Source organism: Bos javanicus, chromosome 11 (genome assembly GCF_032452875.1).
Source record: "Bos javanicus breed banteng chromosome 11, ARS-OSU_banteng_1.0, whole genome shotgun sequence".
NCBI lineage: Eukaryota > Metazoa > Chordata > Mammalia > Artiodactyla > Bovidae > Bos > Bos javanicus.
Window position 1 is genome coordinate 66,075,269 of NC_083878.1, and position 144,179 is coordinate 66,219,447.

Below are 144,179 nucleotides of genomic sequence, written 5' to 3' on the forward strand. Positions count from 1 at the left end.
GAGATAGTATCTGATATATGATAGACTTTGGATGGGAGCTTAGGGGGAAGAAGGAAAGGAGGGAGGACTCAAGTGCAGAGGTGAGTCGGTGAGACTATTTGCTTGCCCCTCCTGCAGGGACCAGGCTTCCAAGGTGAAATGGCTCGGGTATCAGTAGCTTAGAGATGGGTCTTTATATGCTAACAATTGTGTGTGTGTGTGTGCGTACTCAATCATGTCCAACTCTGCGAAATCATAGACTATAGTCCGCCAGGCTCCTCTGTCCATGAATCTTCCAGGCAAGAAAACTGGAGTGGGTTGCCATTTCCTACTCCAGGGGATCTTCCCAACCCAGGCATCGAAACCAAGTCTCTTGCATCTCCTGCATTGGCAGTACAGCTGTGCCACCAGGGAAGATCCACCTTAGTGATGGGTGTAAACAAATATAGGGAAATGGGTGTGCATAGTGAAGATTGTGTATGGTTAGTCGCTCAGTCGTGTCCAACACTTTGTGACCCCATGGACTGTAACCTGCCAGGCTCCTCTGTCCATGGAATTCTCCAGGCAAGGATACTGCAGTGGGTTGCCATTTCCTTCTCCAAGTGAAGATTACAAAGTCCTATGTTTGATCCTGTTTATAGCACTTCTTTTTTTCTATTTTTTAATTTATATGTATTTTTATTGGAATATAGTTGTTTTACAATATCATGTTAGTTTCAAGTGTATAGCACAGTGACTCAGTTATATATATATATATATATGTGTGTGTGTGTGTGTGTGTGGGTGTGTGTGTATAGTATATATACCTATATATACATATAGTTATATATTTCTTTTCAGATTCTTTTTCCTTATAGGTTATTACAAAATATTGAGTATAGTTCCCTGTATTGTACAGTAGGTCCTCATTGGTTATCTATTTTATATATGGTACCTGTTTCTAATACTTCTTAACTGTGCTACTTTGGCAAGTTCACTTTGCCTTTCTGTGCTTCTAATTCTTTATCTATAAATGAAGAAGGTTCAAGAAAGTGAATAGATGCTGCAATGTTTCTGTGAATTTTAAAGCATTATGTAATTGCTTCTTCTACACTATAGGATCCCACTGATGGTTTAAATTTTTCAGCTCTGGCATTTTTCTCTTATTTTCAAACTCAATTGTTTCCTTGCAAAATTATGACCAGGGCCATCACTTATCATACAGGGAAATCACCCACTATAGTCTTAGTATTCAACATGTTATTTAATCTCTTCTTTCTGAATTATGAGCATTTTTATTCTGATGGTCTAGCAGAAGTGTAAAAAAAACAATAATTTTTTAGCCCCAAGTCTTATATAGATAAACAAAGAAATATGAATACACAGAGTAAGGCACCATGGCAGGACTGCCAAGTGGGGCATGGAGTTTACGTTAAAGAATCTTTGTTTTCTTTTTTCTCACCAGCTTCCAGAACTCTAAGGAATCCTGAGGATCTTGGCTTTGAAGTTCTCTGGTCTACACATTATCCACTGAGGTACTTTGAACTCTAGATCAGCCCTTCTCAACCTGGTAATTTCAAGTTGCAGAGATCAGTGGAAATTGGAATTCCCCATCTCTCAGAAAAATATGCTAATACAGACAGTATCAAAGTGCCAACCAACAGACCAGGGGCTGCCAGGCCTTCCCCTCTGGACACTATGCTGCCCACACTCAGCCGTTTACTACCATTATGGAAATGTGTTTGCAAGAGCCCTGACTAGTAGTATAGTGATTCATACATCATTAAACACTCTGTCAGAATCAGTTTCCCAAAATAATAGAACCCATTATTTTTACCTAGGTACATGACATAGAAGAGAGACTGTATATCCAGCCTCTCTTGCAGCTATGCATGGCCAAATAACCAAATTCTGGGCAAGAGAATGTGAGTGGAAGTGATGTATTTAACGTCCAAGCTGTGTTCTTAAATGATGAGCACCCTCTTTCCTACAGGTGCTTACCTGGATCATGGACTTAGAGAGCCATTTAGGATCATTTATATATAGACAGCATCCTAAAGATAGAAGAGAACAAAATAGAAGAGTTAGGTCTTTGGACAACCTTGTAGAACAGAGCTTCTTGACAGCCCTGGACCTCCTGCTTCCAGATCTTTACATAAAAGAAAAATAAACTGTCTTATGTAAGTCCTAGCTAATACAATAACCAAGGTCAGAATCAGGAGAGCATCACTTCAACTCAACTAGTCCTCCAGCCAAAAAGAAATTCAGTCCTAAGATCAGTCATCCCAGTTGATAAATGTAGTCCCAAGGTCACCTTTGGGAGCTACGACCCTCTAGCATTCAAAATCTAACTCCTACTTCTCACCTTAAGGGGAGGAGGCATTGGAAAACGCAGGTGCAGACAAATGTGAAACCACAGTTCCTCTCTGTTCTATCTCTGCATGTTCTGCAAGGCCTGTCTGTCCACTTCCAGAGCCAGTAGTCACAGCCAGGCCACAGTGCTCCACACTTGGGGAGCACCTCTGAATATGTTCAGCTAGGTAAGGGGACTCCTAATGGTAGCAGCTGAAACAAACCAGGGCCCCTGTTTCTAACTATACATAGCTGCCATGCAAGCTGCAGGAGAGCTGTACCACTCCCCCTTGCTGAGCATACCCACTCATCCCTAGCCAAAGCCCCAGGCCTCAGTCCTCTACCACATCCTATTAGAGACTGCCTCTTGTTTCAGACAGGAGGTAACTATTGAAATGCAATACATTTTCATGAAACTTTAGTAAGTTTCAAAATAATTATGCCCTGTAAAAAGGATATTTTTTTAAATCTTTGTAGCATTCTTTGATAACATCTTTTATTCCATGTGGTTTTCCCAGGATTGTCCATTTGTACATTTTGAAATCCCAACCAGATGCAATGCCCAAGAAGGTGTATAATGTGGAATGAAGCTCTCAAGCTGAGCAGGGTGACCAGCCACCTTTCCCTCCCCTGACTCATCCCTCCCTGAACCCTGTTCACCCCATTCCTATACCCTATCCACCTTGGAAGATTACAGGGTGTTAGAACTGCAGGAAATCTTGAAGGTAATCTGATCTGGTGGTTTTCCTTGCAGCAAAATTGCCTTTGATAAAAATTAAATCTTATATGGAATCCTAAAGGTTTAAGACAAATAAAAGCAGAAATTCACTAGGATATATTTATTTCATGAGTTCAAATATGCCATACATATTGTATATACATTATCAGAGATCAGATCAGTCGCTCAGTCGTGTCTGACTCTTTGCGATCCCATGAATCGCAGCACGCCAGGCCTCCCTGTCCATCACCAACTCCCAGAGTTCACTCAGACTCACGTCCATCGAGTCAGTGATGCCATCCAGCCATCTCATCCTCTGTCGTCCCCTTCTCCTCCTGCCCTCAATCCCTCCCAGCATCAAATGTCTTTTCCAATGAGTCAACTCTTCGCATGAGGTGGCCAAAGTACTGGAGTTTCAGCTTCAGCATCATTCCCTCCAAAGAAATCCCAGGGCTGATCTCCTTCAGAATGGACTGGCTGGATCTCATTGCAGTCCAAGGGAGTCTCAAGAGTCTTCTCCAACACCACAGTTCAAAATCATCAACTTTTCGGCGCTCAGCCTTCTTCACAGTCCAACTCTCACATCCATACATGACCACAGGAAAAACCATAGCCTTGACTAGACGAACCTTTGTTGGCAAAGTAATGTCTCTGCTTTTGAATATGCTATCTAGGTTGGTCATAAAGCCTATCTCTGACAACCCTGAGACTAATTTGGTGAATGTAAAAGTTGGGAACACCCACAGTCATATTATTCTTAGCATCTGATCTATTATCTTATTTTGGTTTAGTTGCACATTATCTAGAGAATACTGATTCATCTAAGTATTTGCAAATTGTAACAGATTTTGTATTGTTTTGTTTTATTTAAATCAGCCTGCCTTACAGTTTGGGCTTCTGCGCAACCAAATTCATCCAGAAGCTTATAAGAAAAGTAGTAGGAAGTATCTGTTTCAAAGTTGAATTGATAGTAACACCTAATAAATTCTTGCATTTCTACCTCTAAAGTCAGAAAGGAAGAATTCATTCTAGCTCTAATGTGATGTTTTCATGATATGAGAGAGTTAGTGGTAGAGATATGAGAGAGTTAGTGGTAGATACACAGACAAAGCTTAAGCCAAGAGAGGAGCCAATGCAAATAAGCTTGAGCTGGCACGAAACTGAGCAGGTGCAAATGTACTGTGGTCAAGAATGCACTTGTGCAATTTTATGCAGCAGTCATGTCAGAATTTAAGAAAGACAACAGTCAGATCAGTGCAGAATATCAATATCCCTCACAAAATATGTACACCCATAGGCAAGCTTTTATTCTGATGTTCATTCCAAATAAGTTAACTGAGCAGCACATTTTAATATGCTAATGTTCTTAGATAAATTTAAATGTGAAATAAAACACATCTGAATGTATGCTATTTTATTACAGTGTTTTAAAATCGTTAAAATGCATTCTACAAGGGAAGTTCAAATGAAAAGTTGTAGAACTACTAAAACCCTTCCATGGAGGCCCGATCTGAAAACCACTCCTGAGATTCACATAAGTATCCTAAGTCCAAACAGGTAAATTTAGTTCCCTGAGTCATTGCACCAGGATCAAGACTTAAGGTCTCAGTCTCCAACTCCCATTCTAGTGCTCTTCCAACCAGACAATCTATGCCTCTCACATCTCCCATTCAAGGCCATGTTCCAGACATGAGATCTAAATCCTGGTGGCTCAATGTTAGAAACCCATTTAGATGGGTGTGTGCCCAGAAATGTTAAGGCTTTTTTACATTCTGTAAAAATAAGGAAGTTATAAACCCAAAATTTATGGCTTGGAATTGGGCACTCTCCTCATTGATAAATTGCTGGATATGAGATGAATAGGGTGTGATGTGATAACTCAGGGCAGACACTTTTTAATCCATGGTTTCCTATGAGAAGGGCTTCCCCCGTAGCTCAGTTGGTAAAGAATCTGCCTGCAATGTAGGAGACCCCGGTTCGATTCCTAAATCAGGAAGATCCGCTGGAAAAGGAAAAGGCTACCCACTCTGGTATTCTTGGGTTTCCCTGGTGGCTCAGCTGGTAAAGAATCTGCCTGCAATGTGGGAGACCTAGGTTCAATCCCTGGGTTGGGAAGATCCCCTGGAGATGGGAAAGGCTACCCACTCCAGTATTCTGGCCTGGAGAATTCCATGAACTGTACAGTCCATGGGGTTGCAAAGAGTTGGACACGACTGAGCAAACTTCACTTTCACTTCCACTTCCTATGATAAAATCTGATTTCCAAACTAGTTGGTAAAGGTTATGATAATTTCCACAAGGCATTATATTGGCTTCCTAGGGCTGCCATAACAAAATACCACAGACTGAGTGACTTAAACCTAAGAAATTTATTTTCTCACAGTTCTGGAGGCTGGAAATCCCAGATCAAGGTGTGGGCAGGGTTGGTTTCTGCTGAAGCCTCTCTCCTTGGCTTGCAGACAGTTGCCTTCTCCTTCTGTCCTCACCTGATCTTTCCTCTTTGCATTTCTGTGTCCTAATCTCTTCCTGTGTGTGCATATATGCTAAGTTGCTTTAGTTGTGACAGACTGTGCGACCCTATGGACTGTAGCCCACCAGGCTCCTCTGTCCATGAGATTCTCCAGGCAAGAATATTGGAGTGGGTTGCCATGCCCTCCTCCAGGGCCTTTCTTTAGGAGGTTTCAAAGCCTTAGGCAGGCACTATTGACTGTGTAATTTGCTGATTCCAAGAGTTGGACTGGACTGAGTGGCTTTCACTTTCCCTTTTTGCCCTTCCATGAAGCAGGCCCTGAAAAGGCTGGTCCAACCTGCCATAGCCTCGGATCTAGGACTTATAAGAAGCAGAAGGGGACAAGATTGTTAAGTGTCACTGAGTTCAATCTATTTCAGCCACCCAGATGTGTAGAAATGTAATTTACATTTCCACATACATCTTCTCTCCAGTGCTAAGAAAATTCCAACCCTGCCTTCCTTCCCCAAAGCTAGACCTTTAATACCCCAAATATGACAGTTTATAAAGTAATCATGGGGTCGCAAAGAGTCGGACACGACTGAGCGACTGAACTGAACTGATAAAGTAATCAACGTGTTTTCTTTTTTCATTCTGTTTTGCTCTTAAATTTAGGTTCTATGACTTTAAAAATATCAGTTCTGTCTTCCTCTCTTTTTAGCTGATCTTGATCTTTTTTCCTGCCTTAACTGTTAAAAATCATATTTTCAAGGTCACTGAAAGGCTCAGTAATATACTTCAACCACATAATTCACAGAAATATCTGCCAGGCAGCTAAATTTTCAACAACTCACACTAACCCAAATTTACATTTTAGGAGAACATTAAACTACTAGAGAAAATGTTCTTTCTACACTGAGTTTTTCAGATATTTTCTAAGGCCATGCATCAAGGTGAAATGAAAATCTAGAATAGTCTCTTCTTTCACTGGAGATCTTCTCCTCAATAGCAAACACTATTAATAATGCTTCTCACTGGGATAAATAAGAACATGTTTCCCACTATGACACAAATCACTGAAACTGGAAATATTCAAACCTCAATAATAACAAAAGATTTCCCAAATGCACACTTCCTTTTTTGTATTCTTATTCCTGATGGCAAAACAAAACCAACAAGCAAAAAACACTGGGATCATTTGACTACATCTGTTTTCTTCCTGAAAGCATTCTTCCAGGGACTTGTGTGTTCCCGCTATCACTGCCTTTTTTCCTGACTGCAGCCTGTTGTCAAAATGTGTTTAGTCGCTCAGTCATGTCTGTCTCTTTGCAACCCCATGGACTGTAACCCACCAGGCTCCTCTGTCCACTGTCCAAGCAACAACACTGGAGTGGGTTGCCATTTCCTTCATGGGATATTCCCAACCCAGGGGTTGAACCCGAGTCTCCCGCATTGCAGGCAGATTCTTTACCATCTGAGCCACCAGAGAAGCCCAGTGTCTGGATAAATAATGACAAAAAAGATCTAGAGAAAGTGCAGAGTATGTGCTCAACATGGTCGAAGCTCTCAGCAGCTGTTGTTTGACTGACCTTGAATGGAGTATGGGATTCAACACCTATCTCCTTTCAGATTTTAGTAAAATTCTTTGGATAAGAATAAAAAATTGTCAAACAGCAGGTTGGAGATTGGCTGGGGCAGGAATGGAGCATTCCCATACTAGAGCATATGTATGCTCTAGGGAGAAAAGAGAGTCAAGAGAACATAAATTAAGAAATCCATGAGCCCTGGGAATAAATCTCACCATCATCTGACTCTTTGCTGTCTTTGAATAAATAGTAACTGCAACCTGCAGGGTTTCCTTTAAAGCTGCACCTAACCCAGCTTTCCTGAGGTTTGGGGCTCATAGGTTACTCTTGGAGGAATCAAAGACCTTTAGACAGCTAAGGTGAAATAGATGATCACTGCCCTCCAGCTCTGTGGGATAGCTGAGCACCCTGCTCCGAACTTTATTAGAGCATTCATCACATCGTTGTAATTAATGTTTACATCTCTCTCTCCCACTGGACTGTGAGCTCCCCAAGGGCGGGAGTTGTTTCTCATTCATCTCTCTATTCACAGTACTTAGTTCTGTTCTGGGCACATAGAAGACTTCCTATAAGTGTTTGCTGGAAAATGGGTGGATGGATGGATGGATGGAAGGATAGATGGATAGCTGAAGGAAGTGGTCCTGGAGGTTGAAAACAAACAAACAAACAAAAAAACAAAAAAACCTGACACAAACACACAAGAATAAAAAACACCATCTCCCTATGCTGCTGCTAAGTTGCTTCGGTCGTGTCCGACTCTGTGCAACCCCATAGACGGCAGCCCACCAGGCTCCCCGTCCCTGGGATTCTCCAGGCAAGAACACTGGAGTGGGTTGCCATTTCCTTCTCCAATACATGAAAGTGAAAAGTGAAAATGAAGTTGCTCAGTCATGTCCGACTCTTAGCAACCCCATGGACTGCAGCCCACCAGGCTCCTCCGTCCATGGGATTTTCCAGGCAAGAGTACTGGAGTGGGGTGCCATTGCCTTTTCCACCATCTCTCTATATTTGCCTGTAAAAAGACATCCTTGCACTATAATAAAATCTGTATTGAAGGACATTCTCTTTGGTATTTTTTTTCCAATACTATTCAAATAATCTCATTCTAAATCTTTCTGCTTTGTCTATGAAGGAAAATTACTTTAATTGTCCAACATGTCTCAAACATTAGTTTGGAACAATATACCATAAGATGTTACAGAAAAACCAGAAAGAACTTTCCAGCCAATATATCCAATAAGATTTTGGGTGATCATGTGTTATTGGAAAGGCAGAAACTTTTCTACTCCAGTGTCAGGATGACCAACAGCACCCAGCAAATGTGATCCCAGAACAGGAAGAAGGAGGCAGCAAAGGGGATGGGGGACAGGACAACCTTCGGGGTTTAATTGATTAGTCTCTGTGCCAGTTACCATGGTACCACCCATGACCCCTTGACTCAAAGAAGTTCTCACATGGAAGGAGAGTTCCCCAGGCTCTATCAACTGTGACACCCTCCCATCCCATCCCAATAATTTATATAACCAACTCTTTACCCCATGAGAATAAAGCTGTAGGGAAGTCCAGAACCTTTTAAAATCACATGGAAAATTATAGGAATCTTGCTTTAAGCCAAGGATAATGATTTAACCTAAGGTAGAGGCAGAAGTTATTGCTCGTAGTTTACTACTAGTTTAATCCCTCAGGGACACTTATTCCCATATGCTCTTTTCTTTCTTAAGCATTTACCTCTTCCCTTCCCCTCAGCTCATCTACTCATGACCTATACTTCATCCTCGTCATTGGGACCTACAGTCCCCATAGACCTTATTTAACCCCACTAATGGCCCTGAGAACTAAAAAGAGTTCTGACCTTTGGTCTAGGCACATAAATATTCATTGCTATTTATTTCCACTGCACTTTTCTAAAGGGTTTCTCACATTTCACTGTGGCCAGATATATTCCATGAATCCCAAGAAACCCAAGAGACCTGAACCCAGATGGGCCAAAATATCAACACAACTCCCCAAAGCCTTCCAAAGCTGACGTTCATCACCTCCCAAACCTTGCACAGGGACCCTCAGGTACCATAATTTAGAGGGGAAACGTGGTTCCTATTAAAGAGAACTGTTGTCTCATATTTTGGAAAGTTGCTTTTCCTTCTTCTTTTTCCCAACTTCAAATTAAATCTGCACTTTTGTGGAAAAATAAATAAATAAAGTCCTTACCATGTGAAGAAAGGAGAAGTACAAGATGGCTTTATTAACCTGAGTGTGAGCTCACACATCATCCGAACAGCCTCGTGGCTAACAGGGGAGAAGGGGATAGGGGAGATGGGAGGTCTCACTGAGCTTTATTGGAAACACATCTGTTGCAGATGGGAAGCTGGGAACACATCTTCTATCTCTTCCACTGGGAACATGGAAAAGGAACTCCCCATGCTCTCATTTAAATTTCATGTATACCTTAGAAGATTGTTGGTATTTTGGTAATTAGAGCATAGGAAATAGAATTCAAAGAGACAGCCTAGACTTATAAGGGACTTACTTTTATGATTGCTGTGTTATCTATTCAAATTTTCAATAAAGTTTCCTTTGGAGGATCAAGAATGACAGTCTCTCACCAACTTCTATCTTTGTCCATTTTGTGTTTTCTCTCTGGGAGTCTGATTTGTAATCAAACAACCAATGATACAGGTAGATAGAAGGGGAAAATTTTGAGGTGGGGGAAGCAATATTTTGTTGCTGAAATAAAATTCCAAGTTTTCCAGGAAACCTTGTCAACCACTCCATGAAATCAAACTTCTGCACTAAAGCCAGTCCAACACCATTTAGCATTCAATTGTTCTCCAAATGCTTGTCATCTGGTTGCCTTATCTCCCCAATCACAAGGAAGGCTCACTCAAGTGGAGACCATGTTTACCTTTCCAGCAGAGAGCTTGTGCAACCCAGTACAAGGTCAAGGCATGTCTGTTGATTGATGGCAAAGTACGCCTCTTTTGACTTCACTTAGTAAAACAAGATTGGTCAGAAATGATCAAAGCAATGTATCTTATATTCAAGATAAAATTCTAATGCCCATATTAAATAAGTAGTTTAATGAGAAAGTATACACTACAAAACCACAAGGGAATATGACCACCAGGAAACTAGGCTTTTGAATAGATCATATATAGTCCCTTGGAGCTCTTATATTTTTGTATGTAGAGCCTATATACAAGAATTTAATATCACTCAGAGTTGTGTTATTTCAATCATATTTCTCCAGATTTTATCTGGATCCCTAACTTTGAAGGAACACATTGGAATAAATGCATTTGGGGGTAATTTTGAAACAGGACGAAGACTGCTGGAATTATATGCAAATAAATCTGAAAAATCACTGGCCTTTCCTTCTGATTCAGCTTTGAATGTTAGTGAGAACTTTGTGGGGGATTTAAAGCACAGGAGCCCATAGGAGGCAACACAGAGGATAAAAAGGATAGCCCAGTAGCTAGTAAAGCTGCCCATTTATAGCACCTTTACCACCCCACACCACACATAGCAGAGTGGAGAGCGATGAGCCAGGTAGGAAGCAGAGTCTAAGTTTTACAACACAAAGACACATTTCTTTAGGGAGATTGAGAAGAAATCAAGTTGAAATTTACAGATCAGTGAATGCTAGTAGATACAGCAAGCCAAGGGTCTGAAACCAAGAGAGCAGAAAGACACTGTGTTAGCTTGCTAGAGCTGCTGTAACAAAGCACCACAAACATTGTCTCACAGTTCTGGAGGCTGAAGAGCAAGGTGAAGTCTGAAACTAAGGTTGGTTCCTTCTGAGAGCTGTGAGAAAGAAACTGGTGCATGCTTCTTTCCTGGCTTCTGGTACCTTGCTGGCTATCTTTGGAGTTCCTCAGTTTGTAAAAGCACCATTCCAATCTCTGCCTTCATCTTCACATGGCGTCTTCCTAGGCATGTGTTATTCTTGTGTCCAGATTTTCCTCCTTTTATAAGGATATCAGTCAGAATGGATTATGGCTCACCCTTTTGATGACTTCATTTTAAATTTGATTACGTCAGTAAAGATTCCATCCCCAAAAAATGTCACATTCTGAGGTTCAGGGGTTAGGGCTGCAATGTATCTTTTTTGGGAGCGGGGTGGAGAAGGTCACAATCCAACTCATGATCAATAGGAATTAAAAGCAAGGATCAGTGGTCAGAAAGACGTTGTTCTGGAGCCCAAGGCCTCTGGTGGAAAAAAGCAGAACCAATAATAATTGAGATCACAGTTCGGAATTTTGCAAGAGTTCCTTATTCTTCCTGTCTTCAGTCTTTCCTCGCTTTCACCTACCATCGGTAATGCTCCCAGGTTTCTTACTGCACATAGAAATGACTGCAGCCATGTGTATACTCAGACCCATCCATAGCTACCCACCATTTCTGTTAAAGTAGAAAACATAGCTCAATTTGATGGACCAACTCCTCATTTGGCACCTTAGAAAGTTCAAGCCCAGAGAGAACCAAAGACTTGACCAGTCTTTCATTTGCCAAACCAGGGGTCACTCAAGTCTCAACTCCTCCCCTTAGTCTGCCCTGCTCCTTGAGTCCTAATTAAAAGGAAACTCTCATTCAGATTGGTCAGACTCATCCAGCAAAATTAGGTAATCACAGAGCAGACTAAGCCTTCCCTTTAGTCCAAAAGTATTCTCGAGATGGAACTAGTCAATGTGGAACAAAAGAAGCTGCAATACCCAGAAACTATCTCCCTGGCCTCACAAAGAACTGTGCCTCAAGCAGGGGGATCTTGACCAAATGCTGCCTGGTTTTCTTCTTTGGCCCCCTCACTTCTCCTCTCACACCTTTTCCCTCTGCCTTTGCCTCCAGCCACCCTATTCCTTGAACCTAAAATCAGGACATTCAGTCCAGTCAGCATGATTTCTGATGAGTTGGTTCATTCCCACCAATTTCATTTAAGTAGAGATTTTCATCACACTTAATTAGCACAATTAGTGGTTGGCCTCAATGACCAGAAAACAGAAAAACAATCAAAACCTAAGTAAAAGTCTGGCTTTAAGGATGGATGCTATTTGTTTGGATGTACAAGGAAGTCTCCCAAACCGAAAATACAGCCTTAATGTAGACAACACATCAGCCATAGTAAACTCTAGGACAGCTGCCAGTGCCTACCCTGCTTTAGGGTGAAATCCAGCCAAGGGTCAATAAATGCATCTGTTTTCAATTCACCTGCACCGTGAAGGCGAAGGCATCACGGAAGGCAAAGGCAACCCCGCCCGCTGGCTGCACTCTGACGCGGTCCCCATTCAGAGGCCGATAATTAGACTAGCTAAATCTTTTAATCTCACAATTGGAAAGCATGGCTTCACGTGGCTCTGTAAATGTTAATGACCAATAAAACCAGCTGTAGCACCACATTTGGTTCAGTTTATTAATGTGCTATTTTAGATGAGCTGAAGTAAAAAGAGACTCCATTATCCAACTTGAGACCCCTCCCTTGTGTGCCACCACTTAGACAACGCTTTTACTCTACAAGAAACCCAGATTCTCAATCTATCCTTTTCTCTGAAGGGCTTAGTTTTTTTGTTGTTGTTATTTGGTTTGGTTGGTTGGTTGTGGGGTATGTGTGTGTGTGTGTGTGTGTGTAGCAGCATTTTGGCTAAAAAGCAATTAAGTAAAGATGAACAGTCCTTAGGGGCCAAGATAACTGCAACTCCTCTCATCCTCCACAATCATTGCTTCCCAGAACTCAGACACCTGCCTCTACTTTTTGCTCAAAGGTCTACATCTTTCAATCATGAAGTTCAGTGGGCTTGACCACTGTAGTAGTGGGCTTGGCCCACAGCAAAAAAGAATAAGTGTCCTACATCGAGGGACTGTACACATAAAAATCCAATCAACGGTTGCCTCAGCAAACACTGATGAAGCACTTACCCTGTCAGACATGGGGTGCATGGCAATTCAATGAACGAGAACAATTTATTTATTCTTTCAATCAGCAACTATCTGGAGACCTAGGACATGCCAAGCTTAACTCCAGATGCTAGAGACATGGAGCAGGACAAGTCAGACCACCCTTTGCCCCCAAGGAGCTCACTTTGAGTTAGTGAGACAGATCACAAACGAGCACATAAATACTTGATGTTGTGTTGTTGTTGTTTGGTCACCTAGTCGTGTCTGACTCTCTGCAACCCCATGGACTGCAGCACGCCAGGCCTCCCTGTCCTTCACTGTCTCCTGAAGTTTGCTCAAGTTCATGTCCATTGCATTGGTATTGACATCCAACCATCTCATCCTCTGATGCCCTCTCTTCCTTCTGCCCTCAATATTTCTCAGATTTACAGTCTTTTCCAATGAGCTGGCTCTTCACATCAAGTGGCCAAAGTACTGGAGCTTCATTTTCAGCATCAGTCCTTCCAATGAGTATTCAGGGTTGATTTCCCTTAAGATTGACTGGTTTGATCTTGCTGTCCAAGTCTTCTCCAGCACCACAGTTCAAAGGCATTGCTTATTTGGCTCTCTGCCTTCTTTACCGTCAGGCTTTCACAACCATAAGTGACCACTGGGAAGACCATAGCCTTGACTATACAGACCTTTGTCCACAGAGTAATATCTCTGCTTTTCAGCACACTGTCTAGGTTTCTCGTAGCTTTCCTGCCAAGAAGCAACCTCCTTTGATTTGATGGCTGCAGTCACCACCCATAGTGATTTTAGAGCCCAAGAAGAGGAAATCTGTCACTACTTTCACCTTTTCCCTTTCTATTTGTCTTGAAGTAATGGAGCCAGATGCCATGATCTCAGTTTTTTAGTGTTTAGTTTTAAGCCAGCTCTTTCACTCTGCTCCTTCACCCTCATCAAGAGGCTCTTTAGTGCCTCTTTGCTCTCTGCCAGTAGAGTGGTAATATCCACATATCTGAAATTGTTGATGTTTCTCCCACATATCTTAATTCCAACTTGTAATTCATCCAGCCTGGCATTTCTCAAGATTTGCTCAGCGTATAGATTAAACAAAGAGGGTGACAGCAGATAGCCCTGTCATACTCCTTTCTCAATCTTGAACCAATCAGTTGTTCCATACAGGGTTTTAACTGTTGCTTCTTGACCCACACACAGATTTCTCAGGAGACAAGTATGATGGTCTGGTATTCCCTTCTCTTTAAGAGCTTTCCACAGTTTGCTATGATCCACATAGTCAAAGGCTTTAGCGTAATCAACGAAACAGAGATAGATTTTTTTCTGGAATTCCCTTGCTTTCCCTATGATCCAGCAAATGCTGGCAATTTGATCTCTGGTTTCCCTGCCTTTTCTAAACCCAGCTTGGACATCTGGAAGATCTTGGTTTTCATAATGCTGAAGCCTAGCATGCAAGATTTTAAGCATGATCTTAAATACTACATAAATACTTTATAGAATGTTATTAAGTAGCTGTTGTTCAGTCATTAAGTCATGTTCAACTCTTTTCAGCTCCATGAACTGCAGTGCTCCAGGCTTCCCCATCCTTCACTATCTCCCGGAGTTTGCTCAGACTCATGCCCATTGAGTCAATGATATCATCCAACCATCTCATCCTCTGTTGTCCCCTTTCTCCTCCTGCCCTCAATCTTTCCCAGTATCAGAGTATTTTCCAGTGAGTCAGCTCTTCACATCAAGTGGCCAAAGTACTGGAGCTTCAGCTTCAACATCAGTCCTTCCAATGAATATTCAGGGTTGATTTCCTTTAGGATTTACTGGTTTGATCTCCTTGCAGTCCAAGGGACTCTCAAGAGTCTTCTCCAGCACCATAGTTTGAAAACATCAGTTCTTTGGCATTCAGTCTTCTTTATGGTCCAACTCTCACATCTGTATGTGACTACTGGAAAAACCATAGCTTTGACTATATGGACCTTTGTCAGCAAAGTGATGTCTCTGCTGCCATGAAAAACATAATAAAGCCAGATAAGAAGGTAGGCAGCAATTGGATTGCTTTAGTAGATGAGAAAGTTGATAAATAGATTGGATACAATTATCCAATGTTCTTGCACACAGAAAAAGTACAAGAGGCAAGGTGGTGAGGGTTGTCAATAAAGACAGCAGGGCCATATTGATTAGACCCTTGTAGGCCACTGAAGAGTTTGGGACAGGAAAGTTTTATGATTTGATTTTTACTATAGAAGAATCTTCTGGCTGCTGGGTAGGAAAAGGACCACTGGAATTCAGGTGGGGGTCGGGGAAGGAACAGGAATAGAGGTAGGCAGACCAATTAAGAAGCTACTGGGATCATCTCTAGAAAGAGATAGGATGGTGGCTTAGCTGAAGTTGGAAGTGGAGGAAGGATCATAAATGATTGGATGAAGGATACCTTCCTATCAACAGGATCTACTGGTGGATGTGAAATAGGAATTTAAAAGAGACAGGATGATTTAAGGTTTAGCAATAAGGGGACTTTTAGTTCATAAGACACTTTCACATATATTACCTGGTTTAAGATTCACAAGGCCTTTGCTTCTCAAAATGCGATGAGAAGATAGGTATCATCAATATCACCTGGGAGCCTATTAGAACTCTCAGGCTCACTTCAGAGCCAAAGTAAGTCACACACACATTAAAGTTTGAAAAGCACTGATCTGAGTGGCAGAAATGATGATGATGATGGAGGTGTTGATGAGGAGCAGGTTGATAAAACAGGCTCCTGGAGGTTAAACAATTTGCTACAGACAGTCAGGATTCTAGGATTCTGACTGCAAACCCTGTGCTCTTCCCATTATGCTATGTTTTTGAGACATAATAGGTTTACAGCCTATTGGGGAATAGAACCCCCACTAGGTAACAATTATTGTGTGAAACAGGTTCGTTGGAGGTCACGATTTAGGGATCACAGGACGGGCTTCAGGGAGGAGACCAAATCATGCTGGATGTAAGGGTGAGTAGAATTTAAATAAGGAAGAGAGCAGAGGTTGTGTGTGAGTGTGTATGTGTGTGTGCGTAAGTGTGGAGGCGGAAGTCATGGTGAAGAGGAAAGCCACATGAACAAAGCCCAGAGCTCCCCCTGACACTGATAAATCACCCTCCCCATCACATTCTGCCTACCAGACATATTGATCCCGAACTAATCAAGTAGAAAGAGTCATTGGGGAAAAAATAACAGGCTTAAAAAAATAAATCCCCCTCACACAATTACTGCTCCAGAAAGAGTGACCTCTGCCCAGCTGATGGCAAATTTGCCAAAGGGCATGGTGGTGGGAGGGAGGGGCAAGAATGTGGGAGGGCAAGCTCCCACCAGATAGAAGCGGGTGCCTGCTTCTGTTTGATTTTAACCTGTATCCACTGAGCATCTCCAGTGTAACATCTGGGCTCAGCGCAGACCTGATTTAATGTGTTGGGAGTTGGCATTTGCTGCAGTCCCGCAGCAGCAGTAAATAGTGGCAGGGAAGATGTGTACCAGACCTACGCTGCCCCTTTTTCTACTTAGAAAGACACATTAATATTTAATAGAAGAAAAATAATTCATGCAGATTTGAAAGCAAAATCCATGAAAAGGCACATTGAAAAAGCTAGAGGGAAATGGGTCTGTTTCAGGAAAGCTGAATTCTCCCCCTAAACGAACAAAAGCTGGTGATTTATATCCACAGAGGCAACCTAGGCAAATTTCGCCCACCTGCTTCCTCCCATATTTTGGTTCTATGGCTATAAACATCCCTTAACTTCCCACCCAGGCCTTGTGTTTCTGCCTCCTTAGTCTAGTCCTGAAAATTCACCAGCAAAGGCAGGACCTGATGATCAGAATATCAGATGGGGAGTTGGGGAGGAGCTGAGCCTTCCAGTATCATAATCATCTCTTAGGACAATTCTGGGGCCTCGGCTTAATGGCTCTATTTCTGTTAACTACAGAACAGGTGTAAGAAAGCAATTTGCATGGGGTCCCTTAAGAAAGGGCAATGGTATTGATCTAGGTAGGAAACAACATTCTCCATCCAAGGCAGCTGGGGGAGAGAGAGAGAGAAGACATGTCTCAGACCATTCTCATCCTCCTTTGGGCAGATTTCTTCATGAGGATTCCAGGTGGCCAGAGCCCTCTTGCTGGGCCTTCAACCTGGCCTTGACATTGTGCAGCCCATAGAACGAAGATCCCATCTTCCTGCTCTCATCAAAACTTACTGGTCCTGTGTCCTCTCACTGCAGGAGGCTGCTCTTGACATCCCAGACTGACAGTTGCCAACTGGTCCATTCTACATGTCCACCAGCTCATTGGTGTCACATGCAAGGAAGGACATTGGTATTTTACAGAGTTCTTTAGAGGTCAGGCCTTACTTCTAAAGATTGACCCTATGTATATCTGGACAAACTGTAATTCAAAACGATCCATGCACCCCTATGTTTATAACAACACTATTCAAAATAGCTAAGCATGGGAGCAACTTAAATGTCCATTGACAGATGAATGGATGAAGATGTGGTACATATATACAATGGAATATTAGCCATAAAAAGGAATGAAATAAGACCATTTGTAGCAACATGAATGAAACTAACAATGGACCTTATTTCATATTAGTGAAGTAAGCCAGAAAGAAACAAAAACAGACTCCAAGACATGGAGAACAGACATGTGGTTGCCAAGGGGAAGAAAGGATTGGAAGTCTGAAATTAGTAAACTATTGTATATAGAGAATGGATAAACAACAAGGCCCCACTTTAGAGCACAGGGAACTATATTCAATATCTGTGCTAAACCATAATGGAAAAGCATATCAAAAAGAATGACCTATAAATATATATGAACTTACCCGATGGCTCAGAGGGTAAAGAACTGCCTGCAATGCAGGAGACACAGGAGACACACATTTGATCCCTGGGTCAGGAAGATCCCCTGGAGGAGGGCATGGCAACCCACTCTAGTATTCTTGCCTGGAGAATCCCATGAACTGAGGAGCCTGCTGGGCTACAGTCTAAAGGGTCGCAAAGAGTTGGTTGCAAACAGCTGGACACAACTGAAGTGACTTAGCATGCTCATATATAATATATCTGAATCACTTTGCTATACAGAAGAAATTAACACAACATTGCAAATCAACTATACTTCAATTAAAAATTTTTTTTTGCAAAAGTCTGGCCCTAAAAGGGTAACTTGCAGGTGCAATAGCATGTTGGCAGGGGCACATGTCAGAGCTTTTGTGTCCCTCAAATTACCTGATATAGAGGGGCTTGGCCCTACTTTCTTGAAGCATATCCTATAATACAATTCAGTGAATTTCAATCAAAGATACCCATCCCTCCAACTCAGTCACCTCTTATGTCACATTAGCCAGCAGGGTGGGCTCTGGTTCCTCTGCCACACCAGGGTCATTTCTTTCTCTCTGCATCCTACAAATTGCCTTCCAAAAGAAGCTTCACTTCTACATCTCAGACCTTAACTCCCCTCAGCTCATGGGGTGAGCCAACTTGCTTTAATGATGAGAGGACAAGGAGTTGTGGAAGCCGACAGGTAGGCACAGCCTGCCTCTTTGAGACAGAGAGCAAACCCCGCAGCAGAGGGCAAAAACAGTCCCATGAGCACAGGAGATGGTTGTGGTTATCCCTTTCCCAAGCCTGTAGGGGTAATTCCCAAGCCACATCAGCAGGTTTTCATTTAGCCCAATTTTACCTCATTTCCTCTAAAATCATTACTGCCATGATTTAATGTTCAGTCTGAGAACAACACATCTTATCCTTTCTCCCTTTCGTACCATGAGCTGCCCTCCCCTGAGGATATAACGGAGACCAGCATGGCGGGCCAGCACCATTTAATAAACGCAAAGCAACATGATTTCACAGGGCAAACGTGTGACAACATTTTTTCCATGTTAAAATAAGTTTTGTGACAAAGGGACCTTGGACTTTTTTTTTCCTATGAATAGGCCCATTATAAGCTGCACCTGACCAAGAATCATTTTAGAATTGTTCTTTCCCGAGCTTTCTACTTAGCAAATATTTCCTGATGCTAAATCACCCTAGGCTACATTTTATGTCACTGAAAATTTGCTCAAAATAACTTCTATCCACTTCCTTGGATTCTACTTGGCAATGTCTCTCAGTGAAGATTTGACTGTTGAAGAGATTGTTGTTGTTGTTGTTTTAAATCTAGGAAGTTGTTAAGCAGAATGATTTGGGGAGGTGGGGTAGGATTTAGAGCGGGAAAAAAAGTCAGAATCCCTAGGAGTTTTTCCACTAAAGCAAAGCTTATTTAGAATTTGCTTATTTTCTTAAAACCAACAGGAAAGAAAGAACAGTGCTCACAGAGTGGGCTGTTCTCCAGCTAAGGGCCCAGTGGAACAATTTGCAGAGAGACTAGGTCAGCTCAGCCTGTCTCTGCCTCCAAGAAAAATACTCAGGAGAAAGCTCCAGCTTCTCTGGGGGGCCATATCAGCAGGTAACCACGGATGGAAACGGAGTATTAATTATCCCTTCCTGTGTTTTATATTTTCCGATTTAACAGCCATTGGAAAGCCAGACATTGATAAAAATGACAGGAAATATTCTTAGTCAATTAAATCGCCACAATGTCAGGCCTAACATCTGTTCTCTGAACCCTGCAGAAATGTGTGGCATTAATATTTAATAAAAAAAATAGCCCTGATTTGGACTCAACAGCCATTTCACACTGTTCTCCCAGGACATTCACTTCAGGTCTTATAACCCCACAGAATTTAAATACATATGGCTCTCCCCCGTGGCCCTTCTCCTTGGTGTTCAGAGGGGCGCTCAGAGGAAGCTTGGCTTTTCCCCTTACTGGACCACACACCTTCCAATCCTACTGCGTTCCCCAGTGGTTTCTGCTCAGTGAAGGCAGCTGTCACGGGAATGACCTTGGACCACACTCACCTATAAATGAAGAGACATCACGTGAGACGACAGCAAAGCTCTGTACTCCAGAGCCCAGCCCCACCAGCTGCCCCTCGTCCCTGTGGGCCCCAGTGCGCAGTTGTCTCCCTCTGCGAAAGGCTGAGTTCACCAGGGTATCTTCCCAGCTGCTGTTTTCTTCTCTATCTCAGCCAACAAGGAGTGACCCCAAATGGCCCCAGCGTCCCTGGGCGCCTGTCACCTGTGCGCCTTCCCTGCTGTTGAGAATCTCCACTGCCATCTCCCTTTAGTATCCACAGTGCCTTACGTGGGACCCTAAGAAAAACCCATTAGTTAGAATTTTACCCCTCTCCTTCAACAGTACCATCACCTTTTCCCTGTTTCTTTCTCACCTGGAATTTATGTACAATGGGTGACCATAGTGCAGCCCCAGGATTTTCAGATGAAAAACCCCACTTGCCAGAATGAGGACAAGTACCCTCCCTTTTTTTCCAGCAGGCCTATGGAAAAGTCACTTCTCCAGAAACTTTCTTTCATTTTCTCTATTTCCAGTTAATCCTATTTCCCAGGAGCTCCACCATACACTCAACTCAAGTTTAGGAGAGTGGGATGGGAATTGCCAAGGCCGTCTGTTTGGAACAAAAACAAAGCTCCTTTTACACAAAGCTTGCCTGGGCAGAGAGAAGGAAGGGCAAAGTCCACACCTGGCTGGAGGCTGGCGCAGCTGAGGAGATGAAAACGATGTTACCTCAGCTTTAGATCTCGTGAGAGGAGGTGGCATCATGGCTTAAGTCTCACTCCTCTTCCCTCCTGAGTTCTGAGCAAGTGAGCCAATCTGCTCAAGGGTCGTGAGGGAAAGGGGTGCCAAGGCATTTGTTTTGTTAACGTCCAAATAAATGCTCAATCAGCCACAAAGACTAGATTCTCTGTTCAAGCTGGTGGGGAGGGCACAGGCTGAACCTAGGGGCAGAGTGGAGGTTTCCTTCTCCAAGTTAATATCTAGTCCTTGGGACCTGTAGAGAACCTATCCTAACACATGGCCCAGTAGTCAGGAGAGATGCCAGAGCACAAACTGAGAGAGAGAGGGACTTGTTCAGTCTGATGACCACGTGCAGACAGGAAGTACATGTGCCCATCTGTTCTGGACACAGGCAGAGGCACCAGGCCACACTGAGCGATGGCCTTTCACACAGCCCTGTGGATGGCAGCCTCTCGGACACCCAGTTACCTACCTCAGCCCTCGGGAGTGGGGGAAATCCAAAGTGTTCACTCCCAAACCCCCTACTTTAGGGAACAGGAAAGAAATCTCTTTATGAGAAATGTGAGGAGGTCTGGGTGGGGGGGTGCTTGGCTAGAAAGAGAGAAGCTATCCAGGTGTTGGTAAGAACAGTCTCAAGGAGAAGGAACCAATCTCAGTACACTCTAAGAAAGTTCTGGAGCCATAATCCACCTTACCTGAAAAAGAAATAAAAAGGGACCCTGAGAGAAGCCACACCCCAAAATGGATACCACCACCCACCCCACCCTTCACCCCCACCACTTCCTTCTGCAGTCCCACTGCTAGTGAAGAAGCAGCTAGCAAAGGAGAGGATCAAGGAATCCTTTGTCTTCATTCCCAGAGTGGAAGTACAATCCCACCGTGGAAGTACAATGAAAGCCTGATTCCAGCCACAGTTCAGGAAGATTCTATTGATGGAGTCAGCACCCCAGAAAATAAAGTTTTTCGTTTCACACAAAAATCAAATAACAAGCTCTGGGATAAAAAGATAAGATGTATTCTGAGCTTCTGTGGTGCATGTGATTACAAGTGACTTTATTATACTGTACAGATAAAGGAAAATGAGCCAAACAAATGTCAAGTGCAGAAAAGTGTTTGCTTCAAGTTACTTGAATTTTAACAAATAACTTTTTCAGAGTCATCATTTATAAGTGGCATCTTTCTGCAAGAGATAGCATGGGATTATGTTAAAAATAAAGTTATCAGTGGAAAATAAGATCATTTGAAAGTTCTAAATCCTTGACAGTCTACTCCCTGGGATACTCCATCTGATGTTGACATCTCATCCATTCTTTTGTCTTAACCCATAAAACGGGGAGTATTTAGATTTAATAGGATTTTCCTCTCTCCCTGATATTTCAACACAGCAATAGAAAATCCATCCCCAAATCTCCCAGAGAGTCAAGCACATACATAGCTTCCAACACAAGGGCTTGGCATCTTATTGTAGGTCTGGCCTCATCTTGGAGCAGATGAGTGTCTAAAGTTAGCATCAAAATCAGCTTTGTCAAGTTCTGTTTTCCCATTGTCATCAAGTATTTAATGCTTTATCTCGTTTCAGGTTGCTTTCTATTTTGCATAGGGACCTAAATCTTTAGCCTGGAGTTCCCCAGCCTCAGCCTCTCCAAACAGAAAGGATCCCTAGATACTCATAACAGCTAACATTATTGATTGCTCACTCTGAGTCATTTTACCTCATTCATTTCATACTCTGCCTGATGAAGGCACTGGTATTTTCCCCATTTTGCAGAGGAGGAAAGGCAAGTAGAGGAAAAGATGCCTGCCTCATATCTCACAGCAAGCAATAATAGAGGCAGGAACAGAACTCATAAATCCCCCTCCATCACAAGACCTGATCTCTAGCCTAAAGCAGCGCATGGTCCTGTGTTCATTGCTACCTACAGAGGAGTCAGACTGCTGTGCCCCAGGTAATCCTCAGCTCAGTCTACAGAGGCTTTCAATGCTCAACAATCAGGTTTGATTTTCTCAGAAACTACACCCAGGTGCTCAGCAGGACCTGGAAGAAACTTGAAAAGGACTCAAAATTTATCCCTTTTCCAAAAGGGGAAAAAAATCAAAGGGAAAAATGTTAGCAAAGACTCAGTTCTTTTTTTTTTTTTTTTTTCACTCCTTGAAGAGAAACCACACCAAAAAATGACTGTCCATTAAAAGGTTCCACCTCACAGGTGAGGATGGGATTCAACAGGAAGAAAGAAGTTTCTCCTGCAGTCACGCCAATGCAATATGCACTTCCCAGAATTCCTTGCTAGTGGCAAGAGAGAAAGAGCTAGTCTCCCTGGGCTCCAAGTCTACCACCAGAGCCAATGTGGTAAGTCCTCACATTTACATAGCATTTTGCCTTTCTAAAGCTGCTTCACGCGCCATCTCTACAGCCTTCCTGTTAAATGTAGGGCAGGAACTTTCAACCCATTTTACAGATGAGAGAATGCAAAGTCAAGATTTTGATGTGCTCGAGGTTCCCTCTCAGGAAAGATTAAGACAGGATGTAAGAAGTCTCCAAAGAAAAGCTAAAAGAATTTTCTCTTTCCTAACTTTTCCCATGCCTCCTTTCCTGGTAGCAGGGACAACTTTAGGCAAATGTCACAAGAGACTTTATTGATGATAAAAAGTTTCTCTCTGAAATCTTCTACTTCTTTATACCTTTATTAGTGTCCCTCTCCTCTAAGGCCTCTGGCCTCAAGGTGACCTCAGCCTCCAATACAGGAATCTGCCCAGGTCAGTTCAACTCCCATACTAGTCCACAATCTGAAGTTCTCTGTCTTCCTTCCCATCAATCAAAATTATCCATTCTTCATAGACAAGTAAGCCAAACTAGGTGTTCAGAGGAAAGGAACCTAAAAGAATTAGTTCACGGTAAAGCATAGATGTTTGTTAGCCTCCAACATTTTCAAAAGTTGTGGCATTATTTTTAGAAGATAAAATCGGTTGGCCTTCATGAATCTCCACTTCTCAATTAACTGAAATTCTCTTCAATAAAATGAAGAGACTCGGGACACTCCTGGACAAATGACTACATTATACGAGCTAACCTTCCCGGGAGTCTAAGCTAGGAACTGATCATAGGATATGTTGAGCCTCTCGTGATTTCTTCCCTTTCCTCCCCATTTCTGGACTGAGATATGTTAAAAGCTCGAAATTACAACTCCCATGGGGGTAGCACCATGACATTGGTGGAGGCTAGGAAAAGGAAGAGTTATGTACATCAGGTTCAGAGTATATAAACTAGACTCTACTCTTTAGAACTCCTTGGGACAGAGGAAAACTAATGACAAAACAGGAAAATGTCAAGTATAGATTACCACAGTGATAGCTAAATGCCCCCTCCAAAAAAAGAGTCTACCAAAGACTAATGCAGCTAGCCAGGAGATTAAACAAAACAAAAACTGGATCATTTTTAAGGTTAATACTCTGTCGATGGATGTCTTTTTTTTTTTTTTCTCAGAAACCACCTTGGTATGTTAGAATAGGAAAACAAAATGAAGGAAAACAGACTGACACAGCCAGATAGACTCAGGAGGAAGGTAACTCAACTAGGGGAGTAGCAATTATGGTTTCCATTTAGTGAATGACACCATGTGCCATTGCTGAACATGTAACTCTCAGCGAGTCATCCCAATATTCCACAACAGGCATTATGTCCACTTTCCAACAAATACACAGGGACTCAGGCAGGGTAAGTCATTTGCCCAAGGTTCCACTGACGACCTCAAGATTAGAGTCCAGACGACCTCAATATTAGAATCCAGGTTTGTCTGATTCCAAAAGCCCGAATTCAACTATTATACTAATTAGAAGTCCATAAACTCTTAGTTCTCTGGACATGTTCTCAAGCGTTCAAAATAATGATCCATGAAAATTTAGGAATTTTGTTCCCTTTTTGTAGAAAGATGATAGGCCTTTGGGCACACCTAACTCAGAAGAGCCTTGCTCTGGCACTCTGGACCAAACCACTGCAAGCAGCAAATTCACTGGGTGGATCCTGAATTCCTGAGAAGCCCTTAGAAACGCTGATTAGCAAGAAACATAGTAGCAAATGCACAACAAATACTTACTCTGTCTTAATTCAAACAATAATTGGATTAGCTATCCACTTAATGCAGGTTTAACTAACAATGCAGTACTAACCTTTTCTGCTAATGAAGGAGACAGCTAATAGAGTGAGTAGGAGGTGCCTCTTAAAATGGGCATTTGAGGACTGCCTCAAGGCAAAGTATGGGATAAGAGAGAGGTCCAATTATCCTGAACTACCAAACAAGAGCCTGAAGTTTTTAAAGCAATTTTCTATAGAATTCTTATGCAACCAGGCTTTCTCTGCAATAGGAGAGTCACTTTAGTCAACACAGAGAAACAGATAATATGTAAAATTGAACTTGACATTGTATGTCGCAACTACGAAGGATAATGTACACTCTTTCATTTCAACAAAGTGTTACCAATTATAAAATAAATTGATTTAGCCTTTCTATATGATTTTTAATTGGGGAGGGGTGTTACATAAAAGCTATAAGCAAAAGAATTTTTCCTTAATTTCATGCATGTACTTATCTAAAACAATTATTAAATAAAAAGTTCCAAGAAGCTTTTTCTTTATTCCTGTGAGAAGTGTTCTGTACATTCTCAAGTTTGGGAAATGCAGGTGTTAGTCATACTCTCCTCAACTGTGTTCATAAAGAGAAAGGGAGGTATTTTTTACTCATTGCTGGGGAGGAAGAATTTTCCTCTCCTCTTCTAGGTTCTTCTAGCCGGCATAAGAATTAAGTTGACACATTACTCATAATAACAGACACATAATTAACAGATTACTCAAACAGAAGTTTAGTAACATGTATCCATGGAAGAGACTAGGAAAACTGATTAACGCACCAAAATGACTGAAGCCATCACCTAAACCTTTAGTTAAAGACAAAAAAGGATGTTGAGGGTAGTGATTTGGGACTTCAAAGGGGGAAAAGGCAGTTGACAAGGAGATGGAAAAGCAAATGTTTGGTAAATAAATGTTTTCTGGGCCATGCAGGGACACTGAGACACAGAGAAGAATTTTAACAAACAGAATTTGCTGGATTCCTCCCTGTCTACACACGTAGTTCAAACTATAGTTTTCTATTGTGATGGCTCCCTTCCTAGATGGCTCCCTTCCTCTATCTACATTCTTTCAGGTAGTTAGGGGGAAAGTCAAAGTTCCTTCCTTAGTCTTTTGGGTCTTGACTGTTTACAGCTCAAAATCCATATGCCAAAGAGATATTTGGGGATGGAAAATTTTGCTCCCAATATCAGGATAGACTAGGTTCTACCATGCGTGCTAAGTCATTTCAGTCATGTTTGACTCTTTGTGACCCCATGGACTATAGCCCACCAGGTTCCTCTGTCCATGGGATTCTCCAGGCAAGTATACTGGAGTGGGTTGCCATGCCCTCCTCCAGGGGACCTTCCCAACCCAGGGATCAAACTTGCATTTCCTGCAACTCCTGTATTACAGGTGGATTCTTTACTGCTGAACCACCGGGGAAGCCCAGGTTCTATCATAATGCCAAATAAATCCTGAAACCTCCATGGTTAATACATCAGTTATTTACTTCTCACTCTTGTTGCTATTTGAGGCAAAGGAAGCAGTTCTTCTTATTTCTCTTCCAATAGTGACTCAGAGAACCACGCTGTTTCCTGGGCCCACTCAGCCCCCTCCTCTGCTGCCACCCCACCCCTTCCTCCACATAGGGAGAGAGAACATGAGGAATTCACACCAGCTCAAAATTGTCTCAGACAAGAAGTAACACCAGTCACTTGTGCTCATATCCCACTAGACTCAATGGAACCATTCATATTGTTTCATATCAAAGAAGGGACACACGGGGAATATTGGGGAAGAACAATAAGGAATCAGAGATGATGAGAAAAGAAGGTTTAATCTGCAATATGGATTCTTTGTTAAATCATATTTCATTTACAAAGTTTGATTTATTCACCTTTCCAGAACGTATCTGATGTATAAAAAGTACTTCACTGAATGTTAATTGAGTGTCTATTATGTCCCTGGTACTGAAGATGTAGAGATACATCAGACAGAAATGAACTGAAAGGACACTCATAGTAGCTAGTAACTCAGATGAAGACAAAACAGTGCTATCGTTAATTTTCAAATGCTTTGCTCCCCTGCCTTGTACCAAGCTTCTGTTCACTTGGAAAGGATTTCTCTAAGATAAAGAACAATCAAGAAAAAAATAAACTCGAATGGATTAGATTTATGTAAAGTCTACACCTTGATTGATCAAAAGCTGTGTAAAATGGCCTAATTATTCAAAGTTTAGTGGAAATGCAGAAGAAACAGGAAGTTGTTAACAAAGGACTGCTCAGGTAAGGAGCCTTGGGGTCTGGACCCCTATAACCACCATCACACACCAAGCCAGGTGGGTGATCCCAATCCCACTGGGCATCAGTCATCTTTGTGAAATGAAGATAATGCCACTTTGCCTTCCCTGCCCTCAGGTGACCAGTGGGCTGCAGTGTTGCAGGGAGATTCCACAGGAGCTGATGGTACGTTTTCAGCTGAGACAGATTACCTGGCTGCTAGCGTGCTTCCTCCCTTCCCGATGTCTCATGTGGTCAGATTGGGGGCAAAATTAGAAAGGAGACGGCACCACCTCATCCTCCCCAGCATCCCTTTTCTGGGTCCTTTCTTCCAGTGGACCCTCCAGCCTCTCTCCTGAAGACACACAACATTGCCACTACTCTCCAAATTTCCTTTTAGCAAATCCTGCTTCCAATAGGGAGTTGATAAATACACGCTCTTACTAACCAGTGTGTGACAGATGTGAGTATTTACTAATGATCTACTAGAGTTTCCCAGGTGGCACTAACAGTAAAGAGCCTGCCTGCCAATGCAGGAGACTTTAGAGATGCAGGTTCAACCCTGGGTTGGGAGGATCCCCTGGAGGAGGGTGCAGAAACCCCCTCCAATGTTCTTGCCTGGAGAATCCCGTGGACAGAGGAGCCTGGCGGGCTACAGCTCACCACTGAAACAACTTAGCACAGTACAGTCATCTACTATGTGTCAGATAATATGCTGTTACAATAATGAGTAAGACGGATCCATGCACGTAAAGGGTTCACAGTGTTATGAGAGAGTCAACAAACAGTGCTGCTTTTTACAAAATCATGCATGTCAGCCACAACCTACTCTTCAGAGAGGCCAGGGGTGATTACACCCACCCGTTCACTGAAATAATTAATGTTTGTCTTGAGTTTTGTTTGTTTTGTTTTTTTAGATATTGACTCCTGAGTTCCATTCTAGTTGATTTTACTCATCTAGTATTGGGCCTCTGTACTCTTCAAAACTCCCCATCGAGTGATTTTAATGTGAGACATCTGTGTTCTCAATTCATTAAGAAAGTCTCTGCTTTCAGAATCAACTCTCATCTCTGTAGTAATTTTATCATTTGCATGAACCACTTAACAGAGGGATAGCATCTATCTTCAACATGCAACTATGTGAATCCAAGTCTGAGACAATAAAAATCAGCTAAAATCTACTCAATGAAAAAACAATTATTAAATTCACAGGTTGTGGATTTTTTATTAGCTTGTCTTTACAGGCTTATTAATTTCAGCAGAAACTATAGCTGATATTTACTTTTTAAAGGATGTCTGCCAAAACATAACCCATAAACATATACATTTGTTTCCATACCTTCCCTAAAACCAAGCTAAAATTATAATAAAGGAGTAATTCACAAGGACAAAGGAAGAAGACAGTTAGTGGGTAAGAGAGGCAAAAAAAAATTTTTTTAATGTTAACAGAATGGGAAATTAACTTAGAAATTAGTGTACCAAATGTGCCACGGATGGGTGAAAAAAAGAAGCATCACGTCGTAACTCAGAGACATTTGCTTATGTGGTCCGCCTTACATACAAAAGAGAGATTATGTCAAATAATAAAGTCAAAAACAGAATTTATAAGAGACAGAAAAGAGAAAAATATACTACAGACTGTCTAAGAAGAGTGAATCTTGTTTGCCCATTTTGGGGGTAAACTGATAGCCAGCAACTAGTAAAGATGTAAACCTTGATCAGCCTTCCTGAATTACTAAATTTAGTCATTTAAATTTTGTGTCTTAGAGTGTTAAAGAAAACAACTATAGTTGGTAGGGGCTCTTAAGAAATTCTTGAGCTTTAGCTGTGTGACTGACTGTCTCTGACAGATATCTCGAACATAGCTCTACCACCTTAGTTAGACTAGATCTGCCCCATTTTCCTCCCTATAATTTCTCTGAAGTCAGTTGAATCTGCAGAACTAAGGAAAGAAAGAGTCTCAACTTTGAACAAAACAGATACCAAGCCTACAGGTGCAATTACACAGATCCTCCTCATTGTCCTCTGAATCCAGGCAACTATCCCTTCTCATCCTCTGAAAACATTTCCCAAAGAGACTCTAGACTCCGTGACATAAGTTCCTTCCACCACTTTATGGTAAGAATGAGGGCAATCAGTCCCACATCACCACCTCCTCTGGAAGAGGACTGATGGATTCTTTCTAGAGACTCTTACCCATATGTAAAATCAATATATACTGACAATTAGTATTCCTCTCACAAAATGGCCAGATGTACCTGATCATTCTACAGTGAAAACCGCTAGCTGACAGAAAAGAAATACACCAAATATCCAGTCAACTTGGTACTAACTCACTTAAACATAACCAGACACTGAAAAACCAAGTTGACCTGAAACAAATAGACTGCCAGATATTTCTCCAGCAAAGATAGGTTTATTTGGGATTGGTAGAGAATTGGTATTCAGGGTCTGCAATCTGGCAAGTCACGCACAAGTTCACCACAGCAAGGGAAAGAGGCCGCTTTTATAGAGAGGAAAAGGAAGTGGGGAGGGCTCCAGAAAACAAAGAGCCTACGGCTTTTCATTGGCTGAGTTTTTGCCACTGAAGAAAAGTCTTTCTTCTTCCTGCTGGGGCTCTGCTATTATTGCAGAGTGTGACAGCTCCCCCTTCTGGTCTCTCAACTCTATTTAATTGAGGCTTTTGTTTATTAATTTATTACATTAACATGATTAAGAAAAGCCTCTAAAATGAAAAACAGTAAAAATGAACAAAGAATAACAGGAACAAAATCAGGAGCAGGAGAAAACTGAAAACAAAAACTATCATTGATATCCTCAGAGAAATGAGATATGTTGTATCCCATATATAAAATAAGAGGCCATAAAAAAGAACAATCAGAGAATAAACACAAGCACTGGGGAAAAAAAAAAAAGGCAGAAAACTGTAAAATCCTGTAGAACTGGTAGAAGATACACTTGAGAATCTCATAAAGTACAGAAAAGGTGAAAAATAAAAAAGGAAAGCCAAGAAAATTAAAGAATTGGGTCAAGACTCCTAACAGTAGAATAAGAGAAGCAACAGAGAGAACAGAGAAAATGAAAGGAAGAAACGATTAAGTAAATAACAAAAGAGAAAATGACCACACCAGAAGACTGTGAATTTCTGTTTTGAGAGAACCCACTGAATGTTTAAAACAATAGGTGAAAATTGACCACATTAAATCATAGCATCATATTGTCAAACATTGACAAGAAATGATATTAAAATATTTCATGGGCAATGGCAGCAGAGGGTGAATTAAAACTTAGCATGACAGTAGACTTTCCAGTCACGATACCAGAAAGAGAGACAATAAAGCATTTCTGAGGGAAAATGATTGCAAAGAGTTGCAAGCAGACAAAATGTACCAGTTATCAATTTTTTGCCTCTCAGCTCCAAACTCACCCTTCTTTGCCCTACTCTGTGATAATAGAGATTACTCCTGAAACATATTTTCTTCAACACCCAGATGAGCAGGCTTCATCAATAAAGGGTTCTAGAGCGACAATGGGCTTCCCGTTGGCTCAGACAGTAAAGAATCTGCCTGCAATGCAGGAGACTCAGGTTCAATCCCTGAGTTGGAAAGATCTGCTAGAGAAGGAAATGGCAACCCACTCCAGTATTCTTGCCTGAGCAATCCCATGGACAGAGGAACCTGGCAGACTACAGTCCATGGGGTCACAAAGAGTCATACATGACTTAGAGAGACACAACAAGGTAACAAATAAAGGGGCTTCTCTTGTTCCCAGTTTGTATTGTCTTCAATTGATGACAAAGCTTCCAGGAGCATGCAGAAAGCCCACTATCACCTGCTCTTCAGCAAACTTTCTCAGCATCCCAATGGACACCAACTGCAGCCCAAGGCATCCAGTAAACTTCTCTGCCACCAGCAGCCAAACCATAGTCTCTCCAATATGTTCTAAATCTCAGCCTTGGGGAAGGGAGTACCCCTCATATAGCTTCAGTCTCCTGACTAGACCCAGCCTGACACATCAGATCAGATCAGATCAGTCGCTCAGTCGTGTCTGACTCTTTGCGACCCCATGAACTGCAGCATGCCAGGCCTCCCTGTCCATCACCAACTCCCGGAGTTCACTCAGACTCATGTCCATCGAGTCAGTGATGCCATCCAGCCATCTCATCCTCTGTTGTCCCCTTCTCCTCCTGCCCCCAATCCCTCCCAGCATCAGAGTCTTTTCCAGTGAGTCAACTCTTTGAATGAGGTGGCCAAAAGTACTGGAGCTTCAGCTTTAGCATCATTCCTTCCAAAGAAATTCCAGGGCTGATCTCCTTCAGAATGGACTGGTTGGATCTCCTAGCAGTCCAAGGGACTCTCAAGAGTCTTCTCCAACACCACAGTTCAAAAGCATCAATTCTTCGGCGCTCAGCCTTCTTCACAGTCCAACTCTCACATCCATACATGACCACAGGAAAAACCATAGCCTTGACTAGACGAACCTTTGTTGGCAAAGTAATGTCTCTGCTTTTGAATGTGTTATCTAGGTTGGTCATAACTTTCTGTCCAAGAAGTAAGCGTCTTTTAATTTCATGGCTGCAGTCACCATCTGCAGTGATTTTGGAGCCCAGAAAAATAAAGTCTGACACTGTTTCCACTGTTTCCCCATCTATTTCCCATGAAGTGATGGGACTGGATGCCATCCATGATCTTCGTTTTCTGAATGTTGAGCTTTAAGCCAACTTCTTCACTCTCCACTTTCACTTTCATCAAGAGGCTTTTTAGTTCCTCTTCACTTTCTGCCATAAGGGTGGTATCATCTGCATATCTGAGGTTATTGATATTTCTCCCGGCAATCTTGATTCCAGCTTGTGTTTCTTCTAGTCCAGCGTTTCTCATGATGTACTCTGCATATAAGTTAAATAAACAGGGTGACAATATACAGCCTTGACGAACTTCTTTTCCTATTTGGAACCAGTCTGTTGTTCCATGTCCAGTTCTAACTGTTGTTTCCTGACCTGCATACAGATTTCTCAAGAGGCAGATCAGGTGGTCTGGTATTCCCATCTCTTTCAGAATTTTCCACAGTTGATTATGATCCATACAGTCAAAGGCTTTGGCATAGTCAATACAGCAGAAATAGATATTTTTCTGGAATTCTCTTGCTTTTTCGATGATCCAGCGGATGTTGGCAATTTGATCTCTGGTTCCTCTGCCTTTTCTAAAACCAGATTGAACATCAGGAAGTTCACGGTTCACATGTTGCTGAAGCCTGGCTTAGAGAATTTTGAGCATTACTTTACTAGCATGTGAGATGAGTGCAATTGTGCGGTAGTTTGAGCACTCTTTGGCATTGCCTTTCTTTGAGATTGGAATGAAAACTGACCTTATCAACTATTTCCCTCCATGCATCCTTTCTCAGGAAGGTTTTAGAAATTACAGTCCACAAACACCAGACAAAACATCATAAAAGAGAAAGGTAGCATATTAAGGAAGCAGATGATCCAACAAAGGAGAAAAGTCAAGAGAATTTCCAGGACAAGGCCTAAGGAGCCAACAGCTCCCTAGCGTGTAGCTACACTCCCAGAGTGCAGCACAAAGACAGAACACCTGGGAATTTATGTCTCCAGGGAGGGAAAAATGAAGCTGATACGTCACCTGATGTGTTTGAAATAAGCATTAATTCCAGGAAACCATACACTTTTTGGTTTAGTGGTCAAAATAATGCAAATATTACTGTGACATATAATGCTGATTTATAAGAAAGTTTTATTTATTTTAAATATAAATTAAATTAATTAAAAATATATAAGTAAAATTAAATAAATAAAATTGATTTAAATTCTGTATAAATTTGTGTTTGTGATATTGTGATTTTTACTAAGAAATACTTATTTGGTCTTCATTCTCATTTCTGGCACAGAGCTCCTAAAATGCAAAGAATCAAGATTGCCGGAGAAATATCAGTACACTCAGATATGCAGATGCTGCTGCTGCTGCTAAGTCGCTTCAGTCGTGTCCTATTCTTCGCGACCCCATGGACTGCAGCCTACCAGGTTCCTCCATCATGGGATTTTCCAGGCAAGAGTACTGGAGTAGGTTGCCATTGCCTTCTCCAAAGATATGCAGATGACACGACCCTAATGGCAGAAAATGAAGAGGAACTAAAGAGCCTCTTGATGAAGGTAAAAGAGGAGAGTGAAAAAGCTGGCTTAAAACTCAACATTCAAAAAACTAAGATCATGGAAGCCAGTCACATCACTTTGACAAATAGATTTGGAAAAAGTGGAAACAGTGACAGATTTTATTTTCTTGGGCTCCAAAATCTCTCCAGATGGTGACTGCAGCCATGAAATTAGAAAACACTTGCTTCTTGGAAGGAAGGCTATGACAAACCTGGACAGTGTATTAAAAAGGAAAGACATCACTTTGCCAAGGAAGGAAGTAAAGTCAAATCTATGGTCTTTCCTATAGTCATGTACAGATGTGAGAGTTGGACCATAAAGGAGGCTGAGCACTGAAAGATTGATGCTTTCAAGTTGTGCTGGAGATGATTCTTAAGAGTCCCTCAGACAGCAAGGAAATCAAACCAGTCCATCCTAAAGGAAATCAGTCCCAAATATTCATTGGAAGTACTGATGCTGAAGCTGAAGCTCCAATATTTTGGCCACCTGATGTGAAGATCTGACTCATTGGAAAAGAAACCTGATGCTGGGAAAGACTGAGGGCAGGAGGAGAAGGAGGCAACAGAGGATGAGACAGTTGGATGGTATCACTGAGTCAATGGACACGAGTTTGAGCAAACTCTGAGAGATAATGAAAGACAGGGAAACCTAGCATGCTGCAGTCCATGGGGTCGCAAAGAGTAAGAACAAACAAAAAATAAGCTTATGATAACCTCTGTGTGTGTGTGTGTGTGTGTGTGTGTGTGTGCATTAGTCACTCAGTCCTGTCAGATTCTTTGCGAGAATCTGGGCAAGAATTGGGCAAGAATCCTGAAGCAGATTGCCATTCCCAACTCCAGAGGGTCTTCTGAACCGAGGGATCAAACCAGGGTCTCCTGCATTGCAAGCAGATTCCTTACCATTTGAGCCACCATCAGCAAGCTAAATGATACACCCACAGGCTCCTTGACAGTTCCAAGATTGACCATAAAGATCGAGAAGCGGCAGTGGTCCAATTTCTGGAAATCTCTACTCCTTTCTCAGGATAGCTGGAATACTCCTCCCATTCATTAGCCTATGAAATTACTCAGCCTGTAAAAATCAACCATGCCATATTTTGAGGCACTCTCACCTTCTTAAATGGCCCACACTCTGTCCATGGAGTGTGTTTGTCTCTAAAAAAAAAATCCTTTCTTACCTATCACTTTGTCTTTCACTGGATTCTTTCTTTGATGAGACATCAAGAACCTGAGCTTCAGTAAGTCCTGAGATCAAGTGTGTGATCTCAGTTACAACACCGTGGGTTCAAGTCCCAATCAGAATTACATGGTTTTAGGGGGAACCTCTGATTTATAGGCAGTTGGTCACAAGTACAGGTAACAACCTGGACTTGCTATTAGCTTCTAAAGTGTAGGGAATGGGAGAAGGGGAGGGGAGAAGGGACGGAATCTTCTAGGACTAAGACCTTACTTAACCTATGGAATCTGACAGCATCTCCAGACCAACAGTCAGAACTGAGTTGAATTGTAGGACATCCAGCTGGTGGTGAAGAATTGTTTGGTAGTATGGGAAACCCTCATACACACATTGGAATTGAAGTCAGAATTTTTGTATCTATGTATGAATTTTTATTTGATTTATAATCAAATTTTGGTTTATAATCAGAGATACTGGTGGGAGAGGAAATGGGAGTATGTGTGAGTGTGTGTGAAAGGGCAGAGGGGCTATGAGAGACCTAAATCTTCACCTTAGTAAGAAGTCAACAGGTAACGTCTACATTTGGTAAATCAAAAATAGCACATAGAATGTCATTTACGGATATGGTAATAAATACCAGCAGTGACAGCTAAAACAGTGGAAAGTAGTTTCCTCTGGGAATCTGGACTTGATGATAGGCCTAGAGTGGGGTTCTCCTGTTTTTTATCATAAGTCATATATGACTATTTGATTTTTAAAATTATATATATGCTTTGCTTAAATTAAAAAACAAGAGGTTAAAGCATATCTCAAGATCGTGACAGTGGCTACTTTGAGGTGAAGTTTTTTCCCATGGGCATTTTTTCTTAAGAGCATTCTGTATTTTCCAAGTATGTATTATTTTCATAATTGGTGGGGCACAGATTGTAAAGAGTCTGCCTGTGATGCAGAAGACACAGGTTTGATACCTAGGTCAGGAAGACCCCCTGGAGAAGGAAATGGCAACCCACTCCAGTATTCTTGCCTGGGAAATCTCATGGACAGAGGAGCCTGGCAGGGTACAGTCCATGAAGTCACAAAGAGTCAGACACAACTGAGAGACTAACATGCACACACAAGAAAATAATCAATATATGCTCATAATTTTAATATTTTAAGCAAATGAAGATAAAATATGATGACACATGCCAGGTACACAGAAGTACATGTATGTACATACATATGCATGCATGCACAAGTATATGTACTATCCCTTCTCCAGCGGATCTCCCCAACCCAGGAATTGAAACAGGGTCTCCTGCCTCATAGGCAGATTCTTTACCTGCTGAGCTACCAGGGAAGCCCCAAGTATATGTACACATATGTTTATTTGTCATATACAAATACTTTAGATATTTCCTTTCTCATGTGTCCAAATGTATGTTAAAACAAATTTTAATCTTGTGGATATTTGCCCAAAGAAGTCCATTTTCTTTGTATGTTTCTCCTGGTGTTCCAAGATGTGTGCAAAGAGGGTGGTGTCAGAAAAAGTTCCTCTCTGGAGGGGATGTTTTGTCCTTCACTCTGGTGCAATGCATAGCTGCACTAGCCACAGCCAACTGTGAATTCTTTCCTGTCTCCTCCTCACCTTACCTAGATAGGCACTTCAAAGACTCCTTGAGGCCTAAACATGTGGGTCAGGAGGGGCCAACTGGAAAACAAAATCTTTGAAATGAGACTATTAAGCATCCTGGCAAAGGCTAACATACCTTTGCCAAGAGGATGCACTGGTCATAGCAAACACCCTCTTCCAACAACACAAGAGAAGACTCTACACATGGACATCACCAGATGGTCAACACCGAAATCAGATTGATTATATTCTTTGCAGTCAAAGATGGAGAAACTCTACACAGTCAGCAAAAACAAGACCAGGAGCTTACTGTGGCTCAGATCATGAACTCCTTATTGCCAAATTCAGACTTAAATTGAAGAAAGCAAGGAAAACCAGTAGACCATTTACGTATAACCTAAATCAAAGCCCTTACAGTGGAAGTGGCAAATAGATTCAAGTGATTAAATCTGATAGACAGAGTGCCTGAAGAACTTTGGGTGGAGGTCTATAACATTGTACAAGAAGTGGTGATCAAAACCATCCCCAAGAAGAAGAAATGTAAAAAGGCAAAATGGTTGTCTGAGGAGGCCTTACACATAGCTGAGAAAAGAAGATAAGGAAAAGGCAAAGGAGAAAAGGAAGATATATCCGTCTGAATGCAGAGTTCCAAAGAATAGCAAGGCGAGATAAGAAAGCCTTCCTCAGCGATCAAATGCAAAGAAATAGAGGAAAACAATAGAATGGGAAAGACTAGAGATCTCTTCACGGAGAAGGCAATGGCACCCCACTCCAGTACTCTTGCCTGGAAAATCCCATGGATGGAGGAGCCTGGTAGGCTGCAGTCCATGAAGTCGCTAAGAGTTGGACACGACTGAGGGACTTCACTTTCACTTTTCACTTTTCACTTTCGTGCATTGGAGAAGGAAATGGCAACCCACTCCAGTATTCTTGCCTGGAGAATCCAAGGGACAGGGGAGCCTGGTGGGCTGCCATCTATGGGGTCACACAGAATCAGACACGACTCTAGCAACTTAGCAGCAGCAGCAGCAGCAGAGATCTCTTCAAGAAAATTAGAGATACCAAGGGAATATTTCATGCAAAGATGGGCTCAATAAAGAACAGAAATGGTATGGACCTAACAGAAGCAGAAGATATTAAGAAGTGGTGGCAAGAATACACAGAACTATACAAAAAAAAATCTTCATGACCCAGATAATCACAATGGTGTGATCACTCACCTAGAGCCAGACATCCTGGAGTGTGAAGCCAAGTGGGCCTTAGGAAGCATCACTACGAACAAAGCTAGTGGAGATGATGGAATTCCAGTGGAGCTATTTCAAATCCTAAAAGATGATGCTGTGAAAGTGCTACATTCAATATGCCAGCAAATTTGGAAAACTCAGCAGTGGCCACAGGACTGGAAAAGGTCAGTTTTCATTCCAGTCCCAAAGAAAGGCAATGACAAAGGATGTTCAAACTACTGCACAACTGCGCTCATCTCACATGCTAGCAAAGTAATGCTCAAAATGCTCCAAGCCAGGCTTTAACAGTATGTGAACAGAGAGCTTCCAGATGTTCAAGCTGGATTAGAAAAGGCAGAGGAACCAGAGATCAAATTGCCAACATCCGTTGGATCACAGAAAAAGCAAGAGAGCTCCAGAAAAATATATACTTCCGTTTTATTGACTATGCTAAAGCTTTTGACTGTGTGGATCACAACAAGCTATGGAAAATTCTTAAAGAGATGGGAATACCAGACCTCCCTACCTCCCTCCTGAGAAACCTGTATGTAGGTCAAGAATGGACTGGGTTCCAAATTGGGAAAGGGAGATGTTGAGGCTGTGTATTGTCACCCTACTTATTTAATTTACATGCAGAGTACATTATACAAAATGCCAGGCTGAATGAAGCATAAGCTGGAATCAAGATTGCTGGGAGTAATATCAATAACTTCAGATATGCACATGATATCACCCTTATGGCAGAAAACAAAGAACTAAAGAGCCGCTTGATGAAGGTGAAAGAGGGAGTGAAAAAGCTGGCTTACCACTCAACATTCAGAAAACTAAGATCATGGCATCTGGTCCCATCAGATGCTTTGATAACTTACGGTGAACAGTGTCGGATTCATGACAATAAGATAAATTTAACTGTGGGACCAGGGACCAGGCTTGATCACTGAAGAGCTTTTGTGTAGCAGAGTTTTATTAAAGTAAGAAAAGGGACAGAGAACGCTTCTGACATAGACATCAGAAGGGGGCAGAGAGTGCCCCCCTAGCTAGTCTAAGCAAGGGAGTTATATACTTTTTTAATTAGTTATTACAATAAATCAAAAGAATGTCTCAATGTTGTAAAGATATTACTAGACCCACTCCCATAATTTACATTTTAAAATAACAGGATTAACCAAGAGGATTTCAGGAAAGAGAATCTGTCCTCAAGCAGGATACACTGATGTTATATAATCCTTAGTACAGAGTTTAAACTGAGTTGTTTGCTGTGTAATCATCAGTTCTAGGCTTAAAAAAAAAAAATTTTAGGAGACTAAGACTATGGAATGTAGAGAAAAACAAGGCATTTGTCCTTTCCTCCCTCTTGAGAATTCCAGATACCTATCTCCTCCTTGAGAGCCCCAGACCCCTTTCTCCTCCTCCTCCTCCTCCTCCTCCTCCTCCTCCTCCTCCTCCTCCTCCTCCTCCTCGGGGACGCGGGACTTCTTATCAACCTGCCTTGGAATTTACTCTCTCAACTTTATGGCAAATAGATAGGGAAACAAACGGCTAGGTAGATAGATACAGAGATATGCCCCCCTTTCCTTGAGAATTGATCCCAAGTGTGTTTTCCGCAGGTCCTGGAGAACAAAAAAATCGTGATTTGGCCTCTCTTTCTCAAGTGTGTCTGGCTTTACGGGAGAGGTACTGAATATTTTACTGAGATCATGAGTGGCCTTCCTGGAGAGCAGTTTGGAACTGGTTTCAGCAATCATCATTTGCCAAATCAGTCACCCCTGACCCCACTCCTTGACAAGCAGGAGAAAAGTGCCATGCTCATGACCCGCTGTGGAACAGGTGGTTTGGACTTGCCTTGACCCGGGAGGTGGTTGCTGGCGGTGCGGGGCCACGGAAAGCTCAGCGTAAGCCCCTGTAGTGTGCCATTGAGGTCCGTGCTCAGGGCTGCCCTCGGAGAATCCTAGCACCTGCCTTTATCAGCTGAACAATCTCGGGAGCTCTAAGTCCAGTTTCCCCATTTGTCAAACTTGCCAACGGAACTGTGTCAGGACTGACAAGTCAAAAATACGCCCACAAGTGTTTGCTATTGTTTGTGACTATCTTCTCTATAACTGTATTTAGCTGTCAGAGCTGTCACAGCATCTGCAGTCACTCTGTGTTTGGGGCGCGAGGGGTTGGCAACAGAGGCATCATCACCACCTCCATTGTACAGAGCAAGAGACCAAGGCTCGTGCAAGTGAGTGAGCTGCTTAGTCTTGCACATGGTGAAGCCAGAACTTATCCCCAGATCTTCTAAATCCACTGCTACACCTTTTCCTGAGCCTGAAGAAGCACCTGCACTCCAACTCAATACATGATATTGCTGTCGAAATCTTGTACTGGTCTGTAGTGAAATTGAAACCACCAAGGATCTTTCCATTAACTAGGATCTGAACTGCTGACAGCCTGAGAGCTGGGATTATGGCCCAGAGGCAGACAAACTATAGTTGGGTCCAGCTCTGACAGTGTATGCAGTCTTGGAAAAGTGACTTTCCCTCACTGGGCTTTGGACTCCTAATCTGTAAATCAAGGGAGTTCGACTATAAATCCGGAGAGATCGCTAGGAGTTTTATCAGCTCTGAAATGTATGATTCTTTGCACTATTTTTCCTCCTTTAAACAGCTTAAGTCTTTGAAAGACAGAGATGCCCAAAAAAAGATACCTCATCAAACCCAGACATCTCTTGCACCCTTTAATAGGCAGCTTGCTGGGAGTAATGAGATAGTAACTAGATAGGATCAGTGCTTATCCCAGGAGAGCACCGTGGATGTGAATTCAGAAAGCTAAACCTCAACAGTAAGAGCATCTGTCTAAACCTGAAGAGTTCTCCCATTCACTCTTAGGGAATCTGAAAGTGACTAAGGATCCATCTGATGCTCTCATTTAACAGATCAGAGAACTGAAACAATGGGAATTTCAATGCCTCACCCAAGATGACACAGTTAATTAGCAACAGAGAAGCAACTCTGTTGCCCAGGGCTCCAGGCTCCTTGCCCACGTTCATTGCACTGTGCCGCACTTTATACTCCAGGTTTAGAAAATCCACATTAATGGTTCAGATGTCTCCCCGCCAGGAGACAAGCCGTGTAGGGATCAAAGCACATCTGTGAAACTAATGACAGTCTAATTCACTATTGGCAGAAACGTGAGAGATTTGGGGAGAAAATTGCAACAGACTGTTACAGACCGTTCTGCAGCACATTGTTGAAAACGGAAAAACACCTCTTAGATCACAAAGTATCATTGAAGGGGGAGCCAACATTCTCTGCTCACTTCACATTCAGTTCCTTTGGATGGTTGGTGGATCCCCCAGATCAGCATGTTCCGACTGTACATCTGCTTCCAGGCTGGAGAAATGATAGCCAGGGCTCCACTGCTCTCATCATAAATTTATTTTTTCAAAATCAAAGTTAAGAGCTTAACTGGATAAACTACAAAAATCAAGTGAGCATGATGCAATCAATCCCTTCATGTTCCAAAACACAGCCATGGTCCCTGACATCTAGATAGCTATCTTTCCAGACTTTTCCCAGCCTTGCCAGCTGTCATCTGAGTTTAAACTCACTTCCTGCAAAGGAAGAACACAGAAGGATTCTTACTTCATTGACTGAACAAGTTTTTACTGACCACTTTTCAGATGCCAGAGATGATGCTCAATCATCTTGGGGGCTAATTCTATTGCAATTCTAGTTTCTGGACTAATTTACCAAGGCCACCCTACAGACCTACTGTCCAACTTGAAGCAGAATTCAGGTTCAACAGCCCCAAGCCCCAACCCAAAGCCCTTTCCCCTTCCTGCTAACAAAACTTTATTCTTAAGGGTCCTTAAAGACCACATGATACATATTTTTTATTAAAAAAACACCATCTGTAAAGGTTATTAACAATTATCCACACATACATATATGCATATATGATGATTAAAATCTCAATTTCAGGTACTTTCCTTATTTAACTTTTATTATAAAAATTTCAAACACACACAAAAGTAGACAAAATAGTATAATGAAATATCAAATACCTGTCACCCAGATTCAACAATTATCCACATTTTCCCTTTGTTATTGCTTCTATTTCCACTTACTATATAAACATATATAAATAAATACAATGTATATTTATATATATATATAGTGTTTATATATATAGACAGTCATAGATTATATTTCTTTGTATCAACTAATATCTATTAATAAATTCCAGATACCCTTTCATTTTCAAATGTGACCTGATTTGGATAAATTCTGGGGTCACCTTACCTATAGGCAACATTACTGGTTTGAAACACTTAAGAAAAATGTCTGTACCTCATACTATTCATTATCACTCAGTATTATCTGGTTCTTCCATGCTCTTCCCTGTACTTCAAGGGTAGAAAGCTTGGGAACTACAGTTCAAAGATTTCCTTGCTAAATCTACCACTGAGAGAACTTGGCAAGAGATTTCAAAGGCAAAAGAGAAAGAAAAGTCTTACTTTCCAGCTGCAGCAGGCAAATAGGAATTGGAGGAGATGGCAGAAGTGGATTTTGCCTCTGGGGTCAAGGCCACAGGCAGCTCAGATAATAGATGGCAACGCCCCAAAATCCCTGAATTTCTGATTTCTTGACAGTGGCCTGACCTTTGTTCCCAGGGTCCAAACATTATAGTGGCCACCCCTTCCCCACATGAAGTCTCTTCCATCTTGAAATACCTCTAGTTTCCTGATTAATTGCTGGCTGAAACTGTGAACGAGGGAATCCTTGTTTGGATTCTGAGTATCGCTTCCAAGAAGCTCAGCACCATACAAGGTGCTGATGACCATCCACCCCTCCACCCCAATTTCAGCCCCTCTAACCACATCAACAGCTGATACCTGGCCAGGAACCAATGCTGTTTTATGGGTTGGCCAAAAGTTCTTTTGGGTTTTTCTATACCATCTTACAGAAACACCCAAACGAGCTTTTTGGCCAACCCAATATTTCCATCTTTCTCAGGTTCATCTGTTAATTTCTTTTTCACCTTAGCCCAATGGCCTTGGCTAATTTCCACTACTCATGCAAGAAGCCAAGTATTTCCTTCTCAAGAAAGTTCTTGCTTCTGTGTTCCCACAGCAATCCAAAGTCTCTATCCGCAGATTCAATATTATGAATTTACATTTGAGATGTCTGTTTACATATGCTCACAAATGTATGCTTAAAAGTGTATGTCGTTCTTGAGGTATAAAAACCTGGTTCTGTAACCCCATTGCCTAAGAGAATTTGATCTACAGTAGACTTCCCTGGTGATGCAGATAAAAACGAATCTGCCTGCAATGCAGGAGACCCAGGTTCAATTCTTATGTCAAGAAGATTCCCTGGTGAAGGAAATGGCAACCCACTCCAGTATTTTGCCTGGAGAATTCCACAGACAGAGGAGCTTGGTGAGCTACAGTCCATGGGATCCCAAAGAGTTGGACTAAATAAATGAATGAGTAGTTTCTTACCACCTTCAGCAGCTTGAGGATAAAGAATTCTGTGTCTAGAGAGGACAAAGTCCTCTCAGCACTGAATCCATGCCCAGGTCTCTTACACTGCCCAATTAAGTATGTGGTGGCCATTATTCCCTCAGGCTAATAAATTTTAATTAATTGCTTTAAATAAAATTTAAAAGTCAGCTTCTCAATCACATCGGCCACATTCCAAGAGCTCAGTGGTCATCCATGGCTAATGGCTACCATATTGGATGGCATGATAGAGGACACTTCCATCACTATAGAAAGTTCAGTTGTACTGGGCTGGTCTCTAGTCCTAGTAGAACAGAAGAAGCATCCTAAGAGGCAAAGCTAGTAAAAGTTTTCTCATCTGGATACACTTGGAGATGACAGATTTTTACAGGCTGACTCAGGGACAAAATGACCAGCCAGAATGCTTGGCAACAAACTAACAGTAAGGATATGGGCTCTGTGAGAGAATGAGAATCCCAAAGCTGGCAGCTGTTGGGCAGTTGGTATTATAGAAGCCACTTTGATAAGTACTTGACACAAAACTTTTTTAAGAAAAATAATTGTATGAGTAAGTGTAAATTCACCATCTTGTATGTGCAATTTCAAAAGCCCTGAAAACTATCTTGTTTTGTCACAAGTTTTCCACAAACTCTCTTGGCAATAAAATCTGACCTGCGTTTTAACTGCTGCAAGTCTATTCCTAATCCTTATTTAATGTCAATAGTCACTCATAGTATCCCAGAAATGTCAGTAGGTTACAGGATACCACCCAGACTTCACCGTTGCTGGGGATTTAATGTAAACTAGGGAATGTGGACTAATTTACTTTCCTAAGATATGAAAGAATCTGAATTCTAAAATACATCTAGCTAGCCCCAAAGGTTTCAGATAAGCAACTGTGGACTTGTGTTCTTATTTTCCTATTTTACACACGAGAATATAAAACCCAGAGAGGTTAAAATCATAGACAGGGACTTTCCCGGTGGTCCAGTGGTTAAGAATCTGCCTTGCAATGCAAGGGACATCAGTTTGATCCCTAGTCTAGGAAGATCTCACATGCCTCACAGCAAATATGCCCGTGCAAAACAGCTCCTGAGCCTGCACTCTGGAGCCCTTGAGCTACAACTATGGAAGCCCATGGACCCTAGAGCCTGTGCCGCAACAAGAGAAGTCACCTCAATGATAAGCCCATGTACCACAACTACAGAGTAGCCACCGCTCGCCACAGCTACAGAAAGCCCACACACAGCAACGAAGACCCAATACAGCCATAAATAAATAAATAAAATTTAAAATCATAGAGACAGTGAGTAGGAAGCAGGGATTTACTTAACCCACACAATCTATGCCCAAAGGCCAGTCTCTAAACGCTAGTTAATACTGCCTCCCTCAGCTGTTGTTGAAATAGAAGCAAAACAGTTAGCCTCTGCTACAAACACATGGCTGAAGCCAAGCCACAGAACCTGCAATTAGAGTTTAAAAAAATACATGTTGCAGAGACTTCCTGAGGACCCTAACCGACCCCATAGACACAACCATGGCTGCTGGTATTACGATCACCATTGCCTAAAGCATGTGCATTTCAAAGGAAATTAACTCTTGCAGTGGAGTTCTCCAGTAAATTACAGTAATTACTATCTTCAGGACCCAGCTATTTAATTCAAAATACCTCAGTGCAGGGGTCCTCAACAAGAGAGAAATAATGGAAAAATGCACTATCTCAAGAAGCATGGATTCCTTAATCACAGCAGAGAGCAAAAATGCTCTCCTCCTAAGAGAGACCAATGCACTTTCCTTTTTCACAATCCTGCTGAGAAAGCAAATGCCTGGAAAACCATCAAAGTCCCAGAGGCTTCGCAGTCAGCTTCTAGAGGGCAGCCTCTGTGGGCACATTAGATCCCCAGTAGGGACTCAGCGGCAGCACCAGTGACAGGGCTCCCAGGCAGAGCAGTGGAAGAAGCATCTAGACATCTTCTGGTTCGGTTAAGAATTCGTTCCAGAGTGGAGAAGAGCACCAGTTACCTCAGAAATATTTTGCAGCGTGGATAACTCCATCTGGAATTGTTTAATTAGCTAATGAGGTTGGGGAGCAGTTCTTCTGAGGGATCAGTCGTTAAGGTTTAAACACATGAGACTGCAGTAAATTCTCATTTGTAAGAGTCAGCAGATTTTCCTTCTCTTTGATACCCAGTCAGAAGCTGTCACACTATCTGAAACCCTTAAAGTTGAGTTGATGCCACTCTATCTGAAACCCTTAAAGCCATGGTAAGGGGGTTTAAGGCATGGAATTACAGAGGGGCCAGTCAGGTCTAATCCAGCTAGGGCTTAAACTCCTTTCTCACTCTTTATTTTGGGTGTTTGATGATGAGTATAGAGTAGCCTGGTGCCCCCGACAGCTATCACAGTAAAAACAGCAGAGTTTGTTCATCCACACCTGTTTAAGCTCTTGTGGCTTGAATAAGGAGAAAACTGCCTGATCCCCACCCTACCAGGGATTGGCAGCCTAAGTCCAGGTAAAGCACTCCTGCTTCATTCCATCTGGAAAGTTCTTTACCCCTCAAACCACAGTGAAAACACATCACTCATGCACATGCCCTTGAGGCCTTTGTGGAGGGAAATGACTTCAAAAGATTGTATCAGTTGATACTTCAGGAAGCCATTAGTTCCAGATAAACACAAATTCTCTCTTCCATGCAGCAAGTTCAGACACAGGCATGCAGATAATTAACTCCAGGGAAAGATGCTACATCCCTCACCTGTAGGGACTGTCCTTGAAGTGTCCACAGAACTTAGTTCTGCATCATTCTGTGGGAAGGGTCGTTCAGAGAGCTGCCACTGTAGGCAGTTCTACCTGGGATCAGCTAGAGTGAGAGCCTGAGGACAGAAACCCGAACTGCCCATGATGAACTCATGCCTGACCAGGATGTCTTATTCCAGTTGAGGCAGAAATAGCAAAAACAATCCAAACCAAAGGAGACACACATCCATGCAATAACCAGCCTTTCTTTTGTATAGAGCTGTTGCGTTTCCTGTTCCATACTGCTGTCAGAAAGCAAAACAGAGAAAATACATAGAAGATGCATCTGATCTAAAGAGCTTGGATGTTTCCCTTTCCTACTTAGCATTCTTCCTGGCCACACCACAGGCCAAGACTATGAGTCTCCTCTAAGCTAAAACCAAAGATTTAGAAACATAAATCTCATGGTGTTCACTGATGATTTTCAAATGATGGCGTGTAAAGTGTGCTAGTGTAGGAATAGGAATCCACTGAGTGATCTTGGCAAATCTTTGAAGGTCTCTAGGTCTCATCATATGTAGGTTATGTTTGATTCAGAGTATCAACTCTGAACCACACATCTCAGCTGCATTTCTCAGGTTCAAATCTTGATATATTACTACTTATTTTGTGACCTTGGACTTAGGACAGCACCTGGTTTATTGTTCCTGCTATATACATGTTGATATTATTGTTACAGGTAACATGGAAATGAAACATTGGTCTTTCCTATACCATAGAGAAGTAATAAGGGACAAAAGAGATGAGACTTTTGAAAAACATTCAAAAGAGTAGGAAAACTACTACACTAAGCAAACTCCCTACTACAGTTTTTTATAACACATTCTACTAATGTGGTATTCTGTTGATTCTAAGACACATTTTTTTTAACATTTTAACATCTCTGAAGTTAGATGCATCTTACAATTGACATAATTAATTTGACAATCTTTTATTTCTAATGATACACAAAATAATGATGTCTTATCATTAAAGCTATCTTTCAGTCAATGAAATATGATAGTATGTTTTAAATAAACACAGCTCAATTGGTTATTTCTGAATTCAGCCCTCCAATCCTGCTGATGTTAAGGATTTTATTTACTCAGATGCCTTCTTTTTTTTTTTTTAATTTCAAGCTAATTTGGTCTAAGAGTACTGAACTCTGAAATAGAAGTGGGGTTCAATCTCAACAATCAAAACAAACACAGGGGTGGGGAGTACAGGGATTTGATAAAATCTTATCTGAAGAAAAACATATGAAAGAAGGAAATTTACAAAAATTAGTTCTAAAATAAATTTGGATATGCATGATGGGATAAAAAAAATAGCATTTCAAATCCATGGGGAAAGAAGAAACTTACTGATCAATAAATTAGCTGAAGACATAAAGGCAGTTGCTGAAAGGGGGAGAGAGGAAGTACAATTGACACCTACCTTACTCCCTACAGCAAAACAAACTCCAGCTGTATTTAAATGTGAAAATAAGCCATATATTTTTTTCAGCATCAAATACTTCCTACATACCTCCCATAAACAAAGTACTGTAGAGGATAAGAAGTTCTTCCTCTTATCACACTTACATTTCAATGCATGGAGAATAATAAGTGCTGTGAAAACAAAGAAGGACAGAGGAGACAATTTAACTAATTCTAATTTATTCACAAGCCCTTCCTACGGCACATAAATGTGCTAGAGAAAATATTTTTCAAAATAAACTTGGAGTACCACTGCTGTTGCTGCTGCTAAGTCACTTCAGTCGTGTCTGACTCTGTGCAACCCCATAGACGGCAGCCCACCAGGCTCCGCCGTCCCTGGGATTGTCCAGGCAAGAACACTGGAGTGGGTTGCCATTTCCTTCTCCAATGCATGAAAGTGAAAAGTGAAAGTGTAGTTACTCAGTCGTGTCCGACCCTCAGCGACCCCATGGACTGCAGCCCACCAGGCTTCTCCGTCCATGGGATTTTCCAGGCAAGAGTACTGGAGTGGGGTGCCATTGGAGTGCCACAAACATTCCTAAATATGAATATGACAGAAATGCATAGACACCATAAAGAAATGCACTAATAAATTTTATTTATATTTTTAAATTTATGAATTGGGAAAAAAATTATGGACAAATGGCAAATGGGGAGGAGTGGGTGAGGAACTGCTATGTTAAGGGAAAAGGGTATATTTTCTTATAAGTACATATTAGTTTTATAACTTTTAAAATCCAGTTTAAAAAGCTAAAAAAGGATTCCAGCTCTGCCTCCAACTAATTTTGTGACTCTGGGTAAATAGCAAACCCCCACTCCCCCACCTCAGTCTAAACCCCTACCCCAAAACCAAGCTGCTCTTCTGGACTACCTGGTATTAATACATGGGTTCTTTCCATTTTAACAGACTCTTGGCAACCCCATGGACTGTAGCCTGCCAGGCTCCTCTGTCCATGGACTTCTCCAGACAAAAATACTGGAGTATTAGCCATTCCTTTCTCCAGGGGAATCGTCCAAACCCAGGGGTCCAACCCCTGTCTCCTGCATTGCAGGCAAATTCTTTACCATCTGAGCCACCAGGGAAGCCCCCTAACATTGTGCAACTGTCTGCAAATGTCCAGGTTCGAAAAAAGAGAAAAGGAAAAATGCACACACAAAGAAACCGAAATTTCACAGACGATACAACATCAATTACAACACTGGTTTTATTGTTTGAATTCCTAAACAATTATTTTGCAGAAGTACAAAATGAGACGACTCATTTGTAACTTAAAATTCTTAGAGAAGCATTGGGGTGAAAAGTAACACAGAGTCACATTATGAGCCAGTTCACAACCCGCAAAATGTAAACTGTATCCCTCCCTTTAGGGGGGTAGAAATAAAGGGTCATTCAGGGGCTACCTTCCCAAGAGTGAAAATTAAATTCCAGTAAATCTGGAAGGAGGGCCCGGCATGTCCACTGAGTGAACCCAACACCTACAAAAACCACAGAGGAAGTGAGCGCAGAGGGTGGTTTCCGTCTACAGCGGTGGGGAGGTGAGGTCCCTGTAGGGTCGCGGTCCACAGCCCGCCCCGCATCTTCCCACGGAGCCTGACTCGCAGCTAAGCCACTCTGGGTCCCGAGTGAGGAAGGGGCTGGCCCCGGCTGGCTCCTCGTATTTCTAATCTCTGATGCTCTGCTTAACCCCGACTAGGTCACTTCTCACTCCCAGTCTTATCTGCAGACCCCAGACTATAGCAGCATCTCTCCTCCAACTGCCCTCGGCCTGTCTAACCCTTGACGTCATGCCCACAGCCCTCGGAGGCTCCCTGAAGCTGCTCCCTTACCCCAGCCGCCCGCGCTTCCAGAACAGTGGCGCATCGACAAAACACAGCCGTCCTGTGATTCGGCTTTCATTAAGCTTTTGAGGAAATCTTTTGCCCTAGACAGTTAGGAAAGGAAACAGAACAAGGAAATAAAAGAGCAGCTCATGAAACCTGCAGCAGAATCCGGGGCTGAGCGTTACTCACTGGGAAAGGCCTGTTTAGGGGCCTGGGGAAATCTGCAGGCTCTGTAGAAAGGAACGCTCTGTTGTGAGCATGAAATATCTTCAGCGGCCTTTACATGACGGGTAGGGGGTTGCATCCCAGCACTGGGATATGAAATTCGGACAGAACCAAGTTGTTCTAAGGTCATAAGTCCCTTCCCTGACAACCTCCGAATCCCAGGGCCCACCTGACCCACCTGAGGCTGCTGGACCGTCCCAAGACTCTTACTCAGGTGGTCTTTCTCTTTCTCCAAGAGAGTCTTCCTTGAAAGGAGACACGCTTTGGGGAAACAGCTTTTTACACAGATACGTATTAAGGGTCTACTCCTCACCAGGTGTCATGTTCCATGGTCTAGTGTACATTGCTCTGTTCCATGGAGATGCAGTTGCGGTCAGATGCAGGGAGTCTGCTCAGACCTTCTAAGAGCCTGTAGAGAAGCCTCTGAGATGAGGTTCCAGTTTTACAAATCAGGGCTTGGAGCAAACGGAGGCATCCCGCTCAGGTGCCTTCAATGGGGGAGCTTATTAAAATGCAGACCCTAGTTCTGCAGATCTGTGCTGGGGTTTAGAGATGCTTTGTTTCTGACTAACTCTGATCTCTCTTCCAGGAGCCAGGCCCCAAACTCTGGAAGAGAAGATGCCAACTTCATAGTCACCACAGCCCTGGCTTTGGTGGGAAAGGGATCTAGCTGCCAAAGGTGATCAGAGCTGTCAAAGGATCCCCAGACTGATAACACTCAGCCCCCAGTTTTTCCCAGTTCAACCCCCTAAAAAGAGGTTTGTTTTTTTTTTTTTTTTTTAATAAACTCAGTGGTTAACAACCAGCTTGTTAGATAAAAGCCTGAGGGACACAGAGGGAGGCTTATGCTCTCCTACTCACTTCATTAACTGGAGTAACAACCAATTTTAAGGTGATTATTGCTATTATAAGCTCTGATCAATTTTTTAAATATGTTTCCAGGTTTTGAACCAAAAGCGGGAATATTAGAGCAAGGAGAGCAGCTGTGTTGAGAATTAGTCATATCCCCAGATTAATAACTGATCTTTCCATCAAAGGAACACAGGACACATTTAGTTAGGGTTCTAATTGTACCTCCAATAAACCTCCACCACAGTGAAATATGAGCACCCATAATTTTTAGTTCCAACTTCCTATACATAATCCATCTGACTGGATGGTCTCGAGCAAAGGCAGTTAAAGCAATTTGTTTCACTTATATAAAGGAATAAATCAGTGCTTAATTATGTGAGGTTTATTATTAACAGTGCTGGCAATCTGACCATATGCCATGACTTCATCTTTTTACATCAAGAAAAAATATGAGAATATACTGATTGCCTTTATGATGCCTTTCCCCTCTCCACAGTGGCGCACAGGGAGGAGGGTGGCATGTGATATGACCAGATGAGGAAAAGAAGGGGCCAGGAGCTCCCTGCTCTGAGTGCCCAGTGTGGGGTCTGGGATGGTTGTGGAATGGTGAGAGAACAGTTGCCATGGAGCAGGAGCAGGGAAACTTCGCACCATCCTAGGTATTACATCCCATCATGAGAACAAGACCCTCAAATCTTTTTCTATAGAACTTCAATGTCTTTCCTAAACCAACATCCAATTGCTGGCATGCAACAGAGGACAGGAACACAGATCAGTGGTCAGAGATGTGAATCCAAATCTCTACTCTAGCTCTTACTGAGTGACTTGAGTAAGTGATCTAACCCCCTCTGACTTCCTGTTTCCCCAGCTGAAAAATTGGGATATCAGTGCCTCCCGTCCAAGGTCATTGGAGGATTAGACATAATAGATGGATAACACCTGGCTCATATTAAGTGCACAAAATAAGGTGGCTATTACTATGGGAATTCCTCTGCTGGGGATAAACTGGAGACTGAGACTTAATCATGTCCACATCCTGTTGTCCTTGGTGAACTGGTGACACCAGTGACAATATTTCAAATTGTGCTTTTACACTTTTGCCTTTGATGTCACCTTCTAGCATCAGAGAGTTGGACTGTGAAGAAGGCTGAGCATGAAGAATTGATGCTTTTGAACTGTGGTGCTGGAGAAGACTCTTGAGAGTCCCTTGGACTGCAAGGAGATCCAACCAGTCCATTCTGAAGGAGATCAGCCCTGGGATTTCTTTGGAAGGAATGATGCTAAAGCTGAAACTCCAGTACTTTGGCCACTTCATATGAAGAGTTGACTCATTGGAAAAGACTCTGATGCTGGGAGGGATTGGGGGCAAGAGGAGAAGGGGACGACAGAGGATGAGATGGCTGGATGGCATCACTGACTCGATGGACGTGAGTCTCAGTGTACTCCGGGAGTTGGTGATGGACAGGGAGGCCTGGCGTGCTGCGATTCATGGGGTCGCAAAGAGTCGGACACGACTGAGCGACTGATCTGATGTGATCTGATCTAGCATCCAAGGCCAATTTTCCCACCTTTTCAGATTGCTGTGTATCCCATAGCAAATTGATGAACCTCTCTGAGACCCATCTGTAATTCAGATAAACCAGTTCATTTCCTTGTCTACAAACTCTGAATGCTGGGAGGCTCTGAATGTATGAAGAAAGGGTATTAATACCTTTGGGATCAGCTGGGAGTATGCAGACTTGCACAGAAAGTGCCTCGCACAGGCTTGCTCAGGAACTCCTACTGTGGCCCACAGACAGTTGCCCAGTTGGTATAGTTAGTGTACTTTTCTTCCTTCCTTTTCAGTAAATGAATCCAGTTGCAGATCTTAGGCTAAAATATGCCCTTGTAAGTGGGAGTGGCCAATAATATGCAATGGACACTGTTTTCCAGAAAACCTCCTTGAGGGAAGGACACACAACTGGCATCTCCTCCTTCTGCTATTCACTCCCTACCTAGGCCATGGAAGTAATGTTGATGGAAATCCAGCAGCCATACTGGACCATGAGGCAGCCCTGCAGATGAAAGCCATATGCTAAGGATGGAGGAACAGGAAGATGGAAAGAACCTGGGACCCTGAGGACACCATGGACTCTCCGCCTAGACTGCTTGTCTCTTCATTTATCACACAAGAGAGAAAAATACCCATAACTTACATAAGCTACTGTTATTTCTGATCTATGTTCCTAATAGCCAAACAACTCATTTTTGCATTTTTGTGCATATCCAAAATAGACATATACCCAACTCATGAAGAACTCTGGAAGAACAGTGTTCCAGATCTGTACTGGAAATGCAAAGAGCTGAGCACTTTCCAACACAAAGTTCTTAATAAACCAGTATGTTTCTCATGTTATTGTTTAGTTGCTAAATTGTGTCTGACCCTTTTGTGACCTCATGGGCTGTAGACCACCAGGCTTCTCTGTCCATGGGATTTCCCAGGCAAGAATACTTGAATGAGTTGCCATGTCCTCCCCGAAGGGATCTTCCCAACTCAGGAATTGAACCTGCATCTCCTGCATAGGTAGGTGGATTCTTTACCACTGAGCCACCAGGGAAGCCCTGCGTTTCTCATAGATGGCTGCAAATGTGCATGTGCCTTCCAAACAGAAGGATTTATTTAGTTTAACAATTCTCTAGACTTGTCATAAATACGCCAAAGGCACACTTTCCTCAAGATCTCATAGCTTAATTGGCTCCACGTTCTGAAGCTTATGAAGTCTGCAGTCACCAGATCTGCTTTTCATCCTTCACCAAGCCTGCATGAAACTCTCTACTAGACACTGCAGCAAGATAAAACATTCTTGAAAACATTAAGGGCTGATGAACTGGTTTGGATTTTCTCCAATCTTCTAGGCTTTCTCTCCTCCTGATAGATCTAAAGCAAAGGCCAGTCACTTTGAAATGAAGGCATTTGATTGGAGGCCACCACACACTGACTTATCTAGCAGAAGGGGCTTGCATTTTTCAAGCCAGAGAAAAGAGCTTCCATACCACTCTACGTCCTCTTGGTGTGGGGCACTGGATCTTGGCAGCCAAATGGAAAACACCGCCCCATTTCTCGCTCCCATGGAGAGGCAACAGAGATGGCCTGACTTGAAAAAATAACTATTCAGCTCTGGAGAAATATATAAATCCAAAGAAATCCAAATCCTAGTTTGTTTTCTTCACTATATCACACTTTAGGTAACTAGAGAGAGGGATAAAAAAGACAGAATCCATCTGAACTTTAATGAGACATTCAGTATAAGTCCATGAACATTTCCATGTTGTATTAAATTTGCTTTATCTTATATTCCTAGTATATCAGCAGTATAATCCACGGATATAACATGGATTGACTGACACTCAACAGGTGGAAATTGATTGTGCAACAAGCTTCAGGAAGGCAAACAAACTGGTCCCCTACATCTGTCCTGGTGTTATTTAAAATCTTTATAAAATGACAAAAGAATAACTTTTTAATGTGGGCAAATGCAATAGCTGAGTTCCTATCTAGAAAAGTAGACATAAAATTTAAGATACCTTTATTTGGTTAGAGAATATGGTTCATCTGAACACAGACTGGTAGGTAACAGAGAAAAGTGCAAAGGCGAACAAACACCAAAAAAAAAAGACACCGTCAGAAAAACACCTGGTTGGAGAAGGAGGCAAAGGAGACATGAGCTGTTCTGAATTTTCCCACAGTAATACAAGACTACTAAATGAACTCCCTCAGCTAGCTACTAATTCTTTCCCCAACCAAGGTCACAAGTAAACATTCTGCTTGACATCTAGAGCACACCCTGAAAGCTCTAAGTTCAGAATCTAGGGGTCAGTGATCTAGAATTCTACTTCCTAGCTCTAGAAGACCGAAGACAATTAGTGGTTAACAGTCTACCACTAGCAAGAATATCCCAGTCCTGTCTTCTACACTCTCCAGCCAGGATTCAGCATGGTGTGAATTTGCACAGCAAAGTAGGTTTCTTCATTAAGTAGTTAATTAAACTCCTTTGAAAATGTGATCAACAGAGTTGATATATTCAATCCAAATTAGAGCCTTAACTAATAAAAACAATAGCCTTCAGCTCAAAAGTTCCAAACAAAAAGTTTGCAATGCCCACCTCACGTACATTTACACACATACAAGTATTAATTACCCAACAGCAATGGCACCCCACTCCAGTACTCTTGCCTGGAAAATCCCATGGGCAGAGGAGCCTGGTAGGCTGCAGTCCATGGGATCGCTGAGGGTTGGACACGACTGAGCGACTTCACTTTCACTTCTCACTTTTCATGCATTGGAGAAAGAAATGTCAACCCACTCCAGTGTTCTTGCCTGGAGAATCCCCAGGGACGGGGGAGCCTGGTGGGCTGCTGTCTATGGGGTCACACAGAGTTGGACACGACTGAAGCGACTTAGCAGCAGCAGCAGCAGTCCTAAATTTCCTCAATGAGTTTAAATGTGATGGAGGGTTACTTAGAACCTGAAAATGTGAATATAAGAGAAGCCAGATCTCAGTCTAATACATACTGGAAGGCATGGAGAGAGCCTGGGCCACCTCTGCTTCCAGGACTGGATTCACTTCCAGGTCGAGTTAATATCTTGTCCAGTTTTTTATATTCCTATGCTCAGAAAATTAGTAGCTCCCTGCCTTTTTCTGGAAACCTCAAAATAGAATTTCCTCTGTATGCATCTTTGTGCTCCTCAGAACATATTAGATTTCGCAAAACTAAAATAATATACTCAGAAATGGCAGAAATATTTCAGAAGATGAATTTTGTAATACTTGATTTTCAGCCCTCCCCACACACAAACATACCATGTCTTAGTACATTGTATTGAAAATAGGCTTTTTAATACCATTTTGTTCTAGATTACCAAAAAAACATATAAAATACTTGAGAATTATTTATAAAAACCACCAAAGACTACATATATATGCATATATATATATAGGCACACACATATATATATCCATAAAGATTATGCATATGTTTTTCCAACTTATTTGTCTGTTAACTTTTCTCACAGTTTTTGTCTATAGAAGTGTTGCAAGGCTTTTACACCCAAATCTATCCTTTTATCTTTTTTAAAAATTATTTTTATAAAGTTTTTCTCTGCCTCATATCATCATTTATTATATTCACCATCTTTCTCTCACATTACATTTATTGGTGTGCCTTGAGCCTACACATTTAATCCACCTGAAATTTATTTTGCCATAATGAGAGGAAAGGCCCTTCTGATTCATTCTAAATGGTTATTCATGAGCCCATCTGACCCCACTGATAGACATGCATTCACTATTCATATAGGACTATATTGGGGGCTTTAATTTTAGCATAATGATTAAGGGCTTGGGTTTTGGAGTCAGACACACCTGATTTGAATTCACCCTAAGACCTCAGGCCAATTCTCCAACCTTTTTAAGCTCCAGTTTTCTCAATTGCAGAGCACCTTGCACATATTAAGTGCTCAATTAATATTAGGCAGTAACACCATTTCAACAAGATCTCAGAATGTCCACCCAAATTCTATATCTGCATCTGATTTGTTGTCATCACAACATTGAAGAATAGTTTAGACAATTTTCCTAATAGCCTGAAGCAGCCTTCCTCGCTTCAACCACACCATGGAGAGCCCAGTGACAGTTCAAGGGAAGCCAGAGTCACTGCTTTTGTCCGCAAAGCTCCTGGTCCTGCCTATCAGAATAAGCCACCGTAGGCCAACAGCAGGGCAAGAGGGATCTGCAACCATAGGGCAACACTACTGTCTTCCCCACCTGCAAAACACAGGCTCAGCTCCAGCTCCTCTTCTCCCTACCTTGGAGCAGACCACTCATTTCATTCCATGGCTTAAAGGATTTATTTTTCCTTAAGGAACAACTCATGTCATTACACTTGGAAAGCTAGATAGTTTAGAACCCAAGAGAAAAGGTAAGTGGGGGAGAGAACACCAGGGTAGGACAGGGAGTTTTCAATGGTTATGCAATTAATTCAGCCAACTGTCCTAATCTCAAATGATTTCTGAAGACTAAAAAACCTACCTGGCTATACAGATCCAAGCAGTTAAATATAAAGCATAAATCAGCTCTAGAAAGAACTCAGTATTTGGAGTTAGACATAACTGAGTTTGAAGAATCCCAATTTCAACACTCACCTGCTGAGTGATGTTGGGCAACAGAATGAGTTTGCCCATCTATAAAAGATGGAGATAAAGCTCTAACCTCACAGAGTTTTGGGGAGAATTAAATCCCCTGACATAAAGATGCTCATGAATGGTGGGAATTGTTAGAGATAACTATCGGCATTTCTGTACATATTCTCTGAGTTAAGGTCCTAGGGAGCTAAAAAGGAGATTGGTCCAATCATCTGCTCTTCATTCCACAAATGAGGAATTGGGACCTACCAAAGCGGTCAAAATATATTTCTAAGCCATACAATAGCTATCAAACCCCATCGCCTGTCTTCTAGTCTAGTTCAGTTCAGCATGATTTTAGTACCTACTACATGCCATATGTGGAGGATAAAATGAAGAATAAGACAGCTTCTGTCCTAGTGCGACTCAACTTCCAGTTTCCCCGGGGTACACACTCTCCCCCATTAGATCGTAAACTCCTCAGCTAGGAAGAGTATGTCTGCCACCACCTTCTAGAACCCCCCAGGAGCCAAAGTCTTATATGGTGCCGACAAGAGGGTCCCAACACATTTTGGAAAGAAGAACTGAGATACATCTTTATTGTATCATGTCAGGTCTGCTCCAGATAGAGAACATCATTTTCCCAAGTAACCCAGGGTTCACAGTATGTGACTTACCTGTCTCTAGAGTCCCATCGCCTCCTTAGTCCCAGTCCAGCCACACAGGAGTAACAGCAAAAGAATCAGACTCTGTGGCTCCCAGGCCTCTCATCACACCATCTCTTCTAACCTTAGAAAAATACAGCAGAGAGTGTAGAACAGCAGTCTGCTCTCTGAGTAACAGGCAAGAGCCTCCTGAATGCATCCCTGCTCTGGGTACCAGTGGCATGAAGGCATCATAATGAAGTGCTTGACTTCATTATCCTTTCTTTCTGAGCCTTCCCTGCTTCATCACTTTTATTCATCAACCTTAGATTGCATTGATAGGCCTTGGCTTTCAGTGTTTCTTATGTCTACCAACTCTCAATTAACGCTGCAAAGAATTCCCTAGAAGCCAGGTCTTCCTGGCCAAGTACCCTGGGGTCCAAGTGGCTCCTTCATTTTGGCAGATGGTGCCCATACTTCCTGAGTCCTCCAGTCAGCATCAAGGAGACTACAAACCACTTCCAAATTGCTTACTCCCTCTGTGCATATTCCCATCTTCTTCCTCTGGCTCAAGTTGAGAGAGCCGGGGAGTGAGGTCTCTCTGCCTCTGAAGAGGGTCTATCTCTGCCCATAGCCATAATTTGATGCCTCTCTCTGGGATACATAGAGGGAGTTTTTGAGCCAAGAGTTTATTATCAAGCTTAGCATGAATATACAGTGAGGAGAGCTGAGTGCAAAACCAAATGTTCCAAGTGCTCCTAATTCCATGTGTTTTGAAGTGCCTGGAGCAGGAATTTTATGGAAAAGGGAGAAAGACTCTTCCCTGGTGGTAAATTAAGGATACATCTCTTTAGCTTTGGATCACAATCAGGCCCTTACAGTCAACTAATCCCATTCTCTCTTTATTTTCTCATTGTATTCTTACAAACAAGGCTGAGCCTCATTTTCATTGCCTAGGAAGACTTGCTACAAAGCTTCTCTGTTCTGAGGCTCCCTCTCAAACATGTCTTCACTTCCAAGGGTAATGAACTCCTTGATAATAAACGCCTCGCTTTAATGCACGCTCTCTTTGGTTTCCAGGAACTGCCTTATAATTACACAGCTCTGGATTGCATGTCAGAGGTTTGCTTCTCCTTTAATATTTTATGAAGAAATTCAGATTTTGACAGTAAAAATATTTAACCCAGAGGACCTGAAACCCAGACGATTATTTTGTAAAGTAGCCATCTAGCTGCACACTTGTGCACGGCGGGCTCTCCCCAATGCGTACTCACTCTCTTTGATACTCTCTGAACAGACCCAACCACATGCTGTCCAGATGGAAACCTGGCTGTATCATTACATTATATTGAAATAACCCAATACCACCTGTTTCTGTTGGGGATCCTGCCAACATTTTCCCATAAAACATTTATTTTGCTAATATTTTAGTTGGTCACCACAGAAGGACACTTGAAGTTAAAGATTTACCATGTGTTGCAGCCACTCGGAGCCAGAAGAGGAAAAAAAAATAAAAAGCCCTTTGAAACCAGGCAGCAGGGTTCAAGAAGAACAAATGTCTATGTATTGTTTCCAAAGGTGGATGCCTCACCTGGCATGATGTCATCTCGGGCATGGGGATTGCTGAACAAGGTTTTCTTGGCAATCTTCACAGAATGAATTATTCTAGTGTCTCTGGTGCTCATCCTTGGATCGTAAAAATATTTTCAGCTCTGTTAGGAGGCTTTCCTCCTTCTTGGCAAATTTTCCTTCTCCAAAAACGTTGCATTTGTAATAAGTTCACAGAGATAGGAAATTGATTCACTTGACTTATAGGAATAAAAGGGCTTCCCTGATAGCTCAGCTGTTAAAGAATCTGCCTGCAATGCAGGAGACCCTGGTTTGATTCCTGGGCCCGGAAGATCTGCTGGAGAAGGGATAGGCTACCCACTCCAGTATTCTTGGGCTTCCCTGGTGGCTCAGCTGGTAAAGAATACACCTGCAGTGTGGGAGACCTGGGTTGAGAAGATCCCATGGAGAAGGGAAAGGCTACCCACTCCAGTATTATGGCCGGGAGAAATCCATAGACTATATAGTCTATGGTGTCACAAAGAGTCGGACATGACTGAGCAATTTTCACTTTTACTTTTTCCTAGGAACAAAGGTATTTATTATTTTTATTTCGTCAACAAGAACAGGATGCAAAGTGGTGTTACCTATTAAGATCTGGCAGTGAACCTGAGGTTAAAGTCATTAGATGCCCTTGGGAGCAGAGGCAATGAACTTGGGAACGGAGCACCTGGTTGGAATCCTTTGGTCAGGAGACACAAAGTAACCTCAACAAAGTTTTCATTGTTTTGCTTCTCTTTTTCTGTCCCCCACAGCTGCATATTTACTTGTCAAAAATTGAAGAATTAACGCTTAACTAGCTCAAAGATTGGGAGGCCATTGGAATGATTTGCCAACATTGTCATTTGGAAATGCTTACACCCAGTTGCACCTTCAGAGGAAATTAATTATCTACCTCCTGTGTTGCTGCAGCGGAACCCAGCTTCCCTGGTGGTTTTAGCATTACTGTCTTCATTTTCTCCTATATGCTGAACCCCTTCTCCAAAATGAACCTGAGGGAACTAAGGAAACACATACAGAGATGCATGGAGTTTGGCTGCCTATGCTTGACTTCTCCAATCTTTTGACTGTCATGGTGCCTGGAATCTCCATGAGACTTCCCAGAATTCTAACTCACTGCTAAGTGGTTCTCCTTTCCATTGTTGTAATTGGCGATCTAATTACAAAGGTTAACTGCATGGCCTTTACATCTCTTTCCCTTGGTTAATTAACAGGCAAGGTCATCTCCCATCTTCCTTCTAGACTGACTGATCACTTAAAAGCAGAGGAGGGAAAAAGGAATGATGTTAGCCTGGAGTCCCACTCATACAACGTGTCCATTTTTCAGCACAAGGAAATTTTTTACACCTAAATGCCCATTTTGCAGTGCAAAAGTAATTTATATGTTAGATATTTGTTTTAAAAGTCAACTTGTAACCTGTAATGACTATAGATATAGATTAAGAATCACAAGTAAAGCAGTGTATGTCTCTTGACAGCTCCCGTTCATGTTCACATAGCCTCCCTGAAGACAGATACTCATATAATTAAGCAATCCATTTTTCAGCATATGTATGCTGTACAAAAGAGTGTTACAATGAATCCTGGTGTGTGCTTTGGTTCAAAGTAGGAAATACTGAATAATCACCTTTTTTATGAAAGCACTTGACCTTTAAATTGATATTTCCTCCCAACAGATTAAAATTATTGTTCAAAGAGGTGTTGAATGCAGCACAGATAACCCAAAGGTGGCCCATCTGTTACTGACTGTTACAGTTTATGTCCAACTGACAGTAGCAGCTGACTGCCTTAGAAAAGGTAGAAAGAGCCACTTTGGCTTTCTGTCGATATCAGATTTGATTTGATTTTTTTCCCCTTTTCTAAGACTATGAATTTAAATTCTTAAGACTGATACGAATTCACAAATAACACTTGTGAATTTGCATCTTTCTGCTTAAAGAGAACTTCAACACTCTGGATGGCATGAAGCAGGATGAGTAGTAACTCAGTAACATTGAGCCCACTCCCCAAAAATAAAAGTTTGCCTTGAGTAGAGTTGCCAGATTTACAACAAAAATACAGATGCTCATCTAAATTTTAATTTCAGAAGTAGGTATGTCCCATACCACAAATTATTCTTTGTCAACCTGAAATGCAAATGTACCTGAGCATCCTGTATTTTATCTGGCAGTTCTACACCTGAATACGCAGTCTCAGATTCTGATTTGCCCTAGTTTTCTCTTTTTTACCTTTTCTACAGAGAAAAACATCAAATATGGGCAGCTACAGCAACCAACATCCACAGGTTGCTGATGGCTGAAAACTAAGAGTGCCCTGAAGTCAATATCCATCATCCATTCCATTGTTTTTTAGTTACTGATTGGACTGTTTCCCTTCGTGTGATTAAATAGCTCTCTTAATCACTGCCTCGATTCCTGGAATCCTTTATCGAGCGCAAGGACAACTCTGTTCTGTCTGAACAAGGAAAAATGTGAAACTGATGCTAATATTTAAAAGCTTTTTGTTTCCCTTCTAGCATCCATCATGGCGTGCACATTGAGTGGATTTATTATAAGAAAAGCTCAAGGAAATGTGGTGGTTTCAGACACAGTCAAATATGCTCTTTTTCAGCCCTGGAAATGTGCCCTTCCCTTCCCAGAAGTGTCCCCTCTCCTGGCATGCTAAGCTCAGATATAAACCAGGGAAAAGGAGCTGCCATGGAGGGCAGAGAGCCTTGAGGCTGGAGGCTGCACAGGGAAGATATCCCACAGTGGGGCCACCAGGGCAGAACAGCACCCTGATTCTGAAACAGCAAAAACTCCTCCACCACTGGTCACCTTGCCTTTTCAAAACTAGGGAAGAAAGTCTTTCTGGATCTCCCCTTCCTTTGCTCCATAGAGAGCCACCATTGACTTAATCTGAAATGACAGCTTATCAGAGGAAACAAAGGAATCCCCATTAAGCCAGGAAACCAATAGGAAGGGCTGAAGACACGACTCTTTTCTTTATTGAACTATTACATTGATAAGAATCTATCATAATCTGAAACATTTCCATGACACATTTCCAATGTTTTGTGTTCTTCTGTATGTTCAGATTTAGAAAAGCACTTTCACTTCCTTCATGTGCTATCTCAGTGATTTATGACTCCAAAATAAACTAAGATCACTTGGCATGTACTTGGCAAGTCACTTGAATCATGTCTGCCTCTTTGCGACCCTACGGACTGTAGCCCACCCGGGTCCTCTGTCCATGGGATTCTCCAGGCAAGAGTACTACAGTGGGTTGACTTTTCTCCTCCAGGGGATCTTGCAGACCCAGGGATCAAACCCACATCTCTTATGTCTAACCTGCATTGGCAGATGGGTTCTTTACCACTAGAACTTTCAGTTACTTTTGTAAAATTCATGTTTTGATTTCAGAAACTCCAGACCAGCAATGGTGGCTTGAAGCCAGAAAGACTAGGCACTAACATATTTTGAATATGATGTCACAGATAGCTTCCAGGGAACGATTATCACTGGACAGATAAAAGGAAAACATCTTAAAAGAGGATATAAACTTCTTAACATACTCTAGAGGCATCATGGTGAAAAGTTCTGTGCATCAAAGAAAACTCAGTAATGTGTATAAGGAGTGGCTTGCATGTGTGTGAGGTTAGAGAAAAAGCCACACCTGGAAATGTATTGGTTCCATCTATGAGTGCTAGTCTACTAATCCTGAAATAGAACAAGTATCATTTTTGTATCTTCAGTGTGATACTATCAATTAACACACATTTAGACATTGCTAGATGTCAAGCACTTCACATATGTTAATCTTATTTAATCCCCTCTGTCACCCTGTGAAGCCAAGGAGACACAGAAACTTAAGCAAAGAATGGTTAAATCACTACGCAGGAACCCAAAGGCGGTGTGGGCAAGACCGAGATGAAATCAGACAGCCTGACCCCAGAGGTCCCATTCTGAACACCATCCTGGATCTGGCAATGGTTGTCTCTCCCCAAAACTGACGTAGTTCAAAATCTGAATTCTCCATCAGATTGTTTTCCAACCAGACCCATGAACTGTAATTGGATTACACAGTTGGAATCTGAGAAACAGGAAAGTGCAAATGGTCGAAATAATGAGCACTCATTAAACTCCTCAGAAAGAACAACATAGTCTTTCAAGGCAATTCCTATAAGCAAGTTTTGTTTGAAGACAAGAACTAAAAGGTAAGGCAGAGCATCAGGAACATGATCTATGCCTTTAGAGTTTAGTTGTTTTCCCCCAGCCCCTGCTCCTTCACTTGTTCTCCCACAGAAAATATGGAGGTGCTCACTTATTAAAAATCAACTTGCACCCCAGTCCACCCCAGAGTAAAATCAAATGGCTCCCATGGGAGTGAGAGGAAAATGGAGTCATTTCCGTGAAAAATTCCCAAGAGTGCTTTTTTGCTTTTAAGAGCAATGAAATCTCTTTATGCTGGTAATTTATTATTTCCACCGGTTATTCAAATATTTGTCTACATGTTGAAAAATTAGTCCTTATTCAAACAAGTTTCTGCTTTTAGAGCAAAAGCATGCTAAATATTCAATGAAACTGGAACTCTAACAAAAGGATCCACAGAGAGCAAAATTAAAGACACATGCTTTCTTTCACCTTAGATATGCAAACTAAAAAATTGCAATAATAAAAAATAAAAATGTGCCTCTCTCCAACAGACATTGGGCTTTGCAGCCTGGACTAGAAGCCTAACTTCAAGGAAGGAGGTTGATTTCATCCAATCACTTGCCGTACCATCGCCCTGAGCTTCTGCACTAAGTGGGTCCAGTCGTTTCTAAAAATGGTGGTCCAGGCTGGTCTTTGTTTTGTCCCTAGTATTCTCAGCCTTAGACAATAACTGTATGAAGATATAAACTTTATTAAATGTAGATTGTGGCTAGTGTTATCCAAAAGGAGAAAAGTTACTGTTCATCAGTTGTCATGTTACAGATATTTTCTATCACTACAGTTACAGCTGTCATGTTTATGTGGATAATTTCCTCCTTTCCATCCAAGTCATAGGTGTGCCATTAGATGGGATGAGAAGGGATACAGAGGGGACAGTAGGGTCCATAGGAGAAGGAAAGGACTACTTACTGGATGCTTCCTGACTTACCGTAGGGAACCAAGTGAAGGCAGGAGACTCAGGTATTACACCCAGTAGTGTAACATTTTCCCTTCTATTAATAGAACTTCTGTGCTCTTGGTAAAAGCAGATAGAGATACGGCTGAGTAGCTTTTCGTCCTGGAAAACAAAGTTAGTGATGTTAAAAAAAAAATTACCTCTTGCTAAATTAATATTTCTATACTGTACCCAGCAAGCAGTCCTTCTGTATGGAAAATTGCATAGAAAGAAGAAGAGCTATATGACTTCTTAAAAAATGAAGGAAGATGAGAGAAAATGGGAAAATACTCAAAGAACTAAACTGTGTAAATAAATACAACAATTCATCCTAACAGCCTCTGAACCCTCACTTATACCATAGCTGATGTCTAGAAGCCAAAGTTCCCACTCAGTCAGCATTAGCCTCAAACACATCATCATCTAGGGGATTATTTTTCCTTGTTGTCTGTTTATCCTCAATTGCCCTCAGTATTCAGCACACAGGAAGTGCCCAATAATTACTTTTTGAATAAACAGAAAATGACCTCATAGAGCACGTAGCATAGACATGGGATTCTTTTTAGTAATTATCAGATTTTTGGATTTGCTGAAGTTATAAAAAAAAAAAAAATCTTGTTTGGGTCAGCAAGTTCAGTAAATCGGCCCCATAAAAGAAATTTGAGGAGAGCCTTTTCCATTGACCTTTTCTTCACATTAAAAATGTCTCTGAATCTGACGGTAGGTATCAAGAGATTTGGAAAAGGTCATGCCTCCTGCCCGAGTAGCTCAACTTCCAGTTATCTACCCCAAGGAAGTAATAAGAGGTATGAATAAAGATTTATGTGTGGAAATGTTCATCAGCTCTATTTAGAATATCTATGGACATACCCGTCCAGCCACAGGGTCAAGTTTCAGTTAATCTAGGATCAGGGTACAGTTATGAAGTGGCATGTCCGTGACCATTAAATGTAACGTTTTGTAAAGATTTGCAAATGACATGGAAGCAGGACACAATGCAACTGATACAATATGATTCCAAATCTACTGGAAAGAGAGAACTCCAGGCTAAAGAGAAAATCAGAAGTCAGTGTTTCATTATATGAAAAGGGGTTACTCCTTACTTAAGAGGTTATTTTTTTTCTTTCATCGTTTTTGTATTTCCTAGTTATTATATATACCTGAATTGTTTTTAAGTTAGAAAAAAAATGGGAGTTTTTTAAATCTTAGAATTGCTAACTGTTTAAACTATGTTAGAAAAATCTAATTATAGGGAAAACAATATATTCTAAATTCCAGTAGTTTCATTTATAACGATTAAAACTAAGGTTCCAGCACACGAGCTATCACAGGATCTCTACAGTTTTGCTATGTTTCCTTCAAAACATTTATACATTCACCCAAATATCCAAACAATTATGATCTATATGTAAACAGAACTTAGTAATTACATGGACTTGCTCGGGAAGGGAAGGTGGCAAGGGGAAGTCAGGAGAATCCAATCCCAGTCATAGCTTCCCATTGATTTACGGGGCAAGTCCCTCCACCCTTTCAGGCTTCCTTTGGGTCGTTTGAGAGTATTAAACTAGGTGACTTCCAAGCTCCACTCTCTCTGAGGTCCATGAAATAATTAGCTCTTTCACTGCCCTGTCTATGCTGTTCTAGGTGGTCACCACTGAATGAATTGCATTTAAAACATGGCAGACTCAACCAATCCTGAGTGTAAAGATGACTGTCCAGTAACCCAAAAAGACAAAAGCGGCCAACCACACACACTTTGGCTGTTCAACAGTCTTCCTCCTACCTCATCCCTGCCTCTGAACCTAAATAACACAATCCGCTTAGAGTTCTGTTCTTCCCACAGGTGTGATTTGTAATGGACTGTATTACAAATAAAAAGTATTTTTATTTATAATAAAAGTATTCACTTTTCCTTATAAAAATATTAATACTTTTACTTATAAAAGTATTCACTTTTATCATAAGGGAAACCCAATATGTCCTCAATAACAAAGACTCTCAGGCTTTTCTGGGACACAGTTGCCTTTGAGAAGCTATGAAAAACACTGACCTTTCCTCAGAAAAGTATTCTTTCATGTCAAATTTTTGCTGATCACTTTATGGAGTTAGATAACCTAAAGTTCTTAGTGGTCCTTGTAAACAAGATTAAAAATCTCTGGTGAAGAAAATATTGACCTACTCAATAGAGGCCCAAACAATTTTAAAATACACTTGTTTTTCATTAAGGTCATAGAAAATAGATTGATGGTTGTCAAGAGGAAGGGGTGTGGGAGAGGGTTGGATTGGGAGTTTGGGAGTAGCAAAGTGGCATATATAGAATGGATAAAAACAAGGCCCTACTATATGGCACAGGGAACTATATTCATATCATATAATAAATCATAAGGGAAAAGAATATGAAAAGGCATGTGTATGTATAACTGAGTCACTTTGCTGTGTAGCAGTAATAGCAGAGCAATGTAATTCAACTGTAATTCAATAAAAGTAAATTAAGTATGCTTCTTTTCTAAGAATAGGATAATCTTGATGACTAGAAATTGCCCCCATGTAACTGAGGAGACTCTACCAGACCTTGTGACTTCAGAGGGAGGTAAGGCACAGGGATGGCCTCATAAGAAATTCTAGGAGTGAACAAGACTCAAAACTGCAGTAAGGCGGGCAGGATCTCAGAAATTCCCCTTGGTGCCAGAGCCCATCTACAAGTCACAATGCCACAATCGCCACCATGGCAGCCTTATCCTTAAGAAGAAATGTAACTACCATGCATTGGGTGTTCACCGCGTCTCTTGCCCTTACCTCATTTGATCCTTGCTACAATACTTGGTGTAGTGTACTTTCATGGTACTCCGTATATCTCCATTTACAAATGAGGCAATTGAGTATCGGGGAGGTTAAGAAGCATCTCCAAGTCCACAGACCCAGGAAATATCAGGAACAAATTTCACACAAGCTCTGCCTGGCTCTATTCCACTTGCCTAAGGCTATCCATTGCCAAGCAAATCTCCTGGCTCAGCTCAGTGACTGGATTGAATTAGTTTCTTAGGAAACATTGTTATAAGTTGAACACAAGTGACACAGAGCAGACTTGTAGAAAATCAGCAACAAGTGGCTGCTGAAGGATAGTAAAGCCTGGATGCCCATTGCTTCCCAAAGGTCTGTTTGAAGGAGGAAATGAAGGGAGAGATTGGCTGGGAGTTTCTGAAAAAAATGGCACCTTTGTTTTTTCCATTTGCAGAGTGATTGTTTCATTGTTCAAGGTTGTGAGTGAACAGGTACAGCCAAGCTCTATAGCCCCAGAACCATCACCAAGGCTTCACTGAAATTCCCTGGGCCAGCGAGCCACACGCCAGCACACTGAGCTGAGTTCCTGTTCTCTTAACAAAATACGCCCTTTGTCCCCTACTGACCTCACTCAAAATCGTAGGACTCCGTCAATGCAAAGAATCTCAAATGTGAACTTGGTTTAACTCCTTTCCCTTTTTCATCAAACCTACCCTTCCTCTACCTTGTACTTGACTTTACCAAGGAAGCAATTCCAGAGAGGAGAAAACCAGAGAAAAGAAACAACTTTCTTGAGATTATATAGTTAATTATCACAGAGTAGAAGCTGAATTCAAGTCTACTATGGGCCAAGAAATATACTGATATTTTATAAATAAAATTCCATTTAAATTTAGTCACTGAAGCAGGCAAAATTACATCCATTTTATAGATTGAAAAACACTGTCCAAGGATATAAATAACTCACCAAGGTCAAAAAACAAACAATACGTTATTTGAACATGATCAGCCTAAGCCATAAAGTGAAGGCCTTTTTCAAAAACTTCTATTGGCCATTAGCGTTGAGCAAGAAGTTACCCTAGTCATAATACTGTGTGATATAAATTGATATATTTTTAGTTTCCTCACACTCTACTTACCGCTGGTGCTCGGTCTCTCAGTTCAGAGAATGCACACAGACATGACGATAGAAACGAAAACGAGACCTCCTCTATGGGTGCAGAGGGACACAGAGCCAACACCAAAATTTGAGACAGAACCATCTTGGGTTGGATGTATGCCAGAGTAGGTGGAAGACATGCTCAAGGGTCAGAGGAGACGAGTGACATCTCAAAGATGCCAGAATAGCAACAGACAGATGGAGATAAAAAGCAAACACACTTTCTCTACCAACACTAAAGTGTCAGGCACTCCCATAAAATGTAGCACCAATACTTGGGGAATGAAGGGGATAAAGGAGAGAAAATCCTAAATTTGACAAGGATCTAAAATGAGAAGAGTAAGTTTTCTGCATTAGCCAAAAGAGAAGCTCAGAGTAAAGTGAGTTATAGAAAAATAGAGATGGCATTTTTTACACTCTTAGGTGACTATGAACATTCATATGTGCTACTTCTCTGGATACTTTTGTGGCTTTAACACAAAACAGTCATATAGTGGTATTGTAGCCGTAGTTGGGTTAAACTGTTTCTTTTATCATGCTACCGATTTAGAAATATTCTACAGAAATTCTGGAAACTCTTTAAGACAAGCTTGAAGTAGATTTTAGTTGAAGGAAAAGGGAATCACCTAAAATGGTGTGTCCAATTCCCATTAGAAGCCTTTCCCTACCACCCTCCTCCCACTACTTATTATTTCAGATTTGAAGGGAAAGTGGGAGAGAAAAAGGAAGAGTAATTTGTTTCGGAGTAATTTGTTTTTGCCTAAATGGAAGGAAGAAGCAGTGGAAATAAAGCTATCAGAAGAAAAGACAGATTGCACCTCCCCACATTCCTCAAGAACTGATTTCATCCAGAAATGAAGGTTTTCAGAAACTTTGACCAGGTATTTGTCTAATTTATTTCTTTAGGAAGCCTGTGACATGAGCCTAATGAAATTTGAAGTTCCCCAAAGAGGAAATTCTAGAGTTACCCTCACACCCTCATAATAGCCTACAGAACCCTCTATTAGGTCTTTATAAAACTAAGCATTTTAAATCTGTGTGATTTCATTCAGCAGTCTCCCCATTGAATAATAAGTCCCATGAAGAAGCTTCCCTGGTGGCTCAAACAGTAAAGCATCTGCCTGCAATGTGGGAGACCCAGGTTCGATCCCTGGATCGGGAAGATGCCCTGGAGCAGAAAATGGCAACCCACTCCAGTACTTTTGCCTGGAAAATCCCATGGACAGTAGGTTACGTAACCCTGGTAGGTTATGGTCCATGGGGTCGCAAAGGGTTGGACATGACTGAGCGACTTCACTCACTCTGAAGGCAGTCTGTGGCAGTGTTATTCACCAAAGTGTCCTCAGAAACTAGCTCATTATGTCACATAGAACTTGCTGCACAGTAATTTTCTGAATTAATTAATTAATGCTACAGTCCAGAAATTGGAAATGTTGTTAATAAAGTCTTGCACTACACATAAGTGTAGTGTTATACACTTATGTAGTGGGATAGTGTCATTTGAAAGTGAACTTAGCTTAGCTTAAAATTGATATTGAAAACTATATTCATCAGTGATATTGGCCTGTAGTTTTCTTTTTTTGTGGCATCTTTGTCAGGTTTTGGTATTAGGGTGATGGTGGCCTCATAGAATGAGTTTGGAAGTTTACCTTCCTCTGCAATTTTCTGGAAGAGTTTGAGTAGGATAAATGTTAGCTCTTCTCTAAATTTTTGGTAGAATTCAGCCATGAAGCCGTCTGGACCTGGGCTTTTGTTTGCTGGAAGATTTCCGATTACAGTTTCAATTTCTGTGCTTGTGATGGGTCTGTTAAGATCTTCTATTTCTTCCTGGTTCAGTTTTGGAAAGTTGTACTTTTCTAAGAATTTGTCCATTTCTTGAAAACTCTAGAGCAATCTTTTAAAGAAGTATGCTTGCTAAGCAAAAAGAGGAAATCATATAAAATACTCAGTTGAAAACAGAAAAAAACAGGGCAAAAAAAGAAACAAGAAAAAGAAACAGTGTAATGAAGAAGAAAAGTTATGAATATTGTAGATATTAATCCAAATATTAATATATCAATAATCACTGTAAATGTGAATGGCCTAAATGTATCATTTAAAAGACAGAGATTATCAGAGAGGATTAAAAAAAAAAAACAAGATTCAACTATATGTTGTCTACAATAAACCCACTTTAAATATAAAAATAGATTGGATACTACACCCCTAGTCTTCCTTCTCTCCTACACACACATGTGCATACATGTATACACACACATACACAAAAACACATACCACTAGGAGAACTAAGAATGAATTACTTCCTATTCTCAGTGCACTAGATCCTGTGCAATTACTAATCAAGATTTTCTCAGAAAGGGATTGAGACTTCGAATGATTTCATACCTTCTGTAAGCAGTTCTCCAAATCTAGAGTAAAAATGAAAGAAGTACTTAAGAAACTTGTTGAAGTCTTGCTCTTACATACACAGTTAGGATTTAACAAGCAGTTGAAAATTAGTTACAGTTTCTTAGGAAAATGATGAAAGAAAACATGCAAATATAACCCATATGTTAACTTTTATATTTGTCCCCCAAGGTTCTGTCATGTTACCATTTCACACTTAGCAAATGACAACCTCTCCTACTATGTTGATTAAAGAAAATTGAAGTTTTGCTTACTTAAAGGAAAATTAGTTTATTCCCACCTATTGATGCCCAAAATTGGGCATATTATCCCCCTCAAACCTATTACTCTTAATAATTTGCAAGGAATTTTTTCTGAAAAAGAAACTAAGATTCAACTTTCTGAAACAAATCAGCTACTAACTGATATAAATGTAAACAATTTATATAGAAAAAGTCAAGAAGACTATATAAGTATTTTTAATTCAAATAACAAATACCATATGATTAATAATTTGTCAGCTAATTTCCTGCTAAATTGGTTAATCCTTGATCTTTGGAGTTGTATTCTAACCATATGAAGCAATTACAAAAGCTCTCCATAAGAATAGTAACTCTGTTTGCAACAAAATGTGCAAACACACAATTGACATGCCACATTTGTCCACCTAGGTTTTCTTGCCTCTATAGTTCTTTTTTAAAAAATGAATTTGCTGTCAGCATATTCTAAATGAGAAATTTCACATGTATACTCTAATTTCAGACCTCTCTTGAAAAATAGATGTTACAGCAGGGCTTATAATTCAACATGGCAGCAATCAGCTGAGCTAATAGTAACTGCTTCCTTTAGTCAAGGAAGCATGAACAATCCAGTTTACCACAGTCACCACCATACTGCTTCTCTGACAATGAGGCCAGTACAGTTGCCATTCATCGTCAAGCTTCTGCTGTTGTTCTTCTTGTAGTAAAAAAAAAAAAAAACAAAAAAAACAATTTCTCTGTATTTAAATGGCAACCCGCTCCAGTATTCTTGCCTGGAAAATTCCATGGACAGAGAAGCCTGGCGTGCTACAGTTCATGGAGTCGCAAAGAGTAGGACATGATCAAGCACACACACACACACACACGCACATGCTTCTATCAAAACTGGGATGATAGGGAATTCCCTGATAGTTCAGCGGGTAAGAATCTGCCTTGCAATGCAGGGGACGTAGGTCCAGTCGCTGGTCAGGGAACTAAGGTCCCACGTGCTGTGGAGCAACTAAGTCCATGCCACAAATACTGAGCCCACAGACTCTGGATCCGTACAGTGCTGCTACAAAGGACTGACACAGTCAAATAAATAAATAATATTTTTTTTAAAAAACTGGGAAAATATACCAAGAGGATATCAAGTATTTTGTCTATCTGCATGCTTCAATCATGCATATTCACTGACCATGCCATGTAAACATTTGAACTTGCAACCTATGTCCTAAAACAGCAATGGGATAGTTCTAAGCTCTGTAAGTCAAGAGGTACAGGCTAGCAATAAACCAAGGTCATAGGCCTTCTCTCATATAACAAGAGTAATCAAGAAGATGGCACTCCACAGAGGGAGAACGAATAGAGATTTGAGGTCAATCAACATTTTTTGAAAAATAAAGACCCTCCAGAACACTCCCTGTATTAGCTTCCTAAGGGTGACATAACAAAGTACCACAGATTTGGTGGTTTAAACAACAGAAATTTATGTTCTCACAGAAGGTAGGAGCCTAAATTAAATGGCTAGCCAGGTTGTTTTCTCCTGCTGCCTGTCTCTTTTGGCCTCTCCCTGCCATTTCAGATAGTGTCCCTCTTTGCATGCACGCATGTCTTTGTATGCCCTAATCTCCTCTTCCGATAACTTCAACAGTCAAATTGGCTTAGGTCTACTCTAACAGTCTCATCAGACCGTGATGCTGGGAGGGATTGGGGGCAGGAGGAGAAGGGGACGACAGAGGATGAGATGGCTGGATGGCATCACCGACTCGATGGACATGAATTTGAGTGAACTCCAGGAGTTGATGATGGACAGGGAGGCCTGGCGTGCTGTGATTCGTGGGGTCGCAAAGAGTCGGACACGACTGAGCGACTGAACTGAACTGAACAGTCTCATTTTAACTTAAATACCTCTGTAAAGGCCTTATCTCAAATACAATCACATTCTAAAGTACCGGAAGTTGAGGTTTCAGTATGTGAATTGGGGAGGGCTCAGGGATGGGGACATAGTTTAGTCCATAATAGTCCCTAACTCAGTTTTGGAAACTAGCATAATCTTTATCTCTTCAGATATTTCCCCTTCTCCTCTTCCTCCTCTCCCCTTCTCTTTCCTCTTCTTCTCCTTCTTCCCCTTCCCCTCCTCCTCCTTCTTCTCTCTTTCTTCCCAACTCTCTCTTCCCTCTCCCCTAGGATTCAAATTATGCATATGTTATAATGTTTGATATAGTCCCAGAATTCTTGGATACTCTGTTCTGTTTTACTTTCCCTTTTTCTCTGTGTTTCAGTCTGGGTACTTTCTATAGACCTAGCTTTAAGTTCACTAATTCTTTCCTCAGCTGTGTCAAATCTACTGATGAGCCTGACAAATGCATTTTTCACCTCTGTTATTGGGTACTACATTTCTAGTGTTTCCATTTGACTTTTTTATAGTTTCCATCTCCCTGATGAAATTGTCCATTTGATCTTGCATGCTGTCTGCCTTTTAAACCTCTGTTGAGTAATTCCAACATCTGTGTCAAATTTGAGTCTGGATCTGATGATTGCTTTGTCTTTTAGAGGTGTGTTCTTTTTTGTTGCCTTTTCATATACTTTAAAATATTTTCTATATCCATGAACAGAAACCAGAGTCTAACATAACTTTGATATCAAAATCTGAAGAGACCATTAAAGAAAGGGCATTATGGACATCATTAAACAAAATATTGGAAAACAAAATTTTTAATGCATAAAAAGATAATCGTGACTTCATTAGGTTTACTCTCTCCAAAATAAGTGATTTAGCATCAGAAAAATGAATTAATATAACTCACAACATTAAGATTAAAGGAGAAAAATAATTTAATTATCTCAATAATTGCAAAAGTAGCATTTGATATATTCCACAATAACTGTGGAAAATTCTGAAAGAGATGGGAATACCAGACCACCTGACCTGCCTCTTGAGAAACCCATATGCAGGTCAGGAAGCAACAGTTAGAACTGGACATGGAACAACAGACTGGTTCCAAATAAGAAAAGGAGTACATCAAGCCTGTATATTGTCACCCTGCTTATTTAACTTATATGCAGAGTACATCATGAGAAATGCTGGGCTGGAAGAAGCACAAGCTGGAATCAAGATTGCCGGGAGAAATATCAATAACTTCAGATATGCAGATGACACCACCCTTATGGCAGAAAGTAAAGAGGAACTAAAAAACCTCTTGATGAAAGTGAAAGAGTAGAGTGAAAAACTTGGCTTAAAGCTCAACATTCAGAAAACAAAGAACATGGCATCTGGTCCCATCACTTCATGGGAAATAGATGGGGAAACAGTGAAAACAGTGTCAGACTTTATTTTTGGGGGCTCCAAAATCACTGCAGATGGTGACTGCAGCCATGAAATTAAAAGACGCTTACTCCTTGGAAGAAAAGTTATGACCAACCTAGATAGCATATTCAAAAGCAGAGACATTACTTTGCCAACAAAGGTCCATCTAGTCAAGGCTACGGTTTTTCCAATGGTCATGTATGGATGTGAGAGTTGGGCTGTGAAGAAAGCTGAGCACCGAAGAATTGATGCTTTTAAACTGTGGTGTTGGAGAAGACTCTTGAGAGTCCCTTGGACTGCAAGGAGATCCAACCAGTCCATTCTGAAGGAGATCAGACCTGGGATTTCTTTGGAAGGAATGATTCTAAAGCTGAAACTCCAGTACTTTGGCCACCTCATGCGAAGAGTTGACTCATTGGAAAAGACTCTGATGCTGGGAGGGATTGGGGGCAGGAGGAGAAGGGGACGACAGAGGATGAGATGGCTGGATGGCATCACTGACTCAATGGACGTGAGTTTGAGTTTACTCTGGGAGTTGGTGATGGACAGGGAGGCCTGGCGTGCTGCAATTCACGGGGTTGCAAAGAGTCGGACACGACTGAGTGACTGAACTGAACTGAACTGAAAGCCCTTTAATGATATAAAATTAAAACTCTTAATAAAGTACAAAGAAAGGCAATAATGGAAAAGAGTATAAAAATATTATACATATATGTTAAACAACTGAATCACTTTGCTGCACAGCAAAAACTAACATAACATCATAAATCACCTGTATGAAAATAAAATAAATTTTAAAAAAATAAAATGAGAGAAATTTTAAAAATAATAATTTGAAAAAAAACACACATATAAAATACCACACTAAGAGTGAAATGCTGAATTTATTCCCTTTGTGATTAAAAATAAGATAAAAATATTCACCATTACCAATTTTATTCAGTAATGTACTGGAGGCCCTAGACAGTATAGTATAAAGACTAGAAGAAAAGAAATAAAACTGTCATTCAGGTACATAATTAGAAGTCAGTTTATCAAGGTGGTTTGAAGCAAAATTAATATAACTTTGCATTTTCATATACCAGCAACAGTTACACAGAAAATTAAAAATTTTAAATACCATTTATAAAAGGTCTAGGAATAACATTAACAAAAGAACAAAAGATCTCTCTGAAGAAAATAAAACTATTTTAAAAGAGATTTTAATATGAATATGGGAAGATAGAGTAGATGCAAAGACTAGGAAGCTCAGTGTCATAAAGAAGTTTGTTCTTCCCATATTGATCTATAGATTCAGGAGAATAAATCCCAAAGGTTTTGAATTTATCCTACTTAATAAATAAGGGGCCAAAATGCAACAATTTATGTAAAACTATGAGATGGGGGAAGGAGGGAGGGGAAAAGAATGAAGTAGGATGGGGGAGTTGAGACTGTGTATGCATATGTGTATTTGAATGTGTTTTGAAACTTGAAAGTTGATTTGACATTCACATGGAAGTATCAAGACATTCATGAAAAAGAAAACTGGAGAATCTTGTCCTACTATGATATGATATGATATGATAAAGCTCATCATATGATACAATGATTAAAAAGCATTCTATAGGCCCAGAGATGAAAAGACAGATTAATCAAACAAAATAGAGAACTCAGAAATTGAACAATACGCATGTGGACAACTGATATATAATTGAGCTAGCATTGCAGATCAATGGTAACAGGATGAGATTTCAAAAACTTGTACTGAAAGAACTGGGTATTCATTTGGAAAATAAAATAATATTTACCTTCACCTATATTTATATAAGAGGAGGGCATGCCAACCCATTCCAGTGTTCTTGCCTGGAGAATCCCACGGACAAAGGAAACCGGTGGCCTACAGCCCATGGAGTCACAAAGAGTCAGACACAACTGAGTGATTAAGCATAGCATATAATTATATAAAAATCAATTCCAGATGTTTAATCCTAAACATTTATTTGTGAAAGCAAAGGAATAAGATTTTAGAAGGTAATATTTGCTTGGTGTAAAGAAAGTTTTTTTTTAATTAGACACAAAAAGCAAACCCCCTAATGAAAAAGATGGAAAATTTTGATGATACTAAAATTTAAAATTTCTATCATCAAAAACCTGGAGAAGGAAATGGCAACCCACTTTGGTATTTCTGCCTGGAAAACCCCATGGGAGAGGATCCTGGTGGTCTACAGTCCATGTGCATATGTGCTAAGTCACTTCAGTTGTGTCCAACTCTGATCCTGTGGACTCATATCTTATTGAGTATGAGTTTGAACTCATACCATTTGAACTCATATGGGTATACATATCCAAGATGTACACTAAGTAAAACTAACAAGTTGTAAAAATTCCATTTATGCAAATATTCCATTTATGCAAAAATTCTAAATCCCATAAAAACATATATCCCCTTATACAAAACAGGAATTTATAAATTTATGAGTTCAGAAAACACACACACACATGCACACCTGATAATAGTAGTTATTGCTACCAAAAGGACTGACATAGTATAGAGGTGGTGTGGGGTGAAGAGAAGTTGAAGAACTCCAGAGGGAATTTTATCTAACCAGTATTACTTGTCTCTTTTATAAGGGATGTACTAACCCTGCAGCAATTGGTTTTCTTGTCAAAAGTCTAGGACTTCATCTTTCTCCAGTGAAGGATAAAATGCCATGGGAATGTCTCTCCTCTATAAATAATTGAAAATCAGAGAAAATACATAAAACAATGGTATTCAGACATTGGATATCTGAGAGGATAGGACTGTGGTCTGTGAGAGAAAGGGAACAAAGGAAGTGAGCCCTAAAACTATCAGAGATTAACAGCATAAAAGGAAAAAAAAATTGGACTTCATCAAATCAAAAACTTTGATCTTTAAAATAGACTTCTAAGAAAAAGAGAGGGAAACCACAAAGTGGGAGAATATATTTGTAGACTATGTATCTGATGAAGAACTCACATCCAGAACTTATCTTTGTGTGTGTGTGTGTGTGTGTGTGTGTGTGTGTGTGTGTGTATACTGCTTTATATTTTTTTAATTAATTTTTTTAATTAGAGGCTAATTACAATATTGTATTGGTTTTGCCATACATCAACATGAATCCGCCACAGGTGTACATGTGTTCCCAATCCTGAACCCTCCTCCCTCCTCCCTCCCCATACCATCCCTCTGGGTCATCCCAGTACACCAGCCCCAAGCATCCTGTATCCTGCATCAAACCTGGACTGGTGGTTCATTTCTTACATGATATTATACATGTTTCAATGCCATTCTCCCAAATCATACCCTCCCCCACGGAGTCCAAAAGACTGTTCTATACATCTGTGTCTCTTTTGCTATCTCACATACAGGGTTATCATTACCATCTTTCTAAATTCCATATATATGCATTAGTATACTGTACTGATGTTTTTCTTTCTGGCTTACTTCACTCTGTAAAATCGGCTCCAGTTTCAACCAACTCATTAGAAGTGATTCAAATGTATTCTTTTTAATGGCTGAGTAATACTCCATTGTGTATATGTACCACAGCTTTCTTTATCCATTCATCTGCTGATGGACATCTAGGTTGCTTCCATGTCCTGGCTATTATAAACAGTGTTGCGATGAACATTGGGGTACATGTGTCTCTTTCAATTCGGTTTCCTCAGTGTGTATGCCCAGCAGTGGGATTGCTGGTCGTAAGGCAGTTCTATTTCCAGTTTTTAAAGGAATCTTCACACTGTTCTCCATAGTGGCTGTACTGGTTTGCATTCCCACTAACAGCATTTATTGTTTGTAGACTTTTGGATCACAGCCATTCTGACTGGTGTGAAATGGTACCTCATTGTGGTTTGGATTTGCATTTCTCTGATTATGAGTGATGTTGAGCATCTTTTCATGTGTTTGTTAGCCATCTGTATGTCTTCTTTGGAGAAATGTCTATTTAGTTATTTGGCCCATTTTTTGATTGGGTCGTTTATTTTTCTGGAATTGGGCTGCAGGAATTGCTTGTATATTTTTGAGATTAGTTGTTTGTCAGTTGCTTCATTTGCTATTATTTTCTCCCATTCTGAAGGCTGTCTTTTCACCTTGCTTATAGTTTCTTTTGTTGTGCAGAAGCTTTTAATTTTAATTATATCCCATTTCTTTATTTTTGCTTTTATTTCTAGTATTCTGGGAGGTGGGTCATAGAGGATCCTGCTGTGATTTATGTCGGAGAGTGTTTTGCTTATGTTCTCCTCTAACAGTTTTATAGTTTCTGGCCTTATGTTTAGATCTTTAATCCGTTTTGAGTTTATTTTTGTGTATGGTGTTAGAAAGTGTTCTAGTTTCATTCTTTTACAAGTGGTTGACCAGTTTTCCCAGCACCACTTGTTAAAGAGATTGTCTTTTCTCCATTGTATATTCTTGCCTCCTTTGTGAAAGATAAGGTGTCCATAGGTGCGTGAGTTTATCTCTGGGCTTTCTATTTTGTTCCATTGATCTATATTTCTGTCTTTGTGCCAGTACCATACTGTCTTGATGACTGTGGCTTTGTAGTAGAGCCTGAAGTTAGGCAGGTTGATTCCTCCAGTTCCATTCTTCTTTCTCAAGATTGCTTTGGCTATTCGAGGTTTTTTGTATTTCCATACAAACTGTGAAATTATTTGTTCTAGCTCTGTGAAAAATACTGTTGGCAGCTTGATAGGGATTGCATTGAATCTATAGATTGCTTTGGGTAGTATACTCATTTTCACTATATTGATTCTTCCAATCCATGAACATGGTATATTTCTCCAACTATTAGTGTCCTCTTTGATTTCTTTCACCAGTGTTTTATAGTTTTCTATATATAGGTCTTTAGTTTATTTAGGTAGATATATTTCTAAGTATTTTATTCTTTTCATTGTAATGGTGAATGGAATTGTTTCCTTAATTTCTCTATTTTCTCATTATTAGTGTGTAGGAATGCAAGGAATTTCTCTGTGTTGATTTTATATCCTGAAACTTTACTATATTCATTGGTTAGCTCTAGTAATTTTCTGGTGGAGTCTTTAGGGTTTTCTATGTAGAGGATCATGTCATCTGCAAACAGTGAGAGTTTTACTTCTTTTCCAATTTGGATTCCTTTTATTTCTTTTTCTGCTCTGATTGCTGTGGCCAAAACTTCCAAAACTATGTTGAATAGTAGTGGTGAAAGTGAGCACCCTTGTCTTGTTCCTGACTTTAAGGGAAATGCTTTCAATTTTTCACCATTGAGGATAATGTTTGCTGTGGTTTTGTCATATATAGCTTTTATTATGTTAAGGTATGTTCCCTCTATTCCTGCTTTCTGGAGAGTTTTTATCATAAATGGGTGTTGAATTTTATCAAAGGCTTTCTCTGCATCTATTGAGATAATCATATGGCTTTTATTTTTCAATTTGTTGATGTGTATTACATTTATTGATTTGCAGATATTGAAGAATCCTTGCATTCCTGGGATAAAGCCCACTTGGTCATGGTGTATGATCTTTTTAATGTGTTGTTGGATTCTGATTGCTAGAATTTTGTTAAGGATTTTTGTATCTATGTTCATCAGTGATATTGGCCTATAGTTTTCTTTTTTTGTGGCATCTTTGTCAGGTTTTGGTATTAGGGTGATGGTGGCCTCATAGAATGAGTTTGGAAGTTTACCTTCCTCTGCAATTTTCTGGAAGAGTTTGAGTAGGATAGGTATTAGCTCTTCTCTAAATTTTTGGTAGAATTCAGCTGTGAAGCCGTCTGGACCTGGGTGTTTGTTTGCTGGAAGATTTCTGATTACAGTTTCAATTTCCGTGCTTGTGATGGGTCTGTTAAGATTTTCTATTTCTTCCTGGTCCAGTTTTGGAAAGTTGTACTTTTCTAAGAATTTCTTCCACATTGTCCATTTTATTGGCATATAATTGCTGACAGTGGTCTCTTATGATCTTTTGTATTTCTGTGTTGTCTGTTGTGATCTCTCCATTTTCATTTCTAATTTTATTGATTTGATTTTCCTCCCTTTGTTTCTTGATGAGTCTGGCTAATGGTTTGTCATTTTTATTTATCCTTTCAAAGAACCAGCTTTTGGCTTTGTTGATTTTTGCTATGGTCTCCTTTGTTTCTTTTGCATTTATTTCTGCCCTAATTTTTAAGATTTTTTTCCTTCTACTAACCCTGGGGTTCTTCATTTCTTCCTTTTCTAGTTGCTTTAGGTATAGAGTTAGGTTATTTATTTGACTTTTTTTCTTGTTTCTTGAGGTATGTCTGTATTGCTATGAACTTTCCCCTTAGCACTGCTTTTACAGTGTCCCATAGGTTTTGGGTTGTTGTGTTTTCATTTTCATTCGTTTCTATGCACATTTTGATTTCTTTTTTGATTTCTTCTGTGATTTGTTGGTTATTCAGCAGCGTGTTGTTCAGCCTCCATATGTTGGAATTTTTAATAGTTTTTCTCCTGTAATTGAGATCTAATCTTACTACATTGTGGTCAGAAAAGATGCTTGGAAAGATTTCAATTTTTCTGAATTTACCAAGGCTAGATTTATGGCCTGGAATGTGATCTATCCTGGAGAAGGTTCTGTGTGCGCTTGAGAAAAAGGTGAAATTCATTGTTTTGGGGTGAAATGTCCTATAGATATCAATTAGGTCTAACTGGTCTATTGTATCATTTAAAGTTTGTGTTTCTTTGTTAATTTTCTGTTTAGTTGATCTATCCATAGGTGTGAGTGGGGTATTAAAGTCTTCCACTATTATTGTGTTATTGTTAATTTCCCCTTTCATACTTGTTAGCATTTGTCTTACATATTGCGGTGCTACTATGTTGGGTGCATATATATCAGAACTTATCTTTTTAAACTTAATAATAAGAAGACAAACAACTTGATTTTTCAAATGAGTAAAACATGCAAACAAATATTTCACCAAAGAAAATACATGGATGCCAAATAAGCACATAAACAAATTCTCGATATCTTTAGTCATTAAAGCAATGCAACTTGAAACCACATTGAGATGCTACTTTACTTTCCTTGGAATGACCAAAATTTAAAAGACTGACAATATCTAGGGTTGGTGAGAATGTGGAATAACTGGGATTCTCATACATTGTGGGTGAGAATGCAAAATGGTACAGCCATTTTGGAAAATGTTTGGCATACACACCATCTAGCAATTCTACTCATAAGCAATTACCCAGAGAAATGAAAACACACTTCCACACAATTTTTGTATGCAAATGTTCATAGCCACTCTATTATGCTCAATGACTGGGGGAAAAAATCCAAATGTCCATGGACCTGTGAATGGATTAAGAATATTATAGGACATCCACACAATGGGATACTATTCAGCAAACAAATTAAAAAGATAATGCTACCTGCAATAACATGCATGAATCTCAAAAGCAGTTCAGAAACAAACTACATAACTGCTGCCAGGCAGAGAAGGAATGAATTCTGCCTTCCTCCATCTTTTTTTCTATTGGGACCCTCAACAGATTTGATGACCCTGGGCATCAGGCATAGTTCCACCGGTAAAGAGTCTGCCTGCAATGCAGGAGACCCTGGTTCAATTGCTGGGTCAGGAATATCTGCTGGAGAAGGGATAGGCTACCCCACTCCAATATTCTTGGGCTTCCCTTGTGGCTCAGCTGGTAAAGAATCTGCCTGCAATGCAGGAGACCTGGGTCTGATCCCTGGGTTGGGAAAATCCCCTGGAGAAGGGAAAGGCTACCCATTCCAGTATTGTGGCCTGGAGAATTCCATGGACTGCATAGTCCATGGGGTCGCAAAGAGTCCGACATGACTGAGTGACTTCACTTACTCACTTACTTATCCTCATTGAGGAAGGCCATCTGCTTGACTGAGTCTGCCAATTCAAACACTAACCTCATTTATATACACCGTTACTGACACACCCAGAAATAATGGTTAGCCAAATATCTAGGCACCCCATGGCCCAGTCAAGTTAACACATAAACTATCACACTTTCCTTAAAACTTTTAACCCTAATCTGGGTTAGAAACCTTCTTTGGGCCTCCCACTACACCCCGAGAATACCACTATCATTACAAAATTGAGTCAAGCCAGGATAAATTACCCAAATTTAATGGCATTCTTCCTCCCAGTTTCTGAGCTCTGGAAGTTCCTTATGCTTTCACATCTGAGTTCCAGTTCTCTTCCTACAGCATCAGCAAATCTCAGGTCTCCCCTGCCCTTGTAAAAGCTTCAGGGTGTGCTCCATGTTATGGTCTCAGCTATTCCCTCCCTCCCTCTACTGCTAGAAGAAACTGTGGGGACCTTTGGGTCCCAGGAGTTGAGGGAGCAAGGAAGGTGGTCTACCACTCAGGCTCAGCTCTTGATTTCTTTTGTTCTTCTCAAGAACCTAAAAACAACTTCAGTTGCATCTTCTACTCTCATGGAAGCCAGTCTCCTGCCATACCTGTTCAGTAAGTCTGAGCAAGACATTCATATTCAGCCCCATCCTTGGCTTGTGTCAGACATAATTGTACTCTAAAATCCTAAAATAATTTTGCAGTGTCCCAGCTGGAAGTTACAAAATGCTCTCTCCTAATTTGACATTGCAGCAAGCCCAGTTATCCTCTCCCAGTTCCTGGAATCCCCATCTAAGCAGCGGTTCACCTTTGGCTGTGGGCCTCAGATGAGCACAGAGATACTCCCAGAAGCCACCAGCCAGCGTGGCCACAGAGCCCTTCCTATCAACCACCCTCAGAACACAATCAGACCCAAAACCAGGAGAACCCATCCCTGGAATGCCTTCCCCTCCAGTCTACTTCCTTCTCAAAGTCTCCAGCTCTCAATGCAGTGGCTTTCCACAGATCTTCTCTTGGTGGGGAAAAGAAAATTCTGCCATATACCTAACACTTACCAGCATGACTTTCTGCTTATTTTAATGTCAGTCCCACAAGCATCTTGAAGGTAAGTACCAAGCCTTGCTCATTGTCATCCTCCCAGTGTCCAGAACAGTATTTGCCACATACCAAATTTAAAAAAAAAAAAAAGAAAAGAATGCCCCGTAGTTCTCTTGAATTGGAAGAATAATACAAGATTATGATTTATTCCCCACTCCAGTAGTCTTGTCTGGAGAATTCCATGGACAGAGGAACCTGGTGAGCTACAGTCCATGGGGTCCGACAGTCATGTTGGACCCAACGGAGCATCTACACACACACACACACACACACACACACAATTTATTCCAAGCACAAATCTTTAAGCAAGTCCATGAAAAGGTGGCTGTAGAAAGGCTTTAGGCATTCACCATCCCATCCCCATCAGATATTATTTGAGGTGTAAGAATGCCCAGAAGTTTTGGTGCAATGCTGAATCTGTACTGAGGGAAAGGCTTCTATTTTCATGGTAGGACTTAACTTGTGGGTCAAAACCAAGAAGGTAAACTGGGCAGGAATGAGAAATGTTAGCTGAAAGATGGGGGAAGAGAAGAGAGCAGGGTAGAGAGACACTGGATTGTGAAAAAAAACTGATAATTTGCACTCTACACATGCGCCCCGACTGTCACCTCTACCTAGACTTTAAGTTCATTTAAGAAGCAGGCTGGTTCCCACTCTTCCTACTCACAGGCTTAGTCTCCATGGCCCCTGTTTTCCAAGGGCTTCAGTCCTCTGGCAGACAGATCAACAGAGCTCTACTGCAGTTCCATTTCTGTCCTCCCCTGCAATGAATACCCTCCAGCCTTCTTTCACACCATGTGAATTAAAAGCACTTCAGTGAGAAAATTACTGGAAGGAATACAGTTTCAAGGCCATTTGGCAGCCATGTGGTGTCAGTGGTACCAGCAGCAGTTCACCTTTGGCTGTGGGCCTCAGATGAGCACAGAGATGCTCCCAGGAGCCACCAGCCAGTGGCCACAGAGCCCTTCCTAGCAACCATCTTCAGAACACAATCAGACCCAAAACCAGGGGAACCCATCCCTGGGAAGCCATCCCCTCCAGCCTACTTCCTTCTCAAAATCTCCAGCTCTCAGTGCAGTGGCTTCCCACAGACCTTCTCTCAGGGAAGATGAGAGGATCACACCACCCCTCCCCCTTCTCCATTTTTGAAATGGCTCCAGGAGTACCAGATGTACAGACTCTTCCAGAAGGGTGTTGGAGGAGAGTGCAGTGCACTGAGAGCACCGAGGCGCCCTGATTATGCAAGGAATATGAGAGCCCCTCTATTCATCACCTCGAGGTAGACTATTAAACCTCTGGAAGCCTTCCACACGGTTTAGGAACGGAGATCCATTATGCCCTCCCTCAGGTTCCATTGAACACCAGCGAAGAAACATATGGTGAGTCAGTTCTAATGGAATTCCACACCACATGCGGGCTCTGCGCACAGCGCCGGGCGGGGTAGGGAAAGCTGGCCCCAAGCAGCCTTTGATGGCAGCTTCTCTGAGCGCTTTCTGCGACAGGATTTTCTTGCTTTCACCATGTAGCGATGGGAGGCTGGGGGAATTTGTCATCTTCTAACAAAGAATTTGTTAAGTGTAGCCATCGCTCTCTGTCCTCATCTCTTAGATGAGTTCATTAGCTGACCTTGGGCCAGTCACTTCGCCCCCAACCCCCACCCTCACCCCCACCCCCGGCCAAACCTCAGTCTTCTTCTCCTTAAAATAGCCACAGACAATACACCACTCCGATTTCACAAGTTTTTTAATAAGGAAACACCTCAGCAGAAAGAACAGTCTTTTGGAAAGCATTTCAGATTTGTGTCATTTACCATCACCATCCACCTCCCAGATTTCCTATCTCCAACTCATCTCTCTAAGATATAGGAGTCAACCACTCTCTCCTAAGGAAGGTTGAAACTAAAACAATAAAACTAGAGGATTAATAATAGTGATACCAAGAAAAAAAATTCTCCAAGACTACTCAAGATGAGCTCTAGAGTCAATTCCTCTTCAGCAGGTATTAATAGAATTTTAAGAACAAAAACCTACCTTCCCCTTTGTCTTCCCTCTCCCTGACTCAAAAATAAATAAATAAATAAAAGTGATTATGGAGTGAGAGCCATACTGATGATTTTGACTGATCAACTGGAGAAATTTAGATAAATTTGGCTCTTCATTAACTGCAGCTGTTGTTTCTTTCAGTGCCTTAATGCAATTTATCATTTGAACGTGCTGGCTGAGGAGCGTTCCTCGAGTTTTCTTTTGCCTTCAATCGTTAATCCTAACAGTATGAATCCAATTTCTATAGTTAGCCTTGAAAAAAGTCCCTTTCCTCTCCTCTAAGGTTGTTCTTATTGAAAAGTTATGCTTTTAGAACAGTTTCTCTCTCTCTCTCTCTCTGTCTCAAACACACAGACATGCACGCATGCATGCATACATGAACGTACACAGCACTATCAACAAATTCCTATTCAAACCCAAATTCAGCTCCTGTGCCCTAAAAGGGCAAGTGTAAGAAACTCTCTGGAGGCAGCTCTCCGATTCCCACGCCCCCTCCCTGCCACCACCCCAGCTTATCACAGTCCCCACGTACTTCCTTATTTAGAACATGCTGAATTTGGCCTCCAAATTCAAGCAAACAGAAGTAAGATCTCCCTGGGCTTCTTTAAGTGGTAAAGAATCTGCCTGCCACTGCAGGAGACATGGGTTTGATCCCGGTCCAGGAAGATCCCATATGCCATGGAGCAACGAAGCTCATGTGCCATAACTATTGAGCCTATGCTCTAGAGCCCAGAAGCCCCAGTTACTGAATCCATGTGCCACAACTACTGAAGCTGGAGCGCCCTAGAGTCCATGCTCTGCAACAAGAGAAGCTACCAAATGAGAAGCCTGCGCACGGAAACTAGAGAGCAGCCCCTACTCCTCACCACTAGAGAAAACCCGCACACAGCAACGAAGACCCTGTAGAGTCAATGAATAAAATCTTTTTTAAAACATAGGGGGGAAAAAAAGGGCATCTGGCCTCCAAACCTCAATGAGATTTCCAGCTCCAGTGCACAAAAAGAAAGTTTTGTGGTTCCACATGACTTGTCTGTGAATGAGGGCTGTGAGGTGATAAATGACCTCCAAACAATATTGGCTTATTTAAACTAAACTATTATTCATTTATACAGGAGGATGAATCATGATGATCTGGATTTTAAAAAATGAAGGGGAGACAGCCTCAGAACTTGTTTCTTGCGGATATTCCAGGAGTAGCATGATGCTGGGCTTTATGTGGTTTCTCTTTATTCTTAGAACTTTAATTACTGTCTTAATTATTACATTGTTTCTCTTGGAAGGGGGAGGAGAAACAGACAGACTGTATTCTCTCTTTTCATGCCATAATGGATTCAATGTCAAGAATAATTAAATGCCACAGGGTGGTAGCCACCAATGGATGCTGACATCTTTCAGGAAAACCCACCCAGGAAAGAAGAAAATAGAAATGTCTCAGCATCTCTGTGTCTTTCCTGACTTCATTATGTAGGCGGAGATCCCAACATCTTAAACTAAAATGGAAAAAAAGAGCAGCACGTCCTCTGTAAGCTATTAATTATCCTGTGTTTGGAATGAGAGTGTTCAGAAGAACAAACGTGGATGTTGTAACATTTTCCAAAGTAGAAGAAGCAGGGTGTTTACTCTTATGCATGCTGAGGAAAGGAAGCCCCCAAAATAGAGGTTACTCCAGAGAACTGAGAACCAAGATGGGGCATCTTCAAAGGTCCCCATTCTGAGTTTTCGAGGGAGCAAAGGTGGGCAAGGAAGTAAGGGAGATGTTACTGGCTAGTTTATCAACAACTGATTAAAAGGTTCTACTTCTAGCTCTAAGAACTAACTGCAAACAAAATCACTGATGAATATCTGAGGTAGATGGGACTGAGTTAAGCACTGGAAAAGCACTAAAATCTTTTAGGAACATCAGGAAACCAAGGTCAGCCATGGTATGGACTCTGAAGTTCAAGTTCACCTTGAAATGCTAAAGCCAGGGCAGTGCTAAAGCTAATGCACTTTCAGGGCATTTTACTCACTCTGGCAAAAAAAAAAAAAAAAAAAAGGTCATCACAGCACACATCAGTGATTTTAGTTCAGCAGAAAAGTTGGCCCCTCTGGGAGTAGCAAAATCTGTTAGACAAATGATAGCCTAGAAAATGTACTATCCTCTATAAGTTCCCAACACTCAGTGAAGAGCCTATTAATTTCCATGTGTTGAGCACAAGCCTCAGTTCTCCATACAGCTTGAATGATAACTAATATCTCCACAATGTTACAATCACACACGTCCCATCTCTTCTTTTTTTCATTTTGTGGGGGACTCTCCTCTCTCCCTGCCTGTCCCCCCAGTCTTCTTTACTATTAAGAACTTGTTCTTGATTCTGTATTTCCTTGTTTCAATATCCCATGCTTTGAGGAGCCAGTCGCTCACTCCTGGTTCACAGATGAAGTACACAGATAAAGCAAAAGCCTTACCAAGCCAACAAGCAGGGCCAGGCCAGATGCTGTCAGCTCTTCTGTGGGAAGCTGGGATGCAATCCCCTGAGCTATGAGGGAACCTGATGGGAACAGAGAGTGCAACTCTGTCATCCCAGCTGCAAAATAAATGTCAGATTTTAAACACCAGCCCCAAGTCCTCCTTCCCTTTTTCTCTGAAGAGCCACCAACTAAACACTTGACTATAAGACGTGCCAGGAGAAGGCAATGGCACCCCACTCCAGTACTCTTGCCTGGAAGATCCCATGGATGGAGGAGCCTGGTAGGCTGCAGTCCATGGGGTCGCTAGGAGTCGGACATGACTGAGCGACTTCACTTTCACTTTTCACTTTCATGCATTGAAGAAGGAAATGGCAATCCACTCCAGTGTTCTTGCCTGGAGAATCACAGGGAAGGGGGAGCCTGGTGGGCTGCCATCTATAGGGTCGCACAGAGTCAGACACGACTGAAGTGACTTAGCAGCAGCAGCAGCAGCAGCAGCATAAGACGTGCCATGAAAACTCGGAGCTCTGCAGGAACCCCAAGACCCAGTACTTCTGCAGGATGCATCTCAGGTCAGAGATCTTTCCAAATGGCTCAGAATGGAAGGCCAAGGGCCTTCTTGGTTCTCCTTGAGGTGTTAGAATTCCTCCTCCTCACTCCCAAATGAGTACACACCACACCAGAAATTCCAGCCCACAAAACTATATGCGACAGTGTTACACCCCAGGGTTCTTGACCTTCCCACATCAAAAGCAATAGCCTAAGGGCCTATTCAGACAAGAAATTCAGGCAAGGCTTTATTGGGGTCCCTGCTGTAGCAGTGGGGAGAAGGAACAAACAGCACATTCCCTTGCTTGCTTACTTCTTGTTGGGGTCAAGTTTGTTCCTTCTGTGGGGTGAGGAGCTTCCCTGATAGCTCAGTTGGTAAAGAATCTGTCTCCAATGCAGGAAACCTGCGTTCGATTCCTGGCTTGGGAAGATCTGCTGGAGAAGGGATAGGCTACCCATTCCAGTATTCTGGCCTAGAGAATTCCATGGACTATAGAGTCCAAGATGTCGCAAAGAGTTGGGCACAACTGAGCAACTTTCATTTTACATGGGGTGAGGGTAGGGGTATGTCCAGGGGTCAGGCCAGAGGGGAAGCTTGGGTGGTTTGCCCACCCCTTAGATGGAGTTGTGTGCAGAGGGCATACACGGTACCCTGCTTTTGTTCCTGACACTCTGTTTTTATTCCAGGCCCTTCAGAACTGTGGCAGTTGGGTTTCTTGATCTCTTTGTATCTCTTGGGACCAGAAATTTGCCCCGACTGTGCATGTACCAGTTATTTGTAGTCCCATACAGTTTCTTTGCAGTTTGTTTCTTGAGGAGAGGTGTGTCCAGATGCAAGCATTACAGCTCTGCAGTGAAGGGTCCCAGGTCCCAGGCCTCTGTCAGCAACACAGCAGCAGGATTCCAAGAAAGATTTATTCCACATCCCTCCAACCCAATCACTCCCTTTCAACCCTTTGCTCTGTGCTCTTCCCATCTCTGAATAGGGTGAGGCGTCAGAACAGAGCACACAGGACCCCAACATCAGCTCTCACTATCTTATACCAAAAGCCTATTGAAAGAACATTGCCAGCACTCCACACCCACATAAAAAACAAAGCACAACAAATGTCATTTGTTTGTGTATCTCTTACCACCCAAGAAGATACTGTCATCATGGCTACCACCCCAGTTCCTGGTTGGAAAACACCTACTCAATATTACTGAGCATAAGTCTGTAGCAAATAAATCAATAGTTATTTGAATACCTACTGTCATAGATACAAAATGCGTTATAGCCCAAGTTCAGTTTGAGTGCCATAGTTCAAATTCCTGACCTAGAAACAAAATTTGCAAACAACTGACTCTCCTGACTGCCAGAGAACTTTCCTTGGACACTCTGGCCACCTTGGAGAAGCAAGCCTGTCCCCTACCAACTGGGCAATCAAGAACTTTCCACACTCCTGTCTGCCTCCTCAATGAGAAGTATGACTTTAAGAACTAGAGGGGAGATAAAGAGATGATGTACTCAGTAAATATGTATCGAGCCCCCAGTATGTTCCAGGCAGTGTTCAGGGACCAAAGACATAATGATAAACTGGGTGACCAGGCAGCCTACTATCAATTGTTTCATCCAGTCCTCACAATCATGTCTATAACCACATGACTTAACCAACAAAGAAAGGTAAAGAAACTCATGCAAGCCCCTCCAAATAGAATGGATGGGATTGGGATTGAAATCCAGGTCTGCAAATTCCAAACCACTGTTCTTCCCAGGAGATCTCACTGCCCCCTGAGTTTGTAAGGGATGAATGCAAGATCAAGACCTGTCCTATTGTTCTCTTGCCTGTTACTAGAAAACTGGTAAGGAGATAATCTTGGGTGCCAATCAGACCCACTCCTTGTTCAGTCCAGGGCTGGACCATTGTCAGTGGGAAAGGGGACCTCCTGTTGGTCCCCGCCACTGATAGCACACGATCACATGCTGATGCCAAATGATCCAACAGGCCCATTTGTCCTCTGGGCATAAGCTTAAGTCACCAGCAATGCCAAGGACTCCAAAATAAAGTGTGAGGAAAAACAATTTTTAAGAAGAGTTGATACTTTAAAAAATGAAAACACACCAACATAGTAAGATAAGAATTCTGTTAGATTTCTTTATGTGTTTTGTAGAGCTTTGTGTTATTTTCACTCTGAATGACATAGAGAAAGAGGGATTCTAAAATCCTACAGTGCTTGAGGCCTCTAAAACTCTTAATCTTACCTATGAGGGGCGCTTAGAAGATTCTACTCTTAGGCCTATCTTTTGTCCAGAAGAGAAGGTACACATTCGACCTCTGGTCTTTAGAAAGAGAAGGTATTATTATTCCCATTTTTACATAAGTAACTGCAATACTAACCTCAGATATGCAGATGACACCACCCTTATGGCAGAAAGTGGAGAGGAACTAAAAAGCCTCTTGATGAAAGTGAAAGAGGAGAGTGAAAAAGTTGGCTTAAAGCTCAATATTCAGAAAACGAAGATCATGGCATCCAGTCCCATCACTTCATGGCAAATAGATGGGGAAACAGTGGAAACAGTGTCAGACTTTATTTTGGGGGACTCCAAAATCACTGCAGATGGTGACTGCAGCCATGAAATTAAACGACGCTTACTCCTTGGAAGGAAAGTTATGACCAACCTAGATAACATATTCAAAAGCAGAGACATTACTTTGCCAACAGAGGTCCGTCTAGTCAAGGCTATGGTTTTTCCTGTGGTCATGTATGGATGTGAGAGTTGGACTGTGAAGAAAGCTGAGTGCCGAAGAATTGATGCTTTTGAACTGTGGTGTTGGAGAAGACTCTTGAGAGTCCCTTGGACTGCAAGGAGATCCAACCAGTCCATTCTGAAGGAGATCAGCCCTGGGATTTCTTTGGAGGGAATGATGCTGAAGCTGAAACTCCAGTACTTTGGCCACCTCATGCGAAGAGTTGACTCATTGGAAAAGACTCTGATGCTGGGAGGGATTGGGGGCAGGAGGAGAAGGGGACGACAGAGGATGAGATGGCTAGATGGCATCACTGACTCGATGGATGTGGGTCTGGGTGGACTCCGGGAGTTGGTGATGGACAGGGAGGCCTGGCATGCTGTGATTCATGGGGTTGCAAAGAGTCAGACATGACTGAGCAACTGAACTGAACTGCAATACACAACATAGTAAAATGACTTAGCCAAGGTCATACAGGAAAAGCTAATACTAGACCAGAAGCTGAGTTTTTCTGCCCTCTCCAGCACTGCTCTCTACCACTCTCCCTAAGAGTTGGGAGGATAAGTGCTATCAAAAGTACAAAAACTGGGGGTGCCAAGACACCAAGACAGTGAAGTGAGAGACTCAAGTCCCTGATCCCCAACAAAAATCAACAATCAGACAGCTATCCACGAACAAAAAAGCTCTAGGAGAGCTCAAGAGTCCATTTAAGAAAATTCAGCAACACAGCAGAACAAAACACCTAAGAATAACCACACCAACAAGGCTGGAGGAACAGCTCCATTATGCCTGCAGCATCCCATCCCCCAGGCTAGCAGTGCTCAGCTCCAGGAGAGAATTTCCAGATACAAAAGTTCCTCTCACCAGAAAGGGAGAGGAGGGTGAGTGACCAGTGTCCCAGCCTTTTGGGGCACTCCACAAAGACCCACTTCAGTTTCATCCCACCCAGAGACCAGTAAAGCTGAAAGATATAGAAACCGCAAGGAACAAGGAAGAAGAGCAAGGGCCACCACTGTTAGTCACACTGTGGGGGTGACCAGGACTCCCAGTGACCTGTTTTGCACAGGACTGCAGCAGGTTTTGCCACTGAGAAATCAACAGCCAGCACAGCAGCTGTTGATGCCCTGCAGATTTCACCACCTTTTACCTCTCAGCTATTCCCATTTGTAGACTCCAGCCACCTAAGTCCCTCCATGCTCTCTTCCACCACTGCCCCAGCAGAGCCTGGGACACACACCTGCTCAGGCTTTTGTGGTTGCACAAAAGGGGACATGAGCCTAGATGCCTGCAGCTGCTTCCTACCCCCTTGTGCATACTTGGAGCTGCATTTCCAGCCCTAGACTTGCACACCACCAGCCCGATTCTCATTACCAGCTTCTACTGCCACGAGCACAAACGTGGCAAGATCCCGTAGCCGCAAAAGTGCACATAAACAGCCAGGGCACCCAGAACTGCTTGTGGGCCTGGATCCAGCCCTGTTTCTTGTTACTGGTCCATACCACTGGGCTTACCTGCAGCGAGTTACTCCAGCAGTGCACCTGCACACCCCCAGCCTGATTTTCTTCATCAGCCTCCACTGCCAGGTGTTCGTGCATGGGAAGAACCTACAATCACAAGAGTACATATGAACAGCCAGCACCCCTGCAGCTGAAAGCATGCCTGCAGATGCCCCAAGTCCTTGATTCTAGTCCTAGCCCCCACCACTTTGTGAGTATCTACAACCAGCCCTGACTGCTACATAGGCATCTGCAGCCAAAACTCACAGCTAAGTGTGTGTGCTCAGCTGGTTTTCAGTGCTGCCTGCCACGGACCCTAGCTACTGAACCTGGAGGTGCTGCCGAGGACACCACTGACGACCCGCTCCCTGCTCTGCAGCACTAGCCAAGCACCACACAGTTGTCGTTGCTGTGGACCCTGGTGGCCTGAGCCAGAGACATTATGTCCTTCTGGAAACAGAGTTGCCACACTCTCCTGCACTTGGCACTCCACATCAATATACCCAAGGTCACAGAATGATCTAGAGTGCTCCCACCTGCATGTGCAAGTCTTTCTGGAAATACCAAAGCCAGCAAATATAAAACCACCTACACGAGCAACTATAAAGCCACCTACACAAGGAATCACAAAATATTGGGAAAACATTACACCACCAAAGAATCACAGTGAACTTCCAGTACATGATAACAAAGCAATGGAGACATATGAATTGCCCAACAAAGAACTCAAAATAATTGGTCTCAGAGAGCTACTAGAGAACAGAGATAAGTAATATAACTAAATCAAGACATGAGTATAAGAACAAAATGAGAAATTCAACATAAATATGGGAGACATAGAAAAGAACCAAGCAGAAATTTTTTTAGCTGACGAATACAATGACTGAACTAAAAAAGTCAATAGAGAGCTTCAGCTTAGTTACCTCAAAAGCAGATCATTCAAAATTATCCAATCAGGAGATCAAAAATAGAAAAATGAAAATGATAAAGAAAATCTACTTGAATAAGGAGAAGAAAGAAAGAAAAAAAGAGGCAAGAACCTTACTTACATAAATAATGATCGAGACATTCCAAAACCTGGTGAGAGATTTGGATATCCACATTCATGAAGCTAATAGATTCCCCTAATATTTCAATCCAAAATTTCTTCTCCAAGACACATTATAACAAAACTGTCTAAAATCAAATATAAAGATAATTTTCCAAGAAGCAAGAGAAAAAACAATTCTCTCATACAAGGGAACCCCTATAAGTCAATCAGCAGATTTCTCAGAGACCTTGAAGGCCAGGGGAGATTGGGACAATACATTCAAAGTGCTACAGAAAAAAAACTTTCAACAAACAATATTTTACCCAGCAACATTGTCCTTCACATATAAAGGAAAGATAAAGAGTTTCCCAAACAAACAAAAGCTGAGAGTTCATCACCACTAGACCTGACTTGCAAGACATGCTGAATGAGCTTTGAAGTCGAAATGAAGAGATGCTAATTATTAACATAAAAATATAATACACTGGTAATGATAAGTATATAGTCAGATTTAGAATATTTTAATGCTGTAATATGTTAGCATTTCTAACCATTTCTCTCCAGTTTAAAGGTTAAAGACAAAAGTATTTAAAAGGCTATAAATACAAAAATTGTTAATGGATACACAATATAAAAAGATGTAAATTGTAAATCAAAAACATAAAATGTGGAGGATGAGTGAAAGTGTAGAGTATGCAGTTGAAGCTGTGATTGGCTTGAAATAGACTATTTATATCAATAAGATGTTTCAAGTAAGCCTAAGAGGTAAACACAAACCAAAAACCTATAGCAGATACACACAAGATAATGAGAAGACAATTAAAGTATACCACTAGGAAAATCATCAATTCACAAAGGAAGACGGCAAGAGAGGAACAAAGAAACTACAAAACAGCCAGAAAACAATAAGAGGCAAGAGTAGGTCTTCACCTATCAAGAACCGTGAACTTCCTGATGTTCAAGCTGGTTTTAGAAAAGGCAGAGGAACCAGAAATCAAATTGCCAACATCCACTGGATCATGGAAAAAGCAAAAGAGTTCCAGAAAAACATCTATTTCTGCTTTATTGACTATGCCAAAGCCTTTGACTCTGTGGATCACAATCAACTGTGGAAAATTCTTCAAGAGATGGGAATACCAGACCACCTGATCTGCCTCTTGAGAAATTTGTATGCAGGTCAGGAAGCAACAGTTAGAACTGGACATGGAACAACAGACTGGTTCCAAATAGGAAAAGGAGTACACCAAGGCTGTATATTGTCACCCTGTTTATTTAACTTATATGCAGAGTACATCATGAGAAATGCTGGACTGGAAGAAACACAAGCTGGAATCAAGATTGCCAGGAGAAATATCAATAACCTCAGATATGCAGATGACACCACCCTTATGGCAGAAAGTGAAGAGGAACTCAAAAGCCTCTTGATGAAAGTGAAAGTGAAGAGTGAAAAAGTTGGCTTAAAGCTCAACATTCAGAAAACGAAGATCATGGATGGCATCCAGTCCCATCACTTCATGGCAAATAGATGGGGAAACAGTGGAAACAGTGTCAGACTTTATTTTGGGGGGCTCCAAAATCACTGCAGATGGTGACTGCAGCCATGAAATTAAAAGACGCTTACTCTTTGGAAGAAAAGTTATGACCAACCTAGATAGCATATTCAAGAGCAGAGACATTACTTTGCCCACAAAGGTTCGTCTAGTCAAGGCTATGGTTTTTCCTGTGGTCATGTATGGATGTGAGAGTTGGACTGTGAAGAAGGCTGAGCGCTGAAGAATTGATGCTTTTGATCTGTGGTGTTGGAGAAGACTCTTGAGAGTCCCTTGGACTGCAAGGAGATCCAACCAGTCCATTCTGAAGGAGATCAGCCCTGGAATTTCTTTGGAAGGAATGATGCTAAAGCTGAAACTCCAGTACTTTGGCCACCCCATGCGAAGAGTTGACTCATTGGAAAAGACTGATGCTGGGAGGGATTGGGGGCAGGAGGAGAAGGGGACAACAGAGGATGAGATGGCTGGATGGCATCACTGACTTGATGGATGTGGATCTGAGTGAATTCTGGGAGTTGGTGATGGACAAGGGAGGCCTGGCGTGCTGTGATTCATGGGGTCGCAAAGAGTCGGACACGACTGAGCGACTGATCTGATCTGATCTGATCAATAACTATTAAATGTAAATGGATTAAAGGCACCAAACAAAAAGTATAAAGTGATTGAATGGATAAAAAAAAAAAAAAAAAAACTCAACACTATGCTACTATAAGAGACTTACTTTAGCTTCAAGGACACACATAGGCTAAAAGTAAAAGGTGGAAAAAGATATTCTGTGCATGTGGAAAACAAAAGAGAACAAGAATAACTATACTTTTATCTGAAAAGGTTGACTATAAGTCAAAATTTACACAGTTCATGGGGTTTCCACAGCAAGTATACTGGGGTGGTTTGCCATTGCCTCCTCCAGTGGATCACATCTTGTCAGAACTCTCCACTCTGACCTGTCTGTCTTGGGTGGCCCTGACTGGCATGGCTCATAGATTCATTGAGTTACACAAACCCCTTTGCCATAAGAGTCGGACTCAGCAACTGAACAAACAAACACAGTCAAAAATTGCAAGAGATTAAAAAAAAAAAACAAAACAGTTATGTGATGATGAAGAGGTCAATTCAAGATGATATAATAATTGCAAATATATATATATGCACCCAACATTGGAATACCTAAATATATTAAGCAAATACTTACAGATCTGGAGGGATTAATAGACAATACAATAATAGTAAGTACTTCAATATCCTACTTTCAGCAATGGTTAGATCATCCACACAGAAAATCAATAAGGAAACACTGGACTTAAACTATACTTTAAGTCAAATGGACCTAACAGACATGTGTAAGACATTCAATTAAACAATAGCAGGATACATATTCTTCTTGAGAGTACATGAACTATTCTTCAGGATAGAAATACAACATACCAAAACTTATGGGATGTAGCAAAAGCAGTTCTAAGAGGGAATTTTATAGAATAAATGCCTACCCAGGTGTACATCCCCACCCAAACTTCATCTCAGGGTTTTCAGTATTCAATAGGAATTTTAATCATGTGGTATGCTTCTCAGTAACCTTGGAAAAATATCTCAACAGACAGGCCTGATGGGATGAAGAGGAAGTAGAGTCCAGCATGCCTTATAGAGACAGAAACCAGAGAAGTCAGTCAGTGTTCAAGATCCAGACTGACAGCTTATGCCCTTGGAAGACTGTCTTCAGACAATCCTTCTCTCATATTGCCATTAAAAGGAGTCAGGCCTTCTCTCTGTGTCCTGAAGCCTCTGTCCATCTCTCCTGTTTAAATTTGTGATTGGTTCATCATGCCCTTTTGAGCAGAGGTCAGCTCACAGATTGGCTGGCTTGAAGTCAAGTGCTCAACTTCTGTAGTCCAGTTATCTCTGTGCAGAAGACTAGGTCACGTGCTATACAGTCTTGTTACTCCAGGTGTGTGCTCTGGGGACCAGCAGCATCCATGTCACCAGGGAGCTTATTAGAAATGCAGATTCTTTCAGGTCCCACAGAGACCTACCGAATCGAAATATGCATTTAACAAGATCCTCCTGGGTAATTCATAGGCTCATTAAAGTTTGAGAAGAGATGGTATAGAATATAGCCCTTCAAGTTGGGAACTGCTCTGAGCTTCATCACAAGCAAGCCACTGTGGACAGCAGTGATTACTCAGTCCCCTCTCAAGCCACGAATCACAATGATATCTATCTCAATAGATAATAGAATATTATCTATTCCTCCTTTTAGAGACACTTACATCTTTTTATAATAGATCCTAGAATCACAAAATCTGCAAAAAAGGAAAAGAGGGATCTCTTGGTGACATTTCAGGTACCATAATAGGCAATTGGAGAAGAGATAATTATTTATTGTGGGAGAGATTTTTATTGAAAAAGTGTGTTATGTTTGCTTGGTCTTGTATCAGAGTCCTTCATCATCTATTAAGCTTGCCTCCAGAGAGACTACTTATTCTGTTGACTCTTCTGTCTCCATATAAAAACAACCCCGCCAAAGAAACTGTCTCTACTCTCTGCTGTAATGAAGTGCTCACCTTGAACTATCACTGCTAACTCCCTACAGAAAGGGGATCCTAAGGTTTTCTATCCAACGTCTTGACTTTATGGCTTCCCTGGATAGCTCAGCTCGTAAAGAATCTGCCTGCAATGCAGGAGATCTGGGTTCAATCCCTGGGTTGGGAAGATCCCCTGCAGAAGGGAAAGGCTACCCACTCCAGTATTCTGGTCTGGAGAATTCCATGGACTACAGTCCATGGGGTCGCCAAGAGTCAGACACGACTGAGTGACTTTCACTTTCCTTACTTTATAGTTGTGGGAACTAAGGCCAAAGAGAGATGAGATTGAGACAAGTTCACAGGGCTGAGTAAAGCTTTATCTGAGGCCAGAACCTGGGATCCTGACTTCTCTGTGAGGGTTCTCTTCTAAACAGAGCTGCCACCAGACAAATTCTCTCGCCTGTAGATTGTTGGGATGGAATGTTGGGAGGACACAGCAAGGGTGCTTCTGGGAGAGCACGTTGCTAGAGAAACTTTGGATAAGGGCCTGGAATCTAAGGGCCTGGGCCAGACTCAGTTCCTCAGAGTATGGATGCCACAGGACCTTCCAGAACCTTCTGGAAGAGCTTTTATGAAAACACCAAGTACAAAACATGAAAACAACTGCCCCAGCTGCTCCTGGGGTCGCTGTATTCTGACTGCAGCTGTGGGAATTGTTGTTGAATTCCATTCTCGATGTTGCTTTAAAAGCATTTCAAAGAGGTTCAGAGAAAGCTGGGTGCACTTTGGTAAATTGGAAACTATTTGTGACTAACCATCCATCACCATCTCTCAACATTCACCATCAGAAAGAGGTGGGGGCCAAGGGGGCAGAAGGTCAGACCCAAGTCGGGGTGGGGGGGCTACTCACAGTCCCAGTTGCCCCTGTCTTTCTGGGAGACCCTAGAATAATATATGTCCCTTCTTGTCCTTGCCAAGGAGATTTTTAGAAGAAGGAAAAGGAAAGATGAAGAAGCAGCAGACACTTCTGTTTGCCATATACCTGCTTCTCAAGAATTGTAAGCATCTGTGAAGTTAAAATAGAAAGTCTTTTCCCATGAACACTCTTCCATAAATACTAATTATGGTGACACTGCGTTTTCTTTAATACCTGCTCACTGTAATTGTCTCCAAGCTAGAGACATTTGTTAAGAATCATTATTATTCAACTACTTTTTCTCACTATTCAGTCTTAAAATGTAGAAATGTTACTGCAATCCTTCCTAAGATTTACAGAATATGTTTCTTTTGTGTTTGGGCTGCTGCTGCCAAGTTGCTTCAGTCATGTCCGACTCTGTGAGGGGGAGGCAAAAAGGATGATGAAGACATTTAGCAAAAGAAGAAAAGGATTTATTATTCCATTAATGTAAATTTCAAAACCAGATAAAACCGAACTATAGTTGTTAGGGATTTCTGCTAAGGTGAAAAGCCAGGAGGTGATTACCATAAAGCTGGGATAGTGGTTAACTTGAGAGTAGTGATGGGTAGAAGCATAGGGGATGGGAGGGAACTCAGAAGTACAGGCCAAGTTCTACCTCTTGACTTGAGTGGGGGTTACATGAGGACTCACTTTCTGATCCATTTTGAACAATGCAATTTAATTTTTTGTTGCATCTTTTTATTTGTGTCTATTTCACAATTTAAAAAAAAATTAAGGAAAAAAGGTCAAGATTAAGAAATGTATGTCAGCCATCAAGCCCTTCACTTGTATGAAATCATATTTGATTGTGTTCCCCCTGAGTGACAAGAGAACAGACATCTCCAAGAAGGGCAAGCTGTAGACAAGACGAGAAGTAGGCAAGCCTTCCCTGATCCATTCCTATCTTCTAGGTTATTAGAGGATAACCAACTGGGCTCATTCTGGTGCTCATTTGTACAAGTTTTTAGTCTCGGGAAGTGCTCCCCAAATACTTTTTTCAAGCAAGACCCTTTAAAGGGACACTTACAAGGAGGTAATCATATATAAAATACACAAGTTTTGCTGCATAGGTATAACTGAATTATCCCCATCCTGATTCCTCATTGAGTTCTACAAGTGACCCCAAAGGCACTTTCTGGAGGGCCTCCTAGGCCCTTGAGAACACAGTTAAAAAATCCTAATAAATAGCCATCGGTTAGCCACTGATAACCTTGAAGCCAGGACAGTGGTCAGGGGAACTGGAGTGTAGAATAGATAAGTCTTAATGTGAGAATGAAGGTGAAGCAGAGTTAAAGTGTCAGCTGGTTAGGGACTCATGGAGGGACTCAGGGCAGGTGGAGAGCAGTAGATGCCGGCCACTGGGCAACATGCTGAACAGGGACCCAATCATGGGACTAAAGTTGTGCAAATGAGCGTGAGAACACATCCACTTAGTTAACATGAACAGAGCTCCCAAAGATCCCCAAGGAGTCTTGCTAATGGTGGGAGTGGCAGAGACTCCAGAAGGCCCAGAGAGAAACACTTCGGGTCACGCAGACCTTTTCTCACATAATGAGTAAGCAATGCCTGCCCCATGTTCCAGTGAAATTAAAGAAATAAAATAGCTGTGATTTTTTTTTAGTAGGGCATATCACTGGGAAGATGATCTGCTGCCACAAAACAAGGCTCTCCTTCTCCCCACCCTACCACCCTTGCACTGAAATGAAACAGAGAGACAAGGAAATTTACTGGGCAATCCTCTACTTTTTTCCAAGCAGAAGAGAGGAGGAGAGTTTCATGTGGCCTTTGAACTACAAGGGTTTTCCAACCAGATATCCTCATGTTAAAAATCATTGCTTCAAGCTGGGCTTAATCTTGCTTTGTTTTTTAATCAAGTTAAGTCTTAGTAAGACCAAGCAGAAAAAAGTAAGCACCTCTACACGGCTCCAGGTCACTGCCAAGTACTTTCCCATTCTGTTCACCCACACGCCACCCAGCTAGATTCTAATCAGCTGTGAGGGCAGCTGACTCTTCCCCAGCCCCCTAGTGACCGCTGGTGTCTTGTGTGGAGTGGGCGCATGTATAGGATTTGACAAAGGCAGTGTTCTCAACAAATGTGAAGTCAGAGTAGTAATAGTACTAGTAGTAGTAATAGCAGTAGTATTTGTGGGAGTTGCTCAGTCATGTTTGACTTTGGCGACACCAAGGCCGCTAAACTTCCCAGTTTGCGCCTATTTAACACTGAACATGTGGGTAGGAATGGCTGAGGTCCCCACAGAACACAGTGTGGAGAGTCAAAGATTTACTAAATCTGTGACTAAATCACTGGGTATTGAGGATCTATAAAGGATCACAGCTGAGACTACAGTGTGATAGCTGATACTATGTACTACAGTGACTCTACAGGGGCCTGTGTTTGATGCAAAGCCAGTTGAAAGGCAGAGCTCCCCCGCTGAAGACAGGATGTGCTGGTTACCCCCAGAGTCACCACCAGCACCGTTACCAAGAGTCCCCTGCCAAGCGCCTGATGGTGCATCCTAAGAAAACAGACTCACCACAGTGAGTGCTAAATATGGGAACTCCTAGGTTACTCTCCACTGGGCCAGGTACCGGGCATCTCTGGAAAAAGTCCCTTAGATTCCCTGGAGCCCAGTTTCTCCTTCTAAGAACTTAGTTGAGGTTTGTCTTCAGAGCCCTGTCACCCCCTTTATAGTACTGCTCCAAGTCCCTCCCCCAACCCCCCACCGGCACCCCCACCCCTGCACATCCAGCAAAGGTGTTTATATCCTTCCCCCACCTCCTCCCATGGCCAACCAATGGCCCCTGTGCAAATAGTAAAATTAGGGGAATCTAGAGGCTCCCCCTAGTCCCAGTGCCATTTTATAGTCCTAGCAACAACTGACATATCCAAAAACTTCTATTTCCATGGGTTATATACATCACATTTATCATGTTAGAAGCCCAGGTGGCTCAATGGTAAAGAGTCCACCTGCCAATGCAGGAGACGTGCACAGGTTCAATCCTTGGGTCAGGAAAATCCCCTCGAGAAGCAAAGGACAACCCACTCCAGCATTGTTGCCTGGGAAATCTCATAGACGGAGAAGCCTGACAGGCTACAGTCCACGTGGTTGTGAAAGAGTCAGACACAACTTAGCAACTAAACAACAACAACAAATAGTTGCTTTACAATAGTTTCAGCTATATAGCAAAGTGAATCAGACACACATATACATATATTCCCTCTTCCTCGGATTTCCTTCCCAGGAAATTTAGGTCACCACAGAGCACTGAGTCCAGTTCCCTGTGCCATAGAGTTAGTTCTCATTAGTTATCTATTGTAACGTAGTAGGGCATATATGTCGATCACAGTCACTCAGTCCATTCCACTCCCCTTCCCCCTTTGGTATCCATATGTTTGTTTTCTATGTCTGTGTCTCCATTTCTGCTTTGTACATGAGTTCATCTATACCATTTCTCTAGATTCCACATTTGTGGTTTTCTCTTTCTGACTTCACGCTATATGATAGTCTCTAGGTCCAGCCATATCTCTGCAAATGGCACAATTTCATATCTTTTTATGGCTGAGCAATACTCCATTATATACGTACCACACCTATGCCAAAGCAAAGGACAAAAGGAAAGATATAAGCATCTGAATGCAGAGTTCCAAAGAATAGCAAGGAGAAATAAGAAAGCTTTCCTCAGTGATCAATGCAAAGAAATAGAGGAAAACAACAGAATGGGAAAGACTAGAGATCTCTTCAAGAAAATTGGAGATACCAAGGGAACATTTCATGCAAAGATGGGCTCAATAAGGGAAAGAAATGGTATGGACCTAACAGAAGCGGACAATATTAAGAACAGGTGGCAAGAATACAGAGAGGAATTGTACAAAAAACATCTTCACGACCCAGATAATCATGATGGTGTGATCACTCACCTAGAGCCAGACATCCTGGAATGTGAAGTCAAGTGGGCCTTAGAAAGCATCACTACGAACAAAGCTAGTCGAGGTGATGGAATTCCAGTGGAGCTATTTCAAATCCTGAAAGATGATGTTGTGAAAGTACTGCACTCAATATGCCAGCAAATTTGGAAAACTCAGCAGTGGCCACAGGACTGGAAAAGGTCAGTTTTCATTACAATCCCAAAGAAAGGCAATGCCAAAGAATGCTCAAACTACCGCACAATTGCACTCATCTCACATGCTAGTAAAGTAATGCTCAAAATTCTCCAAGCCAGGCTTCAGCAATATGTGAACCGTGAACTTCCTGATGTTCAAGCTGGTTTTAGAAAAGGCAGAGGAACCAGAGATAAAATTTCCAACATCCACTGGATCATGGAAAAAGCAAGAGAGTTCCAGAAAAACATCTCTTTCTGGTTTATTGACTATGCCAAAGTCTTTGACTGTGTGGATCACAATAAACTGTGGAAAATTCTGAAAGAGATGGGAATACCAGACCACCTGACCTGCCTCTTGAGAAACCCATATGCAGGTCAGGAAGCAACAGTTAGAACTGGACATGGAACAACAGACTGGTTCCAAATAGGAAAAGGAGTACGTCAAGGCTGTATATTGTCACCCTGCTTATTTAACTTCTGTGCAGAGTACATCATGAGAAACGCTAGGGTGGAAGAAGCACAAGCTGGAATCAAGATTGCCAGGAGAAATATCAATAACCTCAGATATGCAGATGACACCACCATTATGGCAGAAAGTGAAGAGGAACTAAAAAGCCTCCTGATGAAAGTGAAAGTGGAGAGTGAAAAAGTTGGCTTAAAGCTCAACATTCAGAAAACGAAGATCATGGCATCTGGTCCCATTACTTCATGGCAAATAGATGGGGAAACAGTGGAAACAGTGTCAGACTTTATTTTGGGGGGCTCCAAAATCACTGCAGATGGTGACTGCAGCCATGAAATTAAAAGACGCTTACTCCTTGGAAGAAAAGTTATGACCAACCTAGATAACATATTCAAAAGCAGAGACATTACTTTGCCAACAAAGGTCCATCTAGTCAAGGCTATGATTTTTCCAGTGGTCATGTATGGATATGAGAGTTGGACTGTGAAGAAGGCTGAGCACCGAAGAATTGATGCTTTTGAACTGTGGGGTTGAAGAAGACTCTTGAGAGTCCCTTGGACTACAAGGAGATCCAACCAGTCCATTCTAAAGGAAATCAGTCCTGGGTGTTCATTGGAAAGACTGATGCTAAAGCTGAAACTCCGATACTTTGGCCACGTCATGCGAAGAGTTGACTCATTGGAAAAGACCCTGATGCTGGGAGGGATTGGGGGCAGGAGGAGAAGGGGACAGCAGAGGATGAGATGGCTGCATGGCATCACCAACTCGATGGACATGAGTTTAAGTAAACTCCGGGAGTTGGTGGTGCACAGGGAGGCCTGGCATGCTGTGATTCATGGGGTTGCAAAGATTTGGACACAACTGAGTGACTGAACTGAACTGAACTGAATGGTAGTTCTATTTTTGGTTTTCTAAGGAACCTCCATACTGCTGCTCTCTGTAATGACTATATCAATTTATATTCCCATCACATTTATTGTTTGTAGATTTTTTTGATGATGGCCCTTCTGATTGGTATGAGGTGATACCTCACTGTTGTTTTTGATTTGCCTTTCTCTAGTAATTAGTGATGTTTGAGCATCTTTTCATGTGTTCATTGGCCATCTGTAAGTCTTCTTTGGAGAAATGTCTGTTTAGGTCTTCTGCTCATTTTTTGATTGGGTTGTTTGTTTGTTTATTTCATATTGAGCTGCATGAGTTGTTTATATATTTTGGAGATTAATCCTTTGTCAGTTACTTCATTTGCAGTTATTTTCTCTCATTCTGAGGTTTGTCTTTTCATCTTGTTTATGGTTTCTTTTGCTGTGCAAAAGCTTTTAAATTTAACTAGGTCCCATTTGTTTATTTTTGTCTTTATTTTCATTACTCCAGGAAGTGGACCAAAAAAGATCTTACTGTGATTTGTGTCAAGGAATGTTCTGCCTATGTTTTCCTCCAAGAATTATATTGTGTCTGGCTTTATCAAATTCACTGATTAGCTCTAATAGTTTTCTGGTGGCGTCTTTAGAATTTTCTCTGTATAGTATCATATCATCTGCAAAAAAGTGACAGTTTTACTTTTTCTTTTACAATTTGAATTCCTTTAGTTTCTTTTTCTTCTCTGCTTGCCATGATTAGGACTTCCAAAACTATCTTGAATAATAGTAGAGAGAGTGGACATCCTTGTCGTGTTTGCGATCTTAGAGGAAAAGCTTTCAGTTTTTCACCATTGAAAATGATGTTTGCTGTGAATTTGCCAGATATGGCCTTTATTATGTTGAAGTAGTTTCCCTCTATGCCCACTCTCTGAAGACATTTTCTCATAAATTGGGGTTAAATCTTGTCAAAAGCTTTTTCTGCATCTATTGAGACAATCATATGGTTTTTATTCTTCAATTTGTTAATATGGTATTTCTCATGGATTTATTTGCATATATTGAAGAATCCATACATCCTTGGTATACAACCCACTTGATCATGGTGTATGATTTTTTAATATGTTGTTGGATTCTATTTGCTAGAATTTTGTTGAGAATTTTTCTATGATAAATATCAGTGATATTGGCCTGTAATGTTCTTTCTTTTTTGTGTGTGTGTGATATCTTTGTCTGATTTTGGTGTCAGGGTGATGATGTCCTCATAGAATGAGCTTGGGAGTGTTTCTCCTGTGAACTTTTGAAAGAGTTTGAGAAGGATAGGTGTCAGTTCTTCTCTTAATGTTTGATAGAATTAGCCTGTGAAGACTTCTGGTCCTGGACTTCTGTCTGCTAGAAGATTTTAATCACAGTTTCAATTCCATTCCTTGTGATCGGTCTGTTCATATTTTCTTTCTTCCTGGTTTAGTCATGGAAGGTTGTACTTTTCTAAGAATTTGTTCATTTCTTCCAGGTTGTCCTGGAATATATTAGTGGCATATAGTTGCTTGCAATAGTCTCTTATGATCCTTTGTATTTGTGTCAGTTTTAACTTCTCCTTCTTCGTATCTAAGTTTATTGATTTGAGGCCTCTCCCTTTTTTTTTTCTCAATGAGTCTGGCTAAAGGTTTACCTATTTTGTTTATCTTCTCAAAGAACCAGCTTTTAGTTTCATTGATGTTTGCTATTGCTTTTTTTGTTTCTATTTCATTTATCTCTATTATGATCCCTACGATTTCTTTCCTTTTAACTTTGGGTTTTGTTTGTTCCTCCTTCTCTGGTCGCTTTAGGTGTAAGTTTCAATTGTTCATTTGAGATTTTTCTTGTTACTTGAGGTAGGACTGTATTACTATAAACTTCCCTCTTAGAATTTCTTTTGCTGCATGCCATAGGTTTTGGGTCATCATGTTTCATTGTTATTTGTTTCTAGGTATTTTTTTTTAATTTCCTCTTTGATTTCTTCAGTGATGTCTTGATTATGTAGTAGCATATTGTTTAGCCTCCCTGTGTTTGTGATTTTATAGTATTTTTTTCCTTACAATTGATCTCTAATCTCATAGTATTGTAGTCAGAAAACATGCTTGATACAATTTCAATTTTCTTAAATTTACTGAGGCTTGATTTATGACCCAAGATGTGATCTATCTTGGAGAATGTTCCATGTGCACTTGAGAAGAAAGTGTATTCTGCTGCTTTCAGATAGAATATTCTATAAATATCAATTAAGTCTATCTGGTCTGATGTACCATTTAAGCCTTGTGTTTCCTTATTAATTTTCTGTCTGGATGACCTATCCATTGGTGTAAGTGGGATGTTAAAGTCCTTCACTATTATTGTATTACTATCCCCTTTTATGGCTATGAGCATTTGCCTTATGCATTAAGGTGCTCCTATGTTGGGTGCATAAATGTTTACAACTGTTCAATCTTCTTCTTCTTAGACTGATTCCTTGATGATTATGTACCGCCCTTCCTTGTCTCTTGCAACAGTCTTTATTTTAAAGCCTATTATACAGAGTGAAGTAAGCCAGAAAGAAAAACACCAATACAGTATACTAACACATATATATGGAGTTTAGAAAGATGGTAACAATAACCCTGTATATGAGACAGCAAAAGAGACACTGATGTATAGAACAGTCTTTTGGACTCTGTGGGAGAGGGAGAGGGTGGGAAGATTTGGGAGAATGGCATTGAAACATGTGAAATGTCATGTATGAAACGAGATGCCAGTCCAGGTTCAGTGCACGATGCTGGATGCTTGGGGCTGGTGCGCTGGGACGGCCCAGGGGGATGGTATGGGGAGGGGGGAGGGAGGAGGGTTCAGGATGGGGAGCACGTGTATACCTGAAATTTTTTTAATTTAAAAAAAAAAAGAAAAAAAAAAGATGAATGAAAAAAAAAAAAAAATAAAAAAAAAAAAAAATAAAGTCTATTTTGTCTGATATGAGTACTGCTACTCCAACTTTCTTTTGATTTCCATTTTCATGGAATATGTTTTTCCATCCCCTCACTTTCAGTCTGTATGTGTCGCTAGGTCTGAAGTGGGTTTCTTGTAGACAACATTTATAGGGGTCTCGTTTTTTGGTCCATTCAGCCAGTCTGTGCCTTTTGGTTGGAACATTTCATTCATTTACACATAAGGTAATTGTCATCAGGTGTGTTCCTATTATTAATACTATTTTCTTAAATGTCTTGGGTTTTTTATAGTTCTTTTTATTCTCTTGTGTTTCTCACCTTAAGAATTTCCTTTACCATTTTTTATTAATTTTTACTGGAATATAGTTGCTTTGCAAGCATTTGTTATAAACCTGGTTTGGTACTGCTACTGCTAAGTCACTTCAGTCGTGTCCGACTCTGTGCGACCCCATGGACTGCAGCCCACTAGGCTCCCCCGTCCCTGGGATTCTCCAGGCAAGAACACTGGAGTGGGTTGCCATTTCCTTCTCCAATGCGTGAAAGTGAAGTCGTTCAGTCGTATCTGACTCTTAGCGACCCCATGGACTGCAGCCTACCTTAATTGTTCATTAATTCTCTTGGCTTTTGCTAGTCTCTGAAGCTTTTGATTTCTCAATCAAATCTGAGTAAGATCATTGCTGGGTAGAGTAATCTTAATTCTCTTGGCTTTTGCTAGTCTCTGAAACTTTTGATTTCTCAATCAAATCTGAGTAAGATCATTGCTGGGTAGAGTAATCTTGGTTATAGGTTTCTCCCTTTCATCACTTTAAATATATCATATCACTCTTTTCTGGCCTGAAGAGATTTTGCTGAAAAATCAACTGAAAACCTTGTGGGGATTCCCTTGTATGTTATTTGCTGCTTTTCCCTTCCTGCTTTTAATGTATTTTTCTTTGTATTTAATGTTTGTTAGTTTGATTAATGTGTCTTGATGTATTTCTCCTAGGGACTCCCACCCTGGAGGTTCAAATCTAATCATCCAATCCCTTGAAGGTGAAACAACATCCTGCAAGCTGTGTGGCACAGCAAAAAAAAAAAATTTAAAAGAAGAAACAAAAAGAAAGAAGGAGAGGAATAAAACAGAAAAACCAAACTCAAGACGAATAGCAAAGACAAAAACAAACAGCAACAACAACAATTTTTAAAAGAGGAGAATCAAACAGACAAAACCCAAGACAAATGGCAAAAGCAAAAACAAACAAAAACACAAAGAAAAGAAATAAAACAAAACAAAGGAAACAAGAGAACAACCACACAGAAGAACCCCAAAATGAAAATAAATAAAAACAAAATTAACCAAAAAAGCAAAACCAAAGCAGAAAGCAAACTAAAAAAAAAAAAAGAGAGAGAGAGAGAGCGCAAAAGAAATATAATAAAACAAACAAATAAAAATGATCAAAAAGAAAAAAATTAAAAACAAAGAAAAATAATAATAATAATCCAAATAATGGAAAAGGAAAACAAAAACAGACAAAAAATATATTACAAATCTAAAAAAGAAAAGTAAAATAAATGAAAAAATAATAATAATAAAACAACAGAACAAAATGAAACAGAAAAATGATAGTAATAATAATATTTTCCTGTGGCCTCGGGTTTCTGTGTCCTTGCCCCCACAGGGAACCCCTGCATCCCCAGGAGGCCCTCCAGTACCTCTGGGTAGTTCCCTGTGGGCACTGTAGGGGAGGCTTAGACTCTGACCTGCCTCAACTCCCTTGTGTGCTTGCCCCCAAAGTCCACAGCTGCCAAAGTTAAACTGGGCTCAGTTGTGGGAGCACTCATTTTCCATTCAAATATTCCACAGATGCAGGGTTTACCAGGCTGATTGTGGGGATTTAATCTGCAGCTTGTGCAGCTGTACAGAGATTTCTGTTCCTCTTCCTTAGTGGCACCACACCTGGGGTTCAGCTTTGGTTTTGACCCCGTCTCTGTGTGTGGGCCATTCTCAGGCATCTGTTCCCCAACCAGGCAAGAGGGAGCAAAAGCAGCAGCTGATTGAGGCACACTGAACTTGGCTCAGGCCAGGGAAGGATAAAGTGGCCACAACTGGGATGTGCATGAAGTGCCTACAGCAGCAGAGATACAAAATGCCTGTGGCAACAGAGACCAGTAGGTGGCTGCAAGGACAGGTGCATCAAGCACTCCCCCAGGGAAGCTGGCCTCAGCTATGGAATCCTTGGCAGTGGCAGGCTGTGCAGGCTCCCTGTGAGGTGTGGGCCATGTGTGGCATTTGCTCATAGGATGACGGCAGCAGCAGTAATATTCCATGCCAGCCTCTGGGATCTGAGATAATAGCTGTCACCCACCTCTGGAGCTCATGTACGTAGTGTCCTGCCACCTACGAGTGCACAGAGAAAGAAGCTCACGTGGTAGGCCCACCCCAACAATGGTCTCCTGCCTCTCTGTCAGACCCAGGCTTCTTCCCAGACTCCCTCAGCTGGGGTGCACTACAATCTTATCTCCTTCAGGCTGTCTTCACACAGCCAACACCACTCCTCTCCCTGGGGTCTGACCTCCAAAGCCTGAGCCGCAGCACCCAGCCCCCACCCATCCCAGCGGGCAAGTGGACAACTGTCTCGGGCTGCACAGGGCTGGTTGGCACCAACCCTCTGTGCAGGTCCCTCTCAGCTTTGCCTTCTGGACACCTGCCACTGGTGTGGTCTTTCCTCCAAGACTCCAAAGTTCACCCCCACCACATCCCTGCCAGTGAGAGTACTTTCCAGTGTATGGAAGCCTTTCCTTCTTCACAGCTCCCTCCCAGAGGCACAGGTCCCATCCCAATTCCTTTCTCTCTCTTTTTTTTTCTTTTGCCCTAACCAGTTACATGGAGATTTTCTTGCCCTTTTGGAAGTCTGAGATCTTCTGCCAGCATTAGCAGATATTCTTTGAGAGTTGTTTCACATGTAGATGTATTTTTGATGTATCCACAAGGTGAGTTCCACATCCTATTCCTCCGCCATTTTGATTCCCCTCTAGACATTTAAAATAAATATTTTAAGTACTTACTTATTAACTGGTTTGAAAATAATAATAAACCTACCATATATAAACATAAATAGCATTTTCATAAAATAACTCTATTTACCAAAACAAAATAAATTAATGAGAAGTATCAGTTCAGTTCAGTTCAGTCGCTCAGTCGTGTACGACTCTGCGACCCTGTGAATTGCAGCACGCCAGGCCTCCCTGTCCATCACCAACTCCTGGAGTTCACTCAAACTCACATCCATCGAGTCGGTGATGCCATCCAGCCATCTCATCCTCTGTCGTCCCCTTCTCCTCCTGCCCCCAATCCCTCCCAGCATCAGAGTCTTTTCCAATGAGTCAACTCTTCGCATGAGGTGGCCAAAGTACTGGAGTTTCATGAGAAGTATAGTTTTGGTCTTTTTAGTCTTTTTGCCTAGCTGTACAGAAGATAGCTGAATTCCCCCATCTCCTTCCATATTCAGTCTGATGAGATTTATTGTTTTGCTTGAAGTGTATGAAGAAAATCTGGTCTCACATAGAAAAGCCCGAGGAGAGAGAAAGAAGTACGTATTATAGTATCTTTTCAGAATTACAGATACTCTTCTTTGACAATACATCAAAATTCTAATGCTGATTTAATATTACACTAAAACTCAACAAGTATTAATGAGGAATCAGAATCCACATTAACAAACTTTTCAGATTCTGTTGTATTAAAGTCCATTAATGTATCTGGTACTTCATTTTTGTTTTTTTTTTTAATTTTATTTTATTTTTAAACTTTACAATATTGTATTGGTTTTGCCAAATATCGAAATGAATCTGCCACAGGTATATATGTGTTCCCCATCCTGAACCCTCCTCCCTCCTCCCTCCCCATACCATCCCTCTGGGTCGTCCCATTGCACCACAATGGAGTATTACTCAGCCATTAAAAAGAATACATTTGAATCAGTTCTAATGAGGTGGATGAAACTGGAGCCTATTATACAGAGTGAAGTAAGCCAGAAAGAAAAACATCAATACAGTATACTAACGCATATATATGGAATTTAGAAAGATGGTAACAATAACCCTGCATACGAGACAGCAAAAGAGACACTGATGTATAGAACAGTCTTATGGACTCTGTGGGAGAGGGAGAGGGTGGGAAGATTTGGGAGAATGGCATTGAAACATGTATAATATCATGTATGAAATGAGTCGCCAGTCCAGGTTCGATGCACGATATCTTGTACTTTGAATGGAACTTTTCCCCACACATAGTTTTATAATGGGCTTCCCTGGTGGCTCAGCAGTAAAGAATCTCCCTGCAAAGCAAGAGCCACAGGAAATGTGTGTTCAATCTCTGGGTCGGGAAGATCCCCTAGAGGAGGGCATGGCAATCCACTCCAGTAATCTTGCCTGAAGACTTCTGTGGACAGAGGAGCCTCGTGGGCTACAGTCCATAGGCTCATAAAGAGCTGGACATGACTGAAACAACTTAGCACACACATATCCAATTTTATAACATCATGCCTTGGTCATTGGAAACCATTGGTTTATTGAGCTGTGCAGATCCTCCAAATGTACAATGGAAGAGTCCACTACATACTCATGAGAAACTAAGACTGGAAGAGGGAGAATAAGATCTCAGTATTACTATGAAAGAAATAGAGTTAATCTTGGGGACCCCCAAAGATCCCTGTCCCACACTCTGAGAACTGCTGAGTTAACCCACCCCAGAAAGTAGTAGATGGAGATGTGTCATTTCGAGAATGGTCACCTATCCCAGGTGAATGAGTTAACCCATTTAGGCAATGCTACTATTTTTCCTTCCAAACCTGTCAAAACAAGAAGGGATAGCGAGTATAGGTCAGAAGAGAGGCCTGGAGGCAATCAAGCTCTGTATGAACCACTTTTCCCTGGCCCTACCCATATCTTGGAAATTTTCAATACCAGTAATGATGTGTTGGTAAATGTTTAACAGCCAGTTCTCCAGCAAAAAAAGAAAATGCCCTGTTTTTCAGCATTTTCCAATACATGTGGTAGACTGTAGCCCACCAAGTTCCTCTGTCCATGGCATTCTCCTGGCAAGAATACTGGAGTGGGTAGCTGTTCCCTTCTCCAGGGGATCTTTCCAACCCAGGGATTAAACCGGGGTCTCCTGTATTGCAGGCAGATTCTTTACCATCTGAGCCACCAAGGAAGCCCTTCCATTTTGGCTGATTTCAAGTGACCAATAGGACATCCCTGAACAAGCTGCTGGGACAACAGGCAAAAAATTGGTTCTTACAAGCTGGTTTGAGCCAGCTCTAACATACCCCTGAAAAGGAGATAGAGACCCACCCCGCCCCAATGGGAACAGGGCCAAAAAATTTCTAGTCATTTGGTTTTAGCCTCCACATTTCACCTACTGGCCACAGATGATTTATATTCCTGTGATATGCAAGAGCCAGTCTTCTCCCATTACAGACTTGGGGTGAGACCCAGTCAACTAAACCAGGCTGAGGTGTGGTAAGGCTTCTCAAGTATCACTGTTAGGTCCAGTTCTTGTTGCTTGGAATACCTATAAGCTAAGGACACAATTTACCCTGCATACAATAGTGAAACCTGACTAGGATGACCAAATGATACTCCTGTTCAAAAATTATGGGAATGCAAGGCACATAGCCATCACTGGTCCACAGCAGTTCTGAAATCAAGCATAGCACAAGTTACCAGTTCCTTAATTATGATTGATAATTTAGTCTAAAAAGATATGTATTAATATCTTGCTGGATCATTTTTCTAATCTCTTTTAACCTAAGAAATAATAAATATTCATAAATTTTAAATTGTCCAAAAATAAGTCTTCTTCTCATTACAATTTCTCAGACCAACCCCAAGGCAGTACTATTAGCACTCTTTTGGTGCATACTACCTAAAATAGTCTGCACAAACACACAGATAAATGATAGATACATAGATAGATTTTTTTATATATATAAATGAGGGTATACTATGCATTCTGGTCTGCCCCATTGCTTTTTATCATTAATTATCTATCTCAGATTATTCCATAAGAATACATGTAAATCTACCTATCATTGCTTTTCCCCCTAATTTATTTTGTATTCATTCCCCTCCCCTTTTTTGAAACGTCACTTGCTTTTTTCTGTAACACATTTCCATATCATCTGATCATCTGTTTTCAGAGCTCATCACACTAAACCGATGGTTCTAGATGGCTGACGCTTAATACATGCCAGACACCATTCGAATACTTTTTACGTATTAAACTCATTAAATTCTTGCAAGGCCCTATGAGGCCAGTACTAGTAGGGTATGAGACTTTCTAATGTCCATACAGTGAGAAGTAACAGAGCTGGATTCAACCCAGACACTTTGGCACAAAACTCCGTACATTTATCACTTTGCTCCTTTTCTTCCCCCAACACCTCAAGTACTTACCTTGATGTAATAAGGCTCAATGTCTGTCTTTCTCATTAGAATTGAGGGTAAGGATCTTGTCGATGATGCTCACTGTCAAATCCCCTGGTAGTTGCTCAATAAATATTTGTGAATTGAATGTCAGTAATGATACCATGTTCTGGACATTCTTTTCTATGGTCACCGTGCTAAGCATTTCACATGAATTTTCTCATAATACAGCAACTCTAGAAAAATTATCCCATGATGATCCCAACTTTACAGTAGAAGAAATTAGAGAGGAAGGTGTGAACCCAAGTCTGTCTGACTCTAAAGCATATACTTAACCTCCAGGTCAGCCACTCTGTCCAACCCACCAGCCTCCTTGCTTCCCAGGAGCCCACCCCAGAGAGCCCTGAGCCCCTCGAATCAGCTATAGAACAAAAGGCTCCTGCAGCAGACTCACTATAGTTCCTACTGCTCCAGAAAAGATTTAGAAGGTGCTTGGGTTATTATGATTATTAAAGAAGTGTCTCTCCACACTCAGGGCTGTTTTAGCACCCAGTGTAGCCAATCTCAGTGGGTTGTAAGGCACTAAATATCCTCTCGATCATTATCACGGGATTTACATGAGACACTCACACCCCTGAACAGAAGAGAATACAGGTTTGCCACTCAGCCAGGCATAATGCTTGATGTCTTGAATTGGGGAAGAGGGGAAAATCTTAGAAAGACTTTCTTTGGGGTGAAGCTAACCAGCACACATTTACTGTAAATCCAATAGACCAGTTTCCCCATCTAACATAATTTATCTTGAAACTCTACAGGTGGCCTCTATTAGGAGCTATGCTGGCTGGACTACTTGACTTCCAGCGCTGTGGTCTCACACTGCCCTCTGCAGCTGGCTCCAGTCATCACAGGGCTCCCCACAACCAGCCCCAAGTGTCACAACTTGGAACCTTCTGTACACACCCCTAGTCCTTCAGGTAGAATCACCATAGACCTTTGGTCTGGAGAGAAAAAGTAAAATATTATGGAACTTGCTGCCTGAGCTGTGGAATTTACAACCATGACGCATCTCTCCAGATCTTGTGGAACTGGTGGGTTTGGAAAACAGACCTTGGTGGGGAGGGGAGGTCCATGCATAACATTTTTTTCGCATAACAGGGATAAATTAGGAATACGACATTTGACCCAGATTGGTGTGATCTGTTCACTCCAACCTCTCCCCAATCCAGCAGATCTCCACTTCACAATACAGCATGCAACTGTAGAGAAGGCAGATGCTATCTAGGTCAAAAACATACTGGGTGAAGAGGAAAACAATCCAAGGGAGAGAAAGAGAGTTCTGCAGACTTGACCTATTACTCAAGAAGAAAAATCCTTAATAGACATATATACCCTGAAAAAGATGAAGAATCTATCCTAAAACCCCAAATAAATGTATTTGTGAAGCTCAAAAAGATGATTTTTTTTTTCTTGGATATATTCTGAATGTGTATATGTATGTGTTCTTCTAGAAAAATCTTCCTAAATTGGTTGGGAAAGAGCTGTCATTATGTTTCAATATCCTGGGCTCCAAGAAAGACAACATAAATTTCCTTGGCAAACTTACTACCAGCCTGCCAGATATTCTTAGAAATCTGCTTCCACCACCGCCTCCCCCACCATCACACACACACATACAAACAACCTGCACACACATGCATTCCACAAAACTCTCTCTGTGACGGAGTTTTTCTGGGAAACCAGCTTGAGACCACAGGCAAACACCACTTCCATGCCATGCTATGCCAAGCTCCAGAGCCCTTCCTTAACTGGGCTTTTAATCCAAAGCACCAAGCTTTCTATATTTGGCCCACACATTTAGGGGTCTGATGGAGATGGAGAGAGATTGTTATCTGAAGAAAGAAGAGAGAAGATAATGTGCACGTTTAAAACCTCTAAGAGGGACTTCCCTGGGGGTCCAATGGTTAAGACTCTGCGCTTCCAAAAGCAGGAGTGAAGATTCAGTTCCTGGCCAGAGAACTAAGATCCCACATGCTGCATAGAATGGCCAAAAATAAATTAACAAATAAAACCTCTAGGGATAGGGTCCAAAGGGGCCTAAGGAATTCTGTGAATTAGTCAAAAGCTGGCATCAATGCCTTTAGATTCATGTTCAAGTTCCTCAATGTATTCAAGGCTCTTCGATCTCTGTCCAAAGTCAAGCCCTCATGTCCAACCTCCCACAATCTAGTCCAGGTCTCTTCCGTACAGTTACCCTGTATCTCCTCACTCCCCTTCCCTCCCCTCTGGCACCCCCTTGCCTGTTCCTCCAGCCCTGCTTATCTTTCTAAACACAGTCAATTCCTTTTTAGTGATGGTCTGGATGTGCCCACTCCTGCCAGACATGTTCTGCCTGTGGCTGGTCCTCTTTCGCCTTCTACCACTGCCACGGTGGTCGTACTGCTTAGGGAGCAAAGGCACAGCTCTCGTCTCACTGAGTAGACTGCACGTTGCTTGAGGCTGGGCACTGTGTACGTGTCGGCTGAGCCACTGGTTCCCTGGCTCCTGCTGGCTGGGCGAGCTGCCTTACGACCACGTCGGAGCAAAGGGTCCCTGGAGCAGCAGCAGATCTGCTCTAAGTAGCCGTCATCATGGCCAGCACAGTTCCAGGCATTTTCTGGGCACTCGGCACACTTTAATTAAATGAATGAACTGGCAGGAAAAAAAAATGGAGAGTGACTGCCCGAGGTCACATATGCTAGGAAATATGTCAACCTAGTCAGCAAACAGGAAAATACTGAGAGGCCAATTTTAAATGATTTGATAGCTCTGCCCATTGCTCCTTATTGTACAATCACAGTCATAAAAGGCTAGTCAATTGTTTATAATTTAAACACACACACAAAATCACTCCATTGGCAGGGAAAGATCTGTCTGGAGTTTCTGAAATGTCAGTGCCTCTCCAGGTTACCAGAATTTTCAAAGCTCTAAAGGGAGAGGCATTTCAGATCAGGAGAAAGGATGTTTTTCAGGGTCAATTAGATGCTTTAGTACGCCAGCACCAGCCAACAGGTTGAGAGAGGCACAATTTACAATGTATCCCAATTAGTGTGGCTTGTGTCCTTTGTTTTCCAGTATGAAAGGCTTCCTCGGATTGTAAGGAGGATATCTCCCTCTAATCCCCAATGTGTCCCTTTTCAGTCCATGATTTATAGATAGATAGAAGGGAAGGTAGGTAGGTAGACGGGTATATGACAGATAGATAAAAGCAAGGGAGGAAAAACATAAGATCATAATAGCCCGAGATACCCAGACAGGTTTTCCAAACATCTTTTGGAGAGTGTCAATTTTAGACACAAGGTTCTAATTTGATTCTTCAGCATTCATCCTCTGTGTTTAGAGGGGAAAATCTCAAGAAATGGGTAGGAAAAAAGAGGTCTTTGAAGTTTTCTTGGTTCTTTGTTTTAGTTATATCAAAGCAAACAAAATAGCCTTTTTCCCCCTAAATATTTTGCTCTCTGACTCCAGAATTTACCATATTGTTTCTGCTGGGGTTGCAGAAGGAACTCTTATATACATTCTGCCCTTTGTATCAATCTGTGTATATGGTCACCCAAAACCTTGAATCAAGTGCATTGTGTAAGATCATCCAAACTGTACAGCATTTTCAGCAACTGTGATAAGCTAGTTTTTACAGTGTCAATAATTTAAAGGGGAAAACATGTTTCTCTCAAAGATTCCATAGGTTCAGAATCACAAATGGAATTATGTCTCATTTCAATCCCACAGTCACACATAGGTAGGGAAGTAAACTAAAACTTTTGTCAGTGTCCAGATTCATTTTTGTATTATGAAGATACATGGATCTGCATATTATCAAGGGATGTCAGTTTCCAATTCTATGTTGTTGAGTGTATCAGTAACCAAATTAGCATATACAAAAATAAAAATTCAAAAAGAGAAGGAGAGAGAGGACAAGGAGAAACTGAAAGGTGGAGGGAGATTTATTATCAGAATTCTTATTTGGGGTATCTTTCCAAATGCAAAGCCAAGAACATGTAGCCAGAAAAAGCTGAAACTAAGAACTGTAAAAACATCAGGAACCCAAGAAATAAATTTTGTCTTTCTACCAACTCTTTATTTCTGTGGGTCTGCTTCCCTCTCTCTCTCCTCTCCATCCCCCACCAATGCTCACTTCTCTGTCCCATGGTAGCACATGGCTTAGTCTGTCCCAAACATCCATACGATGGATCCATACCATTCATCTGGTCCCATCAGATAAGTCAGCAGGCCGGGGGCAGGTGTCACATGATCCAGCACGGCAATAACTCATAAACTGAGGGGATCTGACTGTTGGACTTGGCAGACTTCCCCAAAGATACCTACCCCACTAATACCTTCAAGTTATTGGAGGGTGAAGAAATGTATATAAATGACAAATTAGTCTAAAACTAGGTATATCTTACACATGTCTAGACCACAGCAACCAGGAATTTACGTGTTACAGGTTGAAACATTCTGCTCTGCAATGATAAAAATAAGTTCATTTGATGTAGTCATCTAAAGAGGCCCTAAGGGGCAACATCCCAGAATCAGCCTTATAAGAAGATGGAACATTTATGTGGGAGGATTTAGGGGACCCTCTGATGGTGGAGGGATTGTCCAGGGAAAATAATAGGGACAAGAGGGGTGCAAAAGTAAAGAGAATACACTGTTAAAAAAGAGGTAGCTGGAAATTCCCTGGCAGTCCAGTGGTTAGGACTCCATGCCCTCACTGCTGAGGACAAGGGTTCAATCCCTGGTCAGGGAAATAAGATCCCACAAGCCACAGAGCACACTCCTCCAAACAAGAACCAAAATGATCTAAAATTGCAAAAGAAGGTAGCCATTACAGCCTGAAAAATAAATCGCCTTTTTTGAAAATCCTTCTGGGAAACAATATGATATTATATATTAAAAAGCCTTAAGTATTCATAGCCTGGGGACTTATCTCCACTAAATATTGCCCCCAAAAGAAAGAATTTATGGCATGAAGACACTCATTGTAGTATTATTTATAATAGTGAAAAATCATGAGCGTTCTAAATTCCCAAAAATAAGGAAAGAAATATGTAAATTGTGATATATCTACTTGGAAGACTGTAGATGTACAGAAAGTGGTGAATATAAAGATTAGGTGGTAACTTGGAAAAATGCATGTGAAAGAATGCTAACCCCCCAAAAGCAAATAATCAACTTATATGAATATTAGGATTAACCCATATTAAAATATATTTCCATGGAACACAGTAAATAAAGAATCCTTATAATTGAAAATACTTACATGAGAAAGTCTCTATTTTAGAGAATTTGTATGATGGCACTATAGTATTTACAAAATATAGTATTTACAAAATATATGTTTTAAAATTTCTTTTATTAAAGTTGGTGCTAATGGTAAAGAATCCACCTGCCAATGCAGAAGACACAAGAGATGCAGGTTCCATCCCTGGGTCGAGAAGATCCCCTGGAGAAGAGCATGGTAACCCACTCCAGTATTCTCGCCTGGAGAATCCCATGGACCAAGGAGCCTAGCAGACTACAGAATATAGGCCTGCAAAGAGTTGGACACGACTGAAGTGACTTAACACACCTAGCTGATTCACAATATTGTGTTAAGTTCTGCTGTACAGCAAAGTGATTACATATATATAGTACAGTTATACATATATATAATTTTTTCTATTCTTTTTCATTATGATCTCTCACAGAATACTGAATACAGTTCCCTGTGCTATATAGTAGGACCTTGCTGTTTATCCAATCTAGGTATAATAGTTTGCATCTGCTAACCCCAAACTTCCAATCCATCCCTCCCCCAGCTCCCCTTCCCTCTGGCAACCACAAGCCTATTCTCTATGTCTGTGGGTCTCTTTCTATTTCTAGGTAAGCTCATTTGTGTCATATATAAAATATATTTTTTAAATTTACATTCAGTGAGCCCTATTTATTTCCCATCTTCAGCCTCTAGTCCTCACCTAGAACGCTTTTACTCAGAAATGTAATTTCTAGTAATGGGCTGAAATTTCTGCTCCCCTAGGAAATCCACTAACACCCCAACTCTCAGTGAGCATGACCTCCTCTATGGTAGGCGCCTGCCTTTTCTTCTGTTGTGCCTGAAGACGACTTGACGAGTCAGAAACCAGAATGGATTTCTGGAAGCTCCAAACCAACCAAGAAAAAAGCCAGACACCCCCAGCGGCAGATGGTTTAGTTTTACAGTTTTTATTTATTTTCTCTGCACACCAGGAGAGGTTAGCAGATCTACTGGATGTCTCTGCTTTAGAAAATGTCTGGCAGTGTGGCATTCACACGGGGCGAAATGTCACATCTTTTGTCCCAGCGTTCCAGGGGATGCTCTATCAGGAGAATTTTATCAGTGCAATTAACACAAAGGCCCCCTTCTATGTTAAAAACACAGGCCTCAGAAAACTGTAAGATGAACTAGCCATTGTTTCTGTACTGCACAAAAACTCCCCCTCCCCCCAGTCCTCAACCCATTTATGGGGTTTTATTAAGGCTCATGGGTGCCCCCGACTTATTTATTTAGGAAACACTGTTATTGTCTTAATGTAAACAGAACTCAAGATCAGTTGACAGTTGGAATGGAGCAGCAGAAAGGTTTTTCAAAGGCGCCTCCTTGGAAAGGGGTCCCTGCATTCAGGCCCGGTTCCTGTATCATACTGCCAGCACTGTTCACAAAATAAACAAATGTTTGTTTTACAACATGGCAAAGGGGGCTCCCATTCAACGCTGGCCAGATATGAAAACAAACTTTCACATATAAGGGCTTTTGATACACATGACTTACTTGGATGACAAGGGGCTCCGCTGGGGAGTGCTTAAAGCTTATTAATATTGCACAAAAGACTTTTGTTTATCATTTCGCCGGACTGCCTGGGAATCACAAGACTCAAGCCGCCACCCGGCTGGTGTCCTAGCATTTCAGCAGCCATAACGTGTGGAGATTGCGAAAGCACTACTGATTTGGAGCCAAAAACAAACTCTCCGCAGACCCAGGTGAAAGAACTCCGAGCTGCTGGCGTCTGAGAACCAGATTTGGAATTTCAGCGAGTGAAGTGACAAGAGCTCCCCCTACAGGTGAAAAAAATGAACGCCTTGCATCTTCCTGTTTGGAGGGGGTAAAGACTTCCTTCCAGGAAAAGTGAAATCTAGAGCCTGCCTAATTTAGGAATATTTCCCCTTCTGTTCAAAAGGTCTGGTTCTCCAGCAGCCCTGAGGATCTTCTTTTAAGCTGACCAGTTGCATTCCTGGAAAGTCTTAAGAGATGTTAGCTCTCTGAGCAGAAATATAAGTGTATGAGGGTGAAAACTCAGGATCAAAAAACCAATTTTTTTTAATTGGAGGATAATTGCTTTATACTATTGTGTTGGTTTCTGCCATACATAGACATGAATCAGCCTTAGGTATGCATATGTCCCCTCCCTCTTGAACTTCCCTCCCATGTCCCACTCCATCCCACCCCACTAGGTTGTCACAGAGCACCAGGTTTGAGATCCCTGTGTCAAACAGCAAATTCCCACTGATTATCTATTTTGCATATGGTAAAAAAAAAAAAAAGAAAAAAAATCAGTTCTTTAGGCACTGATCTGTCTAGCTGGGAAGGGAACTGTGTAAATCTGATACAACCACCCTGCTTTAGGCCTGTTCTGCTAAAACAGAGGCCACCAGTCACATGTGGCTACTGTTCACTTAAATATGGCTAGCTTAAACTGAGATAGGCTGTAAAACAATGTCACATATCTTGGCAATTTCTTACACTCATCACATGCTGAAATGATAATATGTGGATTATACTGGGTTAAACAAGATCTATTAATTTCACCTATTTCTTTTCATATTTTATAATGTGGCTACTAAAAAATTTTTAATTAAATACACATCTTATGCATTACACTGTATTTCTATTGTGGCATATTATAGAATTACTTCAGGGTTATAAAATAATAATAAATTTTGACTCTATGACATTAGCAATCTGTGCTGGGTGAGCTGATTTTTTTTTTTTCTTGAGTACATTTATTCAACCCAAAGACCGTGAATCTCCTACTACTTTCTGCCCTGCAATTTTAAGTTTGTTATATTTAAGTCTCAACAAAATGAAAGTAAAGTCTTCAGTTTGGGTTAAATTCATATATGGTGAGAACAGTTTTAAAAAGTAAGGATATATTGTCTCTCTACAAACTCCTTCCTTCTCCTGGCCGTAATTTATGTGTGTTTAACTATAAATTATTCCAAGAGGAAGAAATTTCTTCTACCGTAACAGTCTTGCAAAACTGTTTTCAAATCATTAGATAGCAAATATTTGTTTAATACCACCCCCCATAACTGGCAAACTCACCCACCTAGTCAATCCTTCATGTAAGCAATATTTGGGATATGTGAGGTATATGTGATTATGTGAGTAATATGTGATCCTAAATAAGGTTGGACCAAACTCACCATCACGTTTATACGAAACTACTCAAAAGTCACTTACAGTGGGCAATGCTGTTGCCCTAATTTCTGAGTTCGATTTCAATAATACCAGCAGCTGCCTTTGATAAATGCACTCAGATTTGGCCCATGGTTACCAAACCACACATAAAAGGAAAACCAGAAGAGAATATTTAGCCTTACCAGGTCTACTGCCTTAGATTTGTTCTAGGTTATTTTAGTCTCAGGAGTGTGCCAAGATCTCACTGGAAGTTTAACTACCTTGGTGATGAGACAGCAATTTAGGAATTATAGAAATCTTTCTGAAACCGTTCCCTGAAATTTTGCCTTGAAACAAAGTCAAAAGTGGAAAGAGCCCTACAGAGCCCCTAGTAAACAGTCGAGAGGACACTGCTATAGCGAGTGGACCGAGGCAGTATCCCCGAGTCTTCCGATCGCTGCCAGTGCAGTGTCATTCAGCCAAACGTGGGTGAGATTAGCTAAGGGAATTGCGGCTACCATCTTTGAGATCACAGATGAAGTTGCCAAGGAAATGAAATTCAGACAAACAAGGATTTCAGTTACAAGTCAGAACAAATACAGGCTTCTGTGGAATAGCTAGCTACACAGAGAAAAATTTGGAGTGGTACCCAACACCCTCATCATTCTCCCACAGACAGAAATGATGACTCTGGGGAAGAGAGACTGAAGTCCTACCACCTGAACTGGGGGTCTGGGCTATGGTATTTGGAGGGCACTAGAGGGGGACAGGATATTCACTGACGATATTTACCGGCATGATTTTCCATCTGACCTTCCTATTCTGGCACGGCTGCCAGCACTTTATAATCCCAGCATTGTGTTCACAAGCAATTCCTCTGCTCATTAGCAGAAGCTGGGTCCAACTTTGCTCTTGTAGGGGCTTGTGAATCAGCATGGACTGACAGACAGTGTTTCCATGGGCTAGCAGCAAAGAAACAAGGGCACTACTCATTGAGGGGAAAGCACATGTATCAGTTAGGAGTGACACTGGCTTCTAGTAGCAGAGTCTGGAAGTAGTAGTGATTAAATAAATTCACTTCCTACTCATGTGAAAGAAGTCCAGAACAAAACCGTCTAGGATTGCATGGCAGGGCTGTGGTGTAAGGCTCCCTCTGGGTCTAGGTTCCATCATCTTGAGACATGGGTCCCATCTTCAAGGTTGCCCCATGATCTAAGATGGCTGTTAGAGAGACTCCAGTGGTCACATTCATATCCAAACACAGAGTGGGAAAAATGGGGGGGGGGGGAGAAAAAAATGAAGGTGAGATATGTGTCAGCTGTTTTTCCCTTCTCAAGGAGCTTTCCTGAAAGTCTCAAGTAACAACATTTTTTAGGACTTTTTTTTTTTTTTTTTGATGTGGACCATTTTTAAAGTCTTTATTGAATTTGTTACAATACTGCTTCTGTTTCCTGTTTTGGATTTTTGGCTGTGAGGTATGTGGGATCTTAACTCGCTGACCTGGTGTCAAACCTGCACTCCCTTCACTGGAAGGCGCAGTCCCAACCGCTGGACCTCCCGAGAAGTGGCCAACAACTTCTTAATCTAATTGCTAACTGCAGTGGCACCCCACTCCAGTACTCCTGCCTGGAAAATCCCATGGATGGAGGAGCCTGGTGGGCTGCAGTCCATGAGGTTGCGAAGAGTCAGACACAACTGAGCGACTTCACTTTCACTTTTCACTTTCATGCATTGGAGAAAGAAATGGCAGCCCACTCCAGTGTTCTTGCCTAGAGAATCCCAGGGACGGGGGAGCCAGGTGGGCTGCCATCTATGGGGTCGCACAGAGTCGGACACGACTGAAGCGACTTAGCAGCAGCAGCAGCAGCAGCTACAAGGGAGGCTGAGTGCTCAAATAAAATCCATTTTCTTCAACCAAAGTACAGGAGAGAATAAACTGAATGTCAGATAGGTAACTACCTGATCTCCAAGTTGTTTCAGAAGCAAGCAAAGATAACTCTAAAGGAGAATTAGATGTTGCCTGAAATGTTTATTTCAGCCTTGGTGACCAAACCAACAATAGGCATCATAATCTCTGGGCCATAGTGTACTTTCATGACTTCTGCCTTCTGTTGGATCCTGGAATTAATTTTCTTAAAATTATTTGCAACTTGTGCCAGTTCTCCATAAAATTCTTTGATATGAAGGACATTATTTCTGGGCCCACATCGCTGTCAATGCCTACAGCAGTCAACGTTACATCTGTGGACTTGATAGAGAAAAAAATTAATCCCCATCATTAGGTTAAGATTCTTCTGACTTACTATGCGGAAAATAACATGGATAAAGAGGGGAAAAAACTATTGCACAAATTGCCGTGTATCAATACAAATACCCAAAGTAACATGAAAAATGGTTCATCTAACCAGGTGATGTAAACTCTGATTAGTCACCAGTACCTGAACATATTGAATGAAAGAGGCTGTTTGGTTGTAGGGTCCTGGAGAGCAGGAAAATGATAAATGCAAAGACGTGTCTAATGAAAACTCCTGGATGATAATAGTGAAGATATTAATGATGATGATAAATAGAATGATTAATTACTTTAACTCTTCATTTTCAGGCACAGTCCCATAGAGTAAAATCTCTTCCATTTCTACTGATGTGTTCAACTTCTACTACACTTCAGAATTTATAAGCAAATCTATGATCTCATTTGTGCCTCAAAATTCAGAAGTAGGAGGGACAGGTATTGTCATCAGTGTTTTTCTCTCCTATCAATAGGAGAGAAGCTCAAAAATACCAAGTGACAACTTAAGTTGTCACAGTGAAGAGGCAAAAGTTCAGTTCAGTCGTTCAGTTGTGTCCAACTCTTTGTGACCCCATGGACTGCAGTACACCAGGTTTCCCTGTCCATCACCAACTCCCGAAGTTTACTCAAACCCATGTCCATTGCATTGGTGATGCCATCCAACCATCTCATCGTCTGTCGTCCCCTTCTCCTCCTGCCTCCCATCTTTCCCAGCATCATGGTCTTTTCCAATGAGTCAGTTCTTCGCATCAGGTGGCCAAAGTACTGGACTTTCAGTTTCCGCATCAGTCCTTCCAATGAATAGTCAGGACTGATTTCCTTTAAGATTGACTGGTTGGATCTCCTTGCAGTCCAAGGAACTCTCAAGCGTCTTATCAAACACCACAGTTCAAAAGCATCAATTCTTCGGCGCTTAGCTTTCTTTATAGTCCAACTCTCACATCCATACATGACTACTGGAAAAATCATAGCTTTGACTAGATGGACCTTTGTTGGTAAAGTAATGTCTAAAGCAGAAGAGGCAGAAAACCAGCATCAAAACCCCACCCTGGCCCCTGCGTTGGAACTCTCAATTATACTTCTCTAGCAGAATATTTATAAACTTTAGACAGCTTTACTGAAGCCTGAGGTTATTGCTTGAAGATTTTAAGGTCTTTAAAGGCAAGATCTGTGTCTTATTTATCATGAACTTTGTACACACTAGGCTAGACACTCAATTAATGTTTATTAAAGATAATGATGTACTAGCCAGCATGCAATTAGTTCAGCAACATGCATTGCTAGCATAAGAGAGGACTGAAAAACGGGGCAATCTTGATCTTTTCTACCAAGAACACAAGGACAATGGCTTTATTTTTGGTTTGATGAAGGGAAAGGGGAGGATGATGTGTGATCAAAATTTGACCTCACTTTTTTGGAGCTGCTTTGTCTGTAACAGAAGATGATGGAACTCTGTGATATCTCTTGTACCACAACTTCATAATTCTAACTACCACTTGAACATTTCTGAGAAAAGATCCAGGTGAATGCTAGAGAGGTGAGATTTACAGGTCAATCTCTTTTGGATCTTTTTTTAAAGAACTGCAAGTCTCATTTAGATCATCTGACTGCAGCCATGAAATTAAAAGACTCTTACTCCTTGGAAGGAAAGTTATGACCAACCTAAATAGCATATTCAAAAGCAGAGACATTACTTTGCCAACAAAGTTTCGTCTAGTCAAGTCTATGGTTTTTCCTGTGGTCATGTATGGATGTGAGAGTTGGACTGTGAAGAAGGCTGAGCGCCGAAGAATAGATGCTTTTGAACTGTGGTGTTGGAGAAGACTCTTGAGAGTCCCTTGGACTGCAAGGAGATCCAACCAGTCCATTCTGAAGGAGATCAGCCCTGGGATTTCTTTGGAAGGAATGATGCTAAAGCTGAAACTCCAGTACTTTGGCCACCTCATGCAAAGAGTTGACTCATTGGAAAAGACTCTGATGCTGGGAGGGATTGGGGGCAGGAGGAGAAGGGGACACCAGAGGATGAGATGGCTTGATGGCATCACTGACTCGATGGACATGAGTCTCAGTGAACTCCGGGAGTTGGTGATAGACAGGGAGGCCTGGCGTGCTGCAATTCATGGGGTCGCAAAGAGTCGGACACGACTGAGGGACTGATCTGATCTGATCTGATCTGACTCTTCCTCCTCTCAATAAGTTACACCCCAGCCAGTCCCCATTCTCTCAATGTCAACACAATCATTAAAAATAAAGACAGCTATACCCCAGTAAGAAGTACTACAAATATACATATGCTTCAGAGGTTGCCCTCTCAGGTCCCTGCTTCCACCTATACCCTTTATTCCTGAGCCTCTGCCGTCATTAAAACTTCAACAAAAATTTCCAAAGTTAGAATCTTTTAAATCCAGTCCCCTGTAAATCCTTCTCCCAAATCTGAGCAAACTAGTTCTACAAAACCTCAGATTCCTAATCCCAATGCTCAGTCCAGCCCATTGAATCATGCAACATTTACAACATGATAAAATCTTGACTTCAGTTTTCCCTGCTTCAGTAATAGTCAACCCAACCCAATGAAAGCTTCACAAAGCATTCCATTCTCTGAGTCATGTTTTGGCTGGTGGCCTGTGGGAATCTCCTTTTGGAGAAAAAAAAAAGTGGGAGCAGTCAACCTAATGAGTTCCACCATTCTTCATACTAATGCCAAAATAAATCACCAGTATCCAGAAGTCCCTTTTACTCCCCAATTAAGATAGCTCTGTATTATAGTTGGAGATTATGGTGACGATGGTGATATTGATGATAATGGTGATGACAGCATATTCTGAACATGGTCTGCACTGTCCTGAATGCTTTAAGTGCCTTTTCTCATTTAATCTTGACAACCATCTCCAGTAGTCTTATTAACCACAACAGTTCCTCATTTGACCAGTAAGGAAACTGATATTTAAGTTGTCCATTGCTCCACAGTTGAAAATTAGTTCAAACCCAGGTCTCTAAGATTCTAGATCCTCTGCACATTGATTACCCTGCTTTTTGGAGATTAGAAGCAACCGTGAATCCAAGAGTCATGTCCAGAGTCAGGGATAATGTAGAAGACCCTCAGCCATGAGACTGGCAAAGAAAGGATCAGATCAGAAGTTACCTCCCCCACTCCCCCAAAAAAGACATAAACAGGGTGATGCCATTGAGACCAGATTTTATTCTTAGGCCAGATTAAACCCTGGAAAATCTGTTTAAATTGAAGACATTGCTCTCTAGATTTTTTACAACCGAATTTAAGAATGCCATCATTGAGAGAATTTCCACAGTTTGGGAATACTAAAATAGTAACAATCAATCTCCTTTCTCTTACCACCTGTGGGCCTCATGGGGTAAGGGGCAGATGGTAAATTTGGGGGGAAGCTGATCTATTTTGAATGCTTATTTACAAGGCTACATTCATGCCATCTACCAAACACCATCTGCTGGGCTATTTCTTCCATGAAAACTAGAGCATTTTGTTCCATAGCAAATAAAAGTGGGACCAGAATTCTATCAGCATGCTGTGTTTGGGAGAGCACCAACACTTTTCAAAACTAGCTTTAATCCTTCTCCAAGTCCAATGCAAAGAAGGCTCCCCCAAGAACAGTAACCCAGTCAACACATTCATTCATTCATTCGCAAACTCATTTTGAAAGAAAGCCGGCCCCATGTGGGCCAGCTAAATGTGGAAAGTTAATTTTACAACATGAACTGTTTTCACCCTGGGCCAAGAGACAAGTATAGGCACCATATGACCTGGGTGTGATTTAGGAGTATCTCGGGACTCCGAAACATGAGGGTATTTCAGCAAGGAGCCCCTACGTTTTCTCCTGGCCCCTCCTCCCCATCCACTAAAGCTCCCAAAGAATGTCTTTCATGTTTGCTGCATTCACTTCACGATGACATGCTCCTGCGGGCCGGTCCTTGAATTCTCGGCTCATTGCACCAGAATCAAGGGAAGTCAAGTTGAATCTTTCAAACTGGGAGCCAGCAGTGAGGAAGAACATCAGCAACGAGGCAGGAAAATCCACTCCATCTACGTGTTTGAAACTCCAAGTCCCGTTTGTTATTCTTAAGAGATGGAAGGTCCTATAGTTTCCAGCGAAGTGCCTGGGGTCAGGAATCAGATCTCAATTTTACTTCCAGCACCATCACTGACAGCCTGTGTGGATCTGGACAAGTCATGTAATCTCTTAGGACCCCTGATTTGCTCATCTGTTAAATAAGGAGATGGTGCCATAAGAAATACTTCACAGTAGTACTAGAGCCTATATAGTTAGCTGTAAGTGAAGAAGCAAAATCTCCATAGAGTGAGTGAGGATGAAGAGGGGTAGCCCAGGAACCAGGATACCTCCAAAGAAGTTCTACAGCAAATATCATGTGGAACCTACAGGGAAGCACCAGGAAACCATAATGGGATGTAGATCAGCATGCATCAAGTTGCCTGCTTCCTAGTTTTGTGGCTACTCTGACACTGTGGAAAGCAAGTCTATGATAATCATGCAGTGCAATCAATGATCAAGGACACAGACATGTGGACACAGAGGGGGAGGGGAGGGTGGAAGGAATTAAGGAGATAAGGATTGACGTATATACACTACCATGTGTAAAATAGCTAGCTAGTGGGAACTTCGGAGAAGGCAATGGCACCCCACTCCAGTACTCTTGCCTGGAAAATCCCATGGATGGAGGACCCTGGTAGGCTGCAATCCATGGGGTCGCTAAGAGTCGGACACGACTGAGCAACTCCACTTTCACTTTTCACTTTCATGCGTTAGAGAAGGAAATGGCAACCCACTCCAGTGTTCTTGCCTGGAGAATCCCAGGGACAAAGGAGCCTAGTGGGCTGCTGTCTATGGGGTCGCACAGAGTCGGACACGACTGAAGTGACTTAGCAGCAGCAGCAGTGGGAACTTGCTTTAAACCACAGGAAGCTCAGCAAGGTGATGAGCTCATCTGTGATGACTTAGAGGGGTGGGGGTTGAGAGGTCCAAGAGGGAGGGGATGTATGTATACATATAGCTGATTCACTTCATTGTATAGCAGAAATTAATACAACATAGTAAAGCAATTAAACTCCAATTTTAAAAAAAGAACACAGTGTTTGGAAATCTTCTGGACCTGGATTGTGTTCTTGGCTGTTTCAAGCTTCATCCTCTGCATCTGTAAATTGGGATGATAACTATGTCTGCTGGTACACTTGCAGCAACTCGCAAAAGCCAATTTTTCACTTTTCTGGAATTTCACCAGCCGGCTAAGGTCACACTGGGAGTTTGAAGTAGGCTATAGGAATATTTACAACAGAAATCAGCAAATGCTACAAATCTGGGCAGCCCCCCAAAGCTGGTTGGGGAACACTCATCCACATACTACTATCCACCTGTTGGTGTAGCTGAAAGTACTAAGGGCAGATGATGCCTACAAAGTATTTAGCACCATCTTTTGGTGCGTGGCCAGAAACGAGACTCAGTGTAGTCCTTAGCAACTCTGGACACCGTCTCTCTTGTCTTTTCTCACTCTCCTCTTGCCCTCAGATCTCATGCTTATCTCTGGAAACCCAGAGAGGGAGGCCCTTCAATAAAAGCTTTTCTCCCTCATTCTTTGCAATTGTTTGTGGTCTCTTGTTCAGCAGACCTGAATTGAGTTCCTACATTGGGCCCAGTTTGGTACCTGGCACTGCGGATACCAACATGATTGAGCACAATCTGACCTTGGCCTTGAGATGTTCACAGGCCCTTTGGTGGACAGGATGCATCTGAGTCTAGGAGAGGCACCTTTTATGAACAAGATGGAAATCAGAGGAAGGCAGTCATTCCCAACACTGTCAACTGTCCTGGCACCTGGGATCCCCAGACCTTTGAAACCTTTGGGGTAACTTCAGCTACAAAATGCAACCACCTTCTCTAAGATGACACAGTTATTAGGACTCCAGGGCACTCAGCTCGCTTTCCTGCTTTCCCTGTCCCAGTGGCAATCACCCTCCGATTGGCAACATCCTTCCCCACTGGCTAAGATGGTTGCTTGTATGCGGCCTGGAAACCATAAATGTGGAACATCGAGCCTGGCCCCTTGCCAAATTTCTACAGGGCATTAGTAACAAACTGGTGAAGCTCATTAAAAAAAGAGAGAGAAACCTATAACCATTAAAAGTCCATTAAGCAGCCTGTCATTTTGTAGAGCTAAATAGCCCACAGTAATCAAAAGCATATGAACCCCAGCTGGGATACCTAGTGAATTGTTTCGATTTAGGGGAGAATTCATCAAGAAAGATTGTTCTTGGGATTGGGTTGATTTTTCTCCTTCAGTTCCTGGCCCCACGTTCCATTATAATTAAAGTGATTGATGCACCTCCCAGACAGAGGTGAGCAGTGACCACCAGAGCCAAAACATCTGCTCCTTCCAAGCAAACAGCTAATATGGAACTTCAGTCAAAAGGCACGTAACCTGAGGTTACCCATCCACTGTCAATTAGGTATGGCACAGTCAACTCTTTGCTGTCCGGCTGGGTTACCTCTCAGTTATCTGTGAATTTTTCTTTCCAATCATAGAAGGACTTTTACCCACACCCAGATTATGGTCAAGAAAGAACTGACTGTGAGGCCAATCCCCTCACAATCCCCAAAAAAGAAGATGTATAATCCACCCATCAATTAGTGAAATATCTTCCTGTCAATGGATGGACACTTTTTAATTTGGGGGATGTGGGTTTGTTCCTTCACATTTACCACAATACTTCCCTTTTGTGTTGCCATTTCCTCTCCCCTGTGTGGTATGGCCCTGCCATGCCATTAACATTAGCGCCTCCATAGGTCCACATTGCCACAGGCAGAGTGAAAACTCAGAATGACAGTTTATGGTGACAGGGGATGTGTTCTTGTGTCCATCCCCCATCACTGACTCTATATAAAGTCTTCTAAGAGCAACCATATTTTTCTGGCTCTGACATCAGGTGAGAAAGGAGAGAAAATGAATGATTTCAACATGGGTTGAGGAGGTCATTGTAGGAGTTACTTCATGTTTATCTCCTCCACCATGACACTAGGTGAAAGCGAAGTGTTCATAGAAAATGAAAGAATGAAGATGTTCAGATTCAATATAAAGTCTCCTAGGAGCCACAACAATTGAGCTCATGCGCTGCAACTGCTGAGTCCATGTGCCCTAGAGCCTGTGCACCACAGCAAGAGAAGCCACCACAGTGAGAAGTTCGCCTGCCGCAACTAGAGAACAGCCCCTGCTCACTGCAGCTAGAGAAAGCCTTCACGCAGCAACAAAGATCCAGGACAGCGAAAAAGATTAAAAAATAAATATGATAATTTTTCAAAGAACAAAAAACTTTCCCCCCAAGTCAAGAGTTTGATATTTAAATGTATATATATATATATATATGGGATTAATAGATACACATTACTGTACAGAAAATAGGTAAGTAACAAGGACCTACTGTATAGCACAGGGAACTATATGCAATATCTTCTAATAACCTGTACTGAAAAGGGATTTGAAAAAGACATTATATGTATATATATTTATATATCTGAATCACTTTGCCGTACACCTGAAATTAACACAACGCTGTAAATCAACTATACTTCAATAAAAATAAATAAATAAATATATTTTTAAAAGTCATAGTATATTCCATACTCTTCCCTCATCCCTTCACTGTCAAATACTTGAAGCCCTCTAGTAATTTTGGAGCACTACTTATTTATATTGACTTTTTGAGACCCTTGTACTGTTAAATGTGTTCTTGTGTCCATCCGCCAACATTGACTCTACAGGTCTCAAGGGCAGGGATGTCTTCTTTTCCTCTGTATCTCCCATTGCATCTTCTTATAAGAATCCTTGCAAGTCACAGTCCCTCACTAAATATTGATGGAGTGATCTTTCAGGGTTGCCAGGCTCAGCATTCCAATCTCTCAGAAACTGCCTTCCAATTCACCAAGCACTTAATGAGCCCCCGTGCTACCCACACAAGTTCATTTGCCTTGGGAATAAAAACAGATCAATGCCCCCGTTATGCACTGAATCTGCTTAAATACACATCACAGATTTACATACATATGGTGTGCATGAAGGCAACTGCCCCCAGCCTCCTCTCACCCTCCACATGCCATTCTGTGAAACATTCAGGACCTGGCTGCCCTCCCATTTCCACTAAGACACCATCACAGAACACCCGGTGCAGCCCAGCAATCTCTCCTTCTGAATCCTTTCAGTTTTAGTAACTAAATCTTAACACTGATAGCTCTTGAAACTGCCTTGAGTTGACTTAGTTAAAGCTATTATGTAACTCTTTGGGTTACAAAAATGTTCCCCCAGTAAACTCTTTGAGGGCAACGATTGTAGTTTGTCCTTATCTATTCTCACAAACCAAGTAGAGGACCAGACACTCAGTGAATGGCATAAAAAAGTGAGCAAGAAAATCAGGGAATGACAGTGGGCATGGGTGCCCAGATGGGGCCGAGTGGAATGGGGTAAGAATAAGAGGAGGAGGATTGACTCTTGATGAAATGTGCGGCACTCTGTTAGTGCAGGTCAGTAAAACATGGCCTTCTCCCATCACTCTGTTTCAGGGAACCTGGGGAGATGTGGCCTATGGCTGGACAGAGGGAGTCTCTGACCCTTATGTTCTTTCCTCCTTGGATGTCTAATAGTGAAGGAAAAATAAACACATAAAAGACCATAAATCCTCCTGCAAAAATAAAGGCTCTTTCTTAATGCCTGATAGCTAATGACTTAAGTTAAATTCCAGACGTTCACTAAGAATGGTAAGACCTCTTCCACTTCTTGGCTCTCTTGACCTCCACCCTTTCCAGAGTCAGGAAACTCACTAAGCTTCTCTTTGTTGATGGACGTCTGTAAGCGATGCCTATAGCCATATTAGGGGCTTTAAAACAATCACATACTTTAAAATCAACTTTAGAACTGTCCTGGGAGTTCTAAACTCCCAGGAGGTGACCAAACTCCTCCTCAGAGTATTTTCTCCCAAATCCACATTTGGGACTGAAAGATGCTTTTCTCTGGAGCAACTTGTTTGTTGTTGAGAACTGGCATGTTGAGTGTGTCCGCGGCACTTAGGATCACCTGATCTAAGACAGACAAAGAATCTACCTTTTTCTTGGTCTGTTGCTGGCCCAGGACTTCATAGGAGGGAGGATATTCATTAGGATTCCCTCCACCATCCAAAGTCCTCACTCTCCTGTGTCTTTCTCCCTGCAGGTGACCTGGCAGCTTAGGACAGCAACGAAAACCCAAGAGCCATGAGGTAGCTGCTCCTGGTCTTCACTCTGCTCCTAGCTAGCTGAGTGACTCCAACTCTCTGAACCATTTTATAATCTGTGAGATGAAGAAGTCCCACTAGATCGTCTTGACATCCTTCCCAGTCTGACTTCTGCCATCCTCCATATTCAGCTTGCTACTCTTCCCCTGAAGTTGACTCACCCCCATTCCCACCTCTGTGTCAAAAAACACATGATGCTGTCTCCTTTGCAACACCCACAACTTCTACCATCTTCTCCAAGGTAATTTCAACCGCTGCCTCTCATCTCACTCAAGTATTTTCAGTTGTCCCTCTCGTTAATTTCTTCCCTTCCGACTATGCATAGGCTCCAATTCTTTCTAGTCTAAAAACCAAACAAGCATCCTTCTGTAATCGAATGAACCTGTAACTCTCTTGAACTTTTCACCATCAAATTTCTCCACTGAATGTTCTGTACTAAGATCTCCATCTAGGTCCTTATCCAGTCCCTCCTCAATCCTTTCCAACCTGGCATCCTCTTCTCATCACTCTACCCTCTTGGGACTGACTAGTGGTTGCTCCATCTTCAGGAATGTTCTCCCAAGACCACACGATTATAGATCCCATCCATAGGAGAAGATCGTGCAGTGAAGATTAATAGGCAAATGATAAATGAAGATGCTGCTCCAGAGGAGAACAGATAAAGGACTGGAGGAAGCAGGGCAAAGTGAAAAAAGAAGCCAAACAAAGTCTCAGAGGGAAGTTCTAAAGTATAAATTATACCTCAGGGTTGTCCTGACTTATGACAAGGTAGCTGGGCTTTCATACTCCCCAGCTGGCAGTCATGAGCTAAGGACTCAGATGGGAGGTGTTATTGTTTGTGGCGGTGGTGTTGTCCAGTCCCTAAGTCAAACCCGACTCTTTGCAACCCCATGAACTGTAGCACACCAGGGCCCTCTGTCCTGCACTCCCAGAGTCTGCTCAAATTCATGTCCATTGAGTTGGTGATGCTATCTAACCATCTCATTCTCTGCCACCACCTTCTCCTGTTGCCTTCAATCTTTCCCAGCATCAGAGTCTTTTCCAATAAGTCAGTTCTTCACATCAGGTGACCAAACTACTGGAGCTTCAGCCTTTGCAACAATCCTTCCAATGAACATTCAGGGTTGATTTCCATTAGGACTGACTAGTTTGATCTCCTTGCAGTCCAAGGGACTCTCAAGAGTCTTCAACAGCAACACAATTTGAAAGCATCAACTCTCTGGCAATCAGCCTTCTTTATGAACCAACTCTCACATCCATACACGACTACTGGAAAAACCATAGATTTGACTATGTGGACCTTTGTTGGCAAAGCGATGTTTCTGCCTTTTAATATGCTGTCTAGGTTTGCTTTCCTTAAAAGGAACAAGTGACTTAATTTCATAGCTATCATCACCATCCACAGTGATTTTGGAGCCCAAGAAAATAAGATCTGTCACTGCTACCACTTTTTCTCCTATTTGCTATGAAGTGATGGGATGGGATGCCATGATATTAGGTTTTTTAATGTTGAATTTCAAGCCAGCTCTTTCACTCTCCTCTTTCACCCTCATCAAGAGGTTTTTTAGTTCTTCTTCACTTTCTGCCATTAAAGTGGTATCATCTACATATCTGAGGTTGTTGATATTTCTCCCGGCAATCTTGATTCCAGTTTGTAATTCATCTGGCCCAGCATTTCGCATGATGTACTCTGTATAGAAGTTAAAATAAGCAGGGTCACAAGATGCAGCCTTCGTGTACTCCTTTCCAATTTGGAACCAGTCCGGTTCTAACAGTTTCTTCTTGACCTGCATACAAGTTACTCAGGAGACAGATAAGGTGGTTTGGTACAACCATCTCTTTAAGAATATTCCACAGTTTGTTGTGATCAAAACAGTCAAAAGTTTTAGCATAGTCAATGAAGCAAAAGTAGATGTTTTCTGGAACTCCCTTGCTTTCTCCATAATCCTACAAATGCTGGCAATTTTATCTCTGGTTCCTCTGCCCCTTCGAAACCCACCTTATACATCTGGAAGTTCTTGGTTCATATACTACTGAAGTCATGCCAATCTACCTTGATTCAAGGACCTAACATTCCAGGTTCCTACGTAACATTATTCTTTACAGCATTGGACTCTATTTTCACTACCAGACACATCCACAGCTGAGCATCATTTCTGCTTTGGCCTAGCCACTTCATCTTTCCAAAGCCATGAGTAATTGCCCTTCATTCCTCCCCAGTAGCATACTGGACACCTTCCAACCTAAGAGGCTCATCTTCCAACATCATATTTTTTTGCCTTTTCATACTGTTCATGGGGTCCTCATGGCAAGGGTACTAGGGTGGTTTGCCATTCCCTTCTCCAGTGGACCACGTTTTGTCAGAACTCTTTACTATGACCTAGCCACCTTAGGTGGCCCTGCCCGACCTGGCTCATAGTTTCATTGAGTTCCACAAGTCCCTTCACCACAGCAAGGTTGTGATCCATCAAGGGGCAGGTGGGAGGTAGGAGACGGTCATTCCAGGCATTTGCTTCTCTCTTAGCTTGCCAGAAAAGTCACACCAGTATCCTGAAAGTGATCTTCACAAGAAGAGTCACAGGGGCCAGCAGTTGGAGCCAAAAGCACATCAGGACTGAGGAGGGACACCTAGAGACAGTGAAGGAGACCCAAAGGACACACAGGGCACCCACTACTACATGCCTTTCATCCTTCTTCATCCTCTCCCAGTAGAACATGCTCCTTTCAGGAAGTTCTCTCCTTGGTCTTCTGCATGGAGTGCATCTGTGTCTTGCTCTTCTGTTCATTCCTTTTCTTCCTGCCTCAACCCCATTCCCCTCCCAGCTGTCCCATCTCTTTATTTTTGTCACTTAGTGACCTCATTTACCTTTATAGCATTAATTACCACATCTAAAGTCTCTCAATCCTGATTTCCAACTCTGTCAAGAGCACCTACTCAAATGCCCACCCAATCACTCCAAAATCTAGAATCAGAACACAGGGACTTTTTTGTTCAAATTCAACAAAGCCACTGATATAAAGTTGATATTCATATGGTTATTGCTATACCAACCAATATAAGACTTCATAAAATTTATGTTCACTTTTAACTTTAACAACTTTGCTTTTCAATATTTTTTGAACAATATGTAAGTGACCTTTAAAAGAAATGTATTACCCTGTTGAATTCCACTCACAATTTTAAACAGTGCACTTCTATTTCCTATCCTGTGACAAACTGAAAACAACCATCAACAAGAAGGTAAACTGCATCTTGTAGCTTATTAATACAATTAGATGTCATAGCATCTGAGAGGAAAACTTCAGTGTGCCTTTACATGCCATTTTACAAATGCTCTCATCATTCCTACAAGCTTCATTATTAAGCCTTAAAATTCTAACATTTATAAAGTACACAGAACCTTATAAAGGCCCCATTTTATAAACCACTTCCATGTGTGAGAGGACCCAGCACACACACCTCTCCTTGAAAGTGAAAGTGTTAGTCACTTAGGCATGCCCAACTCTTTGCAACCCGCTAGACTGTAGCCCACCAGGCTGCACTATCCATGGAATTCTGTAGGCAAGAATACTGGAGTGGGTTACCATTCCCTTCTCCAGGGGATCTTCCCAACTCAGGGATCAAACCCAGGTCTCCCACATCACAGACAGATTCTTTACCATCTGAGCCACCTGGGAAGCCCACCTCCTTCCCAAACACCAACTCTGCTCTCAGGCTTTGATTTTTCAGGACAAGGGCTCTGGCCACTCTGATCTGAAGAACACCCAGGATGGAAAATGACTTTGATAACTAAGCTACTTCATTTGTGTTAAGCAAGTATAATAGAAGATTGTGCTAAAAACAAGTGTCCCTTGTTCAGAAATTCATCCAGTCATTCATTGCCCACCTTCCCTCCAAAAGACATCCCAAGGAAAGGAGCATGGCAGGGAGGGGCTGGTCCACAGCTTGCTTCCACCAAAGAGGTAAGGTCCAAGCTCAGGAGAACAGCGCAGTCCCAGGTGAGGTCCAGGGACTGATACTGATACACACTACCTGTTCCTAGCTTAGTAGAGAAAGCAAGAGAAAGCATTTAGACATGTATATAGCAACTTGACATTGTCAGCACACCCAAGCACATGATCTTATCTTCTACAAATGATCAGTCTGCAACTGACTGAAAAAAGAATTTCATAGCCCTTTGCCACAAATCGTTTGAGAAGCACTGCCTGAGAGAGAACAGTATATAATTCAGTGTAACCTTCATACACACAAAATGGTCAAGATGGTACCCACAAGGCAAAACTAGGACTTCTTGTGTTCTGGCTCCCCTTCTGTCTACAGGAAGCTGATGCAGTGAATCGGAGCTAACAAGACCAAAGGTCCAAATCCTCTCTCCAACCCCATTCCTTCACTGGTACATTGAGTGAAGTGTGTCCCTTTTTACTGGTTCATAATCTGGCAAAGACAAGGAAACCAAAGCAAGGAAGAATGAGAAGGGGATTCCTCAGAAGACCCAGCCTCATTATGGACATATACTGGACTAAGGGTGAGTTGTTCATTTCTAGCACAGAGACAATCATCTCTGTCACAACCCCCTTCAGCGGACATAATGCTGCCTCAAGCTGTAATATTTTAACCTATTTGCATTCCTTCATCAGAGTAGATTTTATGTTTCAAGACTGACTTTTTCTTTTGGACTTGCCACCTAGTTTATTCTGGGACCAAATTCTGACAGGATACCTTCATCCTTCAGGGGTAAAAATGAACTTTAAAAAATCCATTCATCCATGGACTACAGAAGAGGTAGTCCTAGGGAAGAGGCGCCAGGAGCTGAGAGGTACCAAGCTGATTAATAAGAGCTGAAGATCACAGGAAAAATTAAAAACCAGCCAGGAATTTGCATACGCCCCCAACACAAACAGGAGAAAGAGATGAGAATGGGTCTTTTAAGCCAGAAAGCAGAAGTTAGCACCTGTTAATGACCAGTTTGTTGGCTCACAAGCTGTTAACACTCAGACAAACTGGTCGTTAAATGTGGTCATTACTTATTTCAATGCAAAATTTATTAGAGCCCCCATTGGAAGATTTAATGGAAGGGCAGCTCTCGCCCTCCACACCTGCCATACCCCAAAGAGGCTGGGGACCAGCTCCTAGCTGCTATGTCTGGATTTAAATAAATAAGTAAGCAATAATAATAATAATGGTCATCCTGTCACATCAATTACTGATTTCCTTCAGCAATCAGAATGTTAGATGTGTCCTAATTCACAGCTGGATACCTAATAAGGACCACTTGAGTCTTCATTACTTTGTAGAACCATTACGGTTAAGCGCACATGAGCTACGTTCTTTACAAGCCCGCTGCATGACTCACTGTCATTAGGTAGACTTTCGATTAAGTTCAGAACATTTTTTTTCATCTTTTCAGCCTTTTTTCAGATTACAAAAAATAAAGTAAGGAGAGAGGGCTGAGGATTCACAATGACACAGACTTACAGAATAGAAGCAGGTTGTAGGAGAGATGTCATTAGCATTATTTTGCCTCAGGCTGTCCCCAGGGTGATGACAGGGCGTCACCTGGAACCTTGAGGACCAGAAATTCTCAAAGAACTTTTTTTTTCCACCACAGCACCTAAATCTACAGTCATTTGTGGATTATATAAAATAATGTCTGTTGGGGGAGAAATTAAATTTTGGGAGCCTCAGACGACTCCAGTTAACAACTCGTATTTTTTTATAGAGGGCAAAGTTGGCTAGAAGAGTACTCTGTGCATCTCAGAGAGCAGTCAACAGTGCATTAAAAAGCTGGCCTCTTTTCCTCACATTCCTCTCACACTGTGGCACTGGGGTTGCCAGATCTAGTCAATAAAAATCCAGGGTGCCCAGTTAAATTAGTATTTCTCATAAACATTGAATGATTTTTTTAGCATAATTGTGTTCTGTGTAATATTTGAGGCATATTTATGCTGAAATAGCATTCATTGTTTCATTGAAGTGCTAATTTCACCAGGCATTCTGTGTTTTATCTGGCCACCCTATAGAGGACACTGGCTTTTAGAGAAAAGGAAACTCTTTGGAATTAGTGGTTCTTCAAACCAGTGGATCACATAAATCACTTGGGAAATTTGGTGAAGATTGTCCTCTGGGAATGTTTTACTGAAGGCTTTGAAGATGATGAGTTTGATGATTACGATGACAATGGACTAGTTAGGGAAAGCAGTGTTCTACAATATATCTACATGACTCCTAAAATTAAGGAAAGAGTGGAGAGTTAATTGGTGAAGTAAGCATGGACAAAGCTTGGCCTCCTAAGGCCTGACAAAGCCCTACTCATTAATCAAAGTTCCTGAGTTCCCACCAGGACCAGGGAATATGCCCTGGGGGAACTAAAATCCAGTAGAGAAGAGACTAGGGTTTGGAAGACAGACATTAACGGAGAGTCATCTACACGCCAGGTACCACACTGGTTCTTCTACAGCCAGGATCCCATTTAATCCTCACAGTAGCCCATTTTTATGTAGGTACCACTATCTTACTTCTCCAGATGAGGACATTGAGGCTCTAACAGCTTAACTTGCCCATGATGAGAACATTAGCAAGTGCCTTGTACTACAAGTGAATGCTATCCAATAAGCACCAAGTGAGTGGAACAAATTAAGTACAAGAGACAAGCATCTTGATACTGAGTTCTCTGGTACAGTTACTCTGGTACTTCCTACCTACCCTTATAACTTTGGGCAAATGACTTAACTTCTCTGTGTTTGCAAAGTTGCTGCTGCTTTGCAATTGCCATCACTGACACTCAGAGATAATAAATGAAGAGAATCTTTAAGCTGGAATATAAGAGGTGAAAACAATGACCTATTATTATTATAAGTGCTCTGCTACCAAACCATGAACTCCTTAAAGGGCAGAAAACTATACTGCTCTTCACTTGGCCAACATTTGCACAGTGTCTTACAAAAAGTAAACTCCAGGTGGCTGAGTGGTTTAGTGTATGAAAGTAAGGAAGGAAGGGAAGACAACATGAGTGGATTAATGGATGGATGGATAGATAAAGGGATGGATGGATTCAAGAATAGATCTTCTGGCAATGATGACTGAGAAAATCTTCATGAAGAAGATGAGAATCAAGCTAAACTATTAAAGGTAAATCATATGACAATTTCATGGCTTTGTGCTTGCATAATACTCTCATTTTCTTATTTTTATAGATTAATTACATGATACCAGCCTTTTCAAAAAATATTCAAAACATATAGCTGATTAACACGATGCTATGCACCTAGTAGTTGCTCAAAAGATAAACTAATTTATTTAAAAATATTAGAAATTTCCTTTTTCTCATTGGGAAAAAAAATATGTGACTTACAATATGCTTAAATCCATAATATTCTTAAAGATAAAAACATATCAAAGCAAGTGGCCAGGAAGGAAAAGAAGAGTTGGGGCTTTCATTCTGTCCTCAAATTGCCTGGGTTTTGGAGATCAACTTGCTTGTTGCCCTGGCTTCATTTAAAATAGAATCATTGGGCTAGTAAAATTTGAGAGGTGTATTTTAATTTGCTCCAGTCTGTGCAAACTCAAAGAAGAGAGTGTGAGAGATGATATGATACGGATAGAAAAGAAGGACGTGGGAAGGAGAAAGGCCAGATTGTAAATCAAGGGCCAGCAGGCAAAAGACATGAAAAAGAACCTGGCAGAATCAAAATAATCAGGAACTAAGAGGAAAAACCAAAGGTTCAGAAAAAGTGAAGAGAATTCAATTAATAATCATTTCAGAAGGCAGTAGAGGGTAGACAACCCTTGCAAGAGAATGAACAGGAGAGAGTAAAAATAAAGTGAACAGCTGCAGTCTTCTCTCAATCCACAGCAGTCCCCACAGTCCTAAGCTCTTGACTTTTCTATGCGAAGGGCTCCTGAAGACATTGGCACAAGGCTGATTAGCCCTCCGAGGAGGCAGCTGAGCCCAAGGAGCTTTGAAGACACACTGGTCCACCCGGGTCGGAGACATCACCAACATGCTGGGCCCACTTTGTGAGCAGACAAAGTAGGTGGCAGCCTACCCTAGTGAATTTGAGGGTCCAGGCCCTGCACCCTAAAGAAAGAATTCCCTAACCTACTGTCTAACAACTGCAATTCCACAATTACAGGTTTCTATTTCACCCAATTTCTTCTTCTCAATTACAATGAAGATGCTCCTAACAAATAGAAATGAAAGGTACCAGCCATCCATGTGATCATGCATGCTGAGTCGCTTCAGTCATGTCCCACTCTTTGCAACCATATGGACTGTAGCCCACCAGGCTCCTCTGTCCATGGGATTTTTCAAGCAAGAATACTGGAATGGGTTGCCATGCCTCCTCCAGGGGATCTTCCCAACCCAAGGATCAAACCTGTGTCTCCTAGGTCTCCTGCATTGGCAGAAGGGTTCTTTACCACTAGTGCCACCTGGGAAGCCCATCAGCCATCCATACTCATTGTGAATGAGTCCAACAAAACGTTTTCTGAAGATGCCTTGTTAATAAAACAGTTAAAGAGATGCTGAGCTCCAAGATGCCTGGACCAGGGTCTAGCAGATCAAGGAGAGGGTTTGAGGCACTCAAACCTTCCAGGATCCTTTATCATTCTGCCTGGCTATCATCTGGTGCAAATGCCTCATCCCTAATGGGACCAAACCCGGTGGGTCTTGCTACTTGCTCCCATGATTGTGTCAATTGTGCTTCCTAAAAAAAGAAAAATTGTCCCCAAATGTGTCTCTGTTGGATATTTGGTGGCTATTTTGATTTTAAAATGCAAATGAGATTGAGAGGTAGACACAAGCTCTTGTTCAGTACAAAAACTAATTAAAATTCTCCTGAACTCATCTTACTAAAATGAGTATGTATCAAGAATGACAAACTATTGATCATTGTTAGTCTTGGGTAATGAGTCATGGGCACCTAGGGGATCATAATATTCTCTCCATTTTTGTATGTTTTTAAATCTCCATAATAAAAAAGGGAATAATAGTCATTTTTTAAAACCATATTTCCACTGAATTAATTTTGCTGAATTAAAATAATGATTGAAGAGTAAACATTTGCATCTCTTAGATGTTTTACCCATTCCCATCCCAACACAAAGGCTTCCCTCATAGCTCAGTTGGTAAAGAATCTGCCTGCAACACAAGAGACCTAGGTTCAATTCCTCAGTCAGGAAGATCCCCCGGAGAAGGAAATGGCAACCCATTCCAGTAGTCTTGCCTGGAGAATCCTATGGTCAGAGAAGCCTGGCAGGCTACAATCCACAGGGCTGTAAGAACTGGGCACACCTTAGGGATTACACCACCACCACCCCAACACAAAATGCCTCAATGATTGGAAATACTCAGTTGCTTCTACTTGTGGGGGAAATTTCGCTCTTCATTCTGACATCTTGATGGCTGGTGGAGGCTGCCTGAGCTTTCATCCCTATTCTATCGGGGCCCTCGCCTTTTCTCCAACTTGTTCATGAACTTTGCCATCACCATCCTCAGATCTTCACTTTTAGCCTCTTATTACTAATGCAGTCCTGCACAACTTCCTCATCTCAACCTCTAGCCTTTGCTTCAGCTATTCTCATAAGATGTCAGGAATCTCTGTCTCAGATTCCCTGTTTCTTAGGTCTTTTATCTCCTGCTAAATATGCTTGTTCTTTTTTTTCTCCCCTCAATGGCTGGCTTACTCATCCTGCGTGATTTATTAATGTTCTCATCTGGCTCAATCTTATCACATGATAGCTGGCATTAATTAACCCTGTGGAGTCTTTGCCTTGTTAGACGCAAAAGGAAAAGGACTGCAGCATTGAGGCCTCGTGTCAGAAACAGAGTTTACGCTATTTTCTAAAAGACAACTCACAAGCAAACCACATCAACAGGATTCCTAAATTAGCACTCATGACTCCTTGGGGCATAAAGGGCAAACAGATACACAAAATTCACACTCAACAACAACAAAACCTTTGATAAGGATATTGTTATTTCTGTATTTCATTTGGAGTCTTCCACAAAGGGTGACTGCTTTGGGCTAAATGTGAAGGTCAAACTACAAAATAAAAACCAAGTATAAAACCTCCACTTGGGATCCAGACCAGTTATCTGTGAACAGGTGCCTGTCATAAAGGCCTCAAAGAACCAGGGTCAGATCTGATCCATTTATTAATAAAATTTCTGTGACATCAACACTTATCTTCACTCTAGTGCTTAGAGAGTAAGAGGACCTGCAAATTAAATATAATAAGTCAATTCAATAGTCTATTAGGACAAAAAAAGAAAAACAAGCAAGCAAAAACAACCCATCTCCATGCAGCAGCTGGAAGGATAAACTTGATATAAATACTCAGGAGAAGAAGAATGGAATCCCAAATGCCTCTTCCAGGGAGAAGATGAAATTAATCTGCTTCAACTTTCAGTATCTCTATGAATTCTTTTTAAAAAAATCTTTCACTCAGCATTTTGTTTGTGAGATTAGTCTATCTTTTTGCAGGTATGGTAGTTCATTTTCTAATTGCTATGTACTATTACAATTATGTGCAATTAAATATGTTATAATTTATTATCTGTTGTGCTGTCAATGTCCGTGTGGCTATTAGGAATAAAAGTGCCCTGAAGAGTCTTGTACATGCACGGGTACATGCCTATACATACCCATTCCTATGGCGCTGACACCAAGGCCGAGGAGATCCAAAGTCACCTGATTATGCATGCATGCTCAGCTGTGGTAGACACTGCCTTTAATCATCTAACAGCTCAGACTTTCTTAACAATTATCCAGCATAATAATTTTCCTGCATAATCCTGTTCTCCAAGCTTCGAATACCTTCACTTCCCCTTATGCATACCTCTTCCTCCCAAGATTCTCACCTTAATTGCCCCCTTTCCTCTACACCCTGCATCTTTTAGTGACCTCTAACTGATCTTCTATTTCTCTAACCACATGGTGACTTCACATCAAAGCATCAGTTGTGTTCTTGCATCTTCCAGCTCAACATTCACCCCTGGATGTTCTTCCACTGATTAAAACATGTCCAATCAAACTCTTCCTCCTCCCTCTCTCTCACTCTTATTATTTATCTTTCAGACCTTCCTGGTTTGATTGTCCTTCTCCTGGCCATCTTGGCAGCCCAACTTCTAGGAAGAATTTAAATCATACCCATGACCCTGCTACAACAGACCTCAAAGGTGAAGTTCTCCTACAAAACAGTTCTGTTAGTTTATTTAAAATGGCTACCAAACTGAGAAACAGCAGAAAATGACTTTAATGTTTCCTATCTCTCAAATCACAAGGACACACCACTTATTGACTGGGGACCTAACCAGCTGTCCTCACATTGCACTTTGTAAAGGAGCATTTCTCTTTAAGAAGTGATGTCCAGAAAAGAGAAAAGGCAGTTTATATAACATTTAAGAGCATGGCTTTGGATCAAATAGATCTAGGGTTCAAGTCTGGCTTTTGCTATCCTCTACCTGTGTGACCTTGGGTAACTTATTTCTCTCTCTGAGCCTTGGAATTCTCATCTACAAGACAGTATAACTATTGCTATCTTGACCATTTGCTGTGAAAATTAAATGAGGTCAGGAGACCTGGTACAGCACCCAACACTGCTATACTCAGTAAGCTGTGGTTGGTGCCACTGTGTTGCCAATTCTCTCCACATGGGAACGCTGGATAAATTGCAACTCGTTCTGTGTCCCAGAGAGGTTGCCCCTGGACAAGCAGCAATTTCAAAGTTCTAATTTCTTTTACTTTGCTCTCTGAATAGCTCAGAAGGGATGGATAGGAGGTGAAAAATGTTCTCAGGCTGGTCAATTTGAGGTATTTCATTTCACGAATCTGTCTGGAAACTGCCAGCTCATTTCATTGATCAATGGCCATCCCAGTGTTAGAGTTTAAG